The 144,179-nt window shown below is 47.7% G+C and overlaps 1 pseudogene; it reads left to right on the forward strand.

Annotated features, from left to right (window-relative positions):
• The first annotated feature begins 24,273 nt into the window (after nt 1-24,273).
• Nucleotides 24,274-86,346, forward strand: LOC147991474 (uncharacterized; annotated as a pseudogene).
• The last annotated feature ends 57,833 nt before the right edge of the window (nt 86,347-144,179 follow it).

Here is a 144,179-nt window from a genome sequence, read left to right on the forward strand (position 1 = left end):
CCTGGCTCTGACCGCCCGCGCACAAGTAAAGGGGTTAAAAGGAGAGCCCCTACTTTTGTACACCGACAGGAGCCCCCGGGCCTGGGCCATACATAAGCGCGACGCGTTGTTGGGCTAGGCCCAGAACAGTGCGCAGGCAGGTGGGGCGGATTTTACTGTAGTAACTTCTCGTCCTCCGTGCTTCCCCACGACCCGCATTGAACGTGCAACTTGGAGGGTCGTGCATGACGTGGGGGTCATGTGTGGGGCGGTTTCCACATACATGCGTCACATCGTGGTAAATAGGCGGCCCGCGCCTTCCCCGTAAAAAGGAAACGGCTGGAGCATCGGAGCCGCCGGAGAGTGTGTTGGCGGCGCAGCGAACGCAGCTCGCCTACTTCCCCTTGACGGTTGACGTGTTCGAGCTCCGGGACAGCTTCAAGCCCCTTTGGGGGTGCAAGATGGGGGGAGGAGACGGGGCATCCAGCCACGCGCGTCATCCCCGCCAACTGCGCCAAGGCCGCCTCGAATCGGTACCTGTTTTGTGTTGACTACTTCTCTTGCGGCCTCTGCCCTCCTTTCTCCGATTTCTTCAATGATGTCATGCACACATTTGGCTTCCACCTTTTGGATTTCACCCCAAATGCCGTGGCGTGCATGGCTCTTTTTGCCCACCTTTGTGAGGGCTTCACCGGAGTCATCCCCAACACGGCGCTCTTCCGCCACTACTTTCACCCTCGCATCCAGAGGGGAGGCGCCATCTCTGCTTGCGTCACCTGGATCCCGAGGTCCAAAGGGGCCGCGTACCCAGATGGCGCCCAGAAGGAGAGGTGGGAAGAATGACGGAGCCGGTGGTGCTGGATCAAGGAGGACGACCGACAGGAGTTCTGCCGGGTTCGCCAGGCGCCGCCGGTTCGCAGGCCCGAATGGGGCGACGTCGACGCCCAGGACGACAAGCTCAAGGTCACCGTCACCCGGATTCTCCGCCTCACCGAGGCCGGGCTCACCCTTGAGATGATCGGGGCGGATTTCATCTGCCGCCGGATCGCTCCACTACATAACAAGGGGAGGCCGGCCTGGCTCTTCACGAATGTGGCCGATATCATGAGGCTTCGCCCCGGCCTCGACCACAACTTCACGGTGCTGGCGCACTCCCACTTCTGGCGGCGGCTCTTCCAGCTCGATGTGGGCCGCGACGGCAAGGCCGAGAGGTCCGACATGGCCGCAAGGGCCGACAAGGTCGCCAAGGGGCCCTTGTTTGGGTTCCCGGCGGGGGTGGTCCCGATGAGCAATAACTTGCGCCGGAAAGACATCATCGCCATGATGCCGGACTGTAATGCGCATGGTCCCGTCCCCAAATGGGCCGTGCCATCGGAGGAGCGGGTGCAAGAGTTCTTTGACAATCTAGAGGAGAAGTACGTCCGTGATGAGCCGCGGCTCGTCTAGGACACCACCCAGGCAAAGCTGGACTACACCGCCGCCAGGGCGGCAGAGGCGGAGCTCGTCAGGGAGGCCGGCAGTGCCGGCGGCATGGAGGACAAAGCAGCAGCGGCTGCAGAGCAGAAGGATCTCGCCCAGTGGGCAGAGTCTGCTAGGGAGGCCAGCAGCGCCGGCACCGGTGCTCCTCTTATTGAAGACGACGATGATGAGCTGTCCGAGGAGAAGGTTGAGGCAGCCGAGCCCCCAGCCATGGGGAAAAAGTGAGTCCTGCGACGGGCCACCTCCGGCGAGCCGGTCCGGCCCGGCAGGGCCATGCCACCCGGGCAAACCAAGGAGACGTCTGCGCGCCAAGCGAGGGCCGCAGCAGCGAAGAAGTTGGTGAAGGCCGAGGTGGCGAAGAAGAAAGCATCTGCTTCTTCTTCGTCCAAGCGTCCCCCAACTCCGCCTGCTTCCCCCCTCCTCCCGCAGACGACGACACAGATGTCTTCTTGACCTCGGGTCTCTCGGCCCGAGGAGGATGAGGGAGGCAGCAGAAGAGGAGGAGGAGGATGAGTAAGCGCCGTTTCCTTTCGTCATCTTCAACTCCACTGATCATACTTCTCATCTTGACTTGTTTTCGTATTGGCAGGGATATGGAGACACTGACCCAGAGGGTGCCGAGGGCCAGGTCTTCGGTGGGCGGCCGCCCTCGGCGGGTAGCCGGGCACCTCTAAGGCGCCGCTGGTGGTCGTGAGCAGTCCGCACAGCAGCCCCAGTGCAGCCCCCAGCGTAAGTTTGCCACTCACTTCTCGTCGACGTGTACCAAGGGCATGATCCTTGGCGCTGACCTTGCCGCGATCGCAGGGGGAGAACAGCAGCAGGAGGAGCCCCTGAGGGCTATACCCAACACGCCGCCTCCGTCAACCACGCCGCCCCGAGGGGCGTCCCCAGCAAGGGCTCGAAGCTCCGAGCCCATGCACACGGAGGAGGAGGAGGCAGGCTTCGGCACCGGCGGCCGTACCTCGGCGCCTGATGCTGGCGGAGAGGGGGCCTCTGCTTCCTAGCCCGGCACGGGTAAGCCAGTCTCCTTCCATCCCTTCTATTCTGTTCTTCTTGAATCCTGGTCTTGGGTTCACCCCCTTCCAATACATAGATCGTCTCCCGACGGACCCGGAGGACCTGGACACCATTATCGAGGATGTCGCCAAGAACGCCACGGCGGAGGCCGACAAGACCACCGCTAAAGAGGCCGCCAAGGGTGTTGCCGAGGATGGCACCAAGGGGCCTGTCGGGGAGCCCGACAAGGCTACTGCCGAGGAGGCCGGTAAGGGACCTGCCGGGGAGGCCGGCGAGCCCGTTGCCGAGGAGGAGGGGCTGATGACCAGCCTTCCTCCTCTACGACCTCTGGCTCCGGTAGGTACCTGAGGGTGAGCGACGATCTCTTCGTCCAGCTCCCCAGGTCGTCGAGCTCCAGGACGCCCATCGAGGGAGAGGTTTTCGACGAAGAGGTGCTTGTCGCCGCCGGGCTCGAGGTTGTTGATGAGCCGACCACCGGTGGCAATGTTTCTCAGGAGGAGCGGCTTCTCCAGGCCATGGTTGCCAACTTTCGGAAGCTCCAAGCACTCCACTGCGCCCGCCTAGAAAAGGCCAAGTCCTGGGCGGCAACGGTGGACAAGGCGGAGGCGAACCTCAAGGTGCGTGTCACCGAGACACAGAATTGGTTCCGCCAAGCTTGTGAGGAGCTGAAGGTCTCCCAGGGAGAGCTTGCCAAGCATGAGGTGGAGCTCACCATGAAGCAGGCAGATATTGAGAAGGCCCAGGAGACGGTGGAGAGCTTGGCCGCCACAGCCAAGGCCGCTCGAGCCCAGCACCAGGCCGCACTGAACTCCCAGGAGGAGGACCTTGCCGCACGTGAGGAGAAGCTCTCCGCAACGCACCGCGGTAAGGATGAGGAGGTGGAGAAGCTCGTCGCGGAGTGGACCCAGGGGCTGGGCCTCCGGTTAATAGGTTAGTCCCAAAAATAATATAAAAGTGGAAAATAAAGCCCAATATAGTCCAAAACAGTAGATAATATAGCATGGAGCAAGCAAAAATTTTAGATACGTTGGAGACGTATCAAGCATCCCCAAGCTTAATTCCTGCTCGTCCTCGAGTAGGTAAATGATAAAAACATAATTTGATGCGGAGTGCTACTTGGCATAATTTTTATGTAATTCTTCTTAATTGTGGTATGAATATTCAGATCCGAAAGATTCAAGACAAAAGTTCATATTGACATAATAATGATGATACTTCAAGCATACTAACTAAGCAATTATGTCTTCTCAAAATAACATGGCCAAAGAAAGTTCATCCCTACAAAATCATATAGTTTAGTCATGTTTCATTTTCATCACACAAGAATGCTCTCATCATGCACAACCCCGATGACAAGCCAAGCAATTGTTTCATACTTTAGTAATCTCAAACCTATAAACTTTCACGTAATATATGAGCGCGAGCCATGGACATAGCACTATGGGTGGAATAGAATATAATGAGGGGGGTTATGTGGAGAAGACAAAAAAGGAGAAAGTCTCACATCAACGAGGCTAATCAATGGGCCATGGAGATGCCCGCCGATTGATGTTAATGCAAGGAGTAGGGATTGCAATGCAACGGATGCACTAGAGCTATAAATGTATGAAAGCTCAACAAAAGAAACTAGTGGGTGTGCATCCAACTTGCTTGCTCACGAAGACCTAGGGCACTTGAGGAGGCCCATTGTTGGAATATACAAGCCAAGTTCTATAATAAAAAATTACCACTAGTATATGAAAGTGATAACATGAGAGACTCTCTACTATGAAGATCATGGTGCTACTTTGAAGCACAAGTGTGGTAAAAGGATAGTAACATTGTCCCTTCTCTTTTTTTCTCTCAATTTTTTTGGGCCTTTTCTTTTTTATGGCCTTTCTCTTTTTCTTGGGCCTTCTCTTTTTTATGGCCTTTTTTATTCCTCACTTGGGATAATGCTCTAATAATGATGATCATCACACTTCTATTTATTTACAACTCAATGATTACAACTCGATACTAGAACAAAGATGACTCTATATGAATGCCTCCGACAGTATACCGGGATATGCAATGAACCAAGAGTGACATGTATGAAATAATTATGAACGGTGGCTTTTCCACAAATACTATGTCAACTACATGATCATTCTAAGAAATATGACAATGATGAATGTGTCATGATGAACGGAATGATAGAAAGTTGCATGGCAATATATCTCGGAATGGCTATGGAAATGCCATAATAGGTAGGTATGGTGGCTGTTTTGAGGAAGATATAAGGAGGTTTATGTGTTAAAGAGCGTATCATATCACGGGGTTTGGATGCACCGGCGAAGTTTGCGCCAACTCTCAATGTGAGAAAGGGCAATGCACGGTACCGAAGAGGCTAGCAAGGATGGAAGGGTGAGAGTACGTATAATCCATGGACTCAACATTAGTCATAAAGAACTCACATACTTATTGCAAAAATCTACAAGTCATCAAAAACCTCGGCACTATGCGCATGCTCCTAGGGGGATAGATTGGTAGGAAAAGACCATCGCTCGTCCCCGATTGCCACTCATAAGGAAGACAATCAAATAACACCTCATGTTTCAAATTTGTTGCATAACATTTACCATACATGCATGCTATGAGACTTGCAAATTTCAACACAAGTATTTCTCAATTTCACAACTACTCAACTAGCATGACTTTGATATTATTACCTCCATATCTCAAAACAATCATCAAGCATCAAACTTTTCTTAGTAGTCAACACACTCATACAAAAGTTTTATTATTAATATTGCATATCAAGCATATTAGGATTTAAAGCAAATTACCATGCTAATAAGACTCTCAAAATAATCTAAGTGAAGCATGAGAGATCAATAGTTTCTATAAAACAAATTCACCACCGTGCTCTAAAAGATATAAGTGAAGCACTAGAGCAAAATTATAATGCTCAAAAGATATAAGTGAAGCACATAGAGTATTCTATCAAATTCCTAATCATGTATGGCTCTCTCAAAAGGTGTGTACAGCAAGGATGATTGTGGTAAACTAACAAGCAAAGACTCAAATCATAAAATACGCTCCAAGAAAAACACATATCATGTGGTGAATAAAAATATAGCTCCAAGTAAAGTTACCGATAGAAGTAGATGAAAAAGAGGGGATGCCTTCCGGGGCATCCCCAAGCTTTGGCTTTTAGGTGTCCTTAGATTATCTTGGGGGTGCCATGGGCATCCCCAATCTTAGGCTCTTTCCACTCCTTTTTCCATAATCCATCAAATGTTTACCCAAAACTTGAAAACTTCACAACACAAAACTTAAAGTAGAAAACTCGTGAGCTCCATTAGCGAAACAAAACAAAAGACAACTTCAAGGTACTGTAATTAACTCATTATTTATTTATATGGGTGTTAAACCTACTGTATTCCAATTTCTCTATGGATTATAAACTATTTTACTAGCCATAGATTCATCAAAATAAGGAAAAAACACACGAAAAACAGAATCTGTCAAAAACAGAACTGTCTGTAGTAATCTGTAGCTAGCGCAAGATATGGAACACCAAACATTCTAAAATAAATTTCTGGACGTGATTAATTTATCTATTAATAATCTTCAAAAAGAATTAACTAAATAGATATTTCCAAATAAAAATGACAGCAGTTCTCGTGAGCACTAAAGTTTCTGTTTTTTTACAGCAAGTTCAAGAAGACTTTCCCCTAGTCTTCCCAACGGTTCTACTTGGCACAAACACTAATTAAACAAAAAAACACAACCAAAACAGAGGCTAAATAATTTATTTATTACTAAACAGAATCAAAAAGCAAGGAATAAAAATAAATTTGGGTTGCCTCCCAACAAGCGCTATCGTTTAACGCCCCTAGCTAGGCATAACAAGCAAAAATAGATATAGGTATTGCCATCTTTGGTAGGCAATCCATAAGTGGCTCGCATGATAGATTCATATGGTAATTTTATTTTTTTTCTAGGGAAGTGTTACATGCCCTTTTTTAATGGAAATTTAAATCTAATATTCCCTTCCTTCATATCGATAATTGCACCAACCGTTCTAAGGAAAGGTCTACCGAGAATAATAGGGCAAGAAGGATTGCAATCTATATCAAGAATGATAAAATCTATGGGAACATAATTCATATTTGCATCAATAAGAACATCATTAATTCTTCCCATAGGTTTCTTAATAGTGGAATCCACAAGATGCAAGTTTAGAGAGCAATCATCAAAATCACGGAAATCTAGCAAATCACACAAAGTTTTGGGGATAGTAGAGACACCAGCACCCAAATCACACAAAGCATAAAACTCATAATTTTTAATTTTAATTTTAATAGTAGGTTCCCACTCATCATAAAGTTTTCTAGGGATAGAAACTTCCAATTCAAGTTTTTCTTCATAATATTGCATCAAGGCATCAACGATATGTTTAGTAAACGCTTTATTTTGACTATAAGCATGAGGATATTTTAGCACGGATTGCAACAAGGAAATACAATCAATTAAAGAGCAATTTTCATAATTAAATTCCTTGAAACCCAATATAGTGGGTTTAGCAACATCTAGGGATTTAATTTCTTCAATCCCACTTTTATCAAATTTAGCATCAAGATCAACAAATTCCGAATTCTTAGAACGCCTTCTAGGTAAAGGTGGGTCATATTCAGTCCCATCATTATCAAGATTCATATTGCAAAACAAAGATTTAATAGGGGACACAACAATAACTTTTAGATCTTCATCATTATTTTCATAGGAACTAGAAGAACACACTTTTATAAAGGCATCTTTCTTAGCACGCATCCTAGCAGTTCTTTCTTTGCACTCGTCAGTGGAAATTCTCATGGCTTTGAGAGAATCATTGATATCATGCTTAGGTGGAATAGATCTAAGTTTCAAAGAATCAACATCAAGAGCAATTTTATCAACGTTCCTAGCCAAATGATCAATCTTAAGCAATTTTTCTTCAATCATAGCATTAAAATTCTTTTGCGAAGAAATAAATTCTTTAATATTAGATTCAAAATTAGAGGGCATCTTATTATAATTTCCATAAGAATTGTTGTAGGAATTACCATAATTATTAGAGGGATTACTAGGATAAGGCCTAGGATTGAAATTTCCTCTATACGCGTTGTTACCAAAATTGTTCCTACCAACAAAATTCACATCCATCGATTCATTATTATTCTCAATCAAATTAGACAAGGGCATATCATTAGGATCAGAAGAAACACTCTTATTAGCAAATAATTTCATAAGTTCATCCATCTTTCCACTCAAAACATTAATTTCTTCTATCGCATGCACCTTTTTATTAGATCTTTCAGTATGCCATTGAGAATAATTAACCATAATATTATCTAGGAGTTTAGTAGCTTCTCCTAAAGTGATTTCCATAAAAGTGCCTCCCGCGGCCGAATCTAAAAGATTTCTAGAAGCAAAATTCAATCCGGCATAATTTTTTTGTATAATCATCCATAAATTCAAACCATGAGTAGGGCAATTACGTATCATTAATTTCATTCTCAACCAAGCTTGTGCAACATGTTCATGATCAAGTTGCTTAAAATTCATAATATTGTTTCTAAGAGAGATGATCTTAGCAGGAGGAAAATACTTAGAGATAAAAGCATCTTTGCACTTGTTCCATGAATCAATACTATTTTTAGGCAAAGATGAAAACCAAGCTTTAGCACGATCTCTAAGCGAAAAAGGAAATAGCTTCAATTTACCTATATCATTATCGACATCTTTCTTATTTTGCATGTCACACAAATCAACGAAGCTATTAAGATGGGTAGCGGCATCTTCACTAGGAAGGCCGGAGAACGGATCTTTCATGACAAGATTCAGCAAAGCAGCATTAATTTCACAAGATTCAACTGTTTGAGAACGTAGTAATTTAAAAAAATTTCCTACGCACAGGCAAGATCATGGTGATGCATAGCAACGAGAGGGGAGAGTGTTGTCCACGTACCCTCGTAGACCGAAAGCGGAAGCGTTAGCACAATGCGGTTGATGTAGTCGTACCTCTTCACGGCCCGACCGATCAAGCACCAAAACTATGACACCTCCGAGTTCTAGCACACGTTCAGCTCGATGATGATCCCCGGACTCCAATCCAGCAGAATGTCGGGGAAGAGTTCCGTCGGCACGACGGCATGGTGACGATCTTGATGTTCTACTGTCGCAGGGCATCGCCTAAGCACCACTACAATATTATCGAGGATTATGGTGGAGGGGGGCACCGCACATGGCTAAGAGATCAATGATCAACTGTTGTGTATCTGGGGTGCCCCCTGCCCCCGTATATAAACGAGCAAGGGAGGGAGGTGGCCGGCCTAGGAGGAGGGTGCGCCAAGGGGGGAGTCCTACTCCCACCGGGAGTAGGACTCCTCCTTCCCTTGTTGGAGTAAAAGAGAAGGAAAGAGGGGGAGAGGAACAAGGAAAAGTGGGCTGCACCCCTTGTCCAATTCGGACCAGAGGGGCGGCGCGCGCCTCCTTCCTTTTGGCCTCTCTCCTCTATTCCCGTATGGCCCAATAAGGCCCATATACTCCCCGGCGAATTCGCGTAACTCTCCGGTACTCCAAAAAAATACCCGAATCACTCGGAACCTTTCCGATGTCCGAATATAGTCGTCCAATATATCGATCTTTACGTCTCGACCATTTGGAGACTCCTCATCATGTCCCCGATCTCATACGGGACTCCGAACTCCTTCGGTATATCAAAACTCATAAACTCATAATATAACTGTCATCGAAACCTTAAGCGTGCGGACCCTACGGGTTCGAGAACTATGTAGACATGACCGAGACACGTCTCCGGTCAATAACAAATAGCGGAACCTGGATGCTCATATTGGCTCCCACATATTCTACGAAGATCTTTATCGGTCAGACCGCACAACAACATACGTTGTTCCCTTTGTCATCGGTATGTTACTTGCCCGAGATTCGATCGTCGGTATCTCAATACCTAGTTCAATCTCGTTACCGGCAAGTCTCTTTTACTCGTTCCTTAATACATCATCCCGCAACTAACTTATTAGTTGCAATGCTTGCAAGGCTTTAAGTGATGTGCATTACCGAGAGGGCCCAGAGATACCTCTTCGACAATCGGAGTGACAAATCCTAATCTCAAAATACGCCAACGCAACAAGTACCTTTGAGACACCTGTAGAGCACCTTTATAATCACCTAGTTACGTTGTGATGTTTGGTAGCACACAAAGTTTTCCTCTGGTAAACGGGAGTTGCATAATCTCATAGTCATAGGAACATGTATAAGTCATGAAGAAAGCAATACCAACAAACTAAACGATCAAGTGCTATGCTAACGGAATGGGCCAAGTCAATCACATGATTCTCCTAATGATGTGATCCCATTAATCAAATGACAACTCATGTCTATGGCTAGGAAACATAACCATCTTCGATCAGCGAGCTAGTCAAGTAGAGGCATACTAGTGACACTCTGTTTGTTTATGTATTCACACATGTATTATGTTTCCGGTTAATACAATTCTAGCATGAATAATAAACATTTATCATGAAATAAGGAAATAAATAATAACTTTATTATTGCCTCTAGGGCATATTTCCTTCAGTCTCCCACTTGCACTAGAGTCAATAATCTAGTTCACATCGCCATGTGATTTAATACCAATAGTTCACATCACCATGTGATTAACACCCATAGTTCACATCGACATGTGACCAACACCCAAAGGGTTTACTAGAGTCAATAATCTAGTTCACATCGCTATGTGATTAACACCCAAAGAGTACTGAGGTGTGATCATGTTTTGCTTGTGAGAGAAGTTTAGTCAACGGGTCTGCCACATTCAGATCCGTAAGTATTTTGCAAATTTCTATGTCAACAATGCTCTGCACTAAGCTACTCTAGCTAATTGCTCCCACTTTCAATATGTATCTAGATTGAGACTTTGAGTCATCTGGATCAGTGTCAAAACTTGCATCGACGTAACCCTTTACGACGAACCTTTTGTCACCTCCATAATCGAGAAACATATCCTTATTCCACTAAGGATAATTTTGACCAATGTCTAGTGATCTACTCCTAGATCACTATTGTACTCCCTTGCCAAACTCAGGGCAGGGTATACAATAGGTCTGGTACACAGCATGGCATACTTTATAGAACCTATGGCTGAGGCATAGGGAATGACTTTCATTCTCTCTCTATCTTCTACCGTGGTCGGGTTTTGAGTCTTACTCAACTTCACACCTTGTAACACAGGCAAGAACTCCTTCTTTGACCGTTCCATTTTGAACTACTTCAAAATCTTGTCAAGGTATGTACTCATTGAAAAACTTATCAAGCGTCTTGATCTATCTCTATAGATCTTGATGCTCAATATGTAAGCAGCTTCACTGAGGTCTTTCTTTGAAAAACTCCTTTCAAACATTCCTTTATGCTTTGCAGAATAATTCTACATTATCTCCGATCAACAATATGTCATTCACATATATTTATCAGAAATGTTGTAGTGCTCCCACTCACTTTCTTGTAAATATAGGCGTCACCGCAAGTCTGTATAAAACTATATGCTTTGATCAACTTATCAAAGCATATATTCCAACTCCGAGATGCTTGCACCAGTCCATAGATGGATCGCTGGAGCTTGCATATTTTGTTAGCACCTTTAGGATTGACAAAACCTTCTGGTTGCATCATATACAACTCTTCTTTAATAAATCCATTAAGGAATGCAGTTTTGTTTATCCATTTGCCAGATTTCATAAAATGCGGCAATTGCTAACATGATTCGGACAGACTTCAGCATAGATATGAGTGAGAAACTCTCATCGTAGTCAACACCTCGAACTTGTCGAAAACCTTTTGCGACAATTCTAGCTTTGTAGATAGTAACGCTACTATCACCGTTCGTCTTCCTCTTGAAGATCCATTTATTTTTTATGGCTTGCTGATCATCGGGCAAGTCAACCAAAGTCCACACTTTGTTCTCATACATGGATCCCATCTCAGATTTTATGGCCTCAAGCCATTTCGCAGAATCTGGGCTCATCATCGCTTCCTCATAGTTCGTAGGTTCGTCATGGTCAAGTAACATGACCTCCAGAACAGGATTACCGTACCACTCTGGTGCGGATCTCACTCTGGTTTACCTACGAGGTTCGGTAGTAACTTGATCTGAAGTTACATGATCATCATCATTAGCTTCCTCACTAATTGGTGTAGTAGTCACAGGAACAGATTTATGTGATGAACTACTTTCCAATAAGGGAGCAGGTACAGTTACCTCATCAAGTTCTACTTTCCTTCCACTCACTTCTTTCAAGAGAAACTCCTTCTCTAGAAAGGATCCATTCTCAGCAACGAATATCTTGCCTTCGGATCTGTGATAGAAGGTGTACCCAACATTTTCTTTTGGGTATCCTATGAAGAGTTACTTCTCCGATTTGGGTTCGAGCTTATCATGTTGAAACTTTTTCACATAAGCATCGCAGTCCCAAACTTTGAGAAACGACAGCTTAGGTTTCTCGCCAAACCACAGTTCATACGGTGTCATCTCAACGGATTTAGATGGTGCCCTATTTAACGTGAATGTAGCTGTATCTAATGCATAATCCCAAAATGATAGTGGTAATCGGTATGATACATCATAGATCGCACCATATCTAATAAAGCACGGTTACGACGTTCGGACACACCATTACACTGTGGTGTTCCAGGTGGCATGAGTAGTGAAACTATTTCACATTGTTTTAACTGAAGGCCAAACTCGTAACTCAAATATTTTACTTCTGCGATCATATCGTAGATACTTTTATTTTTTTTACGATGGTTCTCCACTTCACTCTGAAATTCTTTGAACTTTTCAAATGTTTCAGATTTGTGTTTCATCAAGTAGATATACTCATATCTGCTCAAATCATCTGTGAAGATCAGAAAATAATGATACCTACCGTGAGCCTCAATATTCATCGAACGACATACATCAGTATGTATGATTTCCAATAAGTCAGTTGCTTGCTCCGTTGTTCCGGAGAATGGAGTCTTAGTCATCTTGCCCATGAGGCACGGTTCGCAAGCATCAACTGATTCATAATCAAGTGATTCCAAAAACCCATCAGCATGGATTTTCTTCATGTGCTTTACACCAATATGACCTAAACGGCAGTGCCACAAATAAGTTGCACTATCATTATTAACTTTGCATATTTTGGCTTCAATATTATGAGAATGTGTATCACCATAATCGAGATCCAACAAACCATTTTCATTGGGTGTATGACCATAGAAGATTTTATTCATGTAAACAGAACAACAATTTATTCTCTTACTTAAATGAATAACCATATTGCAATAAACATGATCAAATCATATTCATGCTCAACTCAAACACCAAATAACACTTATTTAGGTTCAACACTAATCCTGAAAGTATAGGGAGTGTGCGATGATGATCATATCAATCTTGGAACCACTTCCAACACACATTGTCACTTCACCCTTAACTAGTCTCTGTTCATTCTGCAACTCCCGTTTCGAGTTACTACTCTTAGAAACTGAACTAGTATAAAATACCGAGGGGTTGCTACGAACACTAGTAAAATACACATCAATAATCTGTATATCAAATATACCTTTGTTCACTTTGCCATCCTTCTTATCTGCCAAATACTTGGGGCAGTTCTGCTTCCAGTGACCAGTCCCTTTGCAGTAGAAGCACTTAGTGTCAGGCTTAGGACCAGTCTTGGGCTTATTCACTTGAGCTGCAACTTGCTTGCCGTTCTTCTTGAAGTTCCCTTTCTTTCCCTTTGCCCTTTTCTTGAAACTAGTGGTCTTGTTAATCATCAACACTTGATGCTCTTTCTTGATTTCTACCTTCATCGATTTCATCATCATGAAAAGCTCAGGAATCGTTTCCATCATCCCTTGCATACTATAGTTCATCATGAAGTTCTGCTAACTTGGTGATGGTGACTAGCGAATTATGTCAATAACTATTTTATCTGGAAGATTAATTCCCACTTGATTCAAGCGATTGTAGTATCCAGACAATCTGAACACATGCTCACTGCTTGAGCTATTCTCCTCCATCTTTTAGCTATAGAACTTGTTGGAGACTTCATATCTCTCAACTCGGGTATTTTCTTGAAATATTAACTTCAACTCCTGGAACATCCATATGATCCATGATGTTCAAAACGTCTTTGAAGTCCCGATTCTAAGCTGTTAAGCATGGTGCACTAAACTATCAAGTAGTCATCATATTGAGCTAGCCAAACGTTCATGACATCTGCATCTGCTCCTGCAATAGGTCTGTCACCTAGCGGTGCATTAAGGACATAATTCTTCTGTGCAGCAATGAGGATAAACCTCGGATCACGGATCCAATCCGCATCATTGCTACTAACATCTTTCAACTTAGTTTTCTCTAGGAACATATCAAAAATAAAACAGGGGAGCTAAAACTTGAGTTATTGATATACAACATAGATATGCTAATACTACTAGGACTAAGTTCACGATAAATTTAAGTTCAATTAATCATATTACTTAAGAACTCCCACTTAGAAAGACATCCCTCTAATCTTCTAAGTGATCACGTGATCCAAATCAACTAAACCATAACCGATCATCACGTGAAATGGAGTAGTTTTCAATGGTGAACATCACTATGTTGATCATATCAACTATATGATTCACGCTCGACCTTTCGGTCTCAGTGTTCCGAGGCCATATCTGCATATGCTAGGCTCGTCAAGTTTAACCTGAGTATTCTGCGTGTGCAAAACTGGCTTGCACCCGTTGTAGATGGACGTAGAGCTTATCACACCCGATCATCACGTGGTGTCCGGGCACGACGAACTTTGGCAACGGCGCATACTTAGGGAGAACACTTTTATCTTGAAATTTAGTGAGAGATCATCTTATAATGCTACCGTCAATCAAAGCAAGATAATATGCATAAAAGATAAACATCACATGCAATCAATATAAGTGATATGATATGGCCATCATCATCTTGTGCTTGTGATCTCCATCTCCGAAGCACCGTCATGATCACCATCGTCACCGGCGCGACACCTTGATATCCATCATAGCATCGTTGTCGTCTCGCCAATCTTATGCTTCCATGACTATCGCTACCGCTTAGTGATAAAGTAAAGCATTACAGTGCAATTGCATTGCATACAATAAAGCGACAACCATATGGCTCCTGCCAGTTGCCGATAACTCGTTACAAAACATGATCATCTCATACAATAAAATTTAGCATCATGTCTTGACCATATCACATCACAACATGCCCTGCAAAAACAAGTTAGACGTCCTCTACTTTGTTGTTGCAAGTTTTACGTGGCTGCAACGGGCTTAGCAAGAACCGTTCTTACCTACGCATCAAAACCACAACGATAGTTTGTCAAGTTGGTGCTGTTTTAACCTTCGCAAGGACTAGGCGTAGCCACACTCGGTTCAACTAAAGTTGGAGAAACTGACACCCGCCAGCCACCTGTGTGCAAAGCACGTCGGTAGAACCAGTCTCGCGTAAGCGTACGCGTAATGTCGGTCCGGGCCGCTTCATCCAACAATACCGCCGAACCAAAGTGTGTCATGCTGGTAAGCAGTATGACTTATATCACCCACAACTCACTTGTGTTCTACTCGTGCATATTACATCAACGCATAAAACCTGGCTCAGATGCCACTGTTGGAAAATGTAGTAATTTCAAAAAAATTCCTACGCACACGCAAGATCATGGTGATGCATAGCAACGAGAGGCGAGAGTGTTGTCCACGTACCCTCGTAGACCGAAAGTGGAAGCGTTAGCACACCGCAGTTGATGTAGTCGTACGTCTTCACGGCCCGACCGATCAAGCACCGAAACTACGGCACCTCTGAGTTCTAGCACACGTTCAGCTCGATGACGATCCCCGGACTCCGATCCAGCAGAATATCGGGGAAGAGTTCCGTCAGTACGACGGCATGGTGACGATCTTGATGTTCTACTGTCGCAGGGCTTCGCCTAAGCACCACTACAATATTATCGAGGATTATGGTGGAGGGGGGCACCGCACACGGCTAAGAGATCAATGATCAACTGTTGTGTATCTGGGGTGCCCCCTGCCCCCGTATATAAAGGAGCAAGGGAGGGAGGCGGCCAGCCTAGGAGGAGGGCGCGCCAAGGGGGGAGTCCTACTCCCACCGGGAGTAGGACTCCTCCTTCCCTTGTTGGAGTAGGAGAGAAGGAAAGAGGGGGAGAGGAACAAGGAAAAGTGGGCTGCACCCCTTGTCCAATTCGGACCAGAGGGGGGGGGGCGCGTGCCTCCTTCCTTTTGGCCTCTCTCCTCTATTCTCGTATGGCCCAATAAGGCCCACATACTCCCTGGCGAATTCCTGTAACTCTTCGGTACTCCGAAAAATACACGAATCACTCGGAACCTTTCTGAAGTCCGAATATAGTGGTCCAATATATCGATCTTTACGTCTCGACCATTTCGAGACTCCTCGTCATGTCCCCGATCTCATCCGGGACTCCGAACTCCTTCGGTACATCAAAACTCATAAACTCATAATATAACTGTCATCGAAACCTTAAGCGTGCGGACCCTACGGGTTCGAGAACTATGTAGACATGACCGAGACACGTCTCCGGTCTATAACCAATAGTGGGACCTGGATGCTCATATTGGTTCCCACATATTCTACGAAGATCTTTATCGGTCAGATCGCATAACAACATACGTTGTTCCCTTTGTCATCGGTATGTTACTTGCCCGAGATTCGATCGTCGGTATGTCAATACCTAGTTCAATCTCGTTACCGGCAAGTCTCTTTTACTCGTTCCGTAATACATCATCCCACAACTAACTTATTAGTTGCAATGCTTGCAAGGCTTTAAGTGATGTGCATTACCGAGAGGGCCTAGAGATACCTCTCCGACAATCGGAGTGACAAATCCTAATCTTGAAATACGCCAACCCAACAAGTACCTTTGGAGACACCTGTAGAGCACCTTTATAATCACCCAGTTACGTTGTGACGTTTGGTAGCACACAAAGTGTTCCTCTGGTAAACGGGAGTTGTATAATCTCATAGTCATAGGAACATGTATAAGTCATGAAGAAAGCAATACCAACAAACTAAACGATCAAGTGCTATGCTAACGGAATGGGTCAAGTCAATCACATCATTCTCCTAATGATGTGATCCCGTTAATCAAATGACAACTCATGTCTATGGCTAGGAAACATAACCATCTTCGATCAGCGAGCTAGTCAAGTAGAGGCATACTAGTGACACTCTGTTTGTCTATGTATTCACACATGTATTATGTTTCCGGTTAATACAATTCAAGCATGAATAATAAACATTTATCATGAAATAAGGAAATAAACAGTAACTTTATTATTGCCTCTAGGGCATATTTCCTTCATCAACATCTTTAAGAGGAGCAATCGGAGTGCTAGGGAAATCATTATTGTTGGTATTGGTGAAGTCACACAATTTAGTATTATCTTGAGCCATCGTGACAAACAAGTAAACTAACACAAAAGCAAACAAAAAGCAAACGGGCAAAAAGAGGCAAATAGAGAGAGAGGGCGAATAAAACGGCAAGGGTGAAGTGGGGGAGAGGAAAACGAGAGGCAAATGGCAAATAATGTAATGCGGGAGATAGGGATTGTGAAGGGTACTTGGTATGTTGACTTTTGCGCAGACTCCCCGGCAACGGCGCCAAAAATGGCTCGTTGTCGGGAGTCAAATCTTGACTTGCCCGAACCTCCCCGGCAATGGCGCCCGAAATTCTTCTTGCTACCTCTTGAGCACTGCGTTGGATTTCCCCGAAGAGGAGAGGATGATGCAGCAAAGTAGCGTAAGTATTTCCCTCAGTTTTTGACAACCAAGGTATCAATCCAGTAGGAGGCTACGCGCGAGTCCCTCGTACCTACACAAAAACAATAGCTCAATGCAACCAACGCGCTTAGGGGTTGTCAATCCCTTCACGGTCACTTACGAAAGTGAGATCTGATAGAGATGATAAATAATATTTTTGGAATTTTTGGTATAGAGATGCAAAGTAAAAAGTAAAAGCAAAGCAATAATAAAGTGATGGAGATTGATATGATGATAAAGAGACCCGGGGCCATAGGTTTCACTAGTGGCTTCTCTCAAGAGCATAAATATTCTACGGTGGGTGAACAAATTACTATTGAGCAATTGACAGAATTGAGCATAGTTATGAGAATACGTAGGTATGATCATGTATATAGGCATCACGTCCGAGACAAGTAGACCGAAACGATTCTACATCTACTACTATTACTCCACTCATCGACCGCTATCTAGCATGCATCTAGAGTATTAAGTTAAAAACAGAGTAACACCTTAAGGAAGATGACATGATGTAGAGCGATAGTTTCATGCAATATGAACAAAACCCCATCTTGTTATCCTTGATGGCAACGATACAATACGTGCCTTGCTGCCCCTTCTGTCACTGGGAAAGGACACCGCAAGATCGAACCCAAAGCTAAGAAGTTCTCCCATGGCAAGAACAACCAATCTAGTAGGCCAAACCAAACTGATAATTCGAAGAGACTTGCAAAGATAACCAATCACACATAAAAGAATTCAGAGAAGATTCAAATATTATTCATAGATAGACTGGATCATAAACCCACAATTCATCGGTCTCAACAAACACCCTGCAAAAAGAAGATTACATCGAATAGATCTCCACGAGAGAGGTGGAGAACATTGTATTGAGTCCAAAAAGAGAGAAGAAGCCATCTAGCTACTAGCTATGGACCCGTAGGTCTGAGGTAAACTACTCACACTTCATCAGAGAGGCTATGGTGTTGATGTAGAAGCCCTCCATGATCGATGCCCCCTCCGGCGGAGCTCCGAAACAGGCCCCAAGATGGGATCTCGTGGATACAGAAAGTTACGGCGGTGGAATTAGGGTTTTGGCTCCGTATCTGATCGTTTGGGATATATAGGAGGAAGGAGTACGTCGGTGGAGCAACAGGGGGCCTACGAGGGTGGAGGGCGTGCCTGGGGTAGGCAGGCGCGCCCCCTACCTTGTGGCCTCCTCTTTTCTTTCTTGACGTAGGGTCCAAGTCTCATGGGTCTTGTTCGTTCAGAAAATCACATTCCCGAAGGTTTCATTCCGTTTGGACTCCGTTTGATATTCCTTTTCTTCGAAACCCTAAAACAGGCAAAAAAAACAGCAATTCTGGGCTGGGCCTCCGGTTTATAGGTTAGTCCCAAAAATAATATATAAGTGGAAAATAAAGCCCAATAATGTCCAAAACAGTAGATAATATAGCATGGAGCAATAAAAAATTATAGATACGTTGGAGACGTATCACCTTGCTATCATCCACGACAAGGGTCTTGCCGGGGGCCTTGTGGACTTCCTCAACTAGGATCCTGCCGAGGGTCGACGCCGTCTTCTGGTCCTCATCTGATCTTGAGTATTCTCTATCTTCACAAAGATCTGCATGCCACCATGGAGGTGCCTCCCGAGCCCTGGCCCAATGTGGTTGATGGTGTTGGAGACCGTGGGCTCAAGGGTGGTGTGCTCTGCTGGTGATGTGCGAGCTACCCCGGCAAGGTCTTGTCGGGGCCGCTAAGGCTGCCCCGGCAAGGGTCTTGTCGGGGGAGCCTGCTTCATCCCTCTACTCTTTGTGCTCTCGGCCTTGGCGTTGTCTTGTTTGCCTTGGTGCTTCGGCTTCTCTCCGGATTCCCTCCTCTGCCCTGCTAAGTGTGGCTGCGGCGCGTGGCTCTGACCGCCGGCGCACAAGTAAAGGGGTCAAAAGGAGAGCCCCTACTTTTGTACACCGACAGGAGCCCCCGGGCCTGGGCCATACATAAGCATGACACGTTGGTGGGCTAGGCCCAGAATGATGCGCGGGCAGGTGGGGCGGATTTTACTGCAGTAACTTCTCGTCCTCCGTGCTTCCCCACGACCCGCATTGAACGTGCAACTTGGAGGGTCGTGCATGACGTGGGGGTCATGTGAGGGGTGGTTTCCACATACATGCATCACATCGTGGTAAAGAGGCGGCCCGCGCCTTTCCCGTACAAAGGAAACGGCCGGAGCATCGGAGCTGCCAGAGAGTGCGTTGGCGGCGCAGCAAACGCAGCTCGCCTACTTTCCCTCGACGGTTGACATGTTCGAGCTCCGGGACAGCTTCAAGCCCCTTTGGGGGGGTGCAAGATGGGGGGAGGAGACGGGGCATCCAGCCACGCGCGTCATCCCCGCCAACTGCGCCAAGGCTGCCTCGAATCGGTACCTGTTTTGCGTTAACTACTTCTCTTGCGGCCTCTGCCCTCCTTTCTCTGATTTCTTCAATGATGTCATGCACACATTTGGCTTCCAACTTTTTGATTTTACCCCAAATGCTGTGGCGTGCATGGCTCTTTTTGCCCACCTTTGTGAGGGCTTCACCGGAGTCGTCCCCAACACGGCGCACTTCCGCCACTACTTTCACCCTCGCATCCAGAGGGGAGGCGCCATCTCTGGTTGTGTCACCTGGATCCCAAGGTCTAGAGGGGCCGCGTACCCAGATGGCGCCCAGAAGGAGAGGTGGGAAGAATGGCGGAGCCGGTGGTGCTGGATCAAGGAGGACGACCCACAGGAGTTTTGCCGGGTTCGCCAGGCGCCGCCGGTTCGCAGGCCCGAATGGGGCGACATCGACGCCCAGGACGACAAGCTCAAGGTCGCCTTCACCCGGTTTCTCCGCCTCACCGAGGCTGGGCTCACCCTTGAGATGATCGGGGCGGATTTCATCTGCCGCCGGATTGCTCCGCTACATAACAAGGGGAGGCCGGCCTGGCTCTTCACGATTATGGCCGATATCATGATGCTTCGCCCCGGCCTTGACCACAACTTCACGGTGCTGGCGCACTCCCACTTCTGCCAGCGGCTCTTCCAGCTCGATGTGGGCCGTGACGGCAAGGCCGAGAGGTCCGACATGGCCGAAAGGGCCGACAAGGTCGCCAAGGGGCCCTTGTTTGGGTTCCCGGCGGGGGTGGTCCCGATGAGAAATAACTTGCGCCGGAAAGACATCATCGCCATGATGCCGGACTATAATGCGCATGGTCCCGTCCCCAACTGGGCCGTGCCATCGGAGGAGCGGGTGCAGGAGTTCTTCGACAATCTAGAGGAGAAGTACGTCCGTGACGAGCCGCGGCTCATCCAGGACACCACCCAGGCGGATCTGGACTACACCGCCGCCAGGGCGGCAGAGGCGGAGCTCGTCAGGGAGGCCGGCAGCGCCGGCGGCATGGAGAACAAAGCCGCAGCGGCCGCAGAGGAGAAGGATCTTGCCCAGTGGGCGGAGTCTGCTAGGGAGGCCAGCAGCGCCGGCACCGGTGCTCCTCTTATTAAAGACGACGATGATGAGCCGTCCGAGGAGGAGGCTGAGGCAGCCGAGCCCCCAGCCATGGGGAAAAAGTGAGTCCTGCAATGGGCCACCTCCGGCGAGCCAGTCCGGCCCGGCAGGGCCATGCCACCCCGGCAAACCCAGAAGACGTCTATGTGCCAAGCGAGGGCCGCAGCAGCGAAGAAGTTGGTGAAGGCCGAGGTGGCGAAGAAGAAAGCATCTGCTTCTTCTTCGTCCAAGCGTCCCCCAACTCCGCCTGCTTCCCCCCTCCGCGCGCTTCCCCTCCTCCCGCAGACGACGACACAGATGTCTTCTTGACCTTGGGTCTCTATGCCCGAGGAGGATGAGGAAGGCAGCAGAAGAGGAGGAGGAGGAGGAGGAAGAGTAAGCGCAGCTAAAGAGGCCGCCAAGGGTGCTGCCGAGGACGCCGCCAAGGGGCCTGTCGGGGAGCCCGACAAGGCTACTGCCGAAGAGGCCGGTAAGGGACCTGCCGGGGAGGCCGGCGAGCCCGTTGCCGAGGAGGAGGGGCTGATGACCAGCCTTCCTCCTCTACGACCTCTGGCTCCGGTAGGTACCTGAGGGTGAGCGACGATCTCTTCGTCCACCTCCCCGGGTCGTCGAGCTCCAGGACGCCCATCGAGGGAGAGGTTTTCGACGAAGAGGTACTTGTCGCCGCCGGGCTCGAGGTTGTTGACGAGCCGACCACCGGTGGCAATGGTTCTCAGGAGGAGCGGCTTCTCCAGGCCATGGGGGCAAACTTCAGGAAGCTCCAAGCGCTCCACCGTGCCCGCCTGGACAAGGCCAAGTCCTGGGCGGCAACGGTGGACAAGGCGGAGGCGAACCTCAAGGTGCGCGTCACCGAGACGCAGAATTGGTTCCGCCAAGCTTGTGAGGAGCTGAAGGTTGCCCAGGGAGAGCTGGCCAAGCATGAGGTGGAGCTCACCATGAAGCAGGCAGATATTGAGAAGGCCCAGGAGACGGCGGAGAGCTTGGCCGCCACAGCCAAGGCCGCTCGAGCCCAGCACCAGGCCGCACTGAACTCCCAGGTGGAGGACCTTGCCGCGCGTGAGGAGAAGCTTGCCGCAACGCTTCGAGGCAAGGATGAGGAGGTGGAGAAGCTCGTCGCAGACCGGACCCAGGGGCTGGGCCTCCGGTTAATAGGTTAGTCCCAAAAATAATATAGAAGTGGAAAATAAAGCCCAATATAGTCCAAAACAGTAGATAATATAGCATGGAGCAATCAAAAATTATAGATACGTTGGAGACGTATCAGCAGCCACCGCTGGCGCACTCCCTATGCTGTGCTCCCCAGTCATCAGCAATGTGCAAGTCACCAAGACTCTCATCGACGGCGGTGCAGGGCTCAACGTCCTATCCGTCGACACGTTCGACAACCTCCAAGTGACCTATGAGCAGCTCCAGCCAACCAAGCCTTTCTTAGGTGTGACAGACGGTTCGACCACACCGATAGGGCAAGTTCGCCTGCCTGTCACCTTCGCGGAGTGCAAGAACTACCGCACCGAGCTCATCGACTTCGACGTCGCGCACATCCACCTGCCGTACAATGCCATCCTTGGGTATCCAGCCCTGGCCAAGTTCATGGCAGTCACTCACCACGGCTAAAACGTTCTCAAGATGCTGGGAAGCGGGGGAATCATCACGGTCCCATGTGAAGAAAGGGATGCGGCGTGCTCCCTTGAGCGCGCCTTCCAAGCTGCAACAATCGACAACCCTGACAGCAGAAGTTAAGGCCCTCCGAAGACCATCCCCAAGAGGAAGCTGCCGCACCGCGCAGGACCCCAAGAAGATGGCATCGCGTCAGGAGCCTCGTCACACTACTAGGAAAAGGGCTATAGATGAAATGGATACTAATGGTGCACCTGACCTGTGGTGCGCCACTACTATATAGTAGTGGCGCACCATCTGCAGGTGCGCCATTAGTGTGGAAGACACTAATGGCGCACCAGACACATGGTGCGCCACTAGTAACAATTTTTTTTCATTTTTCCAAACATACTAATGGTGCATCCAGGCACAGTGCGCCATTACAAGTTCTAACTAGTAATGGCGCACGAGCCACATAGTGCGCCACTACTGTATTTTTTTAATTCTTTTTTTGCAAAACTACTAATGGCGCACCGTGGCATAGTGCGCCATTACTAGTTTAAACTAGTAATGGCGCACTATGCCACGGTGCGCCATTAGTATATATATATATATATATAATTTTTTTGAAAAACTACTAATGGCGCACCACCAGCAGGTGCGCCATTAGTAACCAGGGTTACTAATGGCGCATTTTCAGGTGGTGCCATTAGTAACCTGGGACCAACAAGATATTTTGGACAGCCACACCTACCCACTAACTTTCCCCACTTCATTCTCTCCACCTCCTCCTCCAAGCTTGTCTCGGCTGCCTCCTCCTCCTCACCTCATTTGCACCATAGATTCATCCAAATTAAGTGGTTAAATTACCTTTTTTGATAGGTAAGTAAGGGGGGAAGCTATCTTTATGTTGTTCTCCCTCCAACAACGTGCACATGCACTTTTTGTGGCCTAGCTAGCTCTATGTATGTTTGTGGTGTTGCATATGTTTGTGGTGTTGCATATATGTTTGTGTTTGCAGGTACCGGTATTTGAACTGCGATAGTTGCTAATATTTTGCCGGAATGTTGATTCATTTCCGTTTCGGCGAGAATTTTGGCACTATGCATTCTTTTTGGTCCTATTTATGGGGAAAGTCATGCCAAATTTTTTCTTGCTTCTAAAATATCGTTTTTCTCTACCCCGCAGGCGACCATGGTCCGCACGATGACCGAAGGCATCATGAATAGGTTTTTGAGCTCCGTGAAGGCCGAGATGCTTAAAAATAACAAGACGGAGATAAGATGTCCGTGTCGAAGATGCAAGCTGAAGAGCCTTATTGCGGACCTGGATTTCGGGCAGGTGCGTGACCACCTGCTCTTCCGTGGTTTCATGGATGGCTATCGGTGGAAAGGTGATGAAGATGACTATGAAGTCGTCCACGGGGGCCGGGCAAGAAATGAGGAAGGGCAGCAAGACAACCACCGCGGCTCGGGCGGGCGAGAAGATGAAGAATCTCCAGAACATGATCACGACGGTGATGTTGTACACAGTCATCATGTAGAAGATGCCGGACATGATGATGAGGAAGATGCCGGAGTAGACGAAGGGCATGATCATGAAGATGAAGATGCCGGCAGAGCAGACAACGATGGACCATCGATGGGCAGGGTGCAGGACCCTCATATTCAAGAGCTGCTTCTCAAGCAGACGGATAACGCAAGAGCTACCGCCCGAGAGAAAGCCAAGCTGGATCAACTGGAGATAGACGCGGTTACTCCATTGTATGAAGGATGCAGGCCCGAGGATACCCGCCTAAAAGTAACGCTCATGGCTCTGGAGATGAAGGTAAAACACAAAATGACCGACGCATGGTTCGACGAGAACATGTCATTCTGGCATGAACGTCTTCCCAAGGGGAACAAGTGCCTGACCAGTTTCGAGGAGGCGAAGAAAATCATGTGTCCTCTGGATTTACCGCACGTGAAATACCATGTGTGCCTGAACAATTGCATCATTTATCAGCACGAGCACGCGGAGTCTACCATATGTCCGGTGTGCGGAGTCACTCGATACAAGAAGAGGAAGAAAGCTCCTCAAAAATTTGTGTGGTACTATCCGATCACTCCTCATCTGCAGCGGTATTTCATGGACCCTAAGGTAGCAAAGCTCCTGCGTTGGCACGCGGATAGGGAGGAGAAGAAGCGAGAAGATGACGCAAACGATCCGGAGATAAATAAAAAAGACAAGATGCTGAGTCACCCTAAGGATGGGAGCCAGTGGCAAGCGTTGAACTTCGAACACCCAGAATTTGGGAAGGATCCAATGAACATCGTGATGGGCGCGAGCACCAATGGAGTCAATCCGTTTGGCAGCCAGAGAAGCACACATAGCACCTGGCCTGTGTTTGTGTGGATGTACAATCTTCCCCCCTGGTTGTGCATGAAGAAGAAGTACATTCACATGAGTATGCTAATTGAAGGGCCGAAACAACCAGGGAACGACATCAATCTGTATCTGGGACTGCTGAAAGAGGAGCTAGACACACTGTGGAAAATGCCAGCCAATACGTGGGACGCCGTAGAGAAAGAATATTTCCCTATGAGAGCCGCACTGCTCATGACGGTGCACGACTATCTCGGTTACAGATATCTCACGGGGCAGGTGGTCCACAGATTTTCTGGATGCGTCAGGTGCATGGATGACACAACGTATCGCCAGCTAGATAGAGATCCTGGGTCTTCGAAAACCATGCTCATGGGACATCGAAGGTGGCTTCGCGACGATGAGCCATGAACGAAACGCAAGGATCTGTTCGATGGTGAAACCGAACCCCGAAGACGCCCGCGTACAATGAGCGGCAAGGAAATAGACGAGCTATTGAAAATTTGGAACGAGTGCCCACTGCCGGGAAAGAAGCAAAAGGCGCCAAAGCCGGGAAAGAAGAGAAAGGCGCCAGAGCCGCTGCTGAAGGTATGGAAAACGAGGTCTGTTTTCTGGGACTTGCCGTACTGGAAGATCCACCGTGTGCCTCACAGCCTTGATGTCATGCATATCATGAAGAACGTGTGCGAGAGTCTGCTAGGTACCCTGCTCAACATGCCAGAGAGGACCAAAGATGGGCCGAAAGCAAGGGCAGACTTGAAATCAATGGGCATCAGGGAGGAGCTTCACGCTAATGATGATGATGATGATGAGGCGAAGCAGGACACGGAAAGTCTTCGCAAAGGCAAAAAGGCCAAGAAGACCGGAAATGACTACCCTCCCGCATGCTTCACTCTAAGTCAGGTGGAGATCAATCAGTTTTTCACCTGTCTCATGGGAGTAAAACTTCCTTACGGTTACGCGAGGAAGATAAGCAGATACCTAGACCCAGCGAAGTAGAAGTTCAGCGGGATGAAGTCTCACGACTGTCATGTGCTGATGACGTAGATACTTCCAGTTGCAATATGTGGGATCATGGACGTGCACGTCTGTGAAACACTATTTGTCCTATGCAACATTTTCGACGTCATCTCTCAGAAGTCGGTTGGCGTGAGGAAACTCAGAAGGCTACAGGAAGAGATCGTGGTGATACTATGCGAGTTTGAGATGTACTTCCCGCCCGGATTCTTCGATGTTATGGTGCATCTGCTGGTCCATATCGTGGACGATATCATCCAACTCGGGCTGACGTTCCTGCACAGCATGATGCCGTTCGAAAGGATGAATGGTGTCATCAAAGGATACGTTCGCAACATGTCACGTCCAGAGGGAAGCATAGCCAGGGCCTTTCTGACTGAAGAGTGCATCTCCTACTGCACGAATTATCTAGGCATCGAGAACCCCGTTGGTCTGCCCATCAACAGGCACCTCGGCAGGCTCGCTGGATGGGGTCGCCATGAGGGTCGCCATGAAATGCATGTCGACTTCGAGGGTCGACTTGACGACTTTGAAAGAGAAAACCTAGTCGCGCTACAACACATAGACGTGGTCGATCCTTGGGTGGTAGAGCACAAAACCTTTATTGAGAAGACATACAATGACCCAGGCCAACAGAGGATGAACGGAGATATAATCAAAGAGCAGAACTCATGTTTCATGCGTTGGTTCAAGCAGAAGCTTCTGTCGTACCCTTTACATGAGGATTCTTCCGCGGAAGAACAACTCATATTCACCTTGTCACAGGGAGTCGAGCACAACCTGATGACGTATGAGGCATACGATATCAACGGCTACACATTCTACACTGAGGGAAAGGACATGAAGAGCAATGGTTATCAGAACTCCGGGGTAACGATGGAATCCTACACCGGTAACGACAAGGACAGATACTACGGAAGGATCGAGGAGATCTGGGAGCTGATCTATGCTGGAGAGAAGGTCCCGATGTTCCGTGTCAGATGGGCCAAGAACGTCATAAAAGAAGACCGGTATTTCACCACCATGGTTATACCTGAAGCCAAATCCAAGACCGCGGGCGCAAACATCACCGCGAAAAATGAGCCATGGGTACTGGCTTCCCAAGTGGACCAATGCTTCTTCATTACCGACCCGCCAAAGCCCAGTTGTGTTGTCGTGAGGAGAGGCAAAAGGAATATCATCCGAATGGACGGAGTCTCCAATGAGCAAGACTTCGACAAGTACGGCGACCCAAAGATGGAACATGACGACGATGATGAAGTATCAGCATTCACCAAAAGAAGAAGCAGGACCACCCCACCTAAAGGACGTCCGTTCAAGAGAAGAACTCCATTTATGAAAAATAAGGGCAAGAAGATTGTGAACAGATAGCTAGCTAAGATCGATTGTATTTAAATTGTAGCCTTCATTTCTCGATTGTATTTCATGGGCACTTTTTGAACTCATGAATGTTTTTAAATTTCATGCAAACTCGATCTCAATCCCTGTCACATCCCTAGCTTCTGGTGCTGCCTAGTGTTTGCATCTTGCTTGCATCATGTTTAAATTTTTGAAACTTGAATTGAGGAAATTTGGAAGCCTCAAATTATAATTCAAGAAGGGCAAAGAACCCTGGAAAATTGCATTCAATGCTTCTCAAAATGTTCTTATTAACTGTTTGATATTTTTGGCAAGGCTTTTGCACCAATCCAAAAATAATGAACATTTGTAGAAATATTTTGGTCACCGAATTAAATCTTATTGTATTTGACTTTGGGCATTTAAATACTATAAATAATTTAGATGTTAAAATAATTTTGGAACTATTATTGGGCCACTGAAATAATTTAAGTGTCCATGAATATTTTCAGGATTTTAGGAAATGCCTTCGTATTTTTCCTAAGCTCAAAATAGAGGCAAATAATTAGAAAACAAAAACAAATTAGAAAACAGAAGAGAGGGAGAGCTTACCTGGCCTCACCTGTGCAGCCACCAGAGAGGCCAGCCCAGCACTGTAGAGGCCCACCCCACAGGGGCATGACCGTCTTCTACCTCTCCCAGTAGGCAGAGGCAAACCAGAGCACGACGCTGGCTGTGCCAGCTCCTGCTTTGTGCTGGCGAGCTCTCCTCCCCCCCACGTCCTCGAGACGCGATGCAGCTCCCTGGCCCACTCCCTCACTCTCCGCGTGCTCCTCCTCCCCTCTGTCTCTCTCTCACGCGCACACCCGAGCATTGCCGTCGCCGCCGATCGCCGTAGCCGTGGCCACTGGCCACCGCACCCCCTGCCGACATGCCCATCGACTCCGCCGCGACGCCTCGCGCCTCCAAGTAGAAGAACGCAAGCCCGGACGGCCTTCTTCCCCACCAACGCCGCCATCCTCGACCTCGGGTGTCGATGATCTGCACCGTCGATTCACCGAACCCCGTGCCTCCCCTGCCTTGCCAGCAGCACCAGCAGACCCGCGGTGAGTCGCTGCTTCTTTTCCCCCTACTCCCATGTTCGCCCGCGTCCTCTAGGGCGTAGTTGCACAGACGCAGAAGCTCCCTTCCTCCATGTCTCATCCCCGCCGCACCAATAGCAGCCTTAGCTTGCGTCCGAGCACCGTCGCGTGCTCAGCATGCTCCCAGGAGTCGAGTGCAGCCACCTGTTCGCCCTGCCGTGCACAATAGCGCCGAACCCAACCTTGCCGAGCTCCGGCCGCCGCAAAGCTCGACGCCGTCAGCGCTGTAGACCACCCTAGCCATTGCTGCTTGCTACGTTGGATGCGGATGAGCACCAGCTCCACGCAGAGCCCCTCCGCCACTCGTTTTGTCGCCGGAGGAGCAAACCCGACGCCTCCGCCGTGGCCTGTGGTTGCCGGCGATTAGCCGCTGGCTAACGACGCCATTAGGGCTTAATTACCTTGTTTAGTTAACCCCTAGACACTGACAGCCGGACCCCACAGGTTCAATTAACCGGCTAACCAAATTAGTTAGAGTTAATCTAATCCAGTGGACCCACGCGTCAGCATTGACTTTGCTGACGTGACGTTTGACCGGTCACACCTGTCTGCGACCCTAACCAGCCCTGAGTCACTGACCAGCGGGCCCCACTGGTCAGGTTTGACTTGGACCGGCCCCTGTTCACTTGATGATGTCACACCGATGTCATGCTGACGCAGTAAACTATTTCTGGAATTTAAATAAATCTAAATGATTTATATATTTTCAGAAATTTGCCTAAACTTCTAAAATTCATAAGAATTCAAACGTAACTCCAAATGAAACAAATTATATATGAAAAATGATCAGAAAAAATCCAATCTATCCATCTGTACCATTCTCATGCATGACAAAGCAACTTAACCTAGCTGTATAGATGAAAACATGATAATGCACTTTATAAATTCAAAGTTTGAATTTGAATTTGAACCTTTGGTTCAAATCAACTCAAACCATTCTCTTGATAGCTTCATTAGCTCAAATCACATCATATTGCCATGTCACATTCATGCATCATATTGTTGCTTTGCATTGATTGTGTTTCCTCTCTGTTGCCGGTAACTGTTCCCCCTGCGTAGACGTGGTTCCGACGATGAGTTCAATGACACCAATGAAGAGCTATACTATCTTCGGAAGTGTCAGGCAAGCAAAACCCCCTTGTTCATTCCTATACAATCCCACTCTCTCTCTCTCCTGCTCTTTTTTACTGCATTAGGATAACAGCGATTCAATTGTTACATGTTGTGGTAGTTGAACCCCTTTCCTCTGCATGACCTGTCATTGCCACAGTAAAGAGATGAAACCCACTAGCATGAGTAGGATTTGTTTGAGCCCTGATGTGCCCACTCATTCATGTTTGTTTGTCATGCCTGCTACTGCTTAGAGTTGAGTCAGGTCTGATTCATCGGGGATGAATTGGAATATTGTGAACATGTCCTACTGTTGAGAGTTAAGTGTGTGAACACGATTTGGTAAAGGTAGCGGTGAGAGGCCATGTAGGAGTACATAGTGGGTTGTCTCACTGCAGCCATCCTTAGGAACTGAGTTCTGGGTTTGTGATCCATGAACAGCTACTACCACGCATTGGAATGCTTAAGTCCCCTTCTCGACTTATTAATCAACCTGATCTCTGTCCAGGAGTTGCAACTAGTTTCTGGTGTTTGTAGGTAGTGCTAGTAGACTACCAAGTGGCACCCGGTACAGGTGGGCTTGGGACAGACTAGGCACAGTGGCCCGGTGTACCAAGTGGCACCCGGATGGTGGGCTTGGGAACCCTATACACATCGTTTGGGGCCGTGAGCGACACCCTGGCTGGATCTCCTTGCGGATGGGACCCGAATAGGCAATAAACCTGGACGAGAGACTTGTGTGACTAGTCAGGTCGTGGCCGACTCCCTCACCAGTCTTCCGCTTGAAGGTTGCCGAGATACACGATGTGTACATGGTGGTAAGTGGCGAGAGCGTATGTGAAGAAGTACACCCCTGCAGGGTTATCATTATTTATTCGAATATCCAGATTCCTCGGACATGGAAACTTGGACACCTTGCATAGTTCATAGACAAGTGAAAGTGGATACTCTAAAATGCGCAAGATAAGAGTGAGTGCTATGGATGGCGTTCTCGTAGGGAGACGGGAGCAGATCCATAGTGGTGTATTGATATGGTGAATATGTGGACTCGTGTGCGCCACCTCAAAGAGTTACTTGCGGTCATAGTTTAGGATAGCCACTAAGTCAAAGCTGGCTTGCTGCAGTCAAACTCCACAACCCCCTTTGTTGATACTGATGCATATGTAGCTAGTTCTGATGTAAGTCTTGCTGGGTACATTTGTACTCACGTTTGCCTATTTTATGTTTTGCAGAGAGACGTCAGTCTCGCTAGTAGTTCCGTGTTGACTTCGATGTTTAGCTTGATACCTCAGCTACGATCTTGTGCCCTCGCCAAGATCTGGTAGTGAAAGCACACGTGCTCCCTAGGTGGTTTTGATAATTGATGACAACATATCTCTTGTTGGACTAACATCTCAATCTAGCATGTTTCAGATAAGTTCAACAATGGAGTGGCATGGACTAAAGGTTGTGGGAACTCCTTCAAGATGCTAGGGACAAAGGATTGGCTAAAGCTTCAAGCTCAAGACTCCTCATTTTACATTTTAGTGATCCAAGATCACATTGAGTCTTTAGGAAAAGCCAATACTATTAAGGAGGGATGAGGTGTTGCTTAATGAGCCTCTTGCTTCATGTGCTTAGTGATATGCTCCAAAACCCTCAGCTACTTTCCCACTTCCACATATGACCTAAACCCTAAGCCAAACTCGGTCCTACCGATTTTTTTCTATTCGGCGCCACCGAGTTTCACTTGTCATAAGCCACTGCCAAACCCTAATCAGTTCGGTCCCACCGATGGGATCTCGGTCTCACCGAGATGGGCTTGCAAACTCTCTGTTACCCATTGCAATATTCTCGGTCCCACCGAGATATGCAATCGGTTCCACCGAGTTTGCTTGGCCAAATCTCAGTTTCACTTGTTACCCAAATCGGTCCCACCGAGTTTGAGTAATCGGTCAAACCGAGTTTTGGATTTACCCTAACCCTAGCACATCGGTCTCACCGAGTTGATCCAGTCGGTCCCACCGAAATCTCTAACGGTCACTAGGTTTACATTTTCGGTCCGACCGAGTTTATTGATTCGGTCCCACCGAGATTGGAAAACTGTGTGTAACGGTTGGATTTTGTGTGGAGGCTATATATACCCCTCCACCTTCTTCTCATTCGATGAGAGAGCCATTAGAACACACACACCATTCCAACTCATATGTTCTGAGAGAGAACCACCTACTCATGTGTTGAGACCAAGACATTCCATTCCTACCATATGAATCTTGATCTCTAGCCTTCCCAAGTTGCTTTCCACTCAAACCCTCTTTCCACCAAATCCAAATCCTATGAGAGAGAGTTGAGTGTTGGGGAGACTATCATTTGAAGCACAAGAGCAAGGAGTTCATTACCTACACACCATTTGTTACTTCTTGGAGAGTGGTGTCTCCTAGATTGGCTAGGTGTCACTTGGGAGCCTCCGACAAGATTGTGGAGTTGAACCAAGGAGTTTGTAAGGGCAAGGAGATCGCCTACTTCGTGAAGATCTACCGCTAGTGAGGCAAGTCCTGTGTGGGCGATGGCCATGGTGGGATAGGCAAGGTAGCTTCTTCGTGGACCCTTTGTGGGTGGTTGCTTCTTCGTGGACCCTTTGTGGGTGGAGCCCTGTGTGTACTCGCGCAACCGTTACCCTTCGTGGGTTGAAGTCTCCATCAACGTGGATGTAGGATAGCACCACCTATCCGAACCACGGGAAAAACATCCGTGTCTCCAATTGCGTTTGATCTCTCCAAACCCTTCCCGTTACATTCTTGCAAGTTGCATGCTTTACATTCCGCTGCTCATATACTCTTTGCATGCTTGCTTGATATGTATCGTGTGTGTTGAAATTGTGCCTAAAACTCCACTTAAACCGAAAAAGCTTAAAAATTGCAACTTGAGCATTATGTGTCTAATCACCCCCCTCTAGACACATCTACTTCTAGATCCTACAAGTGGTATCAGAGCCTTGGTCTCCATTGCTTTGGTTTAATCACCATTGGAGGAAGATGGATGTGTCTACTCTAGGGAGTCTTAGACATAGAGTGCCTATTCTTGATGGAAAGTACTTTCATGAGTGGAAAAATGAGATGCTTGTAATCTTCAATCAATATCATTTGAACAAGTATATTGCTAGCCCTTTTGCACCCCATATTGATCCCTTGCATCCTACCCTAGATGAAGATATTGACATGATTCGCAATCTTAGAACTATTGAGCTCATCATTAGAGGATTGCCCAAAAATTTGATTGCTAGTTTGCCTAGTCAAAATTGCGCCTATACTATATGGAAATTTCTTGAGGAACGGTTTCCCAATCATTCCTTGAAAACTTTGGATGAAATTCTCCATAAATATATTGCCTTGAGTAAGATGAACTCTAGTGATCCTAGTTTTGGTAAATGTCTTCTTGAACTTGCCAATCTTAAGCATGCTAAAGGAGATGTTGGAATCATTAATGATATCATACTCAAAGCTATAAGAATTCATAAAAATGACCACTTTGATGATCATTTATCTGATGAATTACCCTCTCTAGGAAATGATGAATCACAAGATCATGATGAACATGAATATTACAATGAGGATGATAGTGACTTCGATCTTGATGATGCAATGAGACATTTTGGTCTTATGGCAAATCTTCGGGGATATGAATCAGGAGGAAAGGAATGGGTTCTTGATAGTAGATGTACTGATCATATGACTGGAGATGAAGAGATGTTTCGTGAGCTTGCTGAAAATGACGGCCCTCTAAAATATGTCACCTTTGGTGATAATTCAAAGGGTAAAGTGATTGGCCTTGGTAAGGTGTCCATCTCACATGATAGTTCCATTCAAAATGTCATGCTCGTTGAATCTCTTGGCTACAACTTACTTTCAGTATCTAGACTTGCTGATTTCGGTTTGAATGTCCTATTTACTGAGGTAGATTGCCAAGTATTTCGTCGAGACAATCATAAAATGGTCTTTACGGGTATGCGTAGAGGTGATCTTTACATTGTCGATTTCTCTAAAGAGGCACAACCTAAAACTTGCTTTGTTGCTAAATCCTCAAAAGGTTGGTTGTGGCATAGACGACTAGGTCACGTTGGCATGAGAAACCTTGACAAGCTTATTAAAGGAAATCATATCCTCGGAGTTAACGATGTCATATTTGATAAGGATAGACTTTGCAGTGCTTGTCAAGCAGGTAAACAGGTTGGAGGAAGACATCCCGTGAAGAACATCATGACCACAAGGAGGCCACTCGAGCTACTTCACATGGATCTTTTTGGTCCCAACGCCTACAAGAGTCTCGGTGGAAATTCCTTTGGTCTAGTTATAGTTGATGACTTTTCAAGATTTACATGGGTGTTCTTTCTTAATGACAAGTCGCAGGTCCAGAAGATCTTCAGAAACTTCGCTAGGAAAGCCCAAAATCAGTTTGATGTGAAGATCAAGAAGGTTCAGAGTGACAACGGAACGGAATTCAATAACGGAAATGTGGACACCTTTCTTGACGAAGAAGGGATTTCACACGAGTTCTCGGCTACGTACACACCTCAACAAAGTGGAGTTGTTGAGAGGAAGAACCGGACACTCATCGAAATGGCAAGAACGATGCTTGATGAATACAAGACGCCAAAGCACTTTTGGGCAGAAGCGGTTGAGACAGCTTGTCACGCAACAAATCGCTTATATCTTCACAAGCTACTCGGCAAGACGGCATATGAGCTCCTCACCGGTAACAAGCCTCAAGTTGGATACTTTCGAGTATTCGGCTCAAAGTGCTACATTCTTGATAAGCATCGTCGTTCAAAGTTTGCTCCTAAATCTCATGAAGGTTTTCTACTTGGTTATGGCTCAAACTCTCACACTTACCATGTCTACAACAATTTCACCCGAAAGGTTGAAGAGATGGTAGATGTGAAGTTTGATGAATCTAATGGCTCGCAAGTAGAGCAATTGCCAATTGATGTAGGAGACAAAGACCCTTCAGAAGCAATTCAAGACTTGTCCATTGGCAAAATTCTTCCAACGGAGGTGAAGGAGAGTACTTCATCCGTCCAAGTGGAAGCTTCTACTTCACGACAAGGTGAACCAAGAATCGACATGGAAGCATCCACAAGTGGGACACATCAAGATGAAGAAAACGAGGAAATACATCAAGACGAACATCAACAACCTCCTTCTCCACCACGACAAGAGAACGACGACGTCAACAATGAAGAAGGCCAAGAAGAAGAACAAGATGAAGAAGATGTTCAACGAAGACCCAAGCAAAAGCTCTCACGAGTTCGAGCAAGAATTGCCAAAGATCATCCCGTCGAGCAAATCCTCAATGATATACAAACCGGGAGAATCACTCGCTCAAAAACTCGTTTATCTAACTTTTGTGAAAACTACTCATTCATCTCTAGCATTGAACCAATGAAGGTTGAAGAAGCATTGGAAGATCCGGATTGGATAAACGCTATGCATGAAGAGCTACATAATTTTGAGAGAAACCAAGTTTGGGCATTGGTTGAGAAGCCCGACAACAACCACAACATCATTGGTACCAAATGGGTGTTTCGCAACAAGCAAGATGAAGATGGACAAGTGGTTCGCAACAAAGCACGTCTCGTCGCCCAAGGATACACACAAGTCGAAGGTATGGACTATGGTGAGACGTATGCTCCCGTTGCTAGACTTGAGTCCATTCGCATCTTACTTGCCTATGCTAATCACCATAATATCACCTTGTACCAAATGGACATTAAAAGTGCTTTTCTAAATGGTGAAATAGAGGAGGAAGTTTATGTCAAACAACCTCCCGACTTTATCAATCCCAAGAAACCAAATCATGTTTACAAACTTCACAAAGCTCTTTATGGTCTTAAACAAGCTCCTAGAGCATGGTATAAATGCTTGACCAAGTTCCTTACTACAAGTGGTTTTGAAATTGGTAAAATTGATTCTACTCTTTTTACTAAAAGGGTTAATGGAGAACTATTTGTATGCCAAATTTATGTTGATGATATCATATTTGGTTCAACTAACCCTCTCTTTAGTGAAAAGTTTGGAAAGCTAATGTCAGAGAAGTTTGAGATGTCTATGATGAGTGAACTCAGATTCTTTCTCGGGTTGCAAATCAAGCAAACTAAGGAAGGTACATTTGTCTCTCAAACAAAGTACACCAAGGACTTATTCAAGAAGTTCAATATGCAAGAATGCAAAGGTATGTCTACACCCATGCCTACTAGTGGACATAATGATTTAACCAAAGATGGTGAACCGGTTGATCAAAAGGTTTATCGCTCTATGATTGGTTCATTGTTATACCTATGTGCTTCACGTCCCGATATTATGCTAAGTGTATGCATGTGTGCACGATATCAAGCTGCTCCTAAAGATTGTCATCTTAAGGCTGTAAAAAGGATAGTGAGATATTTAATCCATACACCAAATTTTGGCATTTGGTATCCTAAGAGGTCTTCTTTTGATCTTGTTGGCTATTCCGACTCGGATTATGCCGGAGACAAGGTTGATAGAAAGTCCACTTCGGGTACTTGTCAATTTCTTGGTAGATCTCTTCTGTCTTGGTCTTCCAAGAAACAAAACTCGGTATCCTTATCCACCGCCGAAGCTGAATACATTGCCGCTGGTTCATGTTGCGCTCAATTACTTTGGATGACTCAAACTCTTAAAGATTATGGGATTTATGTGAAACATGTTCCACTGCTTTGTGACAATGAAAGTGCTATCAAAATTGGTCATAATCCTGTACAACATTCTCGAACTAAGCATATTGAAGTTCGTCATCATTTCATTCGAGATCATGTTGCTAAGGGTGACATCAATCTTAAGCATGTTCGCACCGACAAGCAATTAGCGGATATATTTACTAAACCACTTGATGAGAAAGCGTTTTGCAGGTTGAGAGGAGAATTGAACATCATTGATGCTTCGAACTTGGAGTAGAAACTCCATTGGATACATGCAAGACATGAGCTTATGACTAACCCATGATATGTCTCTCATGATAACTATCTTATGTCTTGGATACATTTGTACCTTGCATGTTGTCTAACCCATGTAGGTGCTTGGTTGAATCTAATTCCATGAGATTGCGACTCACTCATATCCTGAGCAATCTCTACATCACCAAGACTCTACACAATAGTGGTTGAAGACAAGGAAGCACAAAACCATACAAACATATCCTTTGACAAATTCTATGATTGAGCTTCATGATTGTCATTTTTGGATACACAAGTGCTCTTCCTTGCAAAAACTAACCCATGTAGGTAGATGAACCCAAACTCCAAATGATGATCCCAACTCTCGATGAGCTACATCAACCTTGAGCACCCACACAAGTTCAACTACATGAGCAAGAACCACATCACCACCCAAGGTATGTTATTCCATCTTAGAGAAGCTTTACTCCAAGACATGAGTCAAAGCAACTTAACAAGGTGAGAATACATCAAGATGCTTAAACGAAAAATGGTAACCCCATTTTGAGCTTAAAACGATGAGTATGACCTACGATCAAGTGTCCTCACTTGACTCCTAAGTCAATATACTCTAACATAGGTGACTATGTCACCGCCCAATTCTAGATGAAGTTCTCTTGTGTTCTTTTCTGAGTTATTGCATTTGTCCCTTGCATATTTGTTTCATCTAGAAACCTTTTACCCTTTTCTTTTTGATTTTTGTTCTGCATATTTCTGCATCAAATTCCTTGCAAATCTTTCAGCTAATTCATTGCAAATCTTTGTGAGATCTTACCTGACTAGTGAGCTGAGGTGACAAGTGTTTTTCTCTGTGATGAACTCGGTTTCACCGAATTGCCATTTTCGGTCCAACCGAATCCCTTCGGTACTACCGAAACATGCCACTCGGTGCCACCGATTTCGCAACAGGAAAAACAGTTTGCCACATATTCTATATTTTCTTCTGATCCAGCTCCACTCAATGAATCTTGTCCTCTACAAGCATCACAGTTTTATTCCCTGCTTTGTACTGAATCCCAAGGACCAAACCTATTCGACGGATTCTAGGAGAAACCTTCTTGGAAATTGATGTCAAAGGGGGAGAGAGAGATCACATCAAAGCTTGTAGGAGAGAGAGATCACATCAAGGGAGAGAAATAGTCTCAAGGACCAAACCTACAAGAGAGAAAATATTAAGGGGGAGAGAGAGACCTCAAGGGGGGAGAGAATACTCAAGGATCCCATATATTTAGGGGGAGAAAGGAATCTCCAAGGGGGAGAGAATACTCAAGGATCCCAGATGCTTGATGTTCAAGAGGAGAGATGCCACATGTCTTTTTGGGGGAAAGACATGTTCATATGAACTCATTTGAATTTAGCTCTATTCATAACCTTTAGCTCTAATTTTCTGTTTCCTATCTTCTCCCAATATCCCATGTAAGATTTAGGGGGAGCAAGACACCTAAGGGAAAGAAATCAGTCAAATTCATTGCATATCTTTATTCTTGGGGACATGTTGAATTCAATATGGTACCTTGTACTCACCCTCTACATGTCATCCCAATCTTGGTATTCTTGTGGTTTCTTTTGTTTGCTCTGGCTAGTGGACGTACCTGTGTTATCTAACCTTGTTTGTGCAGGTTCATTCCATCCTAAGCCAACTCAAGACCACAAGGTAAGGATATGCATCAAAATCATGAGTATGAGGAGTTCTTGCTTATGTACATACTGTTTGCAAGAAGGACTCATGAGCATGAAGGTATTTTCCTTGATAATCTTTTGCTCTGATGCATATGGCCAAGATACATGTAACACCTTGCCTACTCTGTCATGGTTATGCTCTCACATGCCTCTCTATTTCATATTTACATGAGTGCATACATGTAGGTGGAGCCTATGCTTGTTACATGTCCTTCCAAAGCTTTACTTGCTATTCTTTATATCTTTATCTAAAGCTTTGATGTATGTTGCCATCAATTACCAAAAAGGGGGAGATTGAAAGCACAAGTGCTCCCTAGGTGGTTTTGATAATTGATGACAACATATCTCTTGTTGGACTAACATCTCAATCTAGCATGTTTCAGATAAGTTCAACAATGGAGTGGCATGGACTAAAGGTTGTGGGAACTCCTTCAAGATGCTAGGGACAAAGGATTGGCTAAAGCTTCAAGCTCAAGACTCCTCATTTTACATTTTAGTGATCCAAGATCACATTGAGTCTTTAGGAAAAGCCAATACTATTAAGGAGGGATGAGGTGTTGCTTAATGAGCCTCTTGCTTCATGTGCTTAGTGATATGCTCCAAAACCCTCAGCTACTTTCCCACTTCCACATATGACCTAAACCCTAAGCCAAACTCGGTCCTACCGATTTTTTCCTATCCGGCGCCACCGAGTTTCACTTATCATAAGCCACTGCCAAACCCTAATCAGTTCGGTCCCACCGATGGGATCTCGGTCTCACCGAGATGGGCTTGCAAACTCTCTGTTACCCATTGCAATATTCTCGGTCCCACCGAGATATGCAATCGGTTCCACCGAGTTTTCTTGGCCAAATCTCAGTTTCACTTGTTACCCAAATCGGTCCCACCGAGTTTGAGTAATCGGTCAAACCGAGTTTTGGATTTACCCTAACCCTAGCACATCGGTCTCACCGAGTTGATCCAGTCGGTCCCACCGAAATCTCTAACGGTCACTAGGTTTACATTTTTGGTCCGACCGAGTTTATTGATTCGGTCCCACCGAGATTGGAAAACTGTGTGTAATGGTTGGATTTTGTGTGGAGGCTATATATACCCCTCCACCTTCTTCTCATTCGATGAGAGAGCCATCAGAACACACACACCATTCCAACTCATATGTTCTGAGAGAGAACCACCTACTCATGTGTTGAGACCAAGACATTCCATTCCTACCATATGAATCTTGATCTCTAGCCTTCCCAAGTTGCTTTCCACTCAAACCCTCTTTCCACCAAATCCAAATCCTATGAGAGAGAGTTGAGTGTTGGGGAGACTATCATTTGAAGCACAAGAGCAAGGAGTTCATTACCTACACACCATTTTTTACTTCTTGGAGAGTGGTGTCTCCTAGATTGGCTAGGTGTCACTTGGGAGCCTCCGACAAGATTGTGGAGTTGAACCAAGGAGTTTGTAAGGGCAAGGAGATCGCCTACTTCGTGAAGATCTACCGCTAGTGAGGCAAGTCCTGTGTGGGCGATGGCCATGGTGGGATAGGCAAGGTTGCTTCTTTGTGGACCCTTTGTGGGTGGTTGCTTCTTCGTGGACCCTTCATGGGTGGAGCCCTGTGTGGACTCGCGCAACCGTTACCCTTGGCTGGAGCCCTGTGTGGACTCGCGCAACCGTTACCCTTCGCGGGTTGAAGTCTCCATCAACGTGGATGTAGGATAGCACCACCTATCCAAACCACGGGAAAAACATCCGTGTCTCCAATTGCGTTTGATCTCTCCAAACCCTTCCTGTTACATTCTTGCAAGTTGCATGCTTTACATTCCGCTGCTCATATACTCTTTGCATGCTTGCTTGATATGTATCGTGTGTGTTGAAATTGTGCCTAAAACTCCACTTAAACCGAAAAAGCTTAAAAATTGCAACTTGAGCATTATGTCTCTAATCACCCCCTCTAGACACATCTACTTCTAGATCCTATAGGTAGATAGTCAGGCTTCTCAGCCTTTTCCATTTATAGATGTCTGTACTCGGACATATTAAGCTTCCACATGTGCTTTGACTTGTATGCTTTGAATGTTGGGTCATGAGACCCATGTTTGTATTATCTAGCTCTTTGGAGCCTAATGAATAAATACTTGAGTCGTAGAGTTATGTTGTGATGCCATGTTGTATTTACACATATCGAGCATATTGTGTGTATGATTGAAATGCTTGGTATGTGTGGGATCCGACAACCTAGTTGTCTATCCTTGGTAGCCTCTCTTATGGGGAAATGTAGTCTTGTGCTTCCATGAGCCATAGTAGTCCGCTACAGCCCGGCTCACCGGAGTCCTGCTAGCCCAGCACTACTGCTTCGGAACACTTGACTAGCCGGCATGTGATTCACATCGTTCCTGTGTCTGTCCCCTTAGGGAAATGTCACACAGTGACATCCGGAGTCCTGCCTAGCCTGCTACAGCCTGGTTCACCGGAGTCCTATTAGCCCAGTGCCACAGCTCGGGTTTGCACGCTGTTGGCCGACATGCTTGATGTTGATTCATGTATGCCTGTCCCCGTAAGTTAGTGCCACTTTCGGTTCACGACTAGTCATGTCGGCCCGGGTTCTCTGTCATATGGATGCTAGCGACACTATCATATACATGAGCCAAAAGGCGCAAACGGTCCCGGGCCATGCTAAGGCGACACCCGTGGGAATACCGTGCATGAGGCCGCAAAGTGATATGAGGTGTTACCGGCTAGATTGATGTGACTTGGAATCGGGGTCCTGACAGCTTTGGTATCAGAGCCTGACTGCCTGTAGGTTTACCAAGCCAAACTAGTCGAAGTTGAGTCTAGAAATGCTTTAGTTATATAAGGGAATTGATTGTGGGAGGGAACAGAAGGCTCTTTTTACTCCTTTACCCTATGGCCTTCTAATCTGAGTCATCCTCTTCTCTTCTACGGGGATTAAGAACTAGGCTTCTCATCTTTCTATCAGGATCACGTGTTACTAATCCGTAGACTCTTAGGATTGTTGGTTTCAAGCCTCAGTTCAGTTTCTATTACTTCGGTATGTTCATTGCTGGCCTCAGAACTTTGATATTGTGATGTTAAGTGGTTATGCCACCATTTTGTAGGATGTCTCAAATCATTTTGAGCATTTACAGCCGTTATGCTGTCCGTGTCATCCCAGGTCTCTAAATAGTCTGATGCATTTGCAAATCCCTTCCTCCCGTTCCTGATGCCTTTTGGGCCAGATTAAGCACACTAATCGATGAGTTGAGGTACTCTATTGCCTCGACATATATGTCGGAGTTGTTATTATGACACTAGGGTATCTTAGACTTAGTAATCTAGCCATGTTTGGTGTTCCCAGTGTGATGATTCTGGCCACCACTCTCAAAAGCATCTCGTGATGTTATTTAGTTAGTAGGTATCATATTTCCGGGTCCTTGGACCCAAGATTCACTCTACTTACCTCATGTTGATAGTGTTTGCTCGTTCCTTTAGGATATTAGTAACCTTTGCGTTAGTCCTCGAGATCTGTGGTATTTCCTTCTTCCAAATACCATGAACTTCTTATGGCAAAAGTTCTTTTGAACCGAAAGATTACAACTAGAGTGCTTTTGATGAGTTCTCCATTATATTGTGAATCTGCCAGTTCTACCATTCTGCATGGGTTATCCGGAAGAAATGTTGAGCTTTGCCCGACATAAATCTATGCATCCACAACTCAGAAAGATATATGTCCCTTTGAGTTGTTCCTCTTTAATTGTATTTTGACCTCCGTCTATCATTTGATAGTCAAGAGTATGTGTACATTCATTCACCGATGCCTATTATTATTGTGGTCTATCAAGCCATCCTATTCCAGAATGACTAGGAGAAACAAACTCCAGTACCTCATCCATTTCTTGGACTGGTCAAAGTAGTGGTATTCCGCAGATCAAAATGCCAATCCAGCTTTTGTTCTGTTTTACTTGGAGTATTACCCTCTTTATGTCAGGAATATCATGAGAATTGCACCATCTCTTGTGAATCCCTGATGCAGTGATACTTATCGCCATCATTATTCATTCCTCAGTTTCATGTTGTTGCAACCGGAATGCCGACAAGTGAACTATGATGTGTGAAATCAATACTCCTAGCAACCTCGTTGCTTGGTAGTCAATGGACAATACTCTCCTTCTTAGCGTGCTGGTTATCGGATCATCATCCTAAGATTGATCGTGCTACCTAGTCCATATTTCTTGGTGAACTCTTCGATCAAGAGTTAGGACTATATCAATCCCTTTATTATTTGGTCATATCATCTTTCCCTCGAAAGCAAGATTGTTCTCGAGCTTAATGACATATCGGTGGTGCGTGATTTTTCGAATATCTGCTCGGAAGTATTACCAGGTTGTTCCCTGATCGCTATGTTGAGTTCGCGATCATGTTGGTTTTTCTCTAAACTATCCATTCTCCAAGAATCTGTGTTGGATACTGATACGTCTCCAACGTATCTATAATTTTTGATTGCTCCATGCTATATTATCTACTGTTTTGGGCAATATTGGGCTTTATTATCCACTTTTATATTATTTTTGGGACTAACCTATTAACCGGAGGCCCAGCCCAGATTTGTTGTTTTATGCCTATTTTAGTGTTTTGAAGAAAAGGAATATCAAATGGAGTCGAAACGGAACGAAATCAACTGGAGAAGTTATTTTTGGAAGGAAACACACCTTATGGACTTGGACCCCACGTCAAGGAAGGAACGAGGTGTTCATGAGGGTGGGGGGCGCCCCCCCTAGGGCGCGCCCCCTGTCTCGTGGGGCCCTTGTGGCTCCCCTGACGTACCTCCTGCACCCATATATACCTATGTGACCTAAAACTTCCAGAGAGCATAATAGATTGGGAGTTCTGCCGCCAGAAGCCTCCGTAGCCACCAGAAACCAATCAAGACCCGTTCTGGCACCCTGCCGGAGGGGGCAATCCCTCTCCGGTGGCCATCTTCATCATCCCGGTGCTCTCCATGACGAGGAGGGAGTAGTTCTCCCTCGGGGCTGAGGGTATGTACCAGTAGCTATGTGTTTGATCTCTCTCTGTCGTGTTCTTGAGGTGATATGATCTTGATGTATCGCGAGCTTTGCTATTATAGTTGGATCCTATGATGTTTCTTCCCCCATCTACTCTCTTGTAATGAATTGAGTTTCCCCTTTGAAGTTATCTTATTGGATTGAGTCTTTAAAGATTTGAGAACACTTGATGTATGTCTTGCCGTGGATATCTGTGGTGACAATGGGATATCACGTGATTCACTTGATGTATGTTTTGGTGATAAACTTGTGGGTTCCGCCCACAAACCTATGCATAGGGGTTAGCACACGTTTTCGTCGTGATTCTCTGGTAGAACTTTGGGGCACTCTTTGAGGTCCTTTGTGTTGGTTGAATAGATGAATCTGAGATTGTGTGATGCATATCAGATAATCATGCCCACGGATACTTGAGGTGACATTGGAGTATCTCAGTGACATTAGGGTTTTGGTTGATTTGTGTCTTAAGGTCTTATTCTAGTACGAACTCTAGGGCTGTTTGTGACACTTATGGGAATAGCCCAACGGATTGATTAGAAAGAATAACTTTGAGGTGGTTTCGTACCCTACCATAATCTCTTCGTTCGTTCTCTGCTATTAGTGACTTTGGAGTGACTCTTTGTTGCATGTTGAGGGATAGTTATGTGATCCAATTATGTTAGTATTGTTGAGGGAACTTACACTAGCGAAAGTATGAACCCTAGGCCTTGTTTCAACACATTGCAATACTATTTACGCTCACTTTTATCACTTTCTACCTTGCTGTTTTTATTATTTCAGATTACAAATACCTTTATCTACTATCCATATACCACTTGTTTCACTATCTCTTCGCCGAACTAGTGCACCTATACAATTTACCATTGTATTGGGTGTGTTGGGGACACAAGAGACTCTTTGTTATTTGGTTGCAGGGTTGCTTGAGAGAGACCATCTTCATCCTACGCCTCCTACGGTTTGATAAACCTTAGGTCATCCACTTGAGGGAAATTTGCTACGGTCCTACAAACCTCTGCACTTGGAGGCCCAACAACGTCTACAAGAAGAAGGTTGTGTAGTAGACATCAAGCTCTTTTCTGGCGCCGTTGCCGGGGAGGTTAGCGCTTGAAGGTATATCTTTAGATCTTGCAATCGAGTCTTTTAGTTTCTTGTTTTATCACTAGTTTAGTTTATATAAGAAAACTACAAAAAATGGAATTGAGTTTGTCTCATACGCTTCACCTTTTTAATATCTTTCGTGAGTATGATGGAAAGGATAATTGTGCTCAAGTGCTAGAAGAAGAAATCTATAGAATGTTTGGCACTAAATATTTGAATGATGAGCATGATTGCAATGTTGTTAGTATGAATTCCTTGAATATCTATGATGCTAATGATATGCAAAGCCACAAGCTTGGGGAAGCTTTGTTTGATGAAGACGATATTTTTTGTCCCCCAAGCTTTGATGAGCAAATTTACTATGATGAAAGCATGCCTCCTATCTATGATGATTATTGTGATGACGCGTATGCTTTAAAGAATAATGATAACCATGAAACTTGTCATCTTGATCTTAATTTTCAATCACATGATAGTTATTTTGTTGAGTTTGCTCCCACTATTATTCATGAGAAGAATTTTGCTTATGTGGAGAGTAATAAAATTTCCATTCTTGTAGATCATGTAAAGAATGCTTTAGGTGCTGGTTATATTGTTGAATTCATTCATGATGCTACTGAAAATTATTATGAGGGAGGAACATATGCTTGTAGGAATTGCAATAATATCAAGTTTCCTCTCTATGTGCTCAAAAATCCTAATATGCTAGGTATTCAAGAATAATAAAATTCTCTTATGAGTGTGTTGAGTACTAGGAGAAGTTTGATACTTGATAATTGTTTTGAGATATGGAGATGGTGATATTAGAGTCATGCTAGTTGAGTGGTTATGAATTTGAGAGATACTTGTGTTGAAGTTTGTGATTCCCGTAGCATGCACGTATGGTGAACCGTTATGTGACGAAGTTGGAGCATGATTTATTTATTGATTGTCTTCCTTATGAGTGGCGGTCGGGGACGAGCGATGGTCTTTTCCTACCAATCTATCCCCATAGGAGCATGCGCATAGTACTTTGTTTCGAAAACTAATAGATTTTTGCAATAAGTATGTGAGTTCTTTATGACTAATGTTGAGTCCATGGATTATACGCACTCTCACCCTTCCACCTCTGCTAGCCTCTCTAGTATCGCGCAACTTTCACCGGTACCATAAACCCACCATATACCTTCCTCAAAACAGACACCATACCTACCTATTATGGCATTTCCATAGCCATTCCGAGATATATTGCCATGCAACTTTCCACCGTTCCGTTATTATGACACACTCCATCATTGTCATATTGCTTTGCATGATCATGTAGTCGACATCGTATTTGTGGCAAAGCCACCGTTCATAATTCTTTCATACATGTCACTCATGCATCATCGCACATCCCGGTACACCGCCAGAGGCATTCATATAGAGTCATACTTTGTTCTAGTATCGAGTAGTAATCATTGAGTTGTAAATAAATAGAAGTGTGATGATCATCATTCAATAGAGCATTGTCCCAAATAAAAAAAATAGAAAAAGAGAAAGGCCATAAAAAAAGAAGGGCCAAAAAAAAGAAGGCCCAAAAAATAAATAAATAAATAAATAAGGGGCAATGCTACTATCCTTTTTCCACACTTGTGCTTCAAAGTAGCACCATGATATAACAAGTCTCATATATTGTGCTTCAAAGTAGCACCATGTTTTTCATATAGAGAGTCTCATATGTTGTCACTTTCATATACTAGTGGGAATTTTACATTATAGAACTTGGCTTGTATATTCCAATGATGGGCTTCCTCAAATTGCCCTAGGTCTTCATGAGCAAGCAAGTTGGATGCACACCCACTAGTTTCTTTTGTTGAGCTTTCATACATTTACAGCTCTAGTGCATCCGTTGCATGGCAATCCCTACTCACTCACATTGATATCTATTGATGGGCATCTCCATAGCCCGTTGATACGCCTAGTCGATGTGATACTATCTTCTCCCATTTTGTATTCTCCACAACCACCATTCTATTCCACCTATAGTGCTATATCCATGGCTCACGCTCATGTATTGCGTGAAGATTGAAAAAGTTTGAGAACATCAAAAGTATGAAACAATTGCTTGGCTTGTCATCGGGGTTGTGCATGATTTAAATATTTTGTGTGGTGAAGATGGAGCATAGCCAGACTATATGATTTTGTAGGGATAACTTTCTTTGGCCATGTTATTTTGAGAAGACATAATTGCTTTTATAGTATGCTTGAAGTATTAGTATTTTCTATGTCAATATAAACTTTTGTCTTGAATCTTATGGATCTGAATATTCATGCCACAATTAAGAAGAATTACATTGAAATTATGCCAACTAGCATTCCACATCAAAAATTATCTTTTTATCATTTACCTACTCGAGGACGAGCAGGAATTAAGCTTGGGGATGCTTGATACGTCTCCAACGTATCTATAATTTTTGATTGCTCGATGCTATATTATCTACTGTTTTGGGCAATATTGGGCTTTATTATCCACTTTTATATTATTTTTAGGACTAACCTATTAACCGGAGGCCCAGCCTAGATTTGTTGTTTTATGCCTATTTCAGTGTTTTGAAGAAAAGGAATATCAGACGGAGTCGAAACGGAACGAAATCAACTGGAGAAGTTATTTTTGGAAGGAAACACACCTGATGGACTTGGACCCCACGTCAAGGAAGGAACGAGGTGCTCACGAGGGTGGGGCGCGCCCCTTGTCTCATGGGGCCCTCATGGCTCCCCTGACATACCTCCTGCACCCATATATACCTACGTGACCTAAAACTTCCACATAGCATAATAGATCGAGAGTTCTGCCGCTAGAAGCCTCCGTAGCCACCAAAAACCAATCTAGACCCGTTCCGGCACCCTGCCAGAGGGGGCAATCCCTCTCCAGTGGCAATCTTCATCATCCCGGTGCTCTCCATGACGAGGAGGGAGTAGTTCTCCCTCGAGGTTGAGGGCATGTACCAGTAGCTATGTGATTGATCTATCTCTCTCTCTCTCTCGTGTTCTTGAGGTGATATGATCTTGATGTATCGTGAGCTTTGCTATTATAGTTGGATCCTATGAGTTTCTTCCCCCCTCTACTCTCTTGTAATGAATTGAGTTTCCCCTTTGAAGTTATCTTATCGGATTGAGTCTTTAAAGATTTGAGAACACTTGATGTATGTCTTGCCGTGGATATCTGTGGTGACAATGGGATATCACGTGATTCACTTGATGTATGTTTTGGTGATCAACTTGCGGGTTCCGCCCATGAACCTATGTATAGGGGTTGGCACACGTTTTTGTCGTGATTCTCTGGTAGAACTTTGGGGAACTCTTTGAGGTCCTTTGTGTTGGTTGAATAGATGAATCTGAGATGGTGTGATGGATATCGTATAATCATGCCCACGGATACCTGAGGTGACATTGGAGTATCTAGGTGACATTAGGGTTTTGGTTGATTTGTGTCTTAAGGTGTTATTCTAGTACGAACTCTAGGGTTGTTTGTGACACTTATAGGAATAGCCCAACGGATTGATTGGAAAGAATAACTTTGAGGTGGTTTCGTACCCTACCATAATCTCTTCGTTCGTTCTCCGCTATTAGTGACTTTGGAGTGACTCTTTGTTGCATGTTGAGGGATAGTTATGTGATCCAATTATGTTAGTATTGTTGAGGGAACTTACACTAGCGAAAGTATGAACCCTAGGCCTTGTTTCAACACATTGCAATACCATTTACGCTCACTTTTATCACTTGCTACCTTGTTGTTTTTATTATTTCATATAACAAATACCTTTATCTACTATCCATATACCACTTGTTTCACTATCTCTTCGCCGAACTAGTGCACCTATACAATTTACCATTGTATTGGGTGTGTTGGGGACACAAGAGACTCTTTGTTATTTGGTTGCAGGGTTGCTTGAGAGAGACCATCTTCATCGTACGCTTCCTACGGATTGATAAACCTTAGGTCATCCACTTGAGGGAAATTTGCTACTGTCCTACAAACCTCTACACTTGGAGGCCCAACAACGTCTACAAGAAGAAGGTTGTGTAGTAGACATCAGATACCCCCGAGCTAGTTGGTTAAGCTGAACAACAACTTGGAGAGTTGGAAGATGGAAGCTTGTCCGACTCAATTCATCACTAAGGGATATCCTTGTGTGTGTGTGAGTGTGTTGAAGAAAGATGATATCCTCATCGACTGATCCCCGTGGTCAGTTGTTGAACCTGTTGTCTTGTCCAAACCTTGATTTGAGTGTGTGCTATCGTCAAATCAAGTTAGAACCAACGATATTCGTAATGTTGTCTTACTCGTGGTTGATTCCTCAAGCATACACCATTACATCTTTTGGTCTGACCAATACTATCACCATGTTCACATAATGGTGGAAGTCCAGTGATATGGGAATTCCGATGAGTTGCTGTTGAGCCCATCAGCAGCATCTAGTCTCCTCCATGATTCATGTTGAACATTCAGCTAGTGTTGGAAACTTGTGTAAGCATTTTCTTCATGCCCCGTTCATGAAGTATATGTTTTGATGAAAGAAGTGACTTCCTCTCATTCATGTGCATTCGATGCAAGTTGCCGCCGTGAATTTGAGAAAGTTAGTTTTGCTTCCTTTGGGATCGTCCCAAGTCAGTCATGCATGTGCAAAGTATACTATGGTTTGGTAGATTAATTACCTCCACTCCATATGGATTCCATAGCACACCAAGCCACTAATTGACTTGTTCTAGGTAAAGAAGTCTAATTTAAGTGCACAAGACTTCGATATCCTCGATGATGGTTCCCCACCTGAACTCGGTAGTATTTTATTATAAGACTACTATGTGGTCATGTTGTCTGGGATAACGTGTTCACATGTGAGTAGCAGAACCCGCTCATGTCTTGGAGCTTGCTATCGTAGTTCATCTCCCGAGAATCTCGCAACATCATCTCGTTGATTTGTGTTGCAACTCTTCTCTTCAGACATGTTGAGTCTGGAGTATCCTTTTTCTAACCAGATCTGAATCTCAGACGGATATGATGGTTGGAACATTCCCACCATTTGCATTTTGTTCCCAGCTTGCACCCCATTGTGCCAATCTTACCATGGGTTGCCCTCTCGGTAATTACTACTCAGGATTATCTTCAAAGTGGGCTTACCATGGGTCCATCCATCTCCAATGATAAGAAAAAATCAGTCATTGTGTTGTCTTCAACAAGGTAGTCCACATCATCCATTCTGGTCTAAGTATGTCATTCTTTCGAACTCCTTGAAATGATCATTTGTGATTGCCTTAGGCTGGTATAAAGAGTTCCAATGATCTCAGTATCAAAAGTAATTCTTTTGCCACTTAAGGAAATAATTCTACGAGTCACCTCTTTTGAGGTGCCCCGTTATGGAATCATGGCAATTCAGTCCTTGCTACATTGAAACGCATCCACCATCTACTTTAGTGTGGAATTGTTGCCTACCAAATCAAACTTCATCATCTGTTACTATCCATCCCTCTTGATGTATATTTTGTGTTCCAATTCAAGAGATGCCTCAGTGCCTCACTCCATGAGTTGATCTTGAGTGCTCGATCTTCGAGGAGATCGTTTTTTCTAAAGTTCCCTTCTGTAGTCATCGTGTTGTATCAAGATATCGAAGGCAAAGACGTCAAGATCAATATGAAGCAATGGATCATGAAGACGGTGTCAGCTCCGTGCCCCCTCTGTCTTCTTACCTCACGTCTTGAATCTCGGGACGAGATTCTTTTTTAGTTGTGGCGAGTTGTCACATCCCTAGCTTCTGGTGCTGCCTAGTGTTTGCATCATGTTTAAATTTTCGAAACTTGAATTGAGGAAATTTGGAAGCCTCAAATTATAATCCAAGAAGGGTAAAGAACCCTTGAAAATTGCATTCAATGCTTCTCAAAATGTTCTTATTAACTGTTTGATATTTTTGGCAAGGCTTTTGCACCAATCCAAAAATAATGAACATTTGTAGGAATATTTTGGTCACTGAATTAAATCTTATTGTATTTGACTTTGGGCATTTAAATACTATAAATAATTTAAATGTTCAAATAATGTTGGAACTATTATTGGGCCACTGAAATAATTCAGCAAGTGTCCATGAATATTTTCAGGATTTTAGGAAATGCCTTGGTATTTTTCCTAAGCTCAAAATAGAGGCAAATAATTAGAAAACAAAAACAAATTAGAAAACATAAGAGAGGGAGAGCTTACCTGGCCTCACCTGTGCAGCCACCAGAGAGGCCAGCCCAGCACTGTAGAGGCCCAGCCCACAGGGGCATGACCGTCTTCTACCTCTGCCAGTAGGCAGAGGCGAACCAGAGCACAACGTCGGCTGCGCCAGCTCCTGCTTCGCGCTGGCGAGCTCTCCATTCCCCCCCCCCCCACGCCCTCGAGACGCGATGCAGCTCCCTGACCCACTCCCTCACTCTCCCCGTGCTCCTCCTCCCTCTGTCTCTCTCTCTCACGCGCACACCCGAGCGTTGCCGTCGCCGCCGATCGCCGTAGCCGTGGCCACCGGCCACCGCACCCCCTGCCGACATGCCCATCAACTCCGCCGCGATGCCTCGCGCCTCCAAGAAGAAGAACGCAAGCCCGGACGGTCTTCTTCCCCGCCAACACCGCCTTCCTCGACCTCGGGTGCCGATGATCTGCGTCGTATTCATCGGACCCCGTGTCTCCCCTGCCTTGCCAGTAGCACCAGCAGACCCACGGTGAGCCGCTGCTTCTTTTCCCCCTACTCCCATGTTCGCCCGCGTCCTCTAGGCCGTAGTTGCACGGACGCAGAAGCTCCCTTCCGCCATGTCTCATTGCCGCCGCACCAACAGCAGCCTCAGCTTGCGTCCGAGCACTGTCGCATGCTCAGCATGCTCCCAGGAGCCGAGTGCAGCCACCTGTTCGCCCTACCGTGCACAATAGCGTCGAACCTGACCTTGCCGAGCTCCGGCCGCTGCAAAGCTCGACGCCGTCAGCGCTGTAGACCACCCCAGCCACTGCTGCTTGCTCCGTTGGATGCGGATGAGCACCAGCTCCACGCAGAGTCCCTCCGCCACTCGTTTGGTCGCCGGAGGAGCAAACTCGACGCCTCCGCCATGGCCTGTGGTCGCCGGTGATTAGCCGCTGGCTAACCACGCCATTAGGGCTTAATTACCTTGTTTAGTTAACCCCCAGACATTGACAGCCGGACCCCACAGGTTCAATTAACTGGCTAACCAAATTAGTTAGAGTTAATCTAATACAGTGGACCCACGCATCAGCATTGACTTTGCTGACGTGACGTTTGACCGGTCCCACGTGTCTGCGACCCTAACCAGCCCTGAGTCACTGACCAGCGGGCCCCACTAGTCAGGTTTGACCTGGACCAGCCCCTGTTGACTTGATGATGTCACACCGATGTCATGCTGACGCAGTAAACTATTTCTGGAATTTAAATAAATGAAAATGATTTATTTATTTCTAGAAATTTGCCTAAACTTCTAAAATTCATAAGAATTCAACCGTAACTCCAAATGAAACAAATTATATGTGAAAAATGATAAGAAAAAACCAATCTATCCATCTGTTCCATTCTCATGCATGACGAAGCAACTTAACCTAGCTGTATAGATGAAAACATGATAATGCACTTTACAAATTCATAGTTTGAATTTGAATTTGAACCTTTGGTTCAAATCAACTCAAACCCTTCTCCTGATAGCTGCATTAGCTCAAATCACATCATATTGCCATGTCACATTCATGCATCATGTTGTCGCTTTACATTGATTGTGTTTCCTCTCTGTTGCCGTTAACCGTTCCCTTGCGTAGACGTGGTTCCGACGATGAGTTCAATGACACCATTGAAGAGCTATACTATCTTCGGAAGTGTCAGGCAAGCAAAACCCCCTTGTTCATTCCGATACAATCCCACTCTCTCGCTCCTGTTCTCTTTTACTGCATTAGGACAACAGCGATTCAATTGTTACATGCTGCGGTAGTTGAACCCCTTTCCTCTGCATGACCTGTCATTGCCAAAGTAAATAGGTGAAACCCAGTAGCATGAGTAGGATTTGTTTGAGCCCTGATGTGCCTACTCATTCATGCTTGTTTGTCATGCCTGCTGCTGCTTAGAGTTGAGTTAGGTCTGATTCATCGGGGATGAATTGGAATGTGGTGAACATGTCCTACTGTTGAGAGCTAAGTGTGTGAACAAGATTTGGTAAAGGTAGCGGTGAGAGGCCAGGTAGGAGTACATGGTGGGTTGTCTCATTGCAGCCGTCCTTAGGAACTGAGTTCTGTGTTTGTGATCCATGAATAGCTACTACCACGCATTGGAATGCTTAAGTGCCCCTCTCGACTTATTAATCAACCTGATCTCTGTCCAGGAATTCCAACTAGTTTCTGGTGTTTGTAGGTAGTGTTAGTAGTCTACCAAGTGGCACCCGGTACAGGTGGGCTTGGGACAGACTAGGCACAGTGGCCCGGTGTACCAAGTGGCACCCGGATGGTGGGCTTGCGAACCCTGTACACATTGTTTGGGGCCGTGAGCGACACCCCGACCGGATCTCCTTGCGGATGGAACCCGAATAGGCGATAAACCTGGACGAGAGACTTATGTGATTAGTCAGGTCATGGCCTACTCCCTCACCAGGCTTCCGCTTGAAGGTTGCCAAGATACACGACGTGTAAATGGTGGTAAGTGGCGAGAGCGTGTGTGAAGAAGTACACCCCTGCAGGGTTATCATTATCTATTCGAATAGCCGGATTCCTCGGATATGGAAACTTGGACCCCTTTCATAGTTCATAGACAAGTGAAAGTGGATACTCTAAAATGCGCAAGATAAGCGTGAGTGCTATGGATGGCGTTCTCGTGGGGAGACGGGAGCGGATCCATAGTGGTGTATTGATATGCTGAATATGTGGACTCGTGTGCGCCACCTCAAAGAGTTACTTGCAGTCATAGTTTAGGATAGCCACTGAGTCAAAGCTGGCTTTGCTGCAGTCAAACTCCACCGCCCCCTTTGTTGATACTGATGCATATGTAGCTAGTTCTGATGTAAGTCTTGCTAGGTACATTTGTACTCACGTTTGCCTATTTTATGTTTTGCAGAGAGACGTCAGTCTCGCTAGTAGTTCCGTGTGGGCTTCGACGTTTAGCTTGATACCTCAGCTACGATCTTGTGCCCTCGGCAAGATCTAGTAGATAGTCAGGCTTCTTAGCCTTTTCCATTTGTAGATGTCTGTACTCAGACATGTTAAGCTTCCGCTTGTGGTTTGACTTGTATGCTCTGAATGTTGGGTCATGAGACCCATGTTTGTATTATCTGGCTCTTCGGAGCCTAATGAATAAATACTTGAGTCGTAGAGTTATGTTGTGATGCCATGTTGTATTTACACATATCGAGCATATTGTGTGTATGATTGAAATGCCTTGTATGTGTGGGATCTGACAACCTAGTTGTTTATCCTTGGTAGCCTCTCTTATGGGGAAATGTAGTCTTGTGCTTCCATGAGCCATAGTAGTCCGCTACAGCCCGGTTCACTGGAGTCCTGCTAGCCCAGCACTACTTCTTCAGAACACTTGACTGGCCGGCATGTGATTCACATCGTTCCTGTGTCTGTCCCCTCGGGGAAATGTCACGCGATGACATCCGGAGTCCTGCCTAGCCTGCTACAGCCCGGGTCACCGGAGTCCTGTTAGCCCAGTGCTACAGCCTGGGTTCGCACGCTGCTAACCGACATGCTCGATGTTGATTCATGTATGCCTGTCCCCGTAAGTTAGTGCCACTTTGGGTTCACGACTAGTCATGTTGGCCCGGGTTCTCTGTCATATGGATGCTAGCGACACTATCATATACATGAACCAAAAGGCGCAAACGGTCCCGGGCCATGGTAAGGCGACACCCGTGGGAATACCGTGCATGAGGCCGCAAAGTGATATGAGGTGTTACCGGCTAGATCGATGTGACTTGGAATCGGGGTCCTGACAATCCCCCTCCATCTCGATCGCTATCACACCTCGCCAGATCCGGTCCCCCTCGCCGCCGAGCACCCCGTGCACCCTCTCCCCCGCTCCACCGGTCGTCGCCGTCAACCCCCCGCACCCTCCCCCGCTCCACCGCTGCCACCGACCCCCCGCACACTCTCCCCCGCTCCACCGGCCCACGCCACCGACCCCCCGCTCCACCGCCGCCGACGACCCACCGCACCCCTCCCCCGCTCCACTGCCGCTGATGACCCACCGCACCCTCCCTGACCTGCTCCACCGTCACAAATGAATGCAACTAAAATTGCAAAAAAACAAATTTGATTAAATTTTCAAATAACAAATTTGATGATATTTTCAAATAATAAATTTGATGATATTTTTTCATATTCATAAATATTTTCAAATAACAAATTTGATGATATTTTTAAAAAAATTATTACTGTTTTTATTAAAAATTATTAATGTTTCATATTCATATTCATTTTCTAAATAATTATTAGATGCAACAAAAAAATTTACTTATGGCGCACCTCTGGCTGGTGCGCCATTGCTATGTATACAAAAAAGATTACCAATGGCACACCTCTGGCTAGTGCGCCATTGCTATATAAAAAAAGATTACTAATGGCGCACCGACCGCGGGTGTGCCATTGCTATCTAAAAAAACATACTAACGGCGCACCGCTGCGGGGTGCGCCATTAGTAAGCTTCCCCCCTAGCTAATTCCTCCCTCTCCCTCTCGCTAGATCCCCTTCGTCCCTCTCCCTCGCCAGATCCACCCGCGTGCTGCCCTGACGCCGCCGCCCTGACCCCCACAGGACTCCACCCCCGCCGCCCCCGCGCCCCCGCGCCCCCCAACACCGCAGCTCCCCCGCGCCCCGAGCCGAAGGAGGAGGACCAGGAGGAGGACGAGGAGGAGGAGGAGACGACGACCGCCTCTACCTCAGCTCAGCCAGGACACACGACGCCGAGCCAAGCGCCGCCTCCCTCGCCGTCCCCCCTCCGCACGCGCCCACATCCTTGACGTCCTCTCGCCCAAGCCGAGACGCAGAGACAGGCGAATGGAGGAACCCGCCGCATGTCACCGGAGCTTCAATGGCCAGCCGCTGGCGGAGCTTCAACGCCGGCGTCGTCCTCCATTCCTCCATCCCCTCCCCAGGTGATTCCTCCCTTCTCATCCACCCCCTCCCCTACAAACCCTAGGGCCATGGCGGCATGTTATAATTTCTCTCCTGCATGCTTGTACTCGCTAGCAACGGCTTACAAGTCTAATTACTTCTCTCTGTACAGTTTAGTATTATTGACTGATGCATAATTAGTGTGGATTAACCGAACAAAATCCTCTTGATTCCTGCTGGTCCTCACAACACAGAACATTAATACTGTCACTCTGCAAATTATCAGCTGAGCTTTTCTTGCTTCTGAATCACTGTGCCTAGTGTTTTTACATGTGATAATTCATTCGAAACAACCTCCGCTGTTCTTTCTAGATCAAATTTTTTGAGGTTGTTTGGTTTGAAAAATTGTCTTAACAATATGCTTGCTGAACATCTTTGATCAAATGAAGGTGATTGAATCCAAATTGTCTACAGTGAGAATTTAATATGGTATTGGTCACTGTTTGTAATGTGCAGTTGTGAAGTGGCTACCAGAAGGAAACACTTTCAGACCAAACAGTTAGGCAAAAGTTATGTTTTAAGCATCTTTATTCCATTACCAGTTTAGTATAATATATCCAAGGCACAACATTACCAGTTTATAGTCATATTTTTAGCAACTTCCCGTTGTCCAAGCCATCAAAACCAAATAATGGGGTTGTTTGATCTGAAGAATTGTCAAGAATAGGCTTGTAGTGTATTTGGTTATTTTGGGGTAGTTGTGTTTAGTGAACAAAATAGACTACATTCAGTGACCAAACTGAAAGCATGCACTGATTGTTGCAAGTATGTTTTCATGTTACCAGATTTTTCCGGTTGATGGTTGTATTATTTCAGTAGTCATAGTAGGATGATGTGATGATTGACTCATTTTACTTCTAACATTGCATACTTCATAGTCTACTTAGTCTACTGCATCAGTGCCTAGTCTCACCTTGCTATTAATGTTCCCTGATAATTATGTATTTTGTCATAAAAATATATAGTGGACTGCCATGATAATGAGTTGTTTACTTCCATGAGTTGTTTTATTGACATCGCACATTTGCAATGGAGTTTTATATATCTTTAGCCACTGTTCATTAATAGCAAGTCTGTTTTGTTTATAGTTGAAAGTAAGTGTGTGGTTTGAAATTTCGATCTGATTATGGCATCTAGAATTAATGTTTATGAAGAAGAAGAATAAACCTGTTGCTGCTGCTGTTATGCATGTATTCACTGCCGCTGTTGTACTTGTGATGATGCTACTTGTGATCTTCTGAAATGACCCATTGGCGACTTCATTACGCGGGGATAATGATTTTGCAGGTACCCCGAGAGGCCCTTGAGTTTGCCGGAGTGTCGATTAACTTCCGTTCCGACAAATTCGGGTACTCCATATGTCCTATTTTCAGCAAAGGTCATGCTGAAATTTTCCGTGAATTTTAGCATGACTTTGCTAAAAATAGGACATATGGGGTACTTGCGACTAATGCATGGGCCGGGGTATCTTAGTACTTAGTTAAGTAGGATCAACTGCCCCGCCATTCTTGCTGCATTAAACCATAGGTGGCAATAGAGCCAAGTGATTAGGCCCAACTTAAAATTCTCCTTAGCATCGATAAACCCTAGATTTTAAACCCAACATAGGTGTCAATAGAGCCAAGTGATTAGTGACAAGTGATTAGGCCCAACCTAGGGTGCCTCGGCATCGATAAACCCTAAATGATGAAAACTTAACTTAGCATTTAGGGTGCCTCGGCGTCGACAAACCCTAAATGATGAAACCTTGGCTTTTAGGGTGCCTCGGTGTCGCGATGAGAACCTAAATGATGTACGCTTAGGCTTTTAGGGTGACCCGGTAACAAAGGAGCTGACCACGGATCCGAAGACCAGGGCGCTTGAGCTTGTTCTGGTAAGGAATACACCCCCGCGTAATTAGCTCCATATGGTTGGATTCTAATTAATCCCCAATATTTCTAAATGGTTCACGTTCCTTCTGCAGGACAATGAAAGAAGTAGCGCGGGTCGTCTCAGAGCTCCCCTTTCGGCACCCCTTTAAATAGGGCGTTGAACATAATGAAAAACAAGGATAAGCTCAGTAAGCCGACGTCAGCTAGTCGTGTGGCCGGCAAAGGCTTGTCCACAATATGGTCGTCATACTATACGGCTGGTGGGCGAAAGGAGAAAAAGACCAGCTCGGAAAACCAGTCGCGCGAGGTTGAAGCACTCAAGGCACAAGTGGCGCGGATTCCGGATATTCTCCAAGAGAAAGTGCAACAACAACTGGGAACGACGCTCAACGCCATGGTGCCTACGTTGATTCATGGGATGACGACGTGGATTGCGGGCGGCCAACAGGGGCCTCCCCCGGTTCCCAGCTTCATGGCCAGCAACTCGCACAACGCACAGGCGGCGCCATTGGTGTCTCTGGCGGCTCCATTGGTGTCTCCGGTGGAGGCGGTATTCGTGTCTTCGGCGCCGGCATGGGCATTGGAGCTTAATGCACCCGGGTGTACGCCAGCCGGCACCTCGCCAGCAAGTGGCCCCTCCATCAGTTGCACGCCCGCCGTTGGCGGTGCCTCGACATTAGCCGAGCTCGACGGCATCACGGTAACTAAGCCTCTCGGCTGATGACTTCATCTCCTTGCCTTTGACTGGGCATCCCTGATGCCCTACATGTTTTCGTAGGGCGCCACCAACGTTCCTTGCACTCTCCTGCACTTCGTGGGCGGCGAGTTGGTCGATATCGCCAAGGGCAGAATCGTTCAACCGGGCAACCCCGTGTTCCACGGTAATCCGATGCCACCCATAGTGTATAGGGTTGAACTGGTTTGGCTACTGCCAGGCTGCGACGAGCTATTACCTCTGATTCAACCCACTGGGGCCGACGAAGATGATGAGATGACCCTCAGCGCCTGCGTAAGTTGGCCCCTGCTTTGGCCGAAGAGCCAGATTCGTTTGGGGGCGGGGGACACCACCCCATACACAAGACCGCCAGTCGTGCCGGCGCCAAGCCATGGCAAGAATGCTGCAACGCTACCGGACATGCCGGACATCCCTATGGCACAAGATCCGGACATGCATATGGCACAGGATCCAGATGATGACGACAAAGACGACGGTACATTTACCAATGTCGATAAGTACTTTGTCGAACATGGGTACGGTGACGAGTTCTGCGGGCCTCCTTCTCAAGAACCCAACCGAGACGACCGCGATCTAGCTGGTACGGCGGAGAAACCCAATTGCAACAGGCGTCATCTGGCGTTCAGTTCTCAGGAGACGCCTCCAGCTTGCGCCTTCAACGAGCCTCAGATAGCTGAGGTGCGAAATATTATCAGCCCCAACACGCTCAAGAAGGCGGTCTGTGAGCAGAACTCGGTCCCATTACAGCAGATCAAGAAGAAGGGGCGGAAACGAAAGACTAAAAAGGGCGCCAGTGCGAGAGCCGGCACCGAGTACGATCCATGCTCAGGAAGGGCCACCTTCACCTAAGGATATCTCGAGGAGGGTGCATGTGGCGGGTAGGGCGATGCTACCGACAAATATGCTCAATGCTGCAACCGGTGCTATGCAGAGTCTGCATGACAGTGTTCTTTCTTTGGAGAAGCAGCGTCTCAGAGAGAATGATGTGGCATACCCGGTTTTTGTGGCCAAGGTGCCAGAGGGCAAGGGCTTTGTGGATGGCGCCATCGGTGGTACGATCGTCCTGCGGTTTGATGACATCTTTGCTATGTTTAACCTTCATCTGCTGCACTACACCTTCGTTCGGATGTTTTCGCTGAGTATGGAGATGCGGATCATTAGAGACAAGACCGCGGACATTGTGATAGTTGACCCCGTCTACATGCGTGCCAAGATCTTGGGCAGCGCTGGGGACCGCCAAGTCGTGAGTTCATACCTTGAAGGCGTCATTCTGGCAAACCCAGATAAGGATAACTTCCTTGTGCCTTACTTTCCCGAGTAAGTCATCCCCTAACCGCCCCGTAACATATGATTTCTTAGATTTCGATCATTCTTTTTTTCTAACATTCCATGTTTTGTGAAGTGACACACATTGCACACTCATCCTCTTAAGCCCGAAATATTCCATGGCCACGTATTTCGACCTGAACCGTGACTCCAAGATAGACTACACAAATATCAAGAAAGTTCTTGATGATGTTCTCCCCGGCTACGCCAAATCTGGAGGCACCTTCGGCAGGGAAATTCGTAGGTACGGCAGGCACGTGTTCGCCCACAATACTAAGTTCTCCTGCGTCAAGCAGCAGCCTGGCGGTCAGAATGATGCCTACTACGCCCTCCATCACATGCGGGCGATCGTACGGGACCTTCATCACCTTCTGCTACTAGATAATCTCAAAGATTGGGCCGCGAGCTTGTCGGCAATCCAGGACGCGGACATCAGACAAGAATTCTTTCGCATCCAGTCAGAGTTTGCAGAAATCATGCATCAAGATGTCCTAAATACCTCGGGGTAGTTCTACCTCAGATATCAACCGTCCAACAGTGAGATAGACACAATGCTACAAATGCAGGCTGACAACGCCCGCGATTTCATGACCATCACGATAGACGGCGGCTTTATCCACGCTCCGGTCCCATGAGTCGAGTCGAAAGTAGTGATGCTATGTGTAGTTATGAAACATTGATTGGCTCATGTTATAATTAAACTTTAATGAATTGTATGTCTCTTTGGTTTGGACATTCGTTCAACTTAGATGTAATCGATGCTATTTATTAGTAGGACCATGAATCGTGCTATTAATGTCTTGCTTTTCTCTTCCGATCCTTTTGTTGCATACTTATATATTGCTTATGTATTGTCTGTTGTTTGGCTTGTGCATAGAAATGCCGTCGTATGTCGTGTACAAGGGTAAGGTTCCTGGAGTCTACGATGACTGGGAGGAGTGTCGGAGACAGGTTCACCATTTCAGCAGTAACAGTTACAAAGGGTACACCACTAGGGCGGAGGCGGAATCTAGATACGCCCGCTATCTAGCGGGAGAGAGGAGGGAGCGTTGGAGGAACCGGATGAAGACCAGTAATGTGAAGACTGCAGCTCTCTTCTATGTGATGGTAGTTTAGATGATCGATATCGACTTGTAATGTGAAGACAAACTCGCTACTCGCGGTCTCGAGACTTGTAATGTTCTATCTTTGTTCGGTCTTTTGAATTCGGAGACTAATATGATGAATTATATTCGGAGACTAATCTTGTATTGTATTCGATGAATCTGCTGTTGCTGTGTGGTTGTCGGGGGTTTGGTGCGACATATGCCAACGGATGGCTTATCATGGTGGGGGCGAGTAGAACGTCGCCGGTGCCTGGAAACGGGATGAGGCGAAGACATGCACGTCGGCGAATCTTACCCAGCTTCAGGGCTCTCCGGGGAGATAATACCCCTACTGCTGCTCTGCGGGGTCTCCGCATGATCACTATAGTCAAGTGTTTACACGGTTGCTCCTTGAGCTGTATCTGGTGGTAGAAGAGGGCAAGGCTAGCTCTTTCCTTCTATCTGGTATGGTATAGAACTACTGGGATCCAACCCTTTGCATGGGTGCCCGGGGGGGTTTATATAGGCCTACCCCCCAGGGGTACAATGTTAATTCGACTGGGCGCGGGCCCAGCTGTCAGTGCCTCTGACCTCCGACTTCTCTGCTGACTTGTGGAGCCCGCCGACTGGTGGGCCCCGCCGACTGGTCTGGAACGGAGCCGACAGGCCGCGTCCGCCGCGGGCGGGTCTTATCGGCTGCTGATCACTGCAGCCATGCTCCTGATGACGCAAGCTTGGTCATGGGGTCGTGGCAACAGCCCCGCCGCTTGGCGGGCGATCACTGTGGCCACTCCCCATCTATTCTTGATTAATGGCGTGTGGGCCCTGGGGGAGGGCTCGGCCGACTCCCCTGGGCCGACTCCCGACGGGTCCGACTGGCGGTTCTCCCGCCGTCTCCCGAGGTCTCGCTGACTGGTGGGCCCCGCTGCCTCCTGGCCGTACAGACAAGCCGTCGTGGGCGCAAGACCTGGTATAGTGGTGCTGATGTCAGGGCCGGCAGGGCAACAGTGCCACGCCACAGGGAGATCTTCCCAAGTACGGCGTGCTGTAACCATGCCTGCCCTTGGTAAGGGGCGGGGAGTGGGCTTCATTGTAGCCACGCCCCTGCCCTGTCCCCTTCGATGAGGTCACGGTTTGTTGGAGTCGCCGGCCGACTCCCCCAAGCCGGCTTCTCTGGAAGTCGCCCCTGGGACTCGGCCGTGAGCGGGCAGCCAGCCGCCTTGCCGTAGACTCCCCAGGAGGCGGCTCTTCGCCCTGTGGTCTTGAGGGGCACAGCCTGCCCCGTTGTCTTGAAAGGTTATGGGGCTCGGGTTGGCCTACCCGTGGCCCATTACTCCGACAGTAGTCCCCGAAGCTGGTGAGGCGCCGCGGACGATCGGCCGAGAAGCCTTAGCAGTTTCTCTTTCCGGGTGTTCAATACATGGTCTTGATTGACTTCTGCCGGGCTGACTAGAAGGAGTCGGACTCGCCCAACTCAGACTCACTCAATTCCGACTTGCTCAACAGTTCGAACGTCGCGGCGGGATTTCAAGTGGCGTGCTAGCTAAGCTTCCAGGCCGCCGCCCGTTCCTGGCCTGTTACGTGAGGGCACGTGGATAGGCCGTCCTGCCAGCCCACACGCGCGACGGGACAGGCCCGTAGGCGGGGCCGGCCACTACCGCGCCTCGGCGCCCGAGCGGATCCGCTGCGGCCCGGGTGGACGGTTGGGATTCCTGTGAAGTTACTGCGCAGTAACTTTACGCGGATCGTGGGGGTCGTGGGGTTGCGGGCGCAGTAAATCCCCACGTCCGCCCCCTCGGCTTCGCAGCCCATGGGGCTATAAGTAGGGGGAAGAGGGGGGTACGCGCGCCCCTCCTTCCCACTACCCCTTGCTTTCTTCCTCCTCGCAGATCCTCGCTCTCCTGCTTCCTCTTCTCTTCTTCGCTCCGCCGCACGCCCAGGCTCCGGCGAACGCTGCGGCGACAGCTCGCGATGAGCTCTTCCTCCGCTGCCGCGCCTCCCCCAGTGCGCTCTGGCACCTGGGACGGCTCTGAAGTCCACGAAGACCATATCGAGTTCCTCCGCCGGACCCGTCGGCTTCCCGGCGAAGATCGCGTGCAAGTGCGTCTTGCGCCGGCGGGGGAGATTACCTCCGCCCCGCAGGAGGGTGAGCGGGTCATCTTCCGCTCGCACTGCCTGCGCGGGCCGGGGCTGCCGGCGAGCAGCTTTTTCCGGTCGTTCATGGAGTCTACGGCCTCCAGCCGCACCACCTCACCCCCAACACAGTGGTGATGTTGTCTGCCTTCGTGGCTCTGTGCGAAGGCTTCCTCGGAGTCCTCCCCACCCTCGAGCTCTGGGGGAGTTCTTCTTCTCCAAGCTCGGCACCCAGGCCGCGGGCGTGCTGGCTCAGTGCGGCGCCTTCGTCGCCGTGCGAAGGACAGGAGCCGACAACCACTTCCCCTCCATCTCGCTGTTGAAGTCGGTGAAGATGTGGCAGAGGTCCTACTTCTATGTCAGGAACGTCGCCATGAGGGGCAACTGGGTCAATCTTCCGGCTTTCGAAGATGGCCCGCCGGCTGGCAGACTGCCCAACTGGTCGTACCGGGCTAGGTCGCTGACGCCTGCGGGAGCCGGTGCCATCACGCGACTCCGAGTGCTGATGTAGTCGGAGGGTCTGACTGGTCCGGACCTGGTGGCCGCCTTCATCTCGCGCCGAGTTCTCCCACTCCAAGGCCGCCCTCACCTGATATGCCAGATGAGCAGGGGCTGCGAGCCGAGTCGGATGTGCACCAAGGACATGCCTCACGCAGAGGTGGCCCCTATGGTGAACTACCTCTCGGACAGCAGGCTCCCAGAGGACTGGCGATTCAGCAAGGAGCCATACCCCCGCGCCAATCCCCCGCCCGTGGTGAGTCGCCTTTCTTTTCTTTCTCTGGATTATCTTCTTCTTGCCGAGTTTTGTTCTGATCAGTCGGCTTTGGTTAGAATCCCCTTCTTCACCCACCAGCTGGCACCTCGGGGCCGGCCCGTGAGTTCGTCGCCGACCGGGCGGAGAGCGACATCGATGACCCCGATATGGGGGCAGTGGCCCTGGAAGACGACGCCGAGGGAGGAGGAGGGACGACAGGCGAATTCAGGCCCTCGGCTACCTTTGCCGACTGGCCCAAAGATGACGCCGAGGGAGGAGTCGCCCCTCGCCATCGGCCAGGAGCCAGCCAGCCGGGCACGGGCTCTTCTGCCACGTCGGGCGCTCCAGGCGGCGGGAAGAAGCGCCGGGCTGCACCGACTTTGTTGGGCAGCCGGCTGAAGAAGCCCAAGGGCTCGGCTGCGGCGACCCGGCGGGACGAGGCAGCCGCGAAGGCCATCCGCTTCCGTAAGGAAGTGAAAAAGCCGCTGTTGGTCTCTGCGTAAGTATTATGTCTTCAAAGTTTATTCTTTCTTCGTGTTTTGTCTGAGTCTCTGCTCGCCCCTCTTTCTTCAGGACTCCCCTCTCTCTTGAGCGGGTCGCCGCCGCCTCTGTCATGGGGTCAGCGAAGACGCCCGCCACCACTCGGCGGATAGACCCCGCTGCCGACCTCTGGGAGGCGACGGAGCGGAATGCGCAGGAGAAGCGCAATGAAGAAGAAGCCCTCCGCCTGGAGAAGGCGGAGGCCTCCGCTAAGAAAAAACTAGCGGAGGCCGAAGCCGCCGCCGCGGCGAATAAGCAGGCTTAGGAAGCCGCATGCCGCCAGTCGGCCTTGCTTGTTACCCCGCTGAACTCTGCGCCGCCGCCCCCGGAGTTCACGGGGCAGACTGGAGAAGCCGGCGGGGAGTACCTCGTCGAGGAGAGGGAAGGCGGCGAGCCCTCTACTCCGGGCGCGAACGTTCCGCCGCCGCCTCCGCCACCGTCTGAAGGCGTGCAAGGCGAGCAGCCAGCGGACCCTCCGGTGCCGCCGACCGAAGACGAGGCCGTGGCGAGGCTGCACCTCCAGGTCGGCTCGCCAGCGCGCCGTCGTCTGGAGAAGGAGACTTCGGCACCCCGCCCCTTGGAAGCCGGCACCGCCAGCTTGGCGGCTCCAGACGCCGAAGCGACGAGCGCCGCACCTGTTGGGTGGGTGCGAGGAGGCGGCACAGGGCCGCTGAACCGAGTGCTCCTGGACGTCCAGGCGAAGCTCCGCGCTGAGGGCGACGCCCTCCAGAGTTGCACCAAGGCGTTCCTGGCGTCGCGGGCAGCCGTCCGGGTATGTTTTTTCTTTGGGCCTTTGTTTTTCTTGTTCCTCTCTATGGGGGCGCACCAGCGCACCCACTGGGTGTAGTCCCCGAGTTTCGGCCGCCTGCTGAGCAGGCGGCCCGGAACTCCAATTGATGAACTTCTGGGTACTAACTTTGTCTGAAATGCTTGTTGCAGGATTACCACAACCTCCGCGTCACTGCCTTCAACCGTAATGTTGAAGAGCTGGGCAAGCGGAGCGCCGACTTGGCGGAGAGCCGGAGTAAGTCCTTCCCTCTTTTTCCTTCTCTGCGGGGGCGCGCTAGCGCACCCGCGGGCTGTAGTCCCCGAGATTCGGGCCGACTGCTGAGCAGTCGGGCCGGATCTCCCCGGCGAACTACTTTATTGACGGCTATTGTCTTTCTTCCTTTCCTTCAGGAGCCAACGCTGCTCTTCAACAGCAGCTGAGCGAAGCCAACTCCGCCCTGCTCGCCAAAGGGGAGGAGTGCAGCAGGCTCGCCACAGAGCACGATCTGCTGGCCACTCATTTGGCAGAGCAGAAGGAGTTGCTTGCGAAGTCGCAGAGGGAGGTAGAGGAGACGGAAACCGCCCTCTAGGCCGAGTTCGCGAGCGAGCGCTCCGCCTGGTCTGACAAGGAGGCGCTGCTATCCTCCGGCTTCCACGAGATTGAAGACATCGTTGATGGTGAGTCTCTTTATTTTCTTTCTTTGAGCTGCCGACTTAGATCATGCCGACTCCTGGTTTTTGACTTGCTTCTTCGTTTCTTCGTGTCTTTTGCAGACTTCTTCCCTGGGCAGTCGCAGGCCGCTATCCAAGCCATCGAGGTCGATCGTGAAAGTCGGAGGGCGGAGGGCGTGGAGATCGCCGTTGATGCCCCCCGAACTCTTGATGAGCACATCTTGAGCATCGAGGCTCGCCTCCGGCCGGCTCACCGGATGCTGCGCCAGCTTCATCGCGTCGGTGCCCAGGCGATTTCCGCCCTTTGCCCGAATATGCAGGCTCCGCGCACCCCCAGCCTGACGGCCAACTGGTTGGAGGTCGCAGCTGGTCGCCTCAAGGCCTGGAAGGGCTCTTCGGCCCGGGCTGGAGCGCGCCGGGCCTTGGAGTTCGTCAAGGCGTGGTACCCAGGGCTGGATCTAGACCGGTTGGCCACGCTTCGGTCGGAGGCCCAGCTGGAGCTAGCGGCTGCGGAAGACGCCCTCATCATGCGTGCTGCGGCGATTGCCGAGTACACCGACACGAGCATCTTTGTCCCCGAGCGGTCTGAAGACGGCGAGGAGGTACCGCCGGAGTGGTTTGGGATGAACCCAGACTACGGCGAAGACTCGGAGGAGGTGATTGGCTCCAGCGTCGAGGAGGAGGACGAGGCGGAGGGTGAGGGCGAGGTGGAGGCACCAGAAGATGGAGCATACGGCCAGCCTCAGCCTGACCGCGCCTCCAGCAACGAGCCGCGTGCGGCCGACCCGACTGCTGCCCGAGGCGATCAAGCCGAGACTAGCCGGCCGATCGCCCCGACGCCTGACGCTGGCGCCTCCTTCGACCCCCCGAATCCGTCTGCCGCCTCCTAAGCTGCCGCTGTGTCCTTTGTTTTATCTGCTTCAGTAGTCTTTTGAAGAACTTGTTAATTCGCACAATTCCACCCGCGGGGTGTATTTTGAACCTCTACTCGACAATTCGGCCAAGGGCCTATGTTATGTATATATATCTATCTTTTCTTGCTCATTGTTCTTTTGGCTGTTTTCCTTTGCCGCTTTCTCTTAGTTGCCTGTCTTGCCAATCGGACAGCCGCTCTGTGGACCGTTGCCGGATCAAGTGCTAGGCTACTTTGGGAAAGCAAGTACTTAGCCGATTTCAAGATTGTTTGAGCAAGTTGGATAGAAAACGACAATCCGACTGTCCGGGAGTCGTTTTGTAAGAAAGGCTCGAAGCCGTCTTGAGCTATGTTTTACGCTTTGAGTCCTTAGCCATTTTTCATGCGAGCACCCATTCTACCTTAGCTCTGCCCACCGTACAGTCGCTCTGCGAGCTGCGGCTTCTGACAGAAGATGACTTAGGTGTTACACACTACTTGTCCGGCTGCAGGAAGCATTTCATAGTGCAAGGCGGCAAGTCCCCGGGCTGACTTGTCGAGCCCGGTGCCAAGCGGCATGACAAAGAGTAACATACTTGTAGGCATAATTTTTATCATACAGACAAAAGAGGGAAGTCCCCGAGCTCATCTCGGGGGGCCCGAAGTCTTGGTACTTTAATACAAAAGGTAGTGTGGTACATACTGCATCAACTGTAAAATCTTCGGAGAAGATTTGCATTCCATGGCCGCTTTGTCTCCTTGCCGGAGTCATCCCTCTTGCGTGCTGAGTGCCAACAGCCGGCCCTCTTCCAGTAAATCGACGCCGTCTTGTCGTGCTTCTTCTGCTTCCTCCTCGGTGTACATGGTGACTCGTGGGGAGTCGAACTCTATGTCCGTTGGGATGACGGCTTCGGCACCGTAGACGAGGAAGAAGGGCGTGAAGCCAATTGACTTGTTTGGAGTCGTGCGCAGGCTCCAGAGGACGGCTGGCAGCTCGTCGAGCCAGCAGCCAGCCGAGCGCTCCAGAGGCTCGATCAACCGAGGCTTGATGCCGGACAGGATGAGGCCGTTTGCTCACTCCACTTGGCCATTTGACTGCGGGTGGGCGACGGATGCTAGGTCCAGTCGGATGCCCTGTGTTGTGCAGAAACGGGCCAAGGCGCCTTTGGAAAAATTTGTGCCGTTGTCGGTGATGATGCTGTGTGGTATGCCGTACCGAATTGTGATATCGGTGATGAAGGTCACAATAGTCGGACCGTTCAGTTTCTTAATTGGCTTCACTTCCACCCACTTTGTGAACTTGTCCACTGCGACAAGTAGGTGAGTTAGACCACCTCGTGCTGTCTTGAATGGTCCCACCATGTCTAGACCCCAGACTGCGAAAGGCCAAGCAATGGGGATGGTTTTGAGCGCGGAAGCCGGCTGGTGCGGCTTGGAGCTGAACTTCTAGCACCCTTTGCATTTTTGGACCAACTCCTTGGCCTCTTCCAAGGCAGTCGGCCAAAAGAAACCATGTCGGAAAGCTTTGGCGACGAGTGCTCTTGAAGCCGCATGGTGGCCACATTCACCCTGATGGATGTCTTTGAGGATCGCCTGGCCTTGCTCTGGCTCTACGCAGCACTGGTAGACACCAGTGACGCTGCGCCTCACCAACTCTCTGTTGATTATGGTATAGGCTGCCGCCCGGTGTTGTACTTGCCGGGCTGAGGTCTCATCAGTTGGTAGCTCTTTGTTCACCAGGAATTTGAGGATGGGCTGGGCCCATGAGGGTGCTGCTATTTCTTCGACTACCAGAATTGCGACTTGGACGAGGGCGGCTGGGCTGGGAGGCGGCGGGCTGGAGTCAACAGCCGCTTGCTGGGCTGATGAAGTCCCCAGGCCGACTGCGCGGTCCTTGGGACGAGTTCTGGAATCTTTGAGTCCGTCACCGCAGTCCCCGGGCCGGGCTCGATTGTGGCAGCTTTGGAGTCGCCCTCCAAAGTCCCCGTTCCGACTACCAGAGCACTGGAGTTGGATTCGCCGTCTTCGGGAGGAGCCGGCACAAAAATGGAGTCTGATTCTGGTGAAGGCTTGACAGACGGCTTGAGGAGGCGTTGAAGGGCGACGCCAGATGGTATTGCTTGGCGGGTAGAGCCGATTCGTGCCAAGGCGTCTGCTTGGTCGTTGTCGTTTCTTGGCACATGGAGGAACTCGCACCCTTCAAAATACCCGCTGAGTTGCTGCACGAGGAAACGGTAGCTCGCCATGTTTGCCGCGTCCCAGTCACTAGATGACTGTTGGACCACTAAGTCCGAGTCGCCATAACACAAGATCCGGCGGATGCCAAGTTCTTTGGCAAGCCGGAGCCCGTGAATGAGCGCCTCGTACTCGGCCACGTTGTTGGAGGTGGCAAAATGGATTTGTAGTGCATATTTGAGCTTGTCGCCTTTGGGAGAGGTGAGGACGACGCCGGCTCCCAAGCCGGTGCGCATCTTGGAGCCGTCGAAGTGCATCCGCCAATGGGTGGAGTCAGGCGCTGGAGGCAGGTACTGGGTCTCGGCCCAGTCGACGAGGAAGTCGGCCAGTGCTTGTGATTTGATAGCGGTGCAGGGCTGGTAGTAGATGGTGTAAGGAGCCAGCTCTATGGCCCACTTGGCCACTCGACCAGAGGCATCTCTGCTACCGATGATCTCGGCAAGTGGAGCCATGTAGACCACTGTGATTGGATGCTCTTGAAAGTAAGGCTTCAATTTCTTGGCAGCAAAGTGCACGCCATAGCACATCTTCTGGTAGTGGGGGTAGTTCTGCTTGGAGGTCGACAGTACCTTGCTCAGGTAATATACTGGTCTCTGGACAGGTAGCGCCTTGCCTTCCTCCTTGCGATCTACTACAATGATTGTGCTGACTACTCGGCTGGTGGCGGCGATGTACAGGAGCATAGGTTCCTTGGGAGTCGGAGCCGCCAGGACGGGTGGAGTAGTCAGCATCTTCTTCAGCTGGTGGAAAGCTTCGTCTGCCTTATGGTTCCACTCGAAAAAAGTGGTCTTCTTCATGAGTAGGTATAAGGGGAGAGCTTTCTCGCCCAGCCGACTGATGAATCGGCTGATGGACGCCAAGCAGCCGGTGAACTTCTGCACATCCAGTAGTCGGCTGGGTACCTCCATTCTCTCGATGGCCTTGATTTTTACTGGGTTGCATTCTATGCCGCGTTCAGAGACCAGGAAACTAGCAGCTGGCCGGCTGGTACTCCGAAGACACACTTCTCGGGGTTGAGCTTGATCTGGAACCGGCGCAGGTTCTCAAAGGTCTCCTTGAGGTCTTCCAGTAGTGTTCCTTGCTTTTCCATCTTCACCACCACATCGTCCACATAAACGTGGGTGTTCCTGCCGAGCTGCTTGAGGAGGCACTTCTGCATGCAATGCTGAAAGGTGGCGCCGGCATTCCTTAAGCCGAACGTCATGGAGAGGTAGCAGAATGCTCCAAGCGGCGTGATGAAGGCGGTCTTCAATCTATCAGCCGGATTCAGCTTGATCTGGTGATATCCTAGGTATGCATCCAAGAAGCTCAACAACTCGCATCCAGCTGTGGAGTCTATCACCTGTTCAATTCTTGGTAGAGCAAATGGGTCCTTGGGGCAGGCCTTGTTGAGGCTCGTGTAGTCAATACACATTCGCCATTGCTTGTTCTTCTTTAGCACCAGGACCGGATTTGCCAGCCACGTCGGGAAGAAAACTTCCATAATGAAGCTAGCTGCTAGGAGTCGGGCTATCTCTTCTCCGACAACTCTCCTCTTCTCTTCTGACAAGCGGCGCAGGGGCTGCCTGACCGGCTTTGCATCAGATCGGACGTGTAACTTGTTCTCGGTGAAATCCGTCGGCACACCTGGCATGTCCTTGGGAGACCATGCGAAGATGTCCCGATTCTCACGGAGGAAATCGACGAGCTCGCCTTCCTATTTGCTGTCGAGGTTTGCACCTACGACGGCGTACCTCTCTGGGCACTCCGGATCCAAGGGTATCTTCTTTGTCTCTTTGGCCGGCTTGAACGAACCTTCGGCTTCCGACTCCTTCGGGTCGGGCGATATCTCCGGCTTCTTGCCGGCCATCGCCACAACTCGCTCAAGGAGTCGCTTCTCGGCTGCGATCACCAGGGACTCAGCCAGCCGACTGCTCTCGGCCGCGCAGGCGGACGACTTCCGGTAGTCGCCGGCCACAGTGGGGGACCGCCATGAACTTGGCCAAGGCAGGCCGGCCAAGTAGCGCATGGTATGGGCTCTCAAGGTCCACTACCTCAAACCAAACAGACTCTCTTCGGAAGTGATCTTTGTCCCCAAAGAGGACGTCAATCAGGATCTTGCCGATTGGTGAGCAGGAAAGCCCAGGAACAATGCCGTGGAACACAGTCCGGCTGTTCTGAAGCTGTCTCTGCTTGATTCCTAACATCTCCATGGTGTCCTTGTACAGGATATTGATGCTGCTGCCCCCATCTATCAGAACTCGGGAGAAACGCACGGCCTATTTGTCGGTGGCAAAGGTGCGTCCAGGACCAAGGCGTAGGAGCCCGGACTCGGCATCACCTCTGGGTGGTCAGCCCTGCTCCAGCTGATGGGCCTCTTAGACCAGTGCATGAACTCTGGCGTCTCTGAGGCTACTGCGTTCACCTCTTGTCGCTGCAGCCGCCTGCTGCGTCGATCATCAACCACACTGGTGAACACCATGTAGGCTCCGTGCTCTTCAGGGTATTCGTCTTGTACTACGCCGACTGGCCTGACTGCCGGCTGCTGGGGCGGAGGTGGAGGCGGCTGCCCAGCAGGCGGGGGTGGCAGGAGGCCGTCTCCCTTGGCGATCCTGGTGAGCCAGTGGAACTTCCGGGTGGTGCGACTCGACGGCTTCGCGCCGCTGTGGAACTTGCAAGGTCCATCCAAGGTCTGCTCGTAGGAGAAGGCCGGCAACCAGTTCGGCTTGCCGGCTTTTTGTTGCTTGGACGGAGGCTGCTCTTCTGCCTGCTGGGCTTCGACGGTCGCGACCTGCCGGCTACTGGAAGCCGGCTGCGGGGCCTTGCGCTTGTTGTCGCCCTGCTGTTGTCGCCGGCCGGCGTCTACCACCGGAGTTCTTGGAGCCTGAGGAGCTACTTTGCCAGTCGTGCTGATTTGAATTTCCGCCTTCATGGAGGAGTTGGCCGTAGCGTACTTGTCCGCTATGATCAGCAGCTCGTCGAGGGTTTCTTGCTCGTCGCAGAGGAGCTTGTGCTTGAGGAGGGTGCCTTCTCGGCACCCGGCCGTGAAGTACTCGATAGCCTACACCTCGTGCACGCCCTCGCAGGAGTTCCGAAGCTCAGCCCAGCATGTGAGGTAGTCGCGAGTCGACTCGTCAGGACCTTGCACGCACAAGGAGAGCTGATGAGGCTTGGGAGGACGCTTGTACGTGCTGGTGCGATTGCGGACGAACGCTTCGGTGAAGTCAACCCAGCTGTTGATGCTGCGGGGCTTTAGGCTGTTCAGCCATGTCCGGGCCGTGCCCTGGAGCATGAGCGGAACGTACTTTACGGCGACACGCTTGTTGCCGTTTGCTATGCTAACAGCCGTGGAGTAGTCGACTAGCCAGTCTTCCGGCTTCACGGAGCCGGTATACTTGGGCGTGTCCCTTGGGAGCGTGAACCCTCTGGGAAAGGGCTCGTCCCGAATGCGGGGCCCGAAACAAGGCGGACCCAGCTCGTCTTCTTCTTCCAGCGCCCGGGACCGGTGAAGTCGGTCGATCCGGTGGCGGGCGTCATTCTCTCCAACTCCCTCTGGGCGGCCAAGGCGGTCACCGAGAGTCGGATGGTCAACAGGCGGCGGGGAGACTTGCCTCTCCTTGCGGGGAGGGGGAGGCGGACAGTCGTCCCGTCGTTCCACTGCTCTTGAGTGGCCGTCTCGGTCGTGCTCTATGGTAATCCGAGTCCGACTGTGGCTGACAGCCGGCTCCTTGTCCTTTCTTCCTCGGGCACCACCAGTCGGCGTCCGAGACGTCGCGCCTTGATCTCGGTGCGGGTCGTCGTTTGGTCGCTGCGACGCCTCCGTGCGGCAGCCGGCCTCGTTCTGCGCGGCGGCTGCGTCGAGGAGCCGCTGGACTCGCTCCATCATGAGGCACTGCTCTTCGCCCTCGAAATTGTCCAGCTCATCCGCCGCTGCCTGGGCAGCTCGGATGTTCTCCGCTGGCGTGGCATACACGCGGCGGCTAGCCCCAAACAGGCTGGCGATGGCTACGCCGCGCTGCTGAACCACGCCAAGGAGGCTAGGCCCTGCCGGGGCCGGTGAGCCGCCAACAGCGTGATCCATCTCCCGCTGGTAAGCTTCTGCAAGCGTCTCATGCTGGCCAGCTTCTTCGCGCCTTCAACAAGCTGAAGGCGGCGCGCTTCTAATGTCTCTACGTCAGCATCTTCCGGAATGGGCGTAGTTAGGTCTTGCAGCGCCGCACCGAGTGAGTCGGGCGCCCCTCCGCCAGGGAACTCGTCATGACTGATGACCAGCACCTCAGTGACGGTGCTTCCGTCGCTCTCCGCGTGGGGGAGAGGTTCATCATAGACCACCACATTGGTGGGGAATGCGTCGACCGACGCGGTGTCAGAGTCGACCAGCATCGGGTCGGTGGAGCCTACGGACTCCAAGTCTACGGCAGGCTCGCCGGAAACGTGGAGTTGATCGAGGAGGCCCGCGAGGAGGTTTTCAGGGCCGCCTGCGCCTACGTCGGACGCAGGTTCGTCGGAGAGACGGACCTCACCGACAAGTTCGGCCAAGGAGCTAGCCGCGCAGGCGATCTCAACGCCGCGCAGCGCGTCGACGCAAACTTCATCTGGCGTGCCAGGCTGGCTGCACTCGCCAGGGAGGAAAAAGGGTTCCCGTCCACAATAGATCTCCGGACGGTGGTGCACCATGCCCCATGGTGGGCGCCAAATGTCGGGGGTTTGGTGCGACATATGCCAACGGATGGCTTATCATGGTGGGGGCGAGTAGAACATCGCCGGTGCCTGGAAACGGGATGAGGCGAAGACATGCACGCCGGCGAATCTTACCCAGCTTCGGGGCTCTCCGGGGAGATAATACCCCTACTGCTGCTCTGCGGGGTCTCCGCATGATCACTATGGTCAAGTGTTTACACGGTTGCTCCTTGAGCTGTATCTGGTGGTAGAAGAGGGCAAGGCTAGCTCTTTCCTTATATCTGGTATGGTATAGAACTACTGGGAACCAACCCTTTGCATGGGTGCCCGGGGGGGTTATATAGGCCTACCCCCAGGGGTACAATGGTAATTCGACTGGGCGCAGGCCCAGCCGTCAGTGCCTCCGACCTCCGACTTCTCTGCCGACTGCTGGGGCCCGCCGACTGGTGGGCCCCGCCGACTGGTCTGGTACGGAGCCGACAGGCCACGTCCTCCGCGGCCGGGTCTTGCCAGCTGCTGATCACTGCAGCCGTGCTCCTGATGACGCAAGCTTGGTCATGGGGTCGTGGCAACAGCCCCGCCGCCCGGCGGGCGATCACTATGGCCACTCCCCATCTATTCTTGATTAATGGCGCGTGGGCCCCGAGGGAGGGCTCGGCCGACTCCCGACGGGTCCGACTGGAGGTTCTCCCGCCGTCTCTCGAGGTCTCGCTGACTGGTGGGCCCCTCTACCTCCAGGCCGTACAGACAAGCCGCCATGGGCGCAAGACCTGGTACAGTGGTGCTGATGTCAGGGCTGGCCGGGCAACAGTGCCACGCCGCAGGGAGATCTTCCCAAGTACGGCGTGCTGTAGCCATGCCTGCCCTTGGTAAGGGACGGGGAGTGGGCTTCATTGTAGCCACGCCCCTGCCCCGTCCCCTTCGATGAGGTCATGGTTTGTTGGAGTCGCTGGCCGACTCCCCAAAGCCGGCTTCTCTGGAAGTCGACCCTGGGACTCGGCCGTGAGCGGGCAGCCGGCCGCCTTGCCGTAGACTCCCCAGGAGGCGGCTCTTCGCCCTATGGTCTTGAGGGGCGCAACATGCCCCTTGTCTTGAAAGGTTATGGGGCTCGGGTTGGCCTACCCGTGGCCCATTACTCCGACAGTGGTGCTATCTATATTCTGTCCAATATATATTTTGTAACCTGTGCAAAAATCAGAAAAGTAAAAAAACCTAATATTCATACTAATGGCGCATCACCTCAAAGTGCGCCATTAGTATGCCAAAGGATACTAATGGTGCATCACTACACAGTGCGCCATAAGTATGCCAAAGGATACTAATGGCGCATCACCCCAAAGTGCGCCATTAGTATGCCAAAGCACATGGGTAAATATGCCCCCCTGGGAGGCATACTAATGGCGCATGTTGGTCTATACTAATGGCGCACGGCGTGGTGCGCTATTAGTATACCAGATACTAATGGCGCACTAGTGGTGCGCCACTAGTATATAATACTAGTGGCGTGGTACTAGTGGCGCACCAGTAGTGCGCCATTAATAGGCAAAACTGGTGCGCCACTAGTAGGTATTTTCCTAGTAGTGTAAGGATCAGCGCCCGCTCCAGGGGTGCCACCCTCCACCGCATAGGAAAGCGCGCCCAGCGCCCTCCTCAGGCAGGACTCGGGGGCTCTCTTCTGGAGAGCCTCGGACCTTGTCAACCTCACGAGGGAGGCGCTTGGGCAATACTTGGAAGCGTGCTTCACGGCACACTTTCCTTAGGAGAGCACAGGGCAAGGAGTGCCCACCACTCGGAGTTCATCACCGAGACCACCTAAGAGCTACAAGACGCAAGAGCCATCCGCGGCGACAGCTGCTCACGGAGTGCGGCTCACCATCCAAGCGAGGGTGCTGAGCTACGCGTCTGCATCGACATCCCAGGGCTCAACAGGGCCGCATCTCAGGAACGCTTCTGGCCATCACGTGCAGGCCGCTGTGAGGGTCCACCACACAGCTATGTTCGCATGCCCTTCGGCTTGCCGAGCGTGGCGTCGTCCTATCAGCGCAACATGCGGCAAGTCCTAGCGGCTCAGAAGGCCAGGATCCACACCGTTCTGGAGGAAGTGGGGACGGTATTCAGGAAACCTCCTGATTTCCGAGAGCCTCCCGAGGCTCAGGGTCCCGGTGGCTCATGAGGAGCCATTCCTTCAACGCGTGGCTTCAGCTGCACCAACTCTACTTCATCTACAGAACCAGGTGACATCTTCCATGTTCATTTAAGCTGGGAGCACCCCTCGGGCTGCATTATTCCCGGGCCACATAGGTCCGTCCATGTGGCATATATCCCTTTTGCTTAAGTCTTTAGCTTACCTTGCTGGGGGCGCCCCTCGGGCTGCATCATCACCAAGCCGCTCGGGCCGGACCCGGTGGCATGTATCTTCCTGCATTTACCTAAGTTGATCTGCTCTCCCTGCTTAACCTGCCTACGGTTATCACCTTCTCGATCATCGCCTCCCACGGGGCCTCCTCACAGGCACGGCGTTGGTGCATGGGTCCGTCGCTGCCACGTTGACAAATCTGAGCGGTCGAGCTCTGGCTCGCCGCACGCTCCGCACATGTCACCTCACCAGGCCCTCAGTGCCTTCACTTCCTCTGGACCAACCTGCGGCAGGCAGGTGGCAGTAACGGCAAACCATGTATCTTCTTGTGCCTGTCCACAGGGACCCCGCGGGAAGGATAGCAGGCGGCACCGTGAGTCTCCTTTTCTCTGGTGCGATTCACTTGCGCGTTAAAAGGGGGCCTCCTGAGCATCGCGACTCAGGAGCTCTTACTGGCTCTCCAGCCCTCACCCCCTGGCCTTGACCACGGCATCGCGACCTAGCATACCAGTGGCAGATGAGCTCGCTCGAGGACCAGGACCTGAGGACGTAGAGCACTAAGAAGAGCTCAGGGGAAGGAAAACTCGTACGGACCGGCCTAGCTATGTGGCATAAGTTGGCGCACAGCCCTAGCGCAACATCAGGAATCACCGCAAAGTCAGCAAGATAAGTCTCGCCCTCGGATTGGCTAAATATTTGGGCCTAGTAGTCGCTCACACCATGCCGCAACCCCGTTGCGGCCAAGTCATCTTCCTTTCTTTCCTTACCATGCCCGCTTGGGCGCTAAGGGGGGCCTCCTGAGCATCGCGCCTCAGCGGCTCTTACTGGACCTCGGGCCGTGCACCTCCTAGCCTTGACCATGGCATCGCGACCTGGCATACCAGCGACGGCTGTAGCCACCTTGGGATCGGGACCCGTCAGCGTAGAGCAACAAGCTATCGCGAGGAAAGAAAGGGGGACCGAGCCTTAACGGGACACGCGTTCATCAAATCTTCATAACAAGGAAGATAAGTACAAAGGGATTGCAGATCCTTACACGCCCCCACGGGGTGATTCATGATTTTTCGCAGAAAACAAAAGCTGATGCCAAGGGGAATCCTATCTACATCCTTCCGTGGCAGACGCCATCATCAACAGTGGGCCACGGGAGGCCGGCGCCAACCCCATCCAGATCAGCGGTGGCGGCGACCGGACGCCGCAGCCCTGCTCCGAGCGCGGCGATAGCTCGGGGGCACGTAGCAGTCGTCGCTTGTCTCTGGAGTCTCGTAGAGCTCAGGAGAGCTACTGGACTCCCAAGGGCTGCTGCTGCTGGAGTGGTCGCGAGCGGAGTGCGCATCAGCCTCGCGCTCCTCTCCGGAGCAGCACTCTAGGCGGCGGCCCTCGGCGTCGAAAACCTTGAAGAAGAGCGTGGAGGCGTCGTCGTACTCGAAGTGGATCGCGAGGGCGCCCCTCGCACGACAGACCCGTGCGACCTCGCCCCAGCCACGAGTCATGAAGATCTTGCCGGTGGGGACCGCTTTGATCTCCGCTCCGGTCGCCGGAGCACTGCAGTCAGCATGCCGCATACAGAGCTCGAGCGGCTGATACGTCTCCAACGTATCTATATTTTTTGATTGCTCCATGCTATATTATCTACTGTCTTGAACTATATTGGGCTTTAATTTCCAGTTTTATATTATTTTTGGGACTAACCTATTAACCGGAGGCCCAGCCCAGAATTGCTGTTTTTTGCCTATTTCCGGGCTTCGAAGAAACGGAATATCAAATGGAGTCCAAACGGAATAAAATCTTTGGGAATGTGATTTTCTCACCAATCGTGATCCAGGAGACTTGGACCCTGCTCCAAGGAACAAAAGAGGCGGTCACGAGGGTGGGGGTGCGCACCCCTAGGGTGCGCCCCCTGCCTTGTGGGCCCCTCAGTGCTCCTCCGGCGTACTTCTTCCTCCTATATATACACTCGTACCCCCAAACGATCAGAACAGGAGCCAAAAACCTAAATCCACCGCCGCAACTTTCTCTATCCACGAGATCCAATCTTGGGGCCTGTTTCGGAGCTCCGCCGGAAGAGGGCCGTCATCACGGAGGGCCTCTACATCATCATAGCCTCTCCGATGAAGTGTGAGTAGTTTACCTCAGACCTTCGGGTCCATAGTTAGTAGCTAGATAGCTTCTTCTCTCTCTTTCAATCTCAATACAAAGTTCTCCCCCTCTCTTGTGGAGATCTATTCAATGTAATCTTCTTTTTGCGGTGTGTTTGTTGAGACCGATGAATTGTGGGTTTATGATAAAGTCTATCTATGAATTATATTTGAATCTTCTCTGAATTATTTTATGTATGATTGGTTATCTTTGCAAGTCTCTTCGAATTATCCATTTGGTTTGGCCAACTAGATTGGTAGTTCTTGCCATGGGAGAAGTGCTTAGCTTTGGGTTCGATCTTGCAGTGTCCTTACCCAGTGACAGAAGGGGCAGCAAGGCACGTATTGTATCGTTGCCATCGAGGATAGCAAGATGGGGTTTATTTCATATTGCATGAATTTATCTCTCTACATCATGTCATCTTGCTTAAGGCATTACTCTGTTTTTAACTTAATACTCTAGATGCATGCTGGATAGCGGTCGATGAGTGGAGTAATAGTAGTAGATGCAGAATCGTTTCGATCTACTTGTCACGGATGTGATTCCTATATACATTATCATGCCTAGATATTCTCATAACTATGCTCAATTCTGTCAATTGCTCTACCGTAATTTGTTCACCCATCATAGAATAGTTATGCTCTTGAGAGAAGCCACTAGTGAAACCTATGGCCCCCGGGTCTATTCTCATCATATCAATCTCCATCACTTTAATCTTGCTTTGCTTTTACTTTTTACTTTGCTTCTTTATACCAAAAATACCAAAAATATTATATCTATCAGATCTCACTCTCATAAGTGACCGTGAAGGGATTCACAACCCCTAATCACGTTGGTTGCGAGTAGCTATCATTTTGTGCAGGTACGAGGGACTTGAGCATGGCCCCCTACTGGATTGATACCTTGGTTCTCAAAAACTGAGGGAAATACTTACGCTACTCTGCTGCATCATCCCTTCCTCTTCGGGGAAAACCAACGCAAGCTCAAGACGTAGCAAGAAGGATTTCTGGTGCCGTTGCCGGGGAGTCTACGCAAAAATTCAACATACCAAGTACCCATCACAATCCCTATCTCTCGCATTACATTATTTGACATTTGCCTCTAGTTTCCCTCTCCCCCCAATTCACCCTTGCCGTTTTATTCGCCCTCTCTCTCTCTATCCTCCCTCTCTATTCGCCTCTTTTTCCCGCTTGCTTCTTGTTTGCTTGTGTGTTAGTTTGCTTGTTTGCCGCTATGGCTCAACCAAGATTCGGTGATCTTCACCTTAAAAGGTTAGAGGAGATCGAAAACAACGTTAGGAAATTTATGGTTTTGCAATTTGAGCATAATAATTTCTTTAGAAACGATCTTAAAGAACAAAAAAGTTTTATGAGTTATATGAATAAAGAGCTTGATGATATGTCTAAAGAATTTGATGTCATAAGATCGCAAATTGCTCGTCTAGAAAAGATGACTGCTGAAATTTCGGATATGCAAGCCACCTTAGTTAATAAGATTGCTTCTAAACCAGATTCCTATGAAAATCAAGATGAAGATCTAAAAGTTATTGATGTGTCCCCTATTAAATCTTTGTTTTGCAATATTAATCTTGATGAAACTGAATATGATCTTCCTTTACCTAGAAGTCGTTCTAAAAATTCAGAGTATTTAGATCTTAATGATGAAATTGATGAAAGTGGGATTGAAAGAAATAAAAATCTAGATGTTGCTAAACCCACTATATTGGATTTCAAGGAATTTAATTATGAAAGTTGCTCTTTAATTGATTGTATTTCCTTGTTGCAATCCGTGCCAAATTCTCCACATGCTTATAGTCAAAATAAAGCCTTCACCGAACATATTGTTGATGCCTTGATGCAATCTTATGAAGAAAAACTTGAGTTGAAAGTTTCTATCCCTAGAAAACTCTAGATAAGTGGGAACCAACTATTAAAATTAAAATTAAAGATCATGAGTTTTATTCTTTTTGTGATTTGGGTGCTAGTATCTCTACTATTCCCAAGACTTTGTGTGATTTACTAGATTTTCGTAATTTTGATGATTGCTCTCTAAACTTGCATCTTGGGGATTCCACTATTAAGAAACCTATTGGAAGGATTAATGATGTCCTTATTGTTGCAAATAGAAATTATGTTCCGTAGATTTCATTGTTCTAGATATAGATTGCAATCCTTCTTGCCCTATTATTCTTGGTAGACCTTTCCTTAGAACGGTTGGTGCGATTATTGATATGAAGGAAGGGAATATTAGATTTCAATTTCCATAAAAAAAGGGCATGGAACACTTTCCTAGAAAGAAAATAAAATTACCATATGAAACTATCATCAGAGCCACTTATGGATTGCCTACCAAAGATGGCAATACCTAGATCTATCCTCGCTTTTATGCCTAGCTAGGGGCGTTAAACGATAGCGCTTGTTGGGAGGCAACCCAATTTTATTTTTATTCCTTGCTTTTTGCTCCTGCTTAGTAATAATTAAATATTTAGCCTCTGTTTTGTTTGTGTTTTTTTTGTGTTTAACTAGTGTTTGTGCCAAGTAGAACTGTTGGGAAGACTTGGGGAAAGTCTTGTTGAACTTGCTGTAAAAAACAGAAACTTTAGCGCTCACGAGAACTGCTGTCATTTTTATTTGGAGAGTGATATTTAGTTGATTATTTTTGCAGATGATTAATAGATAAATTCCTCACGTGCAGCAATTTATTTTAGAATTTTTGGGGTTCCATATCTTGCGCTAGCTACAGATTACTACAGACTGTTCTGTTTTTGACAGATTCTGTTTTTCGTGTGTTGTTTGCTTATTTTGATGAATCTATGGATAGTAAAATAGTTTATAATCCATAGAGAAGTTGGAATACATTAGGTCTAACACCAATATAAATAAAGAATGAGTTCATTACAGTACCTTGAAGTGGTCTTTTGTTTTCTTTCGCTAACGGAGCTCACGAGTTTTCTATTTTGAGTTTTGTGTTGTGAAGTTTTCAAGTTTTGGGTGAATTCTTTTGATGGATCATGGAACAAGGAGTGGCAAGAGCCTAAGCTTGGGGATGCCCATGGCACCCCCAAGATAATCCAAGGACACCAAAAAGTCAAAGCTTGGGGATGCCCCGGAAGGCATCCCTCTTTCGTCCACTTCCATCGGTAATTTACTTGGAGCTATATTTTTATTCACCAACATGATATGTGTTTTGCTTGGAGCGTCTTGTATTATTTGTGTCTTTGCGTCTTAGTATGCCACAATCATCCTTGCTGTACACACCTTTTGAGAGAGCCATACATGAATTTAAATTTGATAGAATACTCTATGTGCTTCACTTATATCTTTTGAGCTAAGTAGTTTTGCTCTATCTGCTTCACTTATATCTTTTGAGCGTTATAATTTTGCTCTATGTGCTTCACTTAGATATTTTAGAGCACGGTGGTGGATTTTTTTTAAAGAAACTATTGATCTCTCATTCTTCACTTAAATTATTTTGAGAGTCTCTTAATAGCATGGTAATTTGCTTAATAATAATATGCTTGGTATTCAAGATTTGTGAAACTTTCTTTTGAGTGTCTTGAATACTAAGAAAAGATTGAAGCATGATAATTGTTTTGAGATATGGAGATGATAATATAAAAGTCATGCTAGTTGAGTAGTTGTGAATTTAAAGAATACTTGTGTTAAAGTTTGTGATTCCCGTAGCATTCACGTATGGTGAACCGTTATGTGATGAAGTCGGAGCATGATTTATTTATTGATTGTCTTCCTTATGAGTGGCGGTAGGGGACGAGCGATGGTCTTTTCCTACCAATATATCCCCCTAGGAGCATGCGCGTAATACTTTGCTTTGATAACTTCTAGATTTTCGCAATAAGTATATGAGTTCTTTATGACTAATGTTGAGTCCATGGATCATACGCACTCTCACCCTTCCACCTTTGCTAGCCTCTCTAATACTGACACTTTTCGCCGGTATCATACACCTACCATATACCTTCCTCAAAACAGCCACCATACCTACCTATTATGGCATTTCCATAGCCATTCCGAGATATATTGCCATGCAACTTTCCACCATCTAGTTCATCATGACACACTCCATCATTGTCATATTGCATATCCCGGTACACCGCCGGATGCATTCACATAGAGTCATATTTTGTTCTAAGTATTGAGTTGTAAGAAAAATAAAAGTGTGATGATCATCATTATTAGAGTATTGTCCCAGTGAGGAAAGAATGATGGAGACTATGATTCCCCCATAAGTCGGCATGAGACTCCGGATGAAAAAAAGAGGCCAAAGAAGCCCAAATAAAAAGAGGCCAATAAAAAAGAGAAAAGGCCCAAATAAAAAAAATAAAAAAATGAGAGAAAAAGAGAGAAGGGGCAATGTTACTCTCCTCTTACCACACTTGTGCTTCAAAATAGCACCATGATCTTCATAGTAGAGAGTCTCTCATGTTATCACTTTCATATACTAGTGGGAATTTTACATTATAGAACTTGGCTTGTATATTCCAATGATGAGCCTCCTCAAATTGCCCTAGGTCTTCATGAGCAAGCAAGTTGGATGCACACCCACTTAGTTTCTTTTTGAGCTTTCATATACTTATAGCTCTAGTACATCTGTTGCATGGAAATCCCTACTCACTCACATTGATATCTATTGATGGGCATCTCCATAGCCCGTTGATACGCCTAGTTGATGTGAGACTATCTTCTCCTTTTTGTCTTCTCCACAACCACCATTCTATTCCACCTATAATGCTATATCCAAGGCTCATGCTCATGTATTGCATGAAGATTGAAAAAGTTTTGGAAAAGTTAGAGTATGAAACAATTGCTTGGCTTGTCATCGGGGTCGTGCATGATTTAAATACTTTGTGTGGTGAAGATAGAGCATAGCCAGACTATATGACTTTGTAGGGATAAATTTCTTTGGACATGTTATTTTGAGAAGACATAATTGCTTTGTTAGTATGCTTGAAGTATTATTATTTTTATGTCAATATAAACTTTTGTCTTGAATCTTTCGAATCTGAATATTCATACCACAATTAAGAAGATTTGCATTGAAATTATGCCAAGTAGCACTCCGCATCAGAAATTCTCTTTTTATCATTTACCTACTCGAGGACGAGCAGGAATTAAGCTCGGGGATGCCCGATACGTCTCCAACGTATCTATAATTTTTGATTGCTCCATGATATATTATCTACTGTTTTGGACTATATTGGGCTTTATTTTCCACTTTTAAATTATTTTTGGGACTAACCTCTTAACCGGAGGCCCAGCCCAGAATTGTTGTTGTTTGCCTATTTCGGCGTTACAAAGAAACGAAATATCAAACGGAGTCCAAACGGAATAAAATCTTCGGGAACGTGATTTTCTCATCGAATGTGATCCAGGAGACTTGGACCCTGCTCTAAGGAACAAAAGAGGCGGTGACGAGGGTGGGGGCGCCCCACTAGGGCGCGCCCCCTTGCCTCGTGGGCCCCTCGGTGCTCCTCCAGCGTACTTCTTCCTCCTATATATACACACGTACCCCCAAATGAACAGAACAGGAGCCAAAAACCTAATTCCACCGCCGCAACTTTCTGTATCTACGAGATCCCATCTTGGGGCTTGTTCCGGAGCTCCGCGGAAGAGGGCCATCATCATGGAGGGCCTCTACATCATCATAGCCTCTCCGATGAAGTGTGAGTAGTTTACCACAGACCTTCGGGTCCATAGTTAGTAGCTAGATGGCTTCTTCTCTCTCTTTGAATCTCAATACAAAGTTCTCCCCCTCTCTTGTGGAGATCTATTCGATGTAATCTTCTTTTTGTGGTGCGTTTGTTGAGATCGATGAATTGTGGGTTTATGATCAAGTCTATCTATGAATAATATTTTAATCTTCTCTGAATTCTTTTATGTATGATTGGTTATCTTTGCAAGTCTCTTCGAATTATCCGTTTGGTTTGGCCAACTAGATTGGTAGTAATTGCCATGGGAGAAGTGCTTAGCTTTGGGTTCGATCTTGCAGTGTCCTTACCCAATGACAGAAGGGGAAGCAAGGCACGTATTGTATTGTTGCCATCGAGGATAACAAGATGGGGTATATTTCATATTGCATGAATTTATCTCTCTACATCATGTCATCTTGCTTAAGGCGTTACTCTGTTTTTAACTTAATACTCTAGATGCATGCTGGATAGCGGTCGATGTGTGGAGTAATAGTAGTAGATGCAGAATCGTTTCGATCTACTTGTCACGGACGTGATGCCTATATACATGATCATGCCTAGATATTCTCATAACTATGCTCAATTCTGTCAATTGCTCAACAGTAATTTGTTCACCCACCGTAGAATACTCATGCTCTTGAGAGAAGCCACTAGTGAAACCTATGGCCCCTGGGTCTATTCTCATCATATCAATCTCCATCACTTTAATCTTGCTTTGCTTTTTTACTTTGCTTTTACTTTTTTACTTTGCATCTTTATACCAAAAATACCAAAAATATTATATCTATCAGATCTCACTCTCGTAAGTGACCGTGAAGGGATTGACAACCCCTAATCGCGTTGGTTGCTAGTAGCTATCATTTTGTGCAGGTATGAGGGACTCGCGCATAGCCTCCTACTGGATTGATACCTTGGTTCTCAAAAACTGAGGGAAATACTTATGCTACTCTGCTGCATCATCCCTTCCTCTTCGGGGAAAACCAACGCAAGCTCAAGACATAGTAGCGGCCCCCTCGGCGGCATCACCTCAGAGAAAAACCACGGGAAGCGGATCGAAGATCTTGGTGGCATCGGCGCCCATAGCACCAACTCGCGCGAAGAGTCGGTGGCGTGGACCCTAGGGGCAACGTCACGCGGCGCCATGGCGTGGCGACCCCGGATGCGGCGCGGGCGGCGTTGCTCGTCACTTCGTCCTCCCGCGCCCTCGGCTTGGGTCTACAAGGGTAGCGGGTACCCCGGTGGAGGCCGCTCGCACCAAGGCCTCGTCACCACTTGCATCGCCACTTCATCACGGCGATGGATCGACCTCTTCTTTGGCGGAAGTGGCCCCGGGTTGTCACGGGGAGCTTTCCCTTTCCCTTCGGCGGAAAACCTTCTGATAAGCACCATTGGAGCAAGCAGTAGAGCAAGGAGGAAGAAGCAAGCAAGCGAGGAAGATATGGGCAACAGGGGCTCCGCCCCCCTCTCCATTTATAGAGGAAGAAGGCCAACCGGCAACTCCCACGATCACAGGTAATGATGGTTTCCCTTGCATGTCGCAGGGATTTGTCAAGTCATGCAGTTGCCGAGGCAGCATGGGGAAGCGTAGATGCCATGCCCAATCAACCACCACGCGTCAACCGAGGCTGCAGGCTTTTGGGGCCCGCGGTGCTCCACACTTGACCCTTGGCTTTGCCGCGAAGCCAAGCCTGTGTGCACCTTGGGCCCGGGGGCTATTGTCGGCATTCTAGGAACGGGGGTCCCCAGACTTGCCTGACTGCGGCCCACGGCGTTGCCAAGCAGCAGGCCGTATGACCCATCTTCACCAACAAGGCACCCAAGACCCTCGCGAGGGGCCAAGCCTCGTGAGGCGGACGATGCAAGACCTCCTCTGGAGTGGCCTAGCCAGGCAGGCTCATGAGGAGCGGAGATATCAAGGCAGGCCAAACCTCACAAGGCTCTCGTGACGTAAGCCATGACGATCGACACCAAGCGGGCGCCAGGCGGGCGCCAGCGCGCGCAGCGTCCTTGTTTCCCTTTGGTGCAAAGGAGGCAAGCGCAGCCGCAGAGTACCGAGGCATCAGGCAAAGGTTGCCATTTCGGTGCAACAAGACCAAGACAAGGCGGACGGGTCATTGTGGAACCCAAGACGGCGTCACCCCAGAGCCTTTCATAGGCGAAGACCGCTTTTGTCAGGATAGCTTGTACTGGCTGTCCCCCTTCAAATTAGCCCGCGATTGTTGGCTCCCTTCCCGCTCAATATTTGGGAAGAGGACCAGGGCCTCTATAAATAGGACTAGCCACCACCATAGTAGGGGCATATCTCATCTGATCTTAGCTTGAGGGAATCGATACACCACAAGTTCATACGCACAAGAACACCTCAACCTCAGGACACTGTACTTCCCCTTGTACTGTTCATCATCAGCCCGTGAGGTAATCCACCACCACCACACTGGAGTAGGGTATTACATCACAATGGTGGCCTGAACCAGTATAAACCCCGTGTCTTTCTTAGTGAGCTAGAGCGTAGATCGGTAGGAGGGAAAGACTTCGCGCGCACCCTGTTTGAACCTTAAGTGTTTGCCGGAACCCCACATCTGACAGTTGTCGAAGAGCAAGGCCCGGGAGGAGACCCTGACCAAGAACAGGGAGACCGAGAAGCAGCTGCGGAAGGACGACGCCCTCGCCCACAAGGAGCACGTGGAGGGCGAGAGCCGCTGGCTCAATCGCCTCGCCACCATTGCCGACAAGGCCACCACGCAGCTGGCTACCATGGGGATATCGGATGTGAGGTACACCCCGGAGCCGAACTTGAGCGCTAACTGCAGCCTAACCCTGTTCTTTGAGAGGGTTGTCGGTGCCTTGGAGCGGCTTCGTGCCAACCGGGCAGCCTCGCTGGCCAATGAAGCCCGGAGGCTTTGCCAGGGTGCCATGACCAAGGTTCTCACCAAGATGGCGTACTGGAACCCCAACCTCGACTTCGACGCCGCACTGGACAGCTTGCCGGCGAGTGTGGACCTCGCGGCACTCAAGGAGCGTATCGAGCCCATCATTAGCCGCATCGGTGAAATCGAGAGGATGGAGGGCCAGCGCCAAGATTAGGAACCCCGCCTCCCACTGTCGCTGCTGGTTCACGACCAAGACAGTTTTTATCTTTAGTTAGAACCGCAACAACAATTGATGTAATATAACTCTGGAGCACTTTTGGTACAATGCGTGTTATCTTCCTGTTCGATCTTCCCCTTTGTATGTTTAGACTATGTTAAATGGGCAGGCTTGCCGGTGCGTAAAACCAGGGTGGCACCTTGAGGACGGATCCTCAATGGCCTGCCGGGTGTGCTTGCTGCCGAGCGAGCCACCTTATCGTTCTCAACGCGGCTGCTCGAATTGTCGAGCTTGACTCGAGTGAGAACCGAGAGCATTGCCAATTGCAGAAGGCTACCCTGCCACTCTCGACGCGGGCGCTTGAGCTGTTGAGCGGACTCGAAACAGAACAAAGGCGTTGCCAATTGTGGAAGGGCCCCTTTGCATGCAGGCTTTCATACATAGGGCAGGACCTCCGAGGACAATAACTTCGTATATAAAAAGGAAATTGCTTAAGGTTTTGTATGACTTAGATTTCCAGTCTCCGCACCGGCGTCCTTCACGCTTGCAGGCGGCGTCGTTCCCTTGGTTGTCTTCTTCTCCGAAAGCCATGGCCATGAGGAACTGTTTAGCCGGCCACTAGACCAGATTCTCACAATTGCGCCCCCTACCTGGTGCCAGAGATGTCGGTGGGAAACGACACCTATGGGATCACAAGAATCCCTACTATGGTTGCTGGGGCGCGGGGTCGTGAGAAGTGCAGGATTATCAGTCAGCACGAAGATCATTTACCCAGGTTCGGGTCACGAGGATGTGTAAAACCCTAGTCCTGCTTTGGTGGATGTATTGACTGTTCTTGGGCTCTCAAACTAGCTACGGCGGCTGTGTCGTTCAAAAGAGCCGAATCCCCCTCCAGTACGCCGTAGGCCTCCTTTTATAGTCGAAAGGGGCTGCCACAGTGGCACACAGGAGGTGGAAAGGCCTACAGTACTGTGAGCTTATCGCTCGTATTACAGGACAAGACGCATTTAATGCATCGCTTAGGTGTCCCTTAGCTTTATCGGGGACGGGAACAAGGCCCATCCCGTCTGTTGCCGCTCCTCCTCGCTGCGACACGCGCCCAGGCTAGCGACGCATGCAGTGCCATGTAGACAGGAGGGCAGCTGAGGTGGTGCGGCGGTAGGGCCTTCATGAAGGTCCGCACGCCGCCACACAGGTGCCTACTTCGCATGTTGCCATGCAGGTGTTTACCCAGCTGGTTGGGCTGGCAGCTGCATGCGAACGGTGTTGGTAGTCTTGACCGGTACGGGTCTGGCAGTGGCCCTGCTGATGCCCTCGGCAACGGTCTTGTCGGGGGACCGGCAAGGGTCTCTGCCATGGCCTTGCCGTCATCCCCAGCAAGGGTCTTGCCGGGGGCCTTATGGACTTTCTCGGCTAGGATCCTGCCAAGGGTCGCCGTCTTCTAGTCCTCATATGATCTTGAGTATTCTCTGTCTTCACAAAGATCTGCATGCCACCATGGAGGTGCCTCCCGAGCTCTGGCCCAACGTGGTTGATGGTGTTGGAGATCGTGGGCTCAAGGGTGGTGTGCTCCGTTGGTGTTGGGCGAGCTGCCCCGACACGGGTCTTGTCAGGGCCGCTGAGGCTACCTCGGCAAGGGTCTTGCCAGGGGAACTTGCTTCGTCCCTCTACTCTTTGTGCTCTCGGCCTTGGCGTTGTCTTGTTTGCCTTGGTGCTTCGGATTCTCTCCGGCTTCCCTCCTCTGCCCTGCTAAGTGTGGCCACAGCGCGTGGCTCTGACCTCCCGCGCACAAGTAAAGGGGTCAAAAGGAGAGCCCCTACTTTTGTACACCGACAATTCTAAAGTAACTATTCACACTGATCATGCTGCTATTAAATATCTTAGACCGATTAGATGCTAAACCTAGACTGATTAGATGGGTTCTCCTACTACAAGAATTTGATTTTCATTTCATTGATAAAAAGGGAGCTGAGAACCCCATTGCAGACAACTTGTCTATGTAAGAGAATGTTCTTGATGACCCACTACCTATTGATGATAGCTTTCCTAATGAACAATTATCTGTCATAAATGCTTCTCGTAGTGCTCCATGGTATGCTGATTATGCTAATTACATTGTTGCTAAATTCATACCACCTAGTTTTACATACTAGCAAAAGAAGGTTTTTCTATGATTTGAGACACTACTTTTGGGATGACCCACATCTTTATAAAGAAGGAGTAGGTGGTATTATTAGTCATTTTGTACCTGAGCATGAACAGGAATAGATCCTATGCAAGTGTCACTCCGAGGCTTATTGAGGGCACCACGTTGGAGACAGAACTGTGCACAAGGTATTGCAATCCGGTTTTTATTGGCCTACTCTCTTCAAGCATGCCCGTAAGTTTGTCTTGTCTTGTGATGAATGTCAAAGAATCGGTAATATTAGTAGACGTCAAGAAATGCCTATGAATTATTCACTTGTTATTGAACCATTTGATGTTTAGAGCTTTGATTATATGGGACCTTTTCCTTCCTCTAATGGGTATACACATATTTTAGTGGTTGTTGATTACGTTACTAAGTGGGTATAAGCTATTCCAACTAGTAGTGCTAATCATAACACCTCTATTTAGATGCTTAAAGAAGTTATTTTTCCAAGGTTTGGAGTCCCTAGATATTTAATGACTGATGGTGGTTCACATTTTATTCACGGTGCCTTTCGTAAAATGCTTGCTAAGTATGATGTTAATCATAGAATTGCATCTCCATATCATCCACAGTCTAGTGGTCAAGTAGAATTGAGTAATAGAGAGCTTAAATTAGTTTTGCAAAAGACTATTAATAGATCTAGAAAGAATTGGTCAAAGAAACTCGATGATGCATTATGGGCGTATAGAACTTCATATAAAAATCCTATGGGTATGTCTCCGTATAAAATGGTTTATGGAAAAGCATGTCACTTACCTCTTGAACTAGAACATAAGGCATATTGGGCTATCAAAGAGCTCAACTATGATTTCAAACTTGCTGGTGAGAAGAGGTTATTTGACATTAGCTCACTTGATGAATGGAGAACCCAAGCCTATGAAAATGCTAAGCTGTTTAAAGAAAAAGTAAAAAAATGGCATGACAAAAGGATACAAAACGTGAGTTTAATATAGGTCATTATGTGTTGCTATACAACTCTCGTTTAAGATTTTTTGCAGGCAAACTTCTCTCTAAATGGGAAGTTCCTTACGTTATCGAGGAGGTCTATCATTCCGGTGCTACAAAAATCAACAACTTCGAAGGAACAAATCCGAAGGTCATGAATGGTCAAAGAATCAAACATTATATCTCAGGTAATCCCATAAATGTTGAAACTAATATTATTGAAACCGTAACCCGGGAGGAACACATAAGGGACACTTCCCAGAACGTTTCAGACTCCGAAAAGGAATAGGTACGTGGTACGGAAAGCAAACCGACTCCAAAACAGTTCTAATGGCAATTTTTCTTCATTTTGGAATATTTAAGAAAATAGGAAAATAAGAAGCAGAACGAAAAGGACACGAGGCTTCCACGAGGGTGTAGGGCGCGCCCTCCCCCCTGGGCGCGCCCCCTGCCTCGTGGGCACCTCGTGTGCTCTCCAGACTCCATTTTCTTGCACGATACTTCGTTTGGTCGGTAAAAATTCACTATATAATCTCCCGAAGGTTTTCACCACCGTATCACGCAAAAATCTCCTGTTCTTGTTTCAAGTTGTTTTCTGCCAGGGTTGTCACGGCCAAGCATCATGTCGTCTCCCTCCTCCTCCAACAATGAGGGAAACGATGCTTGGCTAATGAAGATAGAGCTAAAGAGAGAAGAACCCGGAGAGATCAACAAGGATGATGGGATCAAGAAGGCCACGGGGGATCATGTTCTGGCAGTAGCAAAAGAAGACATTCTTCCACCTCACCACAGTCTCTTTACCCCAACGGAGATTGAGGCTTTCAAGATGATTGAGTTAGCTTGTATTCAAAACAAGGATCTCACAAGTGAAAATATTTTGTTGAAGGAGCATATCATCGCACTCAAGGGCATTATCCGCAAATTGGAGGATCTCTTACGCTCGATATGCGACTACCCATCACCACCAACACCTTCTTCACCTACAAAGAAGAACTGAGCATCGGGCATGGACACTCCCCTTGGCAACTGCCAAGCTTGGGGGAGTGCCCCAATATCGTATCACCATCATTTTTACCTTTACCGTTTTTCTTAGTTCGATCCTTTTGGTAATATCTAGATCTAGTAGAATAAAGTTTTAGTATGATCTAGTTGTGAGTTTTGCTTTATGATCCTTCTATGTAATCGAGTCCGTGAGCTATATATGATAAAGATTAGTGGTGAGTCAAGGGCTTGATTACCTTGCTGTGATCTTTAGGGAATAAAATAAAACAGAAGAAATAAAAAGAAATAAAGAGATCATATGGATCTTGTGGAGAGTAATGAGCTCACATATAAAGAGTATGATGAATAAAAGTTGTTGAGAGTTGACAAACATAGTTTTGGTCATCGTTGCAATTAATAGGAAGTAATAAAGAAAGAGAGGTTTTCACATATAAATATACTATCTTGGACATCTTTTATAATTTTGAGCACTCATTGAAATATGACATGCTAAAGAGTTGACGTTGGATAAGGAAGACAACGTAATGGGTTATGTTTTCTTACATCTGAGATAAATTATATTGTCATGGATCATCCAACATGTTCATCTTGCCTTTTCCCTCTCTTGCTAGACAATTTCATTGCACCAAGTAGAGATACTAATTGTGCTTCCAAATATCCCTAAACCCAGTTTTGTCATGAGAGTCCACCATATCTACCTATGGATTGAGTAAAATCCATCAAGTAAGTTGTCATCGGTGCAAGCAATAAAAATTTCTCTCTAAATATGTATGACTTATTAATGTGGAGAAAATAAGCTTTATACGATCCTGTGATATGGAAGAAATAAAGGCGACAGACTGCATAATAAAGGTCCATATCACAAGTGGCAATATAAAGTGACTTTCTTTTGCATTAATATTTCATGCATCCAACCATAAAAGCACATGACAACCCCTGCTTCCCTAGGCGAAGGGTCTATCTTTTATTCTTGTCTTATACTTCATGCAAAGAGTCATGGTGATATTCACCTTTCCTTTTTACATTTTATCCTTTGGCAAGCACAATGTGTTGGAAAGATCCAAATACATATAGCTAATTGGATGTGAGTCTGCATGAGCTATTATTGTTGACATTACCCTTGAAGTAAAACATTGGGAGGCAAAACTATAAGCCCCTATCTTTCTCAGTGTCCGACTAAAACTCCATACCCATAAATATTGTGTGAGTGTTAGCAATTGTGAAAAACTAAATGATAGTTGAGTATGTGGACTTGCTGAAAAGCTCTCAAATTGACTCTTTCCTATGTTATGATAAATTGCAATTGCCTCAATGACTGAGATTAGAGTTTGTTAGGTTTCGATAAAGTTTATGATTCATACTTGAAATTGTGATTGAATTGTTACTTTAGCATAAGAGATCATATGACAATATATATATATATGTTGCTGCTCTAAGAATGATCATGATGCCCTCATGTCCGTATTTTATTTTTATCGACACCTCTATCTCTAAACATGTGGACATATTTTTCGATTTCAGCTTTTGCTTGAGGACAAGCGAGGTCTAAGCTTGGGGGAGTTGATACGTCTATTTTGCATCATCCTTTTATATCGATATTTATTGCATTATGGGCTGTTATTACACATTAGGTCACAATACTTATGCCTATTCTCTCTTATTTTACAAGGTTTACATGAAGAGGGGGAATGCCGGCAGCTGGAAGTCTAGGCTAGAAAAGGAGCAAATATTAGAGACCTATTCTGCACATCTCCAAAAGTGGTGAAACTCCACGGGAGCACTTTTCAGAATATATAAAAAATATTGGGCGCAAGAAGTACCAGAGGGGGGCCACCCACCAGCCACGAGGGTGGGGGCGCGCCCTACCCCCCTTGGGCGCGCCCCCTGCCTCATGGGCCCCCTGGTGGCCCTCCGATGCCCATCTTTGGCTATATGGAGTCTTTCGTCTGAGAAAAAATCATAAGCAAGCTTTCGGGATGAAACTCCGCCGCCATGAGGCGGAACCTTGGCGTAACCAATCTAGGGATCCGGCGGAGCTGTTCTTCTCGGGAAACTTCCCTCCGGGAGGGGGAAATCATCGCCATCGTCATCACCAACGATCCTCTCATCGGGAGGGGGCCAATCTCCATCAACATCTTCACCAGCACCATCTCATCTCAAACCCTAGTTCATCTCTTGTATCCAATATTTGTATCCAAACCTCAGATTGGTACCTGTGGGTTGCTAGTAGTGTTGATTACTCCTTGTAGTTGATGCTAGGTGTTTTACTTGGTGGAAGATCATATGTTCAGATCCATTATGCATATTAATACCCCACTGATTATGAACATGAATATGCTTTGTGAGTAGTTACGTTTGTTCCTGAGGAAATGGGAGAAGTCTTGCTATTAGTAGTCATGTGAATTTGGTATCTGTTCGATATTTTGATGAGATGTATGTTGTCATCCCTCTAGTGGTATCATGTGAACGTCGACTACATGACACTTCACCATTCTTTGGGCCTAGAGGGAGGAATTGGGAAGTAATAAGTAGATGATGGGTTGCTAGAGTGACAGAAGCTTAAACCCTAGTTTATGCATTGCTTCGTAAGGGGCTGATTTGGATCCATATGTTTCATGCTATGGTTAGGTTTACCTTAATACTTCTGTTGTAGTTGCGGATGCTTGCAATAGGGGTTAATCAAAAGTGGGATGCTTGTCCAAATAAGGATAGTACCCAAGCACCGGCCCATCCACATATCAAATTATCAATGTACCGAACGCGAATCATATGAACGTGATGAAAACTAACTTGACGATAATTCCCATGTGTCCTTGGGAGCGCTTTCCTTCATATAAGAGTTTGTCTAGGCTTGTCCTTTGCTACAAAAAGGATTGGGCCATCTTGCTGCACCTTATTTATTTTTACTACTTATTGCTCGTTACAATTTATCTTATCACAAAACTATCTATTACCGATAATTTCAGTGCTTGCAGAGAATACCTTACTGAAAATTGCTTATCATTTCCTTCTGCTCCTCGTTGGGTTCGACACTCTTACTTATCAAAAAGCTACGATAGATCCCCTACACTTGTGGGTCATCACCTCTCCACCTAGTCATCCTCGACCATGGGACGCAGCTACCGCCGCCGGCAGAAGGAGAGGTCAAAACCACCGGCGGTGCGAAGCCCATCTTGCGGCAGCCCGGATGCCAGCTCCGTCCGGCGCTCACAGCCGCTTGCTAGCCAAGATAGCTCCGTCCAACTGCTTGTCTCCAAGGTTTGCTAGCTAGATTTGCACGGTGGCGCGGCGGCTTGCTCGCACGCGCCACACTAAGGCCAGCCATCTGGCTCGAGCGAAGGCCAGCGCGGCGGCTTGCTCGTTCGTGAGTCACGCTTGGGCCAGCCTTCCAACCCATGTGGAGGCCAGGGCGGTATCCGGCCTGTCCGGCGGAGCAGTGGCCAACTCGCTCATCACCGGCGCCACTAACGAACACGCATCAGTACTGTTTGAAGGTCAGATGTGGGTCCCTCGTGTCAACGGTCAAACAAAATGTGTTGGTTTAAGCTGCCTCATCAGCACGGACGTGTGGGCCAACCCTGTCATAAATGGGTTTAAACTAACCTAATCAGTACTCCCTCTGTCCCATAATATAAGATGTTTTTGCAAGCTAAACTAGCTTGCAAAAACGCCTTACATTATGGGACAGAGGGTGTATTAGGTAGTAGTTTTTGGCATGGATTAAGAAATTTTGGGTATGTTTTTGCTATTTTTTGTACAATAGATTTTTCCTAGGGCTGGTTGAAAGTGGTAGTTTTTTGTTAAATACTCTACATATTGTAAGTAGGAGTGAAAGTTAATCTTTGGAACCCAATAAGCAAGGCTAGTTACATAGTGCATATGTGTACATGACTGAAAGTAAATATCAACCATGGTTGACTAATATCTTGATGGAAAACTCGAAACTATGGAATACTAGGAAAAAAATTGCATGGTTGGAAATACTAGCAATGTTCATGTGTGTTGCAATGAAATAATTAGAATAATACTTATTCACAAACTTGATACAAAACACTCTAATTTTGATATACATATATCACTAGAGATATATTATGTTTCAATTAGAATATATTCATTGGGCTGTTTTGGTGAGGTCGGGGAGGGATGTGGTTGGTTTTAAGATACTAATTATGGGTTTTTCTGCAAATTGGTAGACAAGTGGGATGTTGGTGAGAAAAGGCAACAACTTACCTCACAGTCATTACATGTAGATCTAATGATCACAAACGACGGATGGTAGACACACCATCATCACCAACTTAGTCTTCTGTAGGAGGACTAGCAAGATTCGTGCATTGCACGGAACATCAAGATGCATTTTTTATAAAACACTTGTTGTGATTGACCCATGCGGGAGTAATCCCATGTGTAAAAACTAATGATATCTCGAGAAATAGAAGATAAGGTGAAGAGGAGTGGGGCATGGTGGTGATTGGTGGTCGGACGGAGCGGAGGCATGGGGATTGACGATGCCGGCAGCGGCCACCAGGACAGTTTGTTCCAGAGGCTTCCTTTCTTAATTTCTCAACAATGAGGTTGTTGGAGATAAGGATGAATGAGGGAAGGCCTTGTCTGCAAATGTGGGGAGGGGTGCGAGTATCTTTTAGTTTAATTTCCATCCGTCAGATATAGATCAAACGATCTATATTGCAAGATGGCACGCGTACCATCATCACTAACTCGGGTTTTTATAAGAGAAGAAATATAAGTATGGAGATACAAATGTATTATCGATACTTGTTTCCGTAAACTAGCATCTACATTCTATTCACCGCCTCAGCATGTGAGGCCTTAGCACAATGACTTCTTGACTGTGTAAAACAAAGGTTTTCCCGTCACCGATAAGGACGGGGTGACGGCGGCGCGCTTTTTGGCTTGCTCTAGTCCTAGTAGTCATACTAGGTGGTCTAAGCACGTTTAGATTTATTCTTTTTCACGTCTCGTGTTTGCCGTACTGCCACGACTGTTGATGAATAGACGGTAAGTTATTCACGGGGAAACCCTTGTTGAGCGTGTTTGTGTGAGAGAGAGAGAGACAATGTGCGTGTGTGATATGTCTAGAGAGTGAGGCAATGATAACAGATTTTTTGTGTCTATGTGTGTGGAGGATAGAGAGAGACATGTACATGGGGCTTTGTGTTGTGTAACATGGAGACACATATACATAATTAGAGAGTGAGTGTGTGAGATACACATGTGGACATGGGGAGAGATGAGGATCCAGATTAATGGGTGTTTGTGCGTGTCTGTGTGTTTGTGCGCGCATTTTTGTGTGAGAGGGAGTGTGTGTATGTGGAGTAGAGAGACCACTATTGATGTAGACCTAGTATAAGGGAAGGGGGAATGGTGTGACATGTGTAGTAGAGGGATAGCATGGGTGCGGGCGGGGGGAGCAGACTATTTGGAAGAGACATCAAGTGTGTGTGGGAGAGGGGTGTGAGAGAGAGAGAGCTAGCGACGGAGAGAGAGAGAGAGGAATAGAGGGGGCGAGAGAGGGGGCATTTGTGTCCATAAATGGCGTATAGATAGGGAGACAATGTTGATGTTGTTTGAAATTGGCCTGTATACGGAGACGCAAGGGAAGCGAGTCATCGTGTGTGTGATAGGGACTTCATGAGAGATCTAGAATAGATGGTGTAGAGAATAATGTGCGGATCAAGAACGATGATACATTAGGGGGCTATGGAAGGAGTCACGATATATATCTATACAGGGAAGAGATAGAAAGAGGACAGTGGTGCACAAGGAGACAAAATGTGCTTGTTTGCGGTGGGGGTGGTGTGTGAGGTGAGTGTGCGAGAACCGCATAACTAGGGAGATAGACGTTTGGGGGCGATGTTTTGTTTGTATGGGAAAGATACACTCTACATAGTGTGGGTGCTTGGGAAAGAGAGATGCCGGGAGACCAAGCTAGAGAGTGGGGGAAGAGATGTGTGCATGCCTACGAGACAAAGTGATAGAGACCTATATTGGGGTCCGGACTTTAGAATAGAGAGGTGTGTTAATATGCTTGTGTGTTGGTGTTTGGGGGAGAGAACGACTTCTCTGTGTGTGGGGCGACGAGGGGGGTTGGCTTCAGATAAAGAGTGAGGTGTCTATATTTGAGGGACTTTAGCGCAATTGAGATATACATGGTCAATAGTGTGTGCACTCATGGTTGTTCAATTTGTTTCACAGTTTGGACTATGAGATAACGATACTTTTGAACATGCGTGATATACCATGATGTACCAGAATTACAAACCTAAGATTGGAATTTTGGAATTTGACTTCCATCATTAGCTTTTGTAATTCATTTAAACGGAGGTACATTTTTAAGCCCGGATTTCGTGATTTCAAATTCATATATCAAACCTAGAGATATACACATACGGGCATGTTCAAACTTTATAATCATCCACTTTATTCATACACATACACATTTGTGCTTTTGTCATCATATTTAGGACAAACACATTTGTAATTTCATTTGAATTGGACCGTATGATGCTATTTTCTTGTAGTATCTCAATGATCCATATTTGAATTGAATGGACAATCTAAGTTTCGAGTTGGAGACATTGATTTTCAAAACTTGCACTTTTTTGCGTGCAAAACAAACATATTCTCGGCCATGATATCATAGTCGGCCGTACAAGAGCATAATCTAATTTCGGGCGCCAAAAGCTTTCAAACTTCCTGCTCACATCGAAATATCTCGTGCCTGAAAGTTTAGCCCTATGATATTCCTATTTTACCCCTGCCACATGAATGGGAAAGGGCTGCTTTGGTAACTCCATTGTTTTCCCCTCTTTGCCCCCAACATTCTTCCCCAGAGCCCCTCCCCGACCCCCAACCACGGCAAGCCGCCGAATCTAGTCCTCCGCCATAGCGGTGGACCTCACACCCCGATGGATCTAACTTCCGCACCTTGGAACCCCCAATTGCCAACTCACCACTTCACCGGAGCCACTTCAGCGACTGGCTTGTCCACCGCTCCAGATCTCCTTGACCGCCGTCATGGTCCACCGCACCGGATCTGCTTAACCGGCACCCTCGTCCACCACAGTGTAGGCCCTTCACTGACTCCGCCGTCCGTCCCTTCGCTGGCCCTTCATACAAGCCCTCGTCCGCCACAACAGATCCGCCGCACCGAAAGCACTCTACAACGCGCCCACGGAAGCCTTCGTCCACTACACCAGACCCGCTCCATGGATGCCATATTCAACTCCACCGGCCTTCTTTACCGACGCTGCAGCCTCATCAGGTTATTTCGATTTGTACTCCTTCGGTTTTTCTCTTTACCGTGCAACTGTTCACTTAACACAGATGAGCTTTCTTGTATGTCGACAGGCGCCGCAACCGTAGCACCGGAGCCGCTTCAGCGACGGCGGCGGCCGGCCCAAACTCAACCGCAACACGAGCACCATCGATGATCCTTAGCTATCAAGTATGCCAATGATACCCATACGCCGCCGAGAATCAGGTACTATTATCCAACGGCCGGCGCCTATGTTCACTTCCTTAACATAAGCACCGCACCTTTGAATTTCTTCAGGGCATCATTTAGTTTTTCATGAGACGAGTTATTCTGCTTGCACCTATAGGGCCATACTTCTGGCAATGAACATGTTACATGTGCTAAATTACATACCAGTGCACATATAGTTAATATGCTTTAGTTTTGTCCTAAGTATTACTGTCGTGGTTTTGTCACGACAGATGTCCTAGAGAAAGGACTTAGTCATGGAGCCATCGCGACAGGTTAGCTTGAAGGGGTTAAAGCAGACACAGGGACGCAAGAGAGTTTATACTAGTTCGACCCCTTCGATGAAGGTAAAAGCCTACGTCTAGTTGTGATGGGATTGATGGGGTTTCGATGACCAGGGAGCAAACAAGCTTCGCCTATCTCTTGAGTTGTTGTCTGTTGTCTGAACCGCCGCCGGGTCATCCCCTTATATACACGGGTGACGCCCGTCGGTTCACAGATTCCCAATACCGGCTCATAGATGTGTCCGGTTTGGTCTCTACTTATTCCTAACTTACAATACAAGTAACATGCCAATGCCGGTTTATGGCCACAGGCCTTGAACCGACTATGGGCCTTGAGCCCTCATCTGCCTTCTTGGGTTTCAACATAGTTAACTACTGAAGAAGTTAACTCGGCCCAGATAGGCCGGTTACGCCCAGTAGTGATATCCTCAACAATTATTGTACTTCCTAGATATCATTGCCTACTGTTTTACTTCTTGCATGCTATATTTATGATAATGGTGTTGTTCTGATGCCACCTGTTGATTCCATCAGACCGCTTCATCTTCTCTATGCTTAATTACACATCAACAAACTAGCATGTGGTTCCACTGGTTTTTGTTCGTTTTACCCTGCATTTTCTGATGCTAGTTATTACATCACTGCTCCGAGCCTCTATTAATTACTTTGTTTTGTGTTCTTGATCTTCCCAAGTTGCATGACTAATTTGATGCTTCTATTGATTATGGAGCTACCAGCCCCATCAAGCAAAATATTTGTTCTTTTGGGGCTAGCACCTCGAACAAGCATAAAAATAGAGGGAGCAGATATATTGTCATGTATGCACACACCCTTCTTTCATTAGTTTAGATGAACCATTGATGATCAATTCGAACCAGTGCATGCGGTTAAAATAAATTTTACCTAAATAGAGGGTGCAGAATAAACTACAACAAGTAGATTTGCATCCACGGGATGCTGACGATATCTTCAAAGAACATTGCAATAGCAGCGAGGCTTCACAACAACATATGGTAAGCCAGTGTGTTTTAGTACATGTGAAATGTAATGCGTGTGGGCAGCTTTCTTGGCTTGTGCCCTCAACCTGTAATCCTACAGAATAACAAATAGTTCAGTTGTCTACTTTGCTGTATTGCTTGATTCGAATGCCTGTGTGTTACTTGTTACGCGATACTTGAGTTGGCCAATATGTCAGCAGTGCCTGTTGTACTATCGTAAAGAAATGCATGCCTAGTTCATTTGAGTCCTTTGTAGTTTATATGAGGCCACACTGTTAAGTGCTTTCTCAGATTATTTTAACTGCTTAGATGCCTTGGCAACTTAAATATAGCGGTGGTACACTCCCTTTCAACTAGGGATGTCAACTGGGTCCCGTTTAATCCCAATTAAAGTCCACTAGTGGTATGATAGTTCAAAAGAGTATTTGTTTTTTGAGGAAAATGAATCACTGAGCTAGCAAAAACTAACTAGATGGGACTGGTAGATGTCGTTTATTTCCCACTTACATCCCTATTTTCATCTTACCATTTTAATTTCTTTTCGGCTGATGCTTCTTCGAACCATTTAAATATAGCTTGCCATGCTCGGCAATAATTCGTATGTCGTTTACCATGTAAGCTTACGGCCAGGATCATGCGATAACTATCTCTTACTTATGTCCAGAGGAAACCTTTCAGGATGCCGTTCACACTAGGACACAATGTACAACCCCAGAATCTATTTGTGGAAGCAGTGCGCCATCCATGTTACCAGATGGTAGCAGTTCAGAGGCAACACGGCAAGAGTGAAGTCTGAGCAGAGATATTATAGTTCTTGAGGCTCTACTAGAGGCAGAAAGAGATGGTGTGGCTGCCATGAATGAGGTAATCTCGATCTTGAAGCTGGTAATTATGCAATTAGCTGCACGCATTATGCAAGCAACCCAAGAATTGGAGGAAGTAAGAATGTTGCATTTGAAGAGGGAGGAGGTCCTGCTGCTTCTGCTATCTGAAGCCCAGGGTAATCCCAGTTCTTCTTTAGATAGCAATTCAAATTGTCATTAGATTATTGTACTTGCATGTTGTGTCATGTCTCTGAATGGATTATGTTGTAAGACCCCCTATGTAGCGCCCCAAGACTGATGTGCCAGGTGTCTTCCAGTTATTCGCTGTTGTTTCTTTGTCATTGCTTGTGTGTCATGCATTCCATATCATGTCATTGCTTGTGCATTGCATTTGCATACATGTTCATCTCACACATCCGAGCATTTTCCCCGTTGTCCGTTTTGCAATCCGGCACTCCTATGTCACCCGGTGTCCCTTTCTACCTCTTTTCATGTGAGGGTGTTAAATGTTTTTAGATTGGACCGAGATTTGCCATGCGGCCTTGGTTTACTACCGGTAGACCGCCTGTCAAGTTTCGTACAATTTGGACTTCGTTTGATACTCCAATGGTTAACCGAGGGACCGAAAAGGCCTCGTGTATGTGGCAGCCCAACACCCTTCCAAAGTGGACCAAAACCACCAAAACCCCTTCCATCATCTAGAGCGTTCGATCATGATCGCGTGGCCGAAAACCGTGCTCAATTTGGAGTCTCCTAGCTCCCTCTACCCATATATATGTGGCCTCCCCCGAAAATCCACGGATGAAACCCTAGCCATCTTCCTCCTCCCGTAGCCGGACATGTCCGTCCCGCCGCCGGACGTGTCCACCGCCACCGCCACCTCAACTGGACCAATCCGGAGCCGCCACCTCAGCATCACCTCCGCCGTAACCAACCACCATCCGCCACCTGTCGCCGCCACTCTCCTCCGCCGCCGCGCCTCACCCGCCGGCCCGCCAGGGCCCGCGCGGGGCCCTCCGGGCCCATTCGCCGCCGCCTGCCGCTTGGCTCGCACCGCCCCGCCCCTTCACTCGACGCCATCGCGTCCTCGCCGGGCCACGCTGCCCTAGCTCAACGTCGGCAGTGCCCCGCTGCCACCGACCATCGCCGGCTCGTCTGCTCGCGCTGGTCTTCGCCGCCGCCGTCGTCCTTGCTCGCCGGAGCCTGCACCACGGCGCGCCTCTGCCGCTCGGCGTCGCCGCCGCCATCGCCGGCCTCTTCGGCCTCCTCCTCCCGGCCAGATCCGGCAAGAGCGCCAAGTCCGGCCGCCGCGTTCACCCATTACGGTGAAGCTCCGGTCGACCTCGATCCACGTGCAAATCTCAGATCTGAAAATATCTCGGGGTTGACTTTTTCCCTCCTAACCCTAATATTTTTGCATACTTTGACATGCCATAACTTCCTCATCGTAGCTCCGATTCATGCGTGTAGCATATCAAAATGTTCGTCTCGACGAGTACATCATTTCATCTGACTGCATCATTATCATTTGAGCTCATCTTGGTGCCCGAAATGTCGTTGGAAGAGGGCTATCTGATGATTATGTCAGATCTGTTTCACCAAATGCACTTTTGTCATTTTTGCCATGATTAATGTGTGCATGCTATGATCCTGAGTTCTACATGTGTTTTGAAATATGCCATGCCATCTTTATAGGGGTGTATGCCATGTATTTTTGTGATCTTTGTGGTGACTAGCACAAGCATGCAAAGTAGCTTACTCAATGATGCTGATTTCAGGGACTTGGGATTATTCTAAGTCCTTGTCCTGTCATAGTTTTTATGCCATATGTTCATGTTGTTTCCTAGTGATCCGTGCCTCTTTTGAGGATGATCAGTAAGGATGTTTTGTAGATATTGTGGTGATCTATCCATCCATGTCTTTGTTTGCATTTATGGAGCACCCTAGCTTGAGTCAATCGAGCTCTACTTTTGCTATAAATGTTCCTGATAGATTGTTGACATGTTTAGCAATTTTGCCGAGCTTATTGTTGTTGATCCATGCATGCTATGTTGTTGTTCTTGCCATGTCTAGTTTCTATGCTATGTCTATTTGCTGGGGGTATGGTTAGTTTGTCATGTAATGCCTCGTAGTGAGTGCATAGAGCTCGTAAACATGCCTGCTTGTTAACTGTTTTCCATGCTCCAGTTTTGCACTAAGTCTGAATCTGTTTTCGTTAATTGCTATGTTCACATGCTTGCAATTGTATTTTCTGATCCCTTTTGGCTCATGGTCACTAAGGGACTTTTATTATATGCTTTGAGTAGCTTCATGCCATGCCTTACTTTGCCATGATATGTTTCTGTAACATGTTGTTTCATTGCTCTAAACATTGCTCCCTGATGATAAATTTCTGACTTGCTGTTAATTTCACTAAGTCTGAAGCCTGTTATCTTTTGCATTTTTGCCATGCCTGTTTGAGCTTACTATTGAGTGAATTAGCCGTAGCTCGGTGTTCATCTTTTGTAAAGCATCATGAGTGGATCCCTGCCATGTATTTTGGTGCTATGTTAGAGTGTTGTAGCTTATTGTTCTTGATGCATTTAGAAGGCTACTTGCTGTTTATCGCAGACTGGTGCCATATTTGTTTTGCTTGCCATTTCCAAACCGTGCATCGGATTCCAGTGATCTTTATATCGATTTCGACCGGAATCAACTCCCCTTTACAGTGGCACTCTTAGATTTCCAAGTTGAGGGCAGGTTCAATCATTCCTTTGCAAATCATGCATATGCACCGCATACCGCATCCCGCATATCATGCCATGTTCATGTGTTGGTTGGTTACTATGTTGTGTGCTTCTTTCCGGTGTTGCTTCTTTGGGTTGGTTCTGATAAAGTCGTGTTTGTGAGGACCCATTCGACTACGTACGTTTGTCTTCTTCATGGACTCATTCTTCCTTGCGGGATTTCAGGCAAGATGACCATACCCGCGAAATCACTTCTATCTTTGCTTCCTACTTGCTCGCTCTTTTGCTATGCCTATGCTGCGATACCTACCACTTGCTTATCATGCCTCCCATATTGCTAAGCCAAGCCTCTAACCCACCTTGTCCTAGCAAACCCTTGTTTGGCTAGGTTACCGCTTTGCTCAGCCCCTCTTATAGCGTTGTTAGTTGCAGGTGAAGATTGGAGTTTGTTCCTTGTTGGAACATGGATATTTTGTTGGGATATCACAAAATCTCTTATTTAATTAATGCATCTATATACTTGGTAAAGGGTGGAAGGATCGGCCTTATGCCTAGTATTTTGTTCCACTCTTGCCGCCCTAGTTTCCGTCATATCGGTGTTATGTTCCTGGATTTTTGCGTTCCATACACGGTTGGGTTATAATGGGAAACCCTTGACAGTTCGCCTTGAATAAAACTCCTCCAGCAAGGCCCAACATTGGTTTTACCATTTTCCACCTAGCCCTTTCTTTCCCTTGGGTCGGCCAACCCAAGGGTCATCTTTATTTTAACCCCCCCCCCCCCCCCCGGGCCGGTGCCTGTCTAAGTGTTGGTACAAACTGAGCGATGTCCGGAGCTACCAGGGGAAACTCTGGGCTGGCCCACCCGACGTCTGGATCATCCGGTGTGCCCTGAGAACGAGATATGTGCAGCTCCTATCGGGATTTGTCGACACATCTGGGTGGCTTTGCTGGTCTTGTTTTACCATTGTCGAGGATGTCTTGTAACCGGGATGCCGAATCTGATCGGATTGTCTTGGGAGAAGGAATATCCTTCGTTGACCATGAGAGCTTGTGATGGGCAAAGTTGGGACACCCCTGCAGGGATTTGAACTTCCGAAAGCCGTGCCCACAGTTATGGGCAGATGGGAATTTGTTAATGTCCGGTTGTAGAAAACCTAAAGTTTATCTTAATTGAAACGCATCAACCGCGTGTGTCGTCGTGATGGTCTCTTCTCGGCGGAGTCCGGGAAGTGAACACGGTGTTGGAGTAATGCTTGACATAGGTTGTTCTAGGATCAATTCTTGATCATAGTTTCTCAAACATGCTTTGCCTTCTCTTCTCGCTCTCATTTGCGTATGTTAGCCACCATATATGCTTGTCGCTTGCTGCAACTCCACCTCATACCTTTTACCCTACCTATAAGCTTAAATAGTCTTGATCGCGAGGGTGTGAGATTGCTGAGTCCCCGTGACTCACAGATACTTCCAAAACCAGCTTGCAGGTGCCGATGATAGCTTGCAGGTGACGCAACCAAGCTCTAGGAGGAGCTCTATGAAGATCGTGTTCTTTATGTTGGTCCGTTTTCCAGTTGATCAGTAGTGGATCCCAGTTGGGACGATCGGGGATCTGTGTAGCATTTGGGGTAGTCTTCTTCCATTTTGGTTCCGTAGTCGGACCTTGAGTGTATTTGGATGATGTAATGTTTTATTCATGTTTCGTGTGAAGTGGCGATTGTAAGCCAACTATGTATCCCTTTCCCTTATGTATTACATGGGTTGTGTGAAGATTACCTCAGTTGCGACATTGCTTTCCATTCGGTTATGCCTCTAAGTCGTGCTTCGACACGTGGGAGATATAGCCACATCGAGGGCATTACAAGTTGGTATCAGAGCCTTCCCCGACTTTAGGAGCCCCGCTGCTTGATCGAATCGCTGGCGTTCTTGAGTCTAGAAAAATGTTTTGAGTCATTTAGGATTATATACATCGGAGATTTAGGAATTCTTTTTACTCCTCAGCCCCTTCGTCACTCTGGTGAGGCATCCTGACGTAGAGTTTTGACTCTTCTCTTCTCAAATTTCACTAATTTTTTTTAGGATCACGCGGGTATCTTGGAATTGTTCCGATGGTTTTGTGACAGGAACATTGTTCTTGGTGCCTCCTGACTTTTAGGGGTTATGGCAGTGTCCCGGGGAGTTGAGCTCCTAGGTGTTGTCATCACAATTTCATCATTGCGGTTCTGGAATACCTGAGTTTCACCGACATCGAAAATCTCTTTTATAAAGTTGTTGGTGAGATAACCTCGACGCCACCTAGTACTGGGGCGGGAGTTCGAGAGTATTGCCATAACTTGTATAACGGATGCTTTTCGAAGGTTGAGGTAAATGATTTCCGAAGGTTTCTTGGTTATGTGTTGAAAGATGGATACAGCTGGATGTAGGTATTGTTAGTTTGGATGAGATATTTTGCTTCCCCTGTATCCCCAACACATGATTGCATAACCGGAAAATTTCGGGAGTTTATAAGTGGGAATTCAAGTAGCTCTTAGGATATCTTTCCGACATATGTATGATATGTAATTGGGGTTCGACGTCTAGTGGTCCGCCTATCCACGGTTGGTTTTACAGTGGTCTCGTTGTGTCTTAAAGAGTCCTTGGCTATGCTGACTCGGGGACGCTTCGTATGTCATGTGCACTGCCTTGTACATGATGGTGCTGTACGATCGAGCCCGTGTAGGGCCCACCACGAAAACTTCGGATGAAATCTCTATCATATGTTTGTTCCGGCTTATTCTGCAAGCCAATCCTTTGGTCTGTTTTGAGTTGTGGTATTCGAGTTGCTTCGAAGTCAAGAGTTGATTCCATACCTTTTCCTAAGCGGTGTTCTCATACTCCCATGCGAATACTAATCCTTCATGATAATCGAGATTGTCATGCCAATCCTTTTCAACCGGTGTGTTTCTCTTCAAGCGGATCTGTTCATTCTCAACATCCGCAAGATTCTATCTCAGCTTTCTCAACGGTGTTCGTTCCATCCATCCCAAGTTGTATTTGTTTTCCCACCCTCCCACCCTTTTCCTTTAAGGACTCAAATTTTCTTATCAAGTATCCATTTTGTGGTTGTGAAGTCTCTTCACTCTTTTCAATCAATGGTCTTACCCGGTGGTTCTCTTGAAGATGCTCCACTAGTTCATCATTCTTCATTATTTTCTTCTCCGGTGGATTCAATTCAAGATTTTGGTGTTGATCATATCCTTTAACTCATTTCAAATGTTTTCCATGCCGGTGCACCTCTTAATCTCCCCCGCTTGCTATTAAATTGTTCCGGAGTGCTCAAGATATCTCGAAGATTCGTGTTTCCACTCTGTTTTTGTTCAAGTTCTTTCGAGGTTGTTATCTCATTCAAGCCATTTAATTGAACCAGTGCAACCTCTCTTTTTAATCATTTCAAAGGTGTTTCTTTGAGTGGCCCCTAACCCACAGGTCTTTTTCCAGGATCTTACCTGACTCTTCTAATTTTATCGGAGCTATTCTCAAATCTTGTAAAGTTTGACGTAAGAATGAATTATCATCAGTCAAATGCCTTTCTCCAAGATCGGTTAAATTATTTTCATCGTTGGCTCAATCTCTTCGCTTTTGATTCTTCCGGAGTGTCTCTACAATTCATGGTGGTGTTTCTCATCATCATTCTCTGTGTTTGAAGACCGAAGAAGAGTTTTACCTCCATATCTTATCCGTTCTCTCAGAGATTCATGGTTCTAGTTCAAGGCCATCCTCTCATAATTGTTTCGATTGTGAGAATTCTTTTCACCTATCCGGAGCAATTCAAGAGTCTTCTCAGTTTGTTTATCCATAGTCCATCAATTCAGGTTTATTCATTCTCGCCTTTCAGTTATCATTCTCCAATCTTACTGGTGCATCGTTCAAGTGATCTCTAATCAGTTCGTGGTCCCTTCATTCTCATGTATCTAGATTGTCTCAAGTATTTTCGTTCATTTCACACTTCTTACCCGGTGTTTTCTTTATTTTTTCTTCGTTCATTTTCAATTCTTACGGTGGTTCTTCCAAGATTCTTCTTCATTCGTTTATCATATCAATGCATTCGTGCTTTTCAAAATCCTACCGGTGGTTCATTGAAGACCTTCTCATGTTTGCACTATATCTCTTCTTAATATTTTTCTACGAGTATAAGTAATATGTCAAATCCATTGTTTTGTCATCAATTTAATTGGTGCGGAGTGGTTCATCATTTCACATTCTCGGTTCGAGATGCTTTATCTTTTCTTTTCCAAGAGTTCCAAGCTCTTGCCATTATATCACCACGGAGATCCATCTAAATCATTGCAAGGCTTCAATCTTATTCTTTTGATCCTTCACTTCCTTTTTTATCACACTTTTTTTACCGGAGTTCTTCATGGAGGCTCAACATGGTGGTTCATCAAGGATTTAATTCCTTCTTGAAGTGTTCATCAATATTCTTTTCAGAGGAGCTCATGCATTCTTCATCTTGCAATCCGGAGTGCAATTCTTTCTACCATATTATTGGAGGTGGTATTATGTCATTCTTGATAATTTGAGTTCATGTTTCATGTTTCACAAGTTATCGAAATGCGGTATTGTAAACCCATCAATCTCTTCATTGGAGTTATCTTGGGTTATATTTCACCTAAAGACTTCCCTAAGGATTGTTGCTATTATGGTGCTTATAATTGACCCAAGTTCTTTTATCCATCCGGTGGAATAAGTTTCTCGTCTCCTTCTTATCAATCCAATTCTTGTTTTCGTTAGTGGCAGAAATTTCACCTCATAAATTTTGAGATGTTTCTCCATAAGCCCACTACAAGCTTGTTCTTTTGTTGTTGTTAATTCAACTACTCAATTCTAGCAATTGTTGTTAGCGTGCTCTCTCAATATCTTGTTTCCCTTCATTCATTCCATTCCATTCTTACTGTTGTGCCGAAGGCTTGGTAATGTTGCTCTCTTCAATCCATCTTTTCGTTTTGTCAAGATCATGTTCTTTCCTTTTCTTATCCATCTAACTGGAGTGCTACTCAAATCGGTTCTTTTTTCCCTCTTTTTAAACAAAGTGCTTTCAACTTCGTTCATCTCCGTTGTATTCTTTTCTCAAAATAGTTTAACCTTTTCAAGGTTCTTTGGTTTCACTCGCTTGTCAAAGAAGCAACTTAGTTTTACCTCTTCCCTTTCTCTTCCGTTTTTCGTCCGGTGCCATTCTAGATCTCGGGACGAGATCCTCTCCTAGTGGTGGAGTGTTGTAGCACCCCGAGACCGATGTGCCGGGTGTCTTCCAGTTATTCGCTATTGTTGCCTTGTCATTGCTTGCGTGTCATGCATTCCATATCATGTGATCATGTGCATTGCATTTGCATACATGTTCGTCTCATGCATCCGAGCATTTTCCCCGTTGTCTGTTTTGCAATCTGGCGCTCCTATGTCACCCGGTGTCCCTTTCTACCTCTTTTCGTGTGCAGGTGTTAAACGTTTTCGGATTGGACCAAGATTTCCCATGCGGCCTTGGTTTACTACCGGTAGACCGCCTATCAAGTTTCGTACAATTTGGACTTCGTTTGATACTCCAACGGTTAACCGAGGGACCGAAAAGGCCTCGTGTGTGTTGCAGCCCAACACCCTTCCAAAGTGGACCAAAACACACCTAAACCCCTTCCATCATCTAGAGCGTTCGATCACGATCCCGTGGCCGAAAACCATGCTCAATTTGGAGTCTCCTAGCTCCCTCTACCCATATATATGTGGCCTCCCCCGAAAATCCGCGGATGAAACCCTAGCCATCTTCCTCCTCCGGCAGCAGGACATGTCCGTCCCGCCACCGGACGTGTCCACCGCCACCCCCACCTCAACCGGACCAATCCGGAGCCACCACCTCAGTATCACCGCCGCCGCAACCAACCACCATCCACCACCTGTCGCCGCTACTCTCCTCCGCCGCCGAGCCTCACCCGCTGGCCCGCAGGGCCCGCGTGGGGCCCTCCAGGCCCGTTCGCCGCCGCTTGTCGCTCGGCTCGCGCCGCCCCGCCCCTTCGCCCGACGCCGCCGCGTCCTTGCCGCGCCGCGCCGCCCCAGCTCAACGCCGGCAGCGCCCCGCCGCCACCGACCATCGCCGGCTCGTCCGCTCATGCCGGTCTTCGCCGCCGCCGTCGTCCTTGCTAGACAGAGCCCGCACCACGGCGCGCCTTTGCCGCTTGGTGTCGCCGCCGCCATCGCCGGCCTCTCCGGCCTCCTCCTCCTGGCCAGATCCGGCAAGAGCGCCAAGTCCGGCCACCGCGTTCACCCATTCCGGCGAGCTCCGGTCGACCTCGATCCACATGCAAATCTCAGATCTGAAAATATCTCGGGGTTGACTTTTTCCCTCCTAACCCTAATATTTTTGCATACTTTGACATGCCATAACTTCCTCGTCGTAGCTTCGATTCGTGCGTGTAGCATATCAAAATGTTCGCCTCGACGAGTACATCATTTCATCACACAGCATCATTTTCATTTGAGCTCATCTTGGTGCCCGAAATGTCGTTGGAAGAGGGCTATGTGATGATTATGTCAGAACTATTTCAGCAACTGCACTTTTGTTATTTTTGCCATGATTAATGTGTGCATGCTATGATCGTGAGCTTTACATGTGTTTTGAAATATGCCTTGCCATCTTTACAGGGGTGTATGCCATGTATTTTTGTGATCTTTTTGGTGACTAGCACAAGCATGCAAAGTAGCTTACTCAATGATGCTGATTTCAAGGACTTAGGATTATTCTAAGTCCTTGTCCTGTTATAGTTTTTATGCCATATGTTCATGTTGTTTCCTAGTGATCCTTGCCTCTTTTGAGGATGATTAGTAAGGATGTTTTGTAGATATTGTGGTGCTCTATCCATCCATGTCTTTGTTTGCATTTATGGAGCACCCTAGCTTGAGTCAATCGAGCTCTACATTTGCTATAAATGTTCCTTGCAGATTGTTGACATGTTTAGCAATTTTGCCGAGCTTATAATTGTTGATCCATGCATGTTATGTTGTTGTTCTTGCCATGTCTAGTTTCTATGCTATGTCTATTTGCTGGGGTTATGCTTAGTTTGTCATGCAATGCCTCGTAGTGAGTGCATCGAGCTCGTAAACATGCCTACTTGTTAACTGTTTTGCATGCTCCAGTTTTGCACTAAGTTTGAATCTGTTTTCGTTAATTGCTATGTTCACATGCTTGCAATTGTATTTTCTGATCCCTTTTGGCTCATGGTCACTAAGGGACTTTTGTTATATGCTTTGAGTAGCTTCATGCCATGCCTTGCTTTGCCATGATATGTTCCTTTAACATGTTGTTTCATTGCTCTAAACATTGCTTCCTGATGATAAATTTCTGACTTGCTGTTAATTTCACTATGTCTGAAACCTGTTATATTTTGCATTTTTGCCATGCATGTTTGAGCTTGCTATTGAGTGAATTAGCCGTAGCTCAGTGTTCATCATTTGTCGAGCATCATGAGTGGATCCCTGCCATTTATTTTGTTGCTATGTTAGAGTGTTGTAGCTTGTTGTTCTTGATGCATTTAGAAGGCTACTTGCTGTTTATCGCAGACTGGTGCCATATTTGTTTTGCTTGCCATTTCCAAACCGTGCATCTGATTCCGGTGATCTTTATATCGATTTCAACCGAAATCAACTCCCCTTTCCAGTGGCACTCTTGGATTTCCAAGTTGAGGCCAGGTTCAATCATTCCTTTGCAAATCATGCATATGCACCGCATACCGCATCCCGCATATCATGCCATGTTCATGCGTTGGTTGTTTACTATGTTGTGTGCTTCTTTCCGGTGTTGCTTCTTCGGGTTGGTTCCGATAATGTCGCATTTGTGAGGACCCGTTCGACTATGTCCATTTGTCTTCTTCATGGACTCGTTCTTCTTCCTTGCGGGATTTCAGGCAAGATGACCATACACTCGAAATCACTTCTATATTTGCTTGCTAGTTGCTCGCTCTTTTGCTATGCCTATGATGCGATACCTACCACTTGCTTATCATGCCTCCCATATCGCTAAGCCAAGCCTCTAACCCACCTTGTCCTAGCAAACCGTTGTTTTTCTAGGTTACCGCTTTGCTCAGCCCCTCTTATAGTGTTGTTAGTTGCAGGTGAAGATTGGAGTTTATTCCTTGTTGGAACATGGATATTTTGTTGGGATATCACAAAATCTCTTATTTAATTAATGCATCTATATACTTGGTAAAGGGTGGAAGGCTCGGCCTTATGCCTGGTGTTTTGTTCCACTCTTGCCGCCCTAGTTTCTGTCATATCGGTTTTATGTTCCCGGATTTTTGCGTTCCTTACACGGTTGGGTTATAATGGGAACCCCTTGATAGTTCGCCTTGAATAAAACTCCTCCAGCAAGGCCCAACATTGGTTTTACCATTTGCCACCTAGCCTTTTCTTTCCCTTGGGTCGGCCAACCCAAGGGTCATCTTTATTTTAACCCCCCCGGGCCAGTGCTTGTCTAAGTGTTGGTCCAAACTGAGCGATGTCCAGAGCTACCAGGGGCAACTCTGGGCTGGCCCACCCGACGTCTGGCTCATCCGGTGTGCCCTGAGAACGAGATATGTGCAGCTCCTATCGGGATTTGTCGGCACATCTAGGTGGCTTTGCTGGTCTTGTTTTACCATTGTCGAGGATGTCTTGTAACCAGGATGCCGAGTCTAATCGGATTGTCTTGGGAGAAGGAATATCCTTCGTTGACCGTGAGAGCTTGTGATGGGCTAAGTTGGGACACCCCTGCAGGGATTTGAACTTTCAAAAGCCGTGCCCGCGGTTATGGGCAGATGGGAATTTGTTAATGTCCGGTTGTAGAAAACCTAAAGTTTATCTTAATTAAAATGCATTAACCGCGTGTGTCACCGTGATGGTCTCTTCTCGGCGGAGTACGGGAAGTGAACACGGTGTTGGAGTAATGCTTGACGTAGGTTGTTCTAGGATCACTTCTTGATCATAGTTTCTTGAACGTGCTTTGCCTCTCTTCTTGCTCTCATTTGCATATGTTAGCCACCATATATGGTAGTCTCTTGCTGCAGCTCCACTTCATACATTTTACCCTACCTATAAGCTTAAATAGTCTTGATCGCGAGGGTGTGAGATTGCTGAGTCCCCGTGACTCACAGATACTTCCAAAACCAGCTTGCAGGTGCCGATGATAGCTTGCAGGTGACGCAACCAAGCTCCAGGAGGAGCTCTATGAAGATCGTGTTCTTTATGTTGGTCCGTTTTCCAGTTGATCAGTAGTGGAGCCCAGTTAGGACGATCGTGGATCTGTGTAGCATTTGGGGTAGTCTTCTTCCATTTTGGTTCCGTAGTCGGACCTTGATTGTATTTGGATGATGTAATGTTTTATTCATGTTTGGTGTGAAGTGGCGATTTTAAGCCAACCATGTATCCCTTTCCCTTATGTATTACATGAGTTGTGTGAAGATTACCTCACTTGCGACATTGCTTCCAATGCGGTTATGCCTCTAAGTCGGGCTTCGACACGTGGGAGATATAGCCACATCGAGGGCGTTACACCCTATGTTGTCCATGTGTTGTAATGATCCGAATTTTTTAGGCGAGGTAATCCTCAGTACTTGTATGATTGACATAAGCTGAACTGCTTTTCGTGTGAGCATATTGTATTGGATGAAATAATTGTTTGACTCAAAGTGTATCCAACCTACTGAATTTGAAGATTACGGTATTTCTAAATCATAATCATATATAAAGGTGGAATAAATCTTTATTGTGGTTTTGAAGAAATAAATAACAAAATGTAGAATTGTCTATGGATATTCGTAATTGAATAAAAACTGGATTTGGATTTAGTTGCCAGGGCCTAGCGAAAACGTGAATGCTAATTCTCCCCAATGTTGAATGAAGCAGCTAAACACCCACAATCATTTGTGGGCTGCCCGAAGCAAGTGTTTGCGAGATGGAAATTACTGTCTACCCCTGACACTTGACATCATTATCGACCGGATTTACACTTCTATGGATAGGGGTAGACTAGTAATTTCAATCAGACGTGACACGACGGCCTCTGAGCCCATTCAGACACGGTGGGCGCCAAACGTGGGCGGCAAAACACATTTGATTCAAGCTCATCCGAAAGACATGTGTCTCTCCCTCGATTTCCCCATTCATCCACGGTGGGTGGCAAAACAAACTCTCCTCGTCCGAAATCGATGTAGGCTAATATTTTAAATAGGGGCAGATGTGTAAGTTCCCTCAGACGTGACACAACCACCCATACCTATTAGCCCCGTTCATACACCGTGGGCGCCAACCGTGGGAGGCAAAACACCCTCTCCTCGCCCAAAATCGTTACCGCCAAATATTTGGGAGATGCGAGATTACCGTCCTATCCCCAACCGACGTGATGTACGAAATTTTAAACAGGGGATAAGTTCGTAACTTTCCCACATTTCAGACAAGCGCTTCCCGAAGTTTGAGATCCCCCCTCCCCCTCCATTTCCCCATTCATACACCGTCAGCGCCACGACAACCTCCCCACTACGTCCAGCTTCCTCCATCTGCCACCCATCCTCCACCTTGTCGTAGCCGCTACCCCTACACCATCATCCACTACAAGAGATGGACGTCTCTCATCCACGGCACCGGACCAGGATCCTTTCATCACGTCGTCTCGCTTCATCGGTGCCATCATCCACCTTGCTGTTGCCGCTCCTACGACCGCCTCGTCCACGGCAACATGATTTATCCCCCGACCCGGCCTTCTACCATCTAAAGTCTACTTCCCCGCCGCTGACACCCATCGGACCCGCAGCACCCTCAACGTATTAGTAGGGGCTACAGGGCGTCGCAAGAGAGGTGGTACTCTTCCATATGTGCTTAAGTTATTGATCTCACCCAGAAAATAGATCTTAAATTGTTTATTGTACTTTACTTGTCCATACCAAATTGTAGTGGCTAGTTGAATGCAAACATTGGTTGCGAAGTAGCTTTGTCCGGTTTGCACCTTCAGATCCGCCATGTCATGGTCACTATACTCGTAAAGCTTATGGTTTCCCCCTTTATATTCACTACCATCATCGTAGATGCTTCACTACTTCATGTCGTGCTAGCACTGCTCCTCAAGACCTCAACCCATCAAGCGAAACAACATGCCACTCATAATTCCAAAGCTTACGTGTTGAAATACGAATCTGATATGATGCTCATATTACTAAAACAAAGAACGTTTAATTGTTCACCTAATGTTCCTATATTCGTTTTGAAAAGCATGTGTGCCACCCACTGGTCCAGCTAGTTCCACTTTCCTGATTTTACTCTTGATGCTTAGGGTTTTCCCCTTTTATCTACTATACTATGATATGCATAGGTGTTGTCTGTCGTACTAGCATTACTCCACCCTTCAAGCTAAACGACACAACAATCAAAATTCCAAATCTTAGTTGTTCAAATATGATTGTGATATGATACTAATATTAGTTAACAAACACATTTAATTGGTTAGCTAAAGGTCCCACTTGAGTTTCCAAATGCATGTCACGACATATAGAGAGACACCAGAATTGCATTTCTTTGTCACTTTTTGACTATACTTTCTTGTCCATACCAAATATTACTTGTTATTTCAAAGCAAACATCGGTTGCTAACTACCCTTTGCACGGTTTGCTGCTTCAAATCTGCCATTCCACTGCCACGGTCAACACTATACTCATCGTGCTTACGGTTTCCCCATTTTATGATGACCACGATCAACCTACATGGTTCACTACAAAAATAAGACACATCCATGACATTTTGGGCCGAACGAAATTTTTTTCTGTCATACATATGACACTTCTATGACGATAATTGTGACAAACCTAGGTATCATCATAGATGTGGTGGGCTCCTACTTCTATGACAAAAAATCATGACCGAAAATGGGCTTTTCGTCCTGGGTGGGCCGGAGACGCAGCTGCATGACATTCTTTGGGCTGTCCATGACGGAAAAAACCATGGTAGAAGCGAGGGCAAGGAAAATTTCGGGGAGTTCCCGGTTACGGTGGGAGGTCAGGGGCCGAGCAATGCGTGTTTCTCTCGTACACGTACACACGTGTGTGCGAGGCGTTGGCTCTAACTGAACCCGAGCGAGGCATTGGGCTCTAACTGAACCCGAGCGATTGCACTGCAGGCTATGTTTTACTGAACCCGAGCCATCGATCGATGGATGTTAACTGAACCCGATCGAGTGGTTCCTTCGCTACTGCTGCTAATTGAAGCCGATCGATGCTGCCTCTGGGATGGACAGTGAGCGTTGCGGGGGGTTTGGATGAACAGTGAGCGGTGGCGTTGCCTTTGGATGAATAGGACCCCGTGGTGTGGTGGAGGGCTGGATGAACAGTAGACGGTGGAGGGGTGCCCGTGGAGGTGTGGTTGAACAGGACCCCGTGGTGTGGAGGGCTGGATGAACAATAGACGGTGGAGGGGTGCCAGTGGAGGGGTGGTTGAATAGGACCCCGTGGTGTGGAGGGCTGGATGAATAGTACACGGTGGAGGGGTGGTTGAACAGTAGCCGGTGGAGTAGCGCGCGGTGGAGGCTGGATGAACAGGAGCCCGTGGAGGCTGGATGAACAGGAGCGCGTGGAGGCTGGATGAATAGGAGCCCGTGGAGGCTGGATGAACAGGAGCCCGTGGAGGCTGGAGGAGGTCGACGGTGGAGATGAACAGTATCCCGTGGAGTCCCGTTTTGCGGTACGCCACACCCCTCCCAATGAACAGGACCACCGTTTCGACCATAGCGCTCCAACACAAGTCCGTTTCCTCCATTTTGCGGTACGCCACACCCCTCCCGATCAACAGGACCCCCGTTTCGACCATAGGAGGTCTGTTTCCTCCGTTTTGTGGTACGCCACACCCCTCCCGATAAACAGGACCGCCGTTTCGACCATAGGAGGTCCATTTCCTCCGTTTTGCGGTACGCCACACCCCTCCCGATGAACAGGATCCTGTTTCGAACGTGGCCGGTCGAACACAAGGCCGTTTCCTCCGTTCTATGGTACGCCAGGCCTCGTTTCATCGCCTGTTCCGTCCAAGCCCTCTCGATGAACATGACACATTCTGTTGCCTCCCCATGAACACGACGCATTCCGTTGCCTCCCCATGAACACGACGCATTCCGTTGCCTCCCCATGAACACAATGACGACGATGTTTCTCCGTTCAGACCCAGCCATATACACGAGCCCTGGCCGTATGTATGCACGAGTAGGCATTCGAGACCCCGCCCGTATGTACACATACGTGGCCGTATTTTCTTTCTTGCACCCTGGCTGCCTCTACTACGACACGTGCGCGCCTCTACATCGACCAGTATATATGTGCGTACACGTTCGCGACCAGAATGACAACACTACGTACGCTTCGACCAGGTGGGTCCCGACTATCAGGCACTTCCTTGCGTGCGAAGATGTAGCTGGTGGGTCCCAGCAGTCAGGGGGGCGAAATACGGTGGCCCGTCCGGTGGCTCCCGCTGTCAGGTGGAGGAATAATTATTTTGCACGTAATAAGGAGGCACTTCCTTGCTGCGGCCGTGGACCCAGCTGTCAGCCTCTCCACGTACAGTCCACGTCCGATGGAAGCTGTTCCTTGACCACGTTGACCACGCCACGCTGAGAGCACCAGGGCGGTGGACGACGGCGAGGCCTAGGAAGGGGATGATGCGGAGCCGGGGAAGACGCGGCAGTGGATGCCCACGCGTAGAGGAGTACGAGGGTTCACTGGTTAGCTGCAGTGTGAGCCTGCCGTCGCCGCAGAATAACAGGGGGTGTGGGTGAGTAGAGGGATGGCCTGGCCAGCGGTGGGAGTAGTAGGGGGCAGTGAGGCCTCCGCTGCATCGCAGTCGGCCATGGGAAGCAGGAGCACGAGGCACGACCGACGCTGGTTTGGGCGGCTGGAGCAAGAAGACCAGAGGTTGAAGAAGCACTACAGCCGTTGGATGGACATCCTACGGTCACTGGAGCTAGAATCGTGCATATTGACTAAGTTCACAAAGCCCTCCGTCCCCGTAAACTTAGTAGGCCCACAAGTCAGCCTGCCACTATACTGGGTCCCAGCTAACAGGGGGAGTATTCATTTTTTTGTGAATAAGCAGGCACTTCCTTGCGTGCGAAGATATAGCTGGTGGGTCCGAGCTGTCAGCGGCGGTAACGTTTTTTTCGCGAAATACAGAGGCCCTTTCGGTGGGTCCCTGATTTCAGGTGGAGGAATCATTATTTTGCGCGTAATAAGGAGGCATTTCCTTGCGTGCGGCCGTGGACCCAGCTGTCGGCCTCTCCACGTAAAGTCCACTTCAGATGCATGTCGGTCGTTGACCATGTTGACCAGGCCGCACCGAGAGCACCAGGGCGGTAGATGACGGTGAGGCCTAGGAAGGGAACGGCACGGAGGCAGGGAAGACTCGGTAGTTGTTTCCCACGCAGAGGGGAGTACGACTATACAAGGGTTTACTAGTTCTTCTGCCGTCGCCGGAGAATAACAGCAGGTGTGGGTGAGTAGAGGGATGGCTAGGCCAACGATGGGAGTATGATGGGGCGGTGAGGCCTGCGCGGCAGCAGAGCCGGCCGCGGGGAGGAGGGAGCAGGCAGTCCCGCCGACGCCTATTTGAGCGGGTGGAGCAGGAAGAGCAGAGATTGAAGAGGCACGACGGCCGTTGGATGGCCATCCAACAGTCACTGCTTGTGGGTCAACCTTTTTTAGGAAAGCCTCAAATCTGTGGAAAATAGCACACAACCCATCTGCCATTATTTCTAATAATTTACAGCCCATTTGCTAATTATTAAGGTTTTTTTTGGAGCCCATATTCTTTTTGTTAGCATTACAGCCCATATTGTGGCACGGTTAAAAAATTATACGAAATTTTGCATATTTCGGTGCGGTCCGAACTATTTTTAATCCTGAAATATCGACTCACATTCAGACTGATTTTAAAAATAAATGTATATCAATATAAAAACCAACAAAATCTCCACGCATAAAAATTAATGTAATTTCAAATCTCGAAATGAAAAAAAGATATTTGAAACTAATTGCCGGTTTGATGTGTTTTTAAAATGTACAGCCCATTTCTCATTACTGATGGGCCATTTTCTCGGCTAGCCGAATGAAAGCTCTCCTCGTCTTGAAAGATTTGCAGCCCAACAGGCCTGACAAAGCAACTTACTTGCCAAATCACAAAAAAACTGGGCTGTGGCCGTGGTGTCAGGACCCTGATTCCAAGTCACATCAATCTAGCCGGTAACACCTCATATCACTTTGCGGCCTCACGCACGGTATTCCCACGGGTGTCACCTTACCATGGCCCGGGACCATTTGCGTCTTTTGGCTCACGTATATGATAGTGTCGCTAGCAACCATATGACAGAGAACCCGGGCCGACATGACTAGTAGTGAACCCGAAGTGGCACTAACTTACGGGGACAGGCATACATGAATCAACATCGAGCATGTCCGTCAGCAGTGTGTGAATCCGGGCTGTAGCACTGGGCTAACAGGATTCCGGAAACCCGGGCTGTAGCAGGCTAGGCAGGACTCCGGATGTCACCGCGTGACATTTCCCCGAAGGGACAAACACAGGAACGAAGTGAATCACATGCCGACCAGTCAAGTGTCCCGGAGCAATAGTGCTGGGCTAGCAGGACTCCGGTGAACCGGGCTGTAGCGGACTACTATGGCTCATGGAGGCACAAGACTACATTTCCCCATAAGAGAGGCTACCAAGGATAAACAACTACGTTGTCGGATCCCACACATACCAAGCATTTCAATCATACACACAATATGCTCGATATGTGTAAATGCAACATGGCATCACAACAAAACTCTATGACTCAAAGTATTTATTCATTAGGCTCCGAGGAGCGAGATATTACAAACATGGGTCTCATGACCCAACATTCAGAGCATACAAGTCAAAGCACATGCGGAAGCTTAACATGTCTGAGTACAGACATCTACAAATGAAAAAGGCTGAGAAGCCTAACTATCTACAAGACCCTCCCAAGGGTATAAGATCGTAGATGAGGTAACGAGCTAAACGTCGAAGCCCACGTGGAACTACTAGCGAGACTGAAGTCTCTCTACAAAACATAAAATAAGCAAACGTGAGTACAAATGTACCCAGCAAGACTTACATCAGAACTAGCTACATCTGCATCACTATCAACAAAGGGGGGTGGTGGAGTTTAATAGCAGCAAGCCAGCTTTGACTCAGTGGCTATCCTGAACTACGACTGCAAGTAACTCTTTGAGGTGGCGCACACGAGTCCACATATTCACCATATCAATACACCACTATGGATCCGCTCCCATCTTCCCACGAGAACACCATCCATAGCACTCACGCTTATCTTGCGCATTTTAGAGTATCCACTTTCACTTGTCTATGAACTGTATAGGCAACCAAGCAGCCCTTTTACCGCAGACACGGCTATTCGAATAGATGATGTTAACCCTGCAGGGGTGTACTTCTTCACACACGCTCTCACCACTTACCGTTGTTTACACGAAATGTACTCGACAACCTTCAAGCGGAAGCCCAACGAGGGTGTCGGCCACGGCCTACCTAAACACTCAAGTCTCTAGTCCAGGTTTATCGCCTATCCAGGTTCCATCCGCAGGGAGTCCGGCCGAGGTTTCCACGTACGGCCCCAAACGATGTGAACAGGGTTCCAGAGACACCAAACGGGTGACTTGGTACACCGTGCCATGGTGTATCTACCGCATCATAACCCACCCCTAGGGTCAGCGCTACGCACGGCCGCCAACACATAACCTACAAACACCAGAAACTAGTTGCAACTCCTGGACAGAGTACTAGGGTGATTAAGAAGCCGAGAGGGTCCATTGGTTTCGGGCCCAATGTATGGTAGTAACTCATTCTTGAATCACAAAAACATATCTTAGTTCTTAAGGACGGCCTCAATGAAAGAACCCACCATGTACTCCTACATGGCCTCTCATCGATACCTTTACCAAATCGTGTTCAACACACTTAGCTCACACAAAGAAGGACATGTTCACAACTTTCCAATTCATCCCCGATGAATCAGACCTGACACAACTCTAAGCAATAGCAGGCATGACAAGCGAACATGAATGAGTAGGCACATTAGGGCTCAAACAACTCCTACCCATGCTAGTGGGTTTCATCTATTTACTGTGGCAACGACAGGACATGAAGAGGAAAGGGGTTCAACTACCGCATCATGTAACAGTTGAATCGTTGTTGTCCTAATGTAGTAAATAGAGCAGGAGCGAGAGAGTGGGATTGTATCAGAATGAACAAGGGGGTTTTGCTTGCCTGGCACTTCTGAAGATAGTAAAGCTCTTCATCGGTGTCATCGAACTCATCATCGAAACCACGTCAATCGACAGGGGACAACTTCTGGCAATAAACAGGGAAACACAATCAATGCAATGCAACAATATGATGCATGCTCATGACATGGCAATATGATGTTGATTGAACTAATGCAACTAGCAACCATATTAAATGAAGTTGGTTTGAACCCTAGGTTCAAATTCAAACCCCATATGTGCTTTCTTAAATGCCATTTAATTGAATTGTCCTAAAAATAGGATATAAGTTGCTCTAACATGCATGCAAATGCCATAAGCAGATTCTTTGGATTTTTGTGATCATTTTTCATATATAATTTATTTCATTCTGAGCTATGGTTGATTTTCTATGAATTTTTGAAGTTTTAAACATTTTCTGGAATTTTCTGAATTATTTTAAATCCAGAAAATGTTTAACTGTGTCAGCGTTGTGCAAGCATGACGTCAGCGAGTCAACTGACGCTGACCAGGTCAAACCTGACAACCGGGTCCCACATGTCATTGGCTCACTGTTAACTTGGAGTTAATCCCATGTTGACTACGATTTGACCCACTGCAGGGCCCGCCTGTCAGTGTCCGTTAGGGAGGGATTAGTGATGATTAGTGCCTAACAAAGCGACCGCGTCAGCCCGCCAGGGATCGGCCGGTGGCGACCTCAACTGCAGCGGAAGCTTGCCGGAAACATGCTAGGGGCTACGGTTTGTCGCTCGGGAGGCACCGGGCATGAGCTCTTGCTCTCGCGCATCTGATGGACCAGACGGGAGGCCACGGGGCGGCCGGGATCTCGCCGGCGACGAGGTTCAACGGCGACAGAGCCATGGCGTTGTGCGGGACAAGTCTACGGTGCACCATTTTCACCACTGGGCAGTGCTACGGACTCCTGCGAGCTCAACTAACACGGCTGCAAGCTCAAAAGCGGGCGGAGGCGGCTGTCGCCAGGACAATGACATGGCAGGGCGGCGGCGAGCTTCGGGCATGCCAGCGCTAGCACTAGAGTACGTGCGGGGTGACGGGGATTGGGGCGAAACGAAGAGGGGCTCACCCCGCATAGTTTGGAGACGTGAGCGAGCTCGGGGGAGGCCGGCCGGCGACTAATCGACGTCGGCGATCCAGGGCGGCGGAGGAGGAAGATGGTGATGTTGTCGGCGATGCAAGGCGTCCAGGCTCGCGTGGTTCGATCGTGAAGATGAGGGGGGCAATGGCGGAGCTCTTGAGCCAGTCAGGGAAGCGAGAGGGAGGCGGTGGCCGCGGTGGTGCACGTCGGCGGCGGCAGGAGCGCTCGGGTGGTGAGAGAGAGAGCCAGGGGAGGGGAAAGGTTGCGGGTGAGAGAGAGAGGTCAGGGGGTGTCTGGGGGTGTCGTGGCGCTTGTAGCGGCGTCGGGGAGGCAACATGCAGGCAGGAGGTGGCCGTGCGCATGCGTGTGCGCCGCGGGCACGCGCCCCTATCCTCCTAGCGAGAGGAGAGGGACGACTGGCATGGCCAGTCAGCTGGGCCGAACTGCTGGGTTGGCTGGTAAGTGGCCCAGGTAAGCTTCCCCCCTTTTTTCCTATTTTGTTTTCTTTTCTATTTCTGTAATTTTGTTTATGATTTAGTAAAACACTAAACCAATTTATTTTCTTCTGAAAATTAATATAGGAACTAATTGGATTATTCCAGAGCCCCACGGTAAAAATCAGAATTGTTGGACATATATATATCCAATGCAAATATTACTTGATTAACTCAAATGGCCAAAAATAAATACTTCTGAGCTCCCAAAAATATTGGTTGGAATTTTAACTCTGGCCAATATTATTTGAGAAAAACAGGAACATTTTCTTCGGCCAAATTGAAGCAATTTTTATCTTGATCATTTCCAAAATGATTTCTAAGGCTTTCACAAGTCCCCAATTCAAATTCATTGAATTTTAAACATGATGCACACATGACTAGCTAGCCCCGAGCAAACCAAAACTAGGGATGTGACAACTCACCCGCACTAAACAAGAATCTCGTCCCGAGATTTAAGACGTGAGGTAAGAAGGCAGAGGGGACACAAAGCCAACACGATATTCGTGATCCAACTGTCCTTCTCGAAGATGTTGATTCATTGCTTCAATTTGATCTTGACGTCTTTGCTTTTGAGATCTCCATCCAACACGATGATGGCAGAAAGAAACTCTACAGGAATCGATCTCCTCGAAGATCGAGTACTCAGGATCAACTCATGGAGTCAGACGTTGAAACATCTCTTGAGCTGAGACACCAACACACCTCAGGGGGAATGGCAAGGAACCGATGACAAAGGTTCAATAGGTAGGCAACAATTCCACGCTTAATTAGATGGTGAGGGGGTTTCAAAGTAGCAAGGAGTTATGTTGCCCATAATACCATAACGAGGCACCTTAGTGAAGGTGACTCGTAGAGCTATTCCCTTAAGTGGCAAAAAGAATTACTTTTGATACAGAGATCATTGAAACTCTCTATACCAGCCTAAGGAAATGCACAACGACCATTTGAAGGAGTTCGAAAGGATGGCATGCCCAGACTAGAATGGATGATGTGGACTACCTTGTTGAAGACAACGCGAGGGATGATTTTGCTTGCGCGTTCTCTCAAGAACTTGAGCATTTCCATATATTCATTAAGGTTCTACCAACATCCATGTCGAGTATCCTGGCAACACAACATGCTACCATGATGAATAATGGTGGAAGATGCAGATGCAAAGAAAGATAACACTTTCTCAGATTTCACCTTAGCGAGGCCAAGGGATCAAAATCTGGATGATTGACCGAGAGACATTTAGCACTTCGCTTCTAATGTTCTCCTTCATGTGCTAGCATAACCCATTTATTAATATGGTTTGGTATCTAGGACATCAAGTAAAAGGTTGGACTTCGGAAACACAAAAATCCATAAGGAACTACTATTGGAATAAATTCTACGAGATCCTTATGGGGAGGTGGCCAACTTCTTCAAACAAGATACTACAATAATAGGCCTTCCGGCTAGGTGTGTTGGCCACGACATCCACGTTACCGGGTTACCGAGAGACCAATATTATAATTCTTGGGACACATTCCAACCATCATATCTGCCTGAGATTGAGAACTGGTTAGTGTCAGGATATTGCAGACTCATCGAATCTAGAAAGAAAAGTGAAATTTTGCAACACAAATCAACGAGATGACGTTGCGAGATTCTCGGAAAATGAACTACGATAGCAAGCTTCAAAGCATGAGCTGGTCCTGCTAAACACATGTGAACATGCTGTCCTAGACAAGCATGGCCACATAGTAGTCTTATGATAAAACACTACCGAGTTCAGGTTGGGAACCATCATCGAGGATAATGAAGTACTAACATAAGTCATGACTAGCTCTTTTGAAGGAACTCCATCTCCTTGAACAAATCAATCAGTGGCTTGGTGTGCTAGGGATACGTATGGAATGAAGATGATCAGTCTATCAGACCATAGAATACTTCGCACGTGCATGACTGACTTGGGATGATTCCAGAGGAGGTAAAACAAGCCTTCTCAAATTCATGGCGGCAACTTGCATCAAGTGCACATGAATTAGAGGGACTCACTTCTTTCGTCCAAACATATGCTTCACGAACGGGTCATGAAGAAAATGCTTACACAAGTTTCCAACACTAGTGTAATGTTCAACCAAATCATGGAGGAGACCAAGATGTTGTCGATGGGCTCAACAACAATTCATTCAGGTTTCCATATCACTGGACTTCCACCATTATGTGAACAATGTTATAGTATTGGTCAGACCAAAAGATGTAGTGGTGTATGCTCAAGGGATCAACCACGAGTAAGACAACATTACGAACATCGTTGGTTCTGATTTGGGTTGACAATAGCCCATACTCAAGTCAAAGTTTTGACAAGTCAATAGATCCAACAACTGATCACGAGGACCAATCGATGGAGATATCATCTTTCTTCAACACACACACACACACAAAAAGATATCCCTTAACATGAACTAAGTCAGACAAGCTTTATCTTCCAACTCTCCAAGTTGTTGTTTGGCTTAACCAACTAGCTCAGGGTATCCAACACAGATTCTTGGAGAATGGGTGGTTTGGAGGAAAAAACCAACATGATCACGAACTCAACATAGCGGTCAGGGGACAACCTGGTGATACTTCCATGAAGATATCCGGGAAATCACGAACCACCGATATGTCTCTAAGCTCGAGAACAATCCTGCTTTTGAGGGCAAGATGATATAGCTAAATAAGAAAGGGATCGATACAATCCTAACTCTTGATCGAAGAGTGCACCGGAAATAAGGACTAGGTAGCACAATCTATCTTAGAATGATGAGTCAATAACCAACACGCTAAGAATGAGAATATTGTACATTTACTACCAAGCAACTAGTTGCTAGGAGTATTGATTTCACACATCACGGTTCACTTGCTGGTATTCTGGTTGCAACAATATGAAACCGAGGAGAGAATGATGATGGCGAGAAGTATCACTGCATCAAGAATTCATAAGAGTTGGTGCAATTATCATGACATTCCTGACATCAAGAGAGAAATACTTCAGGGTAGAACAGAATCAAAAGCTGGATTGGCATTTGATCTGCGGAATACAACTGCTTTGACCCAATTCTAGATGTGGATGAGGTACTGGAGTTTGTTTCTCCTAGACATTCTGGAATAGAATGGCTTGACAAACCACAAGAGTAATAGGCATCGATAACACGAGTGCACGACTACTCCTGACTACAAATTGATAGACGGGGATCAGGATACAACTTAAGAGGGACAACCCAAAGGAACATATGTTTTTCTGAGTTGTGGATGCAAAGATTAGTATGTCGAGTGAAGCTCAACATTTCTTCCGGATAACCCATGCGGAAAGGGGTAGAACTGGCAGATTCACAATATAGAATGGAGAACTCATCAAAAGCACTCTGGTTTTGACCTTTTGGTTTAAAAGAACTTCTGCCAAGAATGGTTCATGGTAATTGGAAGAAGGATGTACCACGAACCTCGAGGACTATCGCAAAGGTTACTAATATCCTAAAGGAACTAGCAACACTATCAACATGAGGTAGGTAGGGTGAATCTCGGGTTCAAGAACCCATGAATAGAATACCTACTACTACATGGCATCACAGCATGCTTCCGAGAATAATGGCCAGAATCACACACTAGGGATACAAAACATGGCTAGATCACTAGGTGACTCCCTAAAACACCTAGGGTCATAATAATAGCTCCAACCTATAAACCGAGGCAATAGAGTACCTCAATGCACCGGTTAGTGTGCTTATTCTGACCAAAGGAACATCGAAAAAGGGAAGAAGGAATTTACAAATGCATCAGATTGTTTAGAAACCTTGGATGACTTGGACAGCATAACGGCTACAAATGCTCACAAAGATTTGAGACATCCTGCAAAAATTGTGGCATAACCACTCAACATCACAGTATCAAGGTTCCGAGGCCAGCTATGAACATATGGAAGTAGTAGGAACTGAACTGAGGCTTGAGCTCAACAATCCTAGGCAACTACGGTTTAGTAACACGTCATCCTGAGAGATAGAAGAGAAGCCTAGTTCTTAACCCCGTAGAAAAGATAAGATGACTCAGATTAGAAGGACATGAGGATAAGGAGTAAAAAGAGCCTTACGTTCCCATCCACAATCAATTCCCTTATATAACTAAAGCATTTCTAGACACGACCAGCTTCGCTTGGTAATCCTACAGGCAGTCACGCTCTGATACCAAAGCTGTCAGGACCCCGATTCCAAGTCACATTGATCTAGCCGGTAACACCTCATATCACTTTGCGGCCTGACGCACGATATTCCCACGGATGTCGCCTTAACATGGCCTAGGACCGTTTGCGCCTTTTGGCTCACGTATATGATAGTGTCGCTAGCATCCATATGACAAAGAACTCGGGCCGACATGACAAGTCATGAACCAAAAGTGGCACTAACTTACGGGGATAGGCATACATGAATCAACATCGAGCATGTTGGTCAGCAGCGTGTGAATCCAGGCTGTAGCACTGGGCTAACAGGACTCCGGGAACCCAGGCTGTAGCAGGCTAGGTAGGACTCCGGATGTCACCGCGTGACATTTCCCCAAAGGTATAGACACATGAACAAAGTGAATCACATGCCGGCCAGTCAAGTGTTCCGGAGCAGTAGTGCTGGGCTAGCAGGACTCAGGTGAACCGGGCTATAGCGGACTACTATGGCTCATGGAGGCACAAGACTACATTTCCCCATAAGAGAGGCTACCAAGGATAAACAACTAGGTTGTCGGATCCCACACATACCAAGCATTTCAATCATACACACAATATGCTCGATATGTGTAAATACGACATGGCATCACAACAAGAATCTACGACTCAAAGTATTTATTCATTAGGCTCCGAGGAGCGAGATATTACAAACATGGGTCTCATGACCCAACATTTAGAGCATACAAGTTAAAGCACATGCGGAAGCTTAACATGTCTGAGTACAGACATCTACAAATGAAAAAGGCCGAGAAGCCTGACTATCTACAAGACCCTCCCAAGGGTACAAGATCGTAGCTGAGGTAACGAGCTAAACGTCGAAGTCCACGTGGAACTACTAGCGAGATTGAAGTCTCTATGCAAAACATAAAATAAGCAAACGTGAGTACAAATGTACCCAGCAAGCTTACATCAGAACTAGCTACATATGCATCAGTATCAACAAAGGGGGGTGGTGGAGTTTAACAGCAGCAAGCTAGCTTTGACTCAGTGGCTATCCTCAACTACGACTGCTAGTAACTCTTTGAGGTGGTGCACACGAGTCCACATATTCACCATATCAATACACCACTATGGATCCGCTCCCGTCTTCCCACGAGAACGCCATCCATAGCACTCACGCTTATCTTGCGCATTTTAGAGTATCCACTTTCACTTGTCTATGAACTGTATAGGCAACCAAGCAGTCCTTTACCGCGGACACGGCTATTCGAATGGATGATGTTAACCCTGCAGGGGTGTACTTCTTCACACACGCTCTCACCACTTACCGTCGTTTACACGACATGTACTCGGCAACCTTCAAGCGGAAGCCCAATGAGGGTGTCGGCCACGTCCTACCTAAACACTCAAGTCTCTAGTCCAGGTTTATCGGCTGTCCAGGTTCCATCCGCAGGGAGTCCCGCCGAGGTTTCCACATACGGCCCCGGACGATGTGAACAGGGTTCCCCAGACACCAAACGGGTGACTCGGTACACCATGCCACGGTGTATCTACCGCATCATAGCCCACCCCTAGGGTCAGCGCTACGCACGGCCGCCAACACATAACCTACAAACACCAGAAACTAGTTGCAACTCCTGGTAGAGTACTAGGGTGATTAAGAAGCCAAGAGGGTCCACTGGTTTCGGGCCCAATGTATGGTAGTAACTGATTCTTGAATCACACATACAGATCTCATTTCTTAAGGAAGACCTCAATGAAACAACCCACCATGTACTCCTACATGGCCTCTCACCGATACCTTTACCAAATCATGTTCAACACACTTAGCTCACACACAGAAAGACATGTTCACAACATTCCAATTCATCCCCGATGAATCAAACCTGACACAACTCTAAGCAATAGCAGGCATGACAAGCGAACATGAATGAGTAGGCACATCAGGGCTCAAACAACTCCTACTCATGCTACTAGGTTTCATCTATTTATTGTGGCAACGACAGGTCATGCAGAGGAAAGGGGTTCAACTACCGCAACATGTAACAGTTCAATCATTGTTGTCCGAATGCAGTAAAAGAGAGCAGGAGCGAGAGAGTGGGATTGTATCAGAATGAACAAGGGGGTTTTTCTTGCCTGGCACTTCTGAAGATAGTAAAGCTCTTCATCGGTGTCATCAAACTCATTCTCGAAACCACGTCTATCGAGAGGGGACAACTTCCAGCAATAAAGAAGGAAACACAATCAATGCAATGCAACAATATGATGCATGCTCATGACATGGCAATATGTTGTTGATTGAACTAATGCAACTAGCAACCATATTAAATGAAGTTGGTTTGAACCCTAGGTTCAAATTCAAACCCCATATGTGCTTTCTTAAATGCCATATAATTGAATTGTCCTAAACAGAGGATATAAGTTTCTCTAACATGCATGTAAATGCCATAAACAAATTCTTTGGATTTTTCTGATCATTTTTCATATATAATTTATTTCATTCTGATCTACGGTTGATTTTCTAGGAATTTTTGAAGTTTTAAACATTTTCTGGAATTTTTGGAATTATTTTAAATCAAGAAAATGTTTAACTGCGTCAGCATTGTGCATGCATGACGTCAGCGATTCATCTGACACTAACCAGGTCAAACCTGACGACCGGGTCCCACATGTCATTGGCTCACTGTTAACTGGGAGTTAATCTCGTGTTGACTGGGATTTGACCCGCTGCAAGGCCCGCCTATCAATGTCTGTTAGGGAAGGATTAGTGGTGATTAGCGCCTAACTAAGCGACCATGTCAGACCGCCGGGGATCGGCCGGCGGCGACCTCAACTGCGGCGGAAGCTCGCCGGAAACATGCTAGGGGCTGCGGTTTGTCGCTCGGGAGGCACCGGGCATGAGCTCTTGCTCTCGCGCATCTGATGGACCAGACGGGAGGCCACGGGGCGGCCGGGATCTCGCCGGTGACGAGGTTCAACGGCGACAGAGCCACGGCATTGTGCGGGACGAGTCTACGGTGCACCATTTTCACCACTGGGCAATGCTACAGGCTCCTATGAGCTCAACTAGCACGGCTACAAGCTCAAAAGCGGGCGGAGGCGGCTGTGGCCAGGACAACGACATGGCAGGGTGGCGGCGAGCTTCGGGCAAGGCGGCGCTAGCGCTAGAGGACGTGCGGGCGACAGGGATAGGGGAGAAACGAAGAGGGGCTCACCCCGCGTAGTTTGGAGACGTCGGTGAGCACAGGGGAGGCCGGCCGGCAACTAATCGACGTCGGTGATCCAGGGCGGCGGAGGAGGAAGATGGTGATGTTGCCGGTGATGCAGGGCGTCGGGGCTCGCGTGGTTTAGTCGTGAAGATGAGGGGGACGATGGGGGAGCTCTTGAGCCAGTCAGGGAAGCGAGGGGGAGGCGGTGGCCGCGGTGGTGCACGTCAGCGGCGGCGGGCGTGTTCGGGTGGTGAGAGAGAGAGCCAGGGGAGGGGAAAGGTTGCGGGTGAGAGAGAGAGGTCAGGGGGTCTCTGGGGGGTGTCAGAGGCCAGTGCGCGTGCGTGCGCACCGCGGACACGCGCCCCTGTCCTCCTGGCGAGAGGAGAGGGACGACTGGCGTGGCCAGTCAGCTGGGCCGAACTGCTGGGCCGGCTGGTAAGTGGCCCAGGTAAGCCTCTCCCCCCCCCTTTTTTTCCTATTTTGTTTTCTTTTCTATTTCTATTATTTTGTTTATGATTTAGTAAAATACTAAACCAATTTATTTTCTTCTGAAAATTAATATAGGAACAAATTGGATTATTCCAGAGCCCCATAGTAAAATTCAGAATTATTGGACATATATAATATATATAACATATATATATCCAATGCAAATATTTATTGGATTAACTCAAATGGCCAAAAATATATACTTCTGAGCTCCCAAAAACTTTGGTTGGAATTTTAACTCTGGCCAATATTATTTGAGAAGAACAGGAACATTTTCTTCGGCCAAATTGAAGCAATTTTTATCTTGATCATTTCCAAAATGATTTCTGAGGCTTTCACAAGTCCCCATTTCAAATTCATTGAATTTTAAACATGATGCACACATGACTAGCTAGCCCCGAGCAAACCAGAACTAGGGATGTGACACGTGGACCCAGCTGTCAGCCTCTCCACGTACAGTACTCTTTCGATGGAATGTCATTGACCACGTTGACCACGCCGCTCCGAGAGCACCAAGGCGGTGGACGACAGCGAGGCCTAGGAAGGGGACGACGCGGAGCCGGGGAAGACACGGCAGTGGATGCCCACGCGGAGAGGAGTACGAGGGTTCACTGGTTCGGCTGCGGTGTGAGGCTGCCGTCGCTGTAGGGCCTGGCTAGCGGTGGGAGTAGTAGGGGGCGATGAGGCCTCATCGGCAGCACAGCCGGCCACTGGAGGTAGGAGTAGGCGGTCTCCCTGGCGCTGGTTTGGGCGGCTGGTGCAAGAAGAGCAACGATTGAAGAAGCAGCAGGACTGTTCGATTCAAATCGAATGGTTACTGCTGCTAGAATCGTTTGTTGACTAAGTTGACAAGCCCTGCGCACGCGTCAACTTAGTAGGCCCACAGGTCAGCCTCCCAACCGGTGCACCCCAGATGTCAGTGGGAGGATTCATTTTTTCGCGTAATAAGGAGGCAGTTGATTGCGTGCGGCCAGGCCATCGGAGGGAGTAGGGTGGGCCGGGGAAGCATGCGCGGCATCACAGCGGGCCACAAGAGGAAGGAACAAGCAGTCCCGCTGGCGCTAGTTTAGGCGGCCGGAGCAGGAAGATCAGAGATTGAAGAAGCACGTCGGCCGTGGATGGACATCCAACACTAACTGCTGCTAGAATCGTGTGTTCACTGACAAAGCCTTGCGTAAACAAGTTAGCCTTGAAATCTGTGGCGTGTACATCCCATTTGCTATTATTTTTATAATTTTTACTCATTTTCTAATTCATATGGAATTTATTGCAGCCCATTTTCCATTTTTAGAATTGCTGGCCATTTTCTGGTCAGTACCAGGGTCAAAAAATTAACTAAATATGTGGGAAATTTTGAAAATTCGCAATTTTTTGCTGGGGAACGAAATATTCTTAATCCAAAAATTAATAGACATACTAAAACAAATTTAAAAATAAATTAGTACTATGTCATGTTAAATCCAATGAAATACGTATAAGATATCAGTGAAGAACAAAAACAAAAAAAAGAAACTTATATCCCATTTGCTATAAATTTTTTGGAATTTTCAACCCCTTTTGATATTACTTTTAACATACATTGACCATACTCTTAAGCCAGGCCAGAATGCATCCCTCCTCGTCTTCAAAGATTTGCAGCCCAGTAATTCGGAGAAAACAAATAGGCCTAGCTTGGGTATTCTTCAAAAAGAAATACTGGGCTACCTATTTTCCCAAAGAACCGGTGCATGAGCGTTTAGCTTTATTCATTTATTTATTTACTTATTTATGTTTAGGGGACCATGAGCATGTACCTGGGCCGGATTCATGTGAGACCCTCCCTTCCAGTTAATAATGGGCTTCTCTATTGGGCCTTCATCAGTGGGCTGCATGTTATCAACAAGTGGAAACTGGGTTCCGAGTTTCAAAAAAATGTGTTCCGTACGATAAATAGTATGCGCTACGTACGGTATGGGGCACTAAAGGATCGAACCGTGCAACGACTTCCAAAACATTGTGTTTGTCGTTCTAACAACACATTTATTCAACCAACAGACGAAATATACTACTGATTGTACATTGAAAATAGCAGCAGCAACAACCATGGCTGGGCGTGCAACAGAAGCAGTAAGCAGGCCAGAAGAGTGAAGACGCAGCTCTCTCTTCCAAACCAAACATCAGCCATCATTACAAAAGGGCTACCAAAAAAGAACAAGTGTATGCATCAAACTAAATAAAGATCCTACTACACCAAGTGTACGCATCTAACTAACTGGCTCAGTTAGACGTTACTATTTATTAAGCTATGGAGATTGGCTGACGGCTTGAACTAGATGGGTGCCTGACGGGGGAAACTCCAGCCAGCAGGTCGAAGTCTGATATTTGCGACCCTCTCTCCTACTTTGGGCTGCAGAGCGTGGCGTCACATATCAGGGTATGGTGCATGCAGAGACCCATGGTACGCTGTGTACACACAGTTTTGCCTGATGAACGAAACCACGCTGCCATCATGATCCTTGCCATCGGTTATCTCCTGGTTAATCGGATAATTTAGTCCGACAAATAGAGAGCGTGTACCAAGGCTACTTACCAGCCTCTAGTCAAAAATTCCTGAAGGCCCAGAGAAGCTGGGATCCTGCTCAAAGACCTTGCAGTGACTGTGATTGTATTCCGCGAAACAACACGTCCGGTACATGCAAACGATCATCAATCTTTCGCCGTCGTCTGATCGAGCCAGGTACCACCTGCAACTGCCATGGCACTTTTCTTTGAAAGGTTCTGGGATTGGGAAGGGTAGGGACACCAGGCGGCCTACAACATCATATCAAGTTGGAGTCAAATAAAAAAGGGCTCTTGGTTTAGTCAATCTTAGGAACACCATGTTATGAGCATGAATATTTTTTCAGCAAATGTTGACAGTAATATAAGCAAGCCATCATCATATCATAGGAAAGTAACATACTGCTGTAACAGCCGTTTGTAGTGATGACTGGAGTAGGCCAGCAATATGTCCAGCCATAGAACAAGTCGACAGCGTAAATGAAGCCCTTGTGTTCAATGGCATCAGAGAACCATGGAGGATGTATGATCCTGCGATGGACGTGCAGATTTATCCACTTACCGTAGTGACCTGCCAGACAGGCGAGACCGCGGTTGAAGAACATAATTAGCCTTAAGTCTTTATAATTCGCAGATCTTGTGGGCACTTGGCAGATTACAACCTTGAGCAAACCACACATGGTATCATGTTGGCTACTGTAACATTCCGAGTATTCTAGGCCGCGGTGCCAAAGCAGTGCAGTGTTAATCGAAGGAAGGGGGATCAATCGCCGGGTGTAGACCTCAATGAGCATCCAGCTGCCGCGACCGTCGACGAGCACCATCAAGGCGTGTTCATGCCGACCCAGTACATACTGTTAATGTAGTTGAGGCTGACGGGGATCGGATCGCAGTCAAGGGCGTTGATGCTCGCCACCCTACGATCGTTATGCTGCGTGACACGTCGTTTCTGAAGATCAGGCGGCATCAGCAAGCAAGGAGGTGGCTTAAAAAGCTCCGGCCTGAGGGCTTTGAGTAAACGGTACAGCCCCGACGAGCACGCGGCGAGCGGCATGGTACTGAGATTGTCCACACGCGAAACAATGAGCTTGATTACCTCTATGGGGTGCGAATTCCAGCCACTCTTTCGGCGGACGGTGCTCGATTCTGCCATTGTTAGTGCTTGGGTTTCGGACGAGGGGGGAGGCGCCTTAGCGGGGATGGAAGATTGGACGAGATTATGTGCGGACGAAGATGGAGAAGCGAATATGTGCTGCGGGAAGTGGACAGGTGATGATGACTACATCACGCCGCTTGACTTACGAGACACATACCAGCAGCGTAGGGTCATGTCGATGCCAGACAACTTGCTTGAGTGATCACAGTACTGGTACTCCCTACAATGCTATGCCCTAACTTGCTTGAGTAGAGTAGTAGAGTACGACTCTGCTCTACTACTAGCACCGGAGGAGTAGTATATTCTAATCTAAAATAGTCACAAACTTTAATGCCCAAATGAGGAACGACTACGAACCATGCTCAAAGACCGTGTCTACGTGCTGTTTGGACATGGGCGACAACCTCAACGCCAACGGTGCTGCTCCCGTTGCACCGTATGTGTTTCTGTCCTTCCTGTTCGAAATCGTGATAGAATTCATGTTTCTACTCTGTATCCTACTACTATGCTAGTCCACATTATTAGTTTCATCTCTGTTATAGCCGTCATGATTTATTTTGTGCTTATTCGGATTCAATCTCGTAGTAACTTGCTCACATATTCAACTGGCGCAACGTCCCCTACAGCCACTCCCGTTTCATGGACGGCATGGTCGATGTTGAAATTTTGCTAGTAGGCCTACACGTGAAGAGGAGACCTACACGCGCGCTCCTCCTCCTCGCTCGCCTCGCCACGCCACACCTCGTCACGACGCGCCGCGGGTTGCGGGATTGAGCCGAGCCGAGGACAGAGCTATACTCCCATGACCTACCCGGCCCGCACTATATAGTTTCTCACCACCGTTCCAGATCATTGCGCCGCCAAGCAAGTCTTCTCCATCCCTCCTTTCAGTGTGCACTGGGAGAAGGGACAGCAGGCCTACGGAACCCCGCCTCTCGTGATCCTGTACGGGAGAGGGGCGATCAGGTTTTTGGGGAGCGCACTCGTGCGACTGCTGGCAGCGACGACTTCGCGAACGACGACTTCTTCCCTGACCTCGGCAACCTCATCCTCGACATGGGCGACAACTTCAACACCGGCAACCAGTGAGATACAGGGTGTGGGAAGCGGTTTGGGAATTTGCATGCCTTTCGAACCAGTGAGATACTCCGTACAAAGTACGGCAGAGAAATAACCACAGAGAAGGAAGCTAAAATTAAACAATCAAACGAGCATTTTTGCATTTGTTTTGCATTGAATCGTTTCACAAGCTTGACTAGTGCTGTTATTCTACTTTTACAAAAACCGCATCATAATGTTAAAACATGCATTTGCATGTACATAAGTAATAGTAGTACTCCCTCCATCTAGGTGTATAAGTCTTCCCTCCTTCTTGGTCATGGTGCACAACCGAAGTTGACTTATTGACCTGGACGGAGGGAGTAGCAAAGTCTGCAAGCATATATCGAGAGAGACGTGTAGTGCGATAGTATATAGTAAAGTTTGTGCTATATGCACGTACTTGCAAAATGTGTATGAATACACAAGGTTTCCAAACTTTCCCTTTTACATACTTAATTAAGTACGCTAAAAATTCCTGAACGCTCGGGATTTATAATTTGCGTCCCAAAACTTATGAGATCGCCTTACGAAACAAAAATTATACTCCTCCTAAAAGCCATGGCGCTCGCAGGAGCGCTTGCGGCGCGCCACGAGTGCCCTGGTGCGCGGCCGTTTCCCAGCACACGGACACAATGCCTCTTCCTGAGCCTCACAACTCGCGAGGTGCTGATTGGCGGCTTGCCGGCAGGCGAGCGCGATCTCACAAGTGTGGTGATCTGGCGCCAACAAGTACTCCCCCTCGCTGGAAGTGTGCACCTGGTCCACGTACCACCGAGCATAGAAGAGGCGCTTGGGCCCGACTGCACTTAGAGCGTCGGCATGGGCGTCCTCCGCCACCCTCACGGCCCTCGCACGAGCATTCTACCAAAGAGCCAATTGCTGACTCTCTCGAACGTGACATAGGCCTCCCAGGCAGCTTGTTCCGCGGTGCGCTTCTCTTCCTCGGCCTTCTTCTCGGCCTCTATTTTGGCGCGCTATGCTAGAGGCAAAGCCTCCCACAAGGCGACATCCTTTTCTTTCCAAAGCTCCTCAAGGCTGGGGGCTCGGTGGGCGGTGCGGTGTTCTCCTCATAGCGGGGAGCCGACGCGTCCTCTAGTGCGCGTGCTGGCGAGATTGGGAACGCCGACGCGTCCACCTCGACGCGTCGCGGCGAGGAGAGGAACACCGACGCGTCCTCCTCGACTAGTGGCGGCGAGGAGCGGAACGCCGACGCGTCCTCCTCGACTAGTGGCGGCGAGGAATGGAACGGCGACGCGTCGCGTAGCGGCGAGGAGCGGAACACCGATGCGTCCTCCTCGACTAGTGGCGGCGAGGATGGAACGGCGACGTGTGACCGTCCGCGCGGTGCAGCGAGGGGCTCCTAGGGCTTGGGAGGGGAGATGCCATGGTGGTCGACGTGAGAGGGAGGGGGAGGAGATAGCGATGAACGTGAATGTGAGGGGGAGGACCTAGCGATGTCGTGGGAGGTGCAATATTTATAGCGAGCAATGGCACATCTACATAAGATATGGACTGAGCTGCATTGACTTAACTGCCGGTCCAGTTGCGTCACTGACATGTGCGCCAGACCCCTGTTGGGCCCATATGTCAGTGACCGAATGCACCTGCAGTTAAGTAACAGCTACGTGGGCATATTTGTTACAGTAAATTACGGGGGAACGAAGCGGTGGAAATATTGTTGGTCACAATGGATTGGACGAGCGTGGGGGGAGGAGAGTCATGCATGCAGATTTTTTCACACAGGGTGGAGTGGTGGGACCGCCGGAGGGAGAAGGAGAGTTTGCCAGGCATATTGTTTCCACACATGGAGAGGAAAAAATTTGGAGACGAACGGGCTTCCTGCAGGTATGGGGAACGGTGCATAATATGTCATCTTGCATGCTGGGCTAGGTATAATCTCAAGTCATTAAAAACAAACACGCCCCACACATGTTTATATTTCAAGGTGCACTAATGGTGGTATCTTAGCTGGTATCATGCACACGAGAATAGCAAACATGCTGATGTGGCAAAGAATTAAAGAAGAGAGGGGGGTTAGAGTAACTAGTGTTCATGCATGCATTGGTAAACAACTTTTTTGTAGAGAACGACAGCACTAGTTGAGTACTTTTGCAGACTTCAAAAACTATTCCACAACGTGTCAACATTCACAATGTCAAATCAATATTTTTACACTCATTATAAAACGTAGTTCTTATACTCCCTCCTTCCATCTATATAGGGCCTAATGCGTTTTTCGAGGCTAACTTTGACCAAATGTTAGAGCAATAATATATGACATGCAACTTACACAAAGCACATCATCAAATTCATATGTGAAAGGAGCTTTCAATGATATAATTTTCACATTATGCATGTCATGTAGTATTAATTTAATCAATAGTCAAAGGCGGTCTTGAAAAACGCATTAGGCCCTATATAGATGGAAGGAGGGAGTACTCATTATAATCAGTACTCCCTCCGTCTAGGTGAGCAAGTCATCTTAGATTGTGCACTGTGACCAAGGAGGAGGGGAAAACGAGATATCTTAATGTTTATTTGCTAATTAATAGTATTGCATGCAATGAACTAACCACTGCATGTCGTGTTTGGTAGTCTCAAGTCATTAAAAGCATGCACACCCACATCTCCTATTGGTTGATATGTCAAGAAACAAGAAACGAGGTAGAAGTTAATGCACCGCACCTAAGTGTTTTGGGAGTATTGTAGATATTGATATTTTTAGTATAAATTTGGTCGTGGGATTTCATTGATGCTTGTCAAAGCGTTGACAGGTCTGATATGCGTGACCTGAAGATGAAAGCGTTGAGCATCTCGAAGTTGATCAACAATCTTCAATTGTCAAAGATTAGCCGTTCGGCCAGTAAGGTGGCACACTTAATCGCTAAGTATAGCTTTGACAATAGATTAGATGGTATTCTTGTAAATAATGTACCGCCCTGTGTGGTGAATATTGTATCAAATGAGTGTACTGGTGCGGCTGGTTAATTAATACAAGGTGGTGTTCAAAAAAAGTATAAATTTTGGTCAAACACTTTGCAAACGGTTGACAGGAGTAAAAATGACCAGAGGGAGTATCATGCATGCGGAGTAGGCAAAAAACTTGCTTGTCTAAAAAACGGCGAAAAAATTGCTCATTTATAGCCGGTCGAAGTCTCAAAGGGTGCGACCGCGCGAGGGAGGCGAAGGTCGTGGGAGGCGCGACGTTTGACGAAATTAAGTGACGTTACATCCACGCACCGGCATGGCGTGCAAACAGGCAGAAGCTATATCGTCAGGCCTACGATATGGGTCTAGTAGACATGACATCTAGTGGGTCCCGCATAGTTCTCTAGAACTCTTTGGGGGCTTGCAGCCGTTTATCCACCGGGCAAGCCAGCAACCCCACATCGTTCACATGCCCTACTCGTACCCGTCTTCTACCTTACACCAGTTGGCTCCCAGTCGTCTCGTTCTTTCACATTAGTTTGCTCCCAGTTTTTTTTGCAGGGTACAACAATTCAACTTCTCCTAACCCACCTCCAAAATCCATGGCCTCCCAAATCTCCATGGTCGCCGCTGAGTACCAGGTTAAAGCCATCACCAGCGATCAGTTCATCGTCATCTACACACGTGGATCTGAGACGGTGAAAGCATGGCTTGCTCGCTTCCTACGCATGTTCAACAGTTCAACGGATGAGTGGGTCGCTGGGCTAGATGTTGAGTACACCATAGTCCTGGGACGAGAGAAGGACATAAAGGACGAAGAGAGGAAGAAGCCCGCCCTGATCCAGGTTTGCGTACATAACATTTGCTTGGTCTACCACATATGCCATGCCGACGTTGAGTGCCAGGATTTTAAGAACTTCCTCAAGGACAAAAGAGTGAAATTCGTTACTTTAGGCTTTAAGAACGACAGTGACGTCCTGCGTCGTATAGGTCTCATTGTAGGCCAACCCTTCGATCTCTAGAAGGCAATCCTGGTGAGGGAGTCCTGGATTAGGGGGTCTCCGGACGACCGGACTATATTCTTTGGCCGGACTGTTAGACTATGAAGATACAAGATTGAAGACTTCGTCTCGTGTCCGGATGGGACTCTACTTGGCGTGGAAGGCAAGCTAGGCAATACGGATATGTATATCTCCTCTTTTGTAACCGACCTTGTGTAACCCTAGCCCTCTCCGGTGTCTATATAAACTGGAGGGTTTTAGTCCGTAGGACAACATACAATCATACCATAGGCTAGCTTCTAGGGTTTAGCCTCTCTGATCTCGTGGTAGATCTACTCTTGTACTACCCATATCATCAATATTAATCAAGCAGGACGTAGGGTTTTACCTCCATTAAGAGGGCCCGAACCTGGGTAAACTTCGTGTCCCCTGCCTCCTATTACCATCTGCCCGAGATCCGCCAGTTTTGACACTGACATTGGTGCTTTCATTGAGAGTTCCTCTGTGTCGTCGCCGTTAGGCTTGATGGCTCCTTCTATCATCGTTAGTGATGCAGTCCAGGGTGAGACTTTTCTCCCCGGACAGATTTTTGTATTCGGCGGCTTTGCACTACGGGCCAATTCGCTTGGCCATCTGGAGCAGATTGAAAGCTACGCCCCTGGCCATCATGTCAGGTTTGGAAGCTTAAGCTACACGGCCGATATCCGCGGAGACTTGATCTTCGATGGATTCGAGCCTCTGCCTTGTGCGTCACGCAGTCATGATGAGTACGATTTAGCTCTACCATCCGATAGTGTTCAGGAGATCGCACCGGGAGCCGCTCCGACCCTCAATTTGGAGTCAGTTGCGCCGTCCATGGACGAGTGGATGGACCCCGCCATGGAGGCCTTACCCCCCTTGGCGATCGAGCTGAACATCGACCTTACTCTGCACGAGAGCCGTGTTGACAAACTACCGGATCTCTCTCCGACCACGGACTCCGAACCGCCTGCGCCCGTTCCTAGCGAATCCAATTGGGCGCCGATCATGGAGTTTACCTCCGCGGATATTTTTGAGCACGTGCCCCTTGGCGACATACTGAAGTCATTAAGGTCTCTCTCCTTGTCAGGAGAATCCTGGCCGAACTATGTCCGGCAGGATTGGGATTGGGATGGCGTCAAAATTCACCGCCCACCCACCACCCACTTAGTAGCCACTATCGATGACCTAACCGACATGCTCGACTTCGACTCCGAAGACATCGACGGTATGGACAGCGATGCAGGAGACGAACAGGAACCACTGCCCACAGGGCACTGGACGCCCACTTCATCACATGACGTATACATGGTGGACACACCAAAAGAAAACGACCACGAGGAATAGAAGGACGCAATGAAGGGTTGTCCCCTCGAGAAGCAGCCAAAGTGGCGGCGTAAGCGCCGCTCCAAATCCCGCCTCGGCAGAAACAACGATCATACAGACCTAGCATTAGAGCAGGGTGAACCATCACCAGACCACAGCAACACGGAGGATCAAACCGAACAAACCGATTCTGTCAAAGATAACAGTCTGGATGAGATCACACCAGACAGACACCCGGAGCAACAGAATACCAATCAAAGGCTCGTTGCCACAGCGAGGAGTCTAAAAAAGCAGAAGCAAAGGCTTAAGGCTACGCAAGACACACTTAAAATCAGATGGAGTAAAGTACTCAATACAACAGCGAAGTACGGCAGTAATTGCCCCACCAAGAGCTACCCCGAAGCGGAAGTTGCTACCTGAATTCGATGAGGAGGCTTTAGATCCCCCGCAACCAAAAATTAAAACGGTCACCTGGCCGGATAGACGATCTCACGGCCAACATAGAGCGGCAAACAACGCCGCACATCAACCAATACGTGATCCACGCAAGGGCTCGCATCAAAAGGATGGCGCAACCAGATCCATCTATGGACCACGCAAGCGTGCTCCAGCATACGATGCAACACAACAAACAGCTGAACGACACGGTAAACCCAGATACAGGGGTGCCGCACACCCCCTATGTTTCACCGATGAGGTGCTGGACCATGAATTTCCAGAGGGATTCAAACCTGTAAACATAGAGGCATACGACGGAACAACAGACCCTGGGGTCTGGATTGAGGACTATATCCTCCATATCCATATGGCTCGAGGAGATGATCTCCACGCCATCAAGTACTTACCCCTCAAGCTCAAAGGGCCAGCTCGGCACTAGCTTAAAAGCCTCCCCGAAAACTCCATTGGAAGCTGGGACGAGCTTGAAGATGCTTTTCGAGCAAATTTTCAAGGGACTTATGTCCGACCTCCAGATGCGGATGATTTGAGTCATATAACTCAAGAGCCCGGAGAGTCAGCCCAAAAGCTTTGGAACAGGTTTCTTACTAAAAAGAACCAAATAGTCGACTGTCCGGACGCCGAAGCCTTGGCAGCTTTTAAGCATAGCATCCGCGACGAATGGCTTGCCAGACACCTCGGCCAAGAAAAGCCGAGAACAATGGCAGCACTAACAAGCCTCATGACCCGCTTTTGCGCGGTTGAGGACAGCTGGCTAGCCAGATGTAGCACCAGCAACCCAAGTACATCCGAAGTTAGAGATGAAAACGGGAAATCATGACGCAGCAAAAATAATAAGCACCGGAATAAAGAAGACAGCCCGAAGAGCACAGCAGTAAACGCCGACTTCCGAAGCTCTCGGCCAGGTCAGCAAAAGCCGCCCCCTAAAGGCGTCAGAGATGAACTGTCCAGCCTGAACAAAATTCTAGACCAGATATGTCAGATCCATAGCACCCCTGTTAAACCTGCTAATCATACCCATAGAGAATGTTGGGTCTTCAAGTAGTCCGGCAAGCTGAACGCCGTACACAAGGGGGAGGAAACACCAAGCGAAGACGAGGATGAGCCTCTCAAGCAAGACACTGGGGAACAAAAGAAATTTCCACCAGAAGTCAAAACAGTAAACGTGTTACACGTGATCAAGGGGAGAAATAAAGCGGCACTCCCAGAGAAATATGCCCAAGGGCCTATCACCGTGGAGTCCTGCCACTGGTCGGCTCAACCGATCACTCTCGACCATCGGGATTACTCAGCAAATATCCGGCATGCAGGATGGGCTGCTTTAGTATTAGACCCAATAATTGACGGATACCATTTCACACGAGTCCTTATGGACGGTGGCAGCAGTCTAAACATGATATATCAGGACACAATCCACAAAATGGGGATAGACCCAACAAAATTTTGCCACAACAATACTACCTTTAAAGGAATAATGCCAGGCCTAGGGGCTTACTGCACGGGCTCCCTGCTACTAGAAGTTATAAAGTTATATTCAGCTTCCCCGATAACTTCCGTAGCGAAAATTTAACCTTCCACATTGCTCCATTCCAAAGTGGCTATCAAGCACTACTTGGACGCGAAGCTTTCGCTCACTTTAACGCAATACCGCACTACGCTTCCCTCACACTTAAGATGCCCGGTCCACGTGGCATCATTACAGTAAATGGAAATATGGAGCGATCCCTGCGGGCCGAAGAGAATGCGGCTGCTTGGGCAGCCGCACACTAAAACGGCCTCACCAACTGAAGTATTCGATAGGTTGTCAAGAGCACGAACACGGTTAGACGAGTCCGGCGCAGCTGTATGTAATTCATACAGGTTTGATGGCCACACCCCTATCACAAATACAAGGGGCTCAACGCGCGCAGACAAGTGGCAATTTTTACTCATCTTGAATTATACATGGTTTTTTCAAAAAACCTACTTTTTGCACGACAACTTTTCACCTAAGTTCCTCTCTTTTACAGATGACCACCGTGCTACACCCGTCAAGGATACGGCACAACGGAGACACAGGCGCAGACATGCAGTAGGGACCCGTTCCAAGGATTCTTTTTAGATTAGGACCCTGCGTCAACCTTTTTTACTGTCTCTTGTTGATACACATCCCTCGGATTCTCATTACAATTGAGAAGGATGTTGGCGTCTTGGCATGTGGCCACGTCAGAATAACGCACGTACCTGAACACCAGGGGCTTCTTACAAAGGGCACTGATTAGGCCCAGTTCATACCATAAAGACCGAATACCTTAGGGAGTGTTCGGCATCGCAAGTTTGGCCCTATATGCATCAGCTCCGAATCCTGTCTTGGGTCAAATGTTGGGTTTGACCGTATCCTATGTTTTGGTACCTTACATTCCGCTCTGTCGGCTAAGGTAGCACTAGGAGAACTACTGCGATTGTGCCCCGGGTCATCCGGACGAGCACCTCAATAGAGAAAGCCGAAAACTGACTGTCATGATATAGCGTGAGACTGGTCAACCACTCGATGACCTATTGGAATGTTAGAATTCCTCTGCCTTAACGAAGGGCTGTTTCCTGGCCAGGCATGTACGCAGCCCGAATTCGGGAGAGTGCGGAGCCACAAGGGGCTATATAGTAGCCCCACCGTCAAACTCCTATGGCTAAGTGAAAGTGTTAAAGCATTATAGTCCGGTTGCCTCGTTCGCTGCGCCATCACCTCCTTAATAGGACCAAGACGTTGGGTTAAGTGTGAACACGCATCTTCTGTGAACACCTCCGCATTATATGCGTGGGGGCTGAAGCCGACGACTACAATCTTTCAGGTTATACACATGTATACATAAACGGGCGCACAGGAGGCATCATATTACTTTCAGGCAAAAGTATAAACACAACCTTAATAAATTTCATAAAAACATTGTGTTTACAATGGGAATACATGTCACTCAAACATAATATTCTTTGAGCACTAGGCCTCTATCAAACGAGCACCCTCGAGAACCTCTTCGAAATAGTGCTCGGCAGCCACTCGGTCTATGGCCGAACCCTGCGCCGCAACAGTGGTAGCATCCATCTCCACCCAGTAGGCTTTAACACAGGCAAGGGCCATCTGCGAGCCTTCTATGCACGCCGACCTCTTCATGGCATTGATGTGCGGCACCGCACCAAGGAATTGCTGAACTAAGCTGAAATAGCTGTTCGGCTTCGGCTTTTCCGGCCACAGCTGATCCACGACAGACCTCATGGCGAGTTCGGACAACCTATTGAGTTTGGCGCATTCAGCTAGCTGATTAGTCAATGGAAGCGGACGCTCTGGAACATTAAATTGCGACAAGAACAGCTTGTCCACTTCACGATCTGTTTGATCTCGGAAGTATTTGGCCGCATCGACAGTGCTCGCCGCCAAGTCCATATATGCATCTGCCGAACTCCACAGCCGATCCAAAGGGGCATACCGCGGATCTCCGAACTTCCTCCGCGGTATAAAGGGCTTCCCAGCCGCAATATCCCCGACTTCACGCAGCTCCTCCTTCTTCACTCTCATAGCAGAGCGGGTGTCTTTGTTCGCCATCGTGGCCTTTTCAAGGTCCGTTGCCTTCGCTCGGTTTTCTTTTTCAAGGAACTGGCAACGGTCGGCAATGTCTTTTAACTTTACGACCATCTTGACCATCTTCTCTTTGCTCTCGCAATGCGCGGCTTTCAACTCTTCGGCCGCCTTCAAAGCAGCCGCATTACTAATCCTTGCTTGTTCTTTGGCTCAGGCAAGTTCCGCCCGCAGGGTTTCCACGATGGCAGATCCATCTACAGTCACACCATATTAAAGATACTGGCATCATGCTGCTCTTACTATGTGGCATTCACCAAAAAATACCACTTAACCTGTGCCTCGTTAAGCCTCTTTTTAACAAGCTCGATGTCGGCATCCGCCGCATCTAGTTGCCGCTTCAGTTCGGCAAACTCATGAGTCCGGCTAGCCACAGGAGCTCCCACTACTAGCACATTAAAGCGGTATGGTTATTGCCTAGGACTACGATCCTCTGTTTGCCACCGTT

Source organism: Triticum urartu, chromosome 1A, assembly GCF_056163025.1.
Source record: "Triticum urartu cultivar PI428250 chromosome 1A, HENAU_Tu73, whole genome shotgun sequence".
Lineage (NCBI taxonomy): Eukaryota > Viridiplantae > Streptophyta > Magnoliopsida > Poales > Poaceae > Triticum > Triticum urartu.